Raw genomic sequence first — 131,800 nt, forward strand, 5'->3', positions numbered from 1 at the left:
AGAACAGTTAAAGATGGAGAGGGCATCTTCCTCCAGAGCAGGGCAGGTCACCTGGCCACCAAAAGCACAGGGAGGATATTTTTCTGTTCAGCTCAATAGTCTCCAGAAAACATATGATCAGGTGCACAATGTAAAAAGCTGCACATTTTTAATGATCTGACTCAGGATCTTGACAGCTGGAGAGGCAGGTGGCAGGTGGTGACACCTTTCCTTCTGACAGGTCTTCTTGTTGTGGGGGGGAGGAGAGCATCTTAATCTGTGAGTGATCTATGTCATTTGAGCAGTGATGTGACTATGGGGTTTAATAGGTTTAATATGATTTTCAAATCCCTCCAGGTACAGACAGCTTAATGCAATTATCTGCTGATTGTGAATGAAGACATATCCGTAAAAACCAAATTCCTACCACACATTTACTTCAAGACACTCCAGCAGGACAAGTTTTCTCTTTGCTGTAAAATAATGAGTGAAAGAAGAATAAAGAACTAATAAATCTGGCTTAGTCTTTAAAAAATAGTAGTTTGCAATAGCACAAAGCCCTCCTACCACAATAAGAGCTATGCAAAATGCAGGGATTTGATTCTTGACAATGGTGTAAACCAAAGCAACGTTCTTATGGTGATGCCGGTGTCACTGTCTTGGGAAGATCCCACTGGTTCCCACTTCCGAATGTGCTTTGCTCATCCCCTGTAACTGATCCACTTTGAGCACTCACCACACTATAAAAACGGTAAAATTAATTTTGAAATGTGAAGATGCAAGTCAAGGGCAGACATTACCACCGGCACGGCAATTCGTGACACCCCAACAAAACCATTGCTGTGGCTCGACCGCACAAGCACAGGCGTGAGCTGCATCTGCCCAGGAGATTTTGTCAGCACGACTTCTGAGAGTAGATTTCAAGGAGAGTATCAAAGGCCACTTTACAGGATCATAACTGCACCTACACAGAGCTCCCCGGCTTAAAAATCCGAGCAGTGCATCACATCATACTTGACGTTGCTCTGCCGGCAAAAGCTTGTGTTCTGTAACGAGCTCTGCCTGTTTCAGTGGTACCCACGCCAACGCTCCCCTGTCTCACTGCAATATAGATAGTAATCACCGTTTTTTTTAGATATCTGCTTTGGGAGTGCAAGAGTCACTAAAACTTCTTTTATAGATAAAAAGCACTGTATGGGTTTAACAAAAGTAGAACAAAATCCAAGAGCAACTTTGCAATGTTTTCACAGGGGAAGCGAGAGTCTAATTCTGTGGCTGCCACTCTGCTGGGCTCAGTATGTGGGACACGTCCCTCTGGGAAGGAATAAGCAAGATAGTGTAGAGTTAAAAAAATAGAAGTCCTAAGCTTACTACAAGATGAGAACTCGGGAATATGTTAAACTCAACAATAGTTTTTAGAGGGGAGTTGTTTAAAAGTGTGAAATGTCAATATTGAAGAACAAGTTTCTTCCAGTCCATACTGGAAGATTAATTAAATAATTCTCCAATGACAGGAGGTTTGATGAAGTAAGCGTAAATGCAGCATGAACTAACGCGCAGGGTGTAACATCGGCAGCTCCAGCACGGCTTCTTTTCCCAGGCTGGACCTTTGCCAGTTCCCATTCCCTCTCCTCTGTGCGCTCCAGCAGCTATTTCAGTGCCCGAGCTCTGTGCCCTGAGTACCAAGTCCTGCATGTCACAGTGGTGCCACCTTGCCAAGTTTTCCCAGCGGTGACACTGGACTCAGCTCCCTGGCAGAGGGAAGCAGCTCAGGGTCCTTCTCAGGGGGCTCCTCACTCTGCTCGAGAAGTTGGTTCATCCACAGCCACCCTCCTGCCCGGCACCTACTGCTGATGAGATAGCGGGAATTGGCAGAATTCTTTTGACCTAAAAAGGTCAAAATTTTGCAAATGTAACCCCTAATCCTGGAAACACCACGCGGAGCAATTTGCTGCCCCAGCTCATTTCAAGGGGCGACTCGCATGTGCCTTCAGCCCCTTACGTGCAACTTGGCTGAAATCACATTGACACCTCAGCCTTAAAAATGGAGTTTGCCATTTGGAAAGAAGCATTAGATCTTTAAAAATATAAAAATAGCACAGAACTACAACTGAAAATTCCTTCATTCCAAAAGAAAGCAGATCTTTCTCGTCACAGTTCTAAGAAATGAAGGAGGAACACAATCCCTTTGATAAAGTAGGCTCCAGCTGAGCAAGGTGCCTTCCTTTTCAGCACAGGACTACGATCTTGAGGTCAGTTGCCATGCCAAAGCTGAGTCCGTGCTGAAGCAGATCTTGATTATTTTATTGCTCCCCACCTTCTTCCAAGAAAAAAAAAGAAAAGTTTAAGGTAAGAAGTGAGAGTCCTCTCTCCATCTCAAGCTTTCTGCTTATGACAAGGTATTACTTCTCACCCAAATAACCTATAAAGTCCAAAGATTTAGGTTTGGCTAGAAGATTTAAGTCTTTGTAACAGAGGTATAAAGTAGATAACGCTATTCAAGCATACACACTAGGTTTGTGTTTACATTGAAAGGAATAATATAAAAGAAGAACCACAGAGGACATTTTCTGTTCAGGAATGAGTAACAGGTAACCAGCTTCCCAATACGCTGATTTTAAATGTTTCTCTCTGTACTGAAGTTACCGGAGTTACCTCATATGGAGAGCTTTATGTCTTGAAAGGAAGAGAGATAATTGGTGAGTGATCAAAGGTTTCTGCCTGGTAATTTACAGTCATTTTGGGGCAGGATTCCTGTGGAGAGAAAAACCAGGCATCAGTAGGATGCTAAATGATAAAAAGCTCCTACGGAGGCAGTTATACATTCACCCAAATCTCCTGTAAAAAATGCAGCAATCTCCTAAGATTTATAAACCCGCTTTTCTTTAGAGGAGCCCGGGGGTCAGAACTGAGCATCCTTCGTGTACCACAGACAGAGACACTAACAAAGACTTTTCTCTCTCTCCGTACTTTCACTGCCAGGCAGCCATTGTCCCTCCTCTACGTGTTTTAAAGCCTCTGCATCTGCCAGCAGAAGGTGATGGATTTTAATAGTACGAGTCGCATGAGTAAAACTACTGGCAGAGAGAACCCCACACAGGATCACGAGGCCATCATCACTGTGAAGAGCCCTCCCGTCCCCAGGCAGACACTGGATGGTCAACAGCCTCCACAGGAGCAATGCCGGCATTGTGGAAATGGGGATTTGATGGATTTCAAGGAAATACTCACCACTGAGACAAGGTTATTTTAGACACCAATTTTAACTTACAGTTTCTGTCAGCAGAATTTTGATTTACACAGAGGCATTATTTCATAGTTATGTATCTTTCTAGATGGCTTCACGCCCAACACCCCCACACACCCTCAGAAAATCAGAACTGGAAAAGATCATGTTTCTTCCACGCATGACTGCGGGAAGCACCGCTCCCTGGAACATACCCAGAAAAGGCGACTTTAATCCAGCAGATACTGATTTCTCACAATGGCTATTTTTACAACAGCAATTAAGATTAATGAAGATTGGTGATTAAGCTAAATTGTTCTCACTGGAAGGATCAAATAAGCACTGCAAATATAAGTGTCCCTTGCTAGAAGGGGGGTTACCCCCGAGCCGCGTTGGTGATGCTCCTCCTGCGTCCTGAGAAGGGAGCGGAGGCTGGTGAGCTGCGGGATTGGGAGGGGGCTCTCTGGGCTCTTCTGCAGGTCTGACCCCGTAGGTGAGCTTTTAAACCACATCTCATTTGGGACAGAAAGCAATAGATACCTCCTTCAGAGCTTTAACTGTGACTTTACGTGTACATCCTTAGGTCAGGGAAAGGAGCAACTCCTGCCTTCACCGAGCAAGATGGCCTGGGTCACCAGAGCACCACCAGAGCTGAAATATAATTCCTCACGGAGCTCACACTTGGTTCAGGCTGATGTAACAAAGGCATCACACATATAACTGAGCTCTGCTCGCTGGCACGGTGTCACTGTCGGTTGAATGAAGGGTCAGTGCTGCTGGGCACTAGCCAAACACCGCAGCAGCTTTTGCCAGATCAGAGCTCACCGGGCGGACAGGGAAGCATTACCCTCCCAGACCCACACGACGAGACCTGCCCGTGGTCACAGACCTGAGCAGACCCCAAAACTCATGTTTTTCCTGCACTGCCCATCGTCTCCCCTGCGGGGCCGTGCTCTCCTGCATGCTGCCACTCTAGATGTCTCAGTGTGCTTGCATTTACTGTGCTGGATTCAGCTATCAGCCTTCTGGGTACCAAAATGTCTTTATAATACCAAGAATTAACAGGAAATGTTTCATAATAATGGAAGGCACGCTGTGCTGGTGATTTCAACTGTTTTTAATAACCCCAGATGAATTTTTTTCTCCCGCTTTCTCCAGATGTGAAAGCTCAATTAATTTTGAGCTACAACACTGCCTATCATTTCAACCACATGTGGCAGAGCGAGAATTCATGTGAGACAATGGTTAATTTTTGGTATCTTCTGCTGCCTAGTGACAGGTGTGCTGTCCTAAATAATTAGCCTTCAAAAAGGGATCCCCTTAACCCTTCTCTAAAACCGGTTAGTGATCTCGGTTTTCCTTCATTAAGCTCTTGACAGCTCAATGTACTCACATCTGTTACTGTTTGGTAGTTTGATTCCAAGAACACAAATCGCTTCAAGAACTGGCAACAAATTCATTCAGGCTCGGGATGCAGATCAAAATCCATCTGTTTACTAATCAAAAGCCATATTTTAATCACAGTACAATAGTGGTGTCAGCAACATCCTAACTTTGAGTCTCTCCCTGCCCTAAACACGATAGGTAGCACCCTTCATTTGAGTTGCATTTATTTGAATTGGGTATTTAAAATGCAAGCGGCCTGATATTCAAGCCCTCGCATACAGGAGTTAATCAATCTGCTTGCACTGGATTAGGTCATCAGGCATTTTTTACCTACAGGCTTAGCCTGGAGGTTTGTTATGATTTTATTTTTTTTTTTTTAATTCCAAGTAAAGCCTTGGCCTGATAAATTATCCCACCTTATGAGCAGTAGCAGTTTGCCCTGCCAGAGTACTCATGGCTGCGGGCAGGCAGGTGAGTAAAGCCCTAATGTCACCTCGCTGCAGCATCAAAACATGGGAACCAGGCTGTGGCTGGATCCACGTCAGGTTCGGAGCACGCGAGAGAAGGTCCTGCTGGGCTGGACAACTGCGTGCACGTGGGCAAGAGAGATGACAGCTTGTGTGAGAAACACAGGCCCGTAGAGCGCTTGTGGCGAAGGCTGAGGAGGGTAAGGGCTGTAGCTCCGTCCCCTGCTCGACTCGGGAAGAGAATGCAGATGAACCCCTGAATATTTCAGTTTCTTTGGGATGAGAGCAGGAGGCGAGTACAAGGCAAGACAGTGACTTTCTGGTTCTTCGTCTTCTCAGCAAAAGCAAAAGAGCAGACCACCAAAGCTGGCACATGGGCAGACAGAAGAACAAATGGAACAACAGTGACATGTAAGGACATCACTGCCTCATTGCAGCTGCTCTGGGGGGGAGTCAACTCAGACGATGGGATCTGTAGATTTATTTTCCAAAATCCCAAAGGCAGACTTCAATTGCACTATGTGACAAACCAGCGTATGGCTGAATGTGTTACCTTCTAATTACAAGGGGCATTTTGATTTTTAAGGAGCGGGTGAGATGATTGTAAAATTATGGCATATCATTTAACTGTGATTCCTACAGCACTGTCGATGGATGGCAAATGTAGAGTGGTCAAAGGCTATTACAGGATAATCACCTCTTCAAATGAGAAAAGCTGCAGACATTAGGCAACATAATTCCCATGGAATTCATTCTTCTGGGTGGGCTGCTGGCCTTGCAGCAGCTTAGCTGATAAGGGAGTTAAAAGTTACCCCAGTGGTCCTCTAGACAGTCTTGGGGAAAGGCGAAGGTGGGGAGAATAGTTCTAGACTAGAAGAAAACCAAGTCAAGTAGAAGGTCAGAAGACACTGACAAAATCTGTGTTGATTTTTGGAAGCGTAAGAAAAATGAAATAAGTATCTGCATTAAGTTTCTCCAGGTTTTTATATGTTTGTTTACTGTGTCTGCTATTTGGGCCGTTAGCACATAAATGTGCTGATGTCCTCCATTGTCAGTGCTTCAAAGAAAACAGTGAAGTAGGGGGTGTGCAGTTGTGAAATAATATGAGCATATTCAATAGCTATTATGAAAGATTTAGAAAGCAAGCACTAAGGATAGTGCCTGAGCAATCAGACTCTGTCGCTCCCGCTGCCAAAGCGGTACCAGACACTTGGTTTGCATCTGGAGCACGGGAGGAGAGGCCCCGGGCCAGACAGACGACGTCTCTGTGCAGACATAGCGAGCCAGGAACATGTGGGACAGGAGGTCTAGACTGGCTGCAGCAGTTTAGTGAGCATCTGCTGGGAGGGAAGATAATCCAGGATTATAACGTGCTGCTCAAATTGCACACGCTTTGAGAGCAACAGAACACACTTGTAGCAGGTGTTTTCATGATGGAATTTCCTTTATGCACATACTAGCTGAAAATGTTAAATAGAAACAAGCGTGTGTGTGACGGGCGATGGAAAAGAGCATTTGAAGTTCAGAAAAAAAGTACGATGGCATTTTGATTAATCTGAAAATACTTGCATTTTTCAAATGGTAAATCTGCATTTCTATGCAGAACAAATACATACAGAACTGCCAAGCAGACTTAACTGAAAATTTAATTGATTCAAAATCAAGTTTGCTGATTTCTTGCCCTTTTATTCTAGTTGAGGGGTTGCAGTTTCTCATTGACCTCCCATACAAACAGCTCCTCTGCTTCAGCTCAGAACTATAACTCTGGAATAGCTGTTCCTGAAAAAATTCATCCTTACGGCCACCAAAAGCACAAGCTCTCAGATGTCACTTAGGTGACCAGAAGCAAATTGCGGTGCTAGATAGAGTTCTTCTAAAGTCCATATAGAGCTCTGTAGGTGCAATGAATTGCACGATGAATAGCATTGAAGCCATCAGTGAATTCTTGACCCTATGAAAATCCACAAAGTTCTGACACTAATTATAGTTTTCACCCATTATTTTCTTTGATATATGGTAAGTCAGTAAGATCCTAGTTTATTCATACCTGGAGAGAAAAGCCTAAGGGATTTTACAAGATGGTTAACCTCTGACCACTACATTAAGGCTTCAAAACAAATGTAACTCATTTGCTCGGGGATGACAGATTAATAAATTGTTCCACCTCATTATCCCCGTAATACCTGACGGCATAGTTGAGAGGAAGCCTGGCAAATGACACAGGTCAAAGGTCACTGCTCCTTTTTCAAAAACAAGATTACAAGCCTTAATATAAATATAAATGATTCAGTGGATTTATAGAGAGGTAGAAGAAATCCTAGTTTGGGTTCAAACAACACTTATCGATGTAAAAATTGCGCATGGAGCTGTAAAGCGTGGTGCGAGGCACAAGGCATGGAAACGGCAATCAATGCAGCTGCGTCTCCAAGTCCTGTCTCGGCGACTGTCCCCCTGGGCAATGCTGGTGCCACCAGCCATCCTGGCGTGCCAAGGCAGGACCTCGAGCCACGCTGCCAAAGCAGATTGTGAACTGCTGGTGGTGACAGCACCACAGCTGGGCTACTGCAGGGCTACCAGCATGGTTGTTCCATGCCTTGTCTCCCAATTCCTCTCTCTGGGTTGGAACATCAATATAAAATAATAGACACAATAAACAGTAGATTAGACACAGCCCTGCAATTCCAAACCCGTGAATCGGGGTGAGGACTCTCTCGAGTTAAGCTTTAAAATAGTACCTCATTATAAATGGGTAAGCTTTTGCGCTTTGTAACGTCCCTAGAAATCGCCGAGCCTGTAGGGTCATATTTGCAAGCTTTTATCAACAACTGCAAAAACGAAAGGAATATTTAAAATAACAAAACACTCGCCTGCAGGAGTGAGGGAAAAGGTGAATATCGTGAAAGCTGTGATGAGATTACAAGACCTGGAAGCTATGAAATACAACTTTTAATATAAATAGATGAAACTAGCTACAAACATGCTGAGGTTTACACATTGATTAGTCTTGGCAGAGAAGCTCATAAAACCGAAGGTAACAGGAAGAAAGGTTGTGGCTCAAAATAATTACTCTTTATGGTAACAGTCATGCATTTTCTATGCAGGCATGTGTAAACTTTAATGGATAATGTGTAGAATAGAGCAGGGCAGAGAAAACTACATAACTAAGCAAAAATACTGTATTTTTGGAATTGCTTCTACAGCTGTGGAACTAGGTGAAGATTTGCTAAACTGTGGAGTGGACAATTTTAAAATGATTGTGAAGACAGCTGAGTACGACGCTTTGAATGGTGTCCCTGCAGCCAGAGCACAAGCAGAACATGGACTTTGGTGCCAGCATCATGCATGGAACTGCAAAGGCCTTTTGTTTCCAGAGTCACAAATAAAAATAATCTAAACTATCAGAACGGCTGGTGTGCCAGGCCAGGCAAGTAGCACCAAATAAGCTTAAAACAGCCAGAAAGGGTGGGTGAGGATCCCCCTTGTGAAGGGAACCTCTGTTGATGCAGTAGAGGTCTGAGAGGCTCTGGTGGGTATGAAAAAGGGGGGGACATGAAAGAGGAGAGTTTATTTACATCAAAAATCACTGAAAAGTCACTGTCAGGATATAAATCAAAGCTGTTCCTTTTCAGCTTTAGTGCACACAGAGATCTGGAAACCCAGGGCCAAGGAGCTGAGACAGGAGCCCAAACAGGTCAGACACAGAGAAACTGGTCCTTAACTTTTTAGGCACCTTTTCTTGTGGATTAACAATTCTGGCGTGACTGCAACAACCCGTTAGCAAGTTATAGTTTGTTTGCTACTACAAAAGATACAAAGTAGATAAAAAATTAAGGTTTCTGTAAATAGAAATGTCATGTAGAAACAAACACGATACTGTTTGGCAGCAAATACCTTTGTTACCAAAACACCTGGCATTTTAAAATGTTGATATTTGTATCTTTCTCTGCTGAATATTTTAGCAGGAGGAAATGTTCTGGAGAAAGAATTATAGTAGGAAAGGAACGCTATAACCATCAGCCTCTGTCACGTTAGAGATTAATTCATAATGTCACTTGCATTGAAAAATTACTTGTATTTCACCTCTCTTTTTCCAAAGGTCTTTAATTCTTCCTCTGAAAAGGACTGTTATTTTTGCTGTTCAATTACATCTTAACCATTCAATCAGACCGAGCTATATATAAAGGTATAGGCCCGTGTTTCAGGTTTCCTTACTCAGCTTTTGCTCCATGAAGAGAGGAGCCGTGTTCCAAGGTCACAACTGATTAATCTTGACCTGTGAACCTTGAAAGTGTAAAGTCTTAATATAAATGTATTACTCTACATAGTAAAGTGAAATGTACTCTGTATCCATGACAAATAATGAACTGAATTTTTCTGACTTTACTCTTTACTTGCTAATTAAGCACTTAACTACAAGATCTGTTAACTCTTCAGTGCTCTTTGGATGAATTATGTGCCCATAAAAAAAGTGAAATCCTTTGGCCCTTTGCAGGGTGTGACGGAGGGACCTTCTCCTCAGATATTTTGCAAAAGATTTTTTGCTAAACCTTGAGGATGCTCATGGTGGAGCTGCCACAGGGATGCTTCAGCCTGACAAAGAAGAGATTAGTAACAAGCATTAAGGCTTGTGTTTACCAAGTGTTTAAGGCTTCCAACAGTATTGTGGCAATATTTTTACATTACTAGTACTACTACATATTTCTGGTAATATTTGTTAGAAATTGAGCCATAAGACAGAGGCAAGCGAAACAGTTATTTTAGAAAGAAGTTTTGATAAATGCATACCACCATCCCAAATTCAATTATACACTAAATAAACTAAACAAAAGTTTAAGGGGGAAAAACTTATTTCCTTTTAGTGGCATCACATGAAGAAAAGCTTTTTAAAAGAAAACACCTTTTTTTTTTTTTTTTTTTTTTTACATTCATTAATATGTAGTTCTGGAATGTGTATCTCCTGCACATTTCTATAGAAAGCCTAATCTCAGCCAGGAGGGAGCTGAAGCCCGGCCTGTTGAGCTGCTCTTGATGGGCACACCCAAGGTGTGTTTCCGACGCCTGTTGCAGGTGAGATGATCCAACACCGGTCACGCTCCAGGTGCCTCAGTGCAGTCTCACACGGCTTTCCACCGTGAGACACCAGTGATGTCTGTGGAATTCCTGCAGCTCCTACCAGTGAGGAGGAGTGGGTTCCCAGAGCCCCGGAGGGGCTGGAAGGGAGCGGAGCAGCAATGGCTCTGAGCCCTGCTGGGGACAGTACAAACAGGAAAGGAAAACACCTATGTGCAGGTTCGTCTCACAGAGCAGCCTCTGAGAAGAAAATGAAGCGTACCACAAAATGGACTTAGGTCACCTAGCACTTTTAAGTTAACCAGAAGATGGTACAGTCAAAACAAATTTACAGGTGTTTCTTGTAATTGCAACCAGGACTGGAAACATTTACAGTTGCGACAACGCAATTAGTTGTGCTCGACAGACACCGTGAAATCACTTCCAGAATACATTAGGACAGTCTTGCATGGGTGTTTTCAGCCAGTAGATACCATATTTCCTGCAGATCTGAGGCCAATGCTATTGAAAACATAATAAATCTATTTTTATCTTTAATCATTCATTTGCAGTACCGACAGGCACATTAGGCACTCCTGTCTAAAATTGGTTCTGTTCATGCTGGAAGCAACCATTTATTCTATCAAGCTATTTGTAGGCTTAATATCAGAAGACTTCTTTTGGGAGATGTTACTGGTTTTGTGTGAGGTTTCTCTGAAATACCTTGTTTGGTTCCTAGAACACAGTTTTGCTATCGTCATTAACGCCCTAAAGCTCTGAGAATGGTGCGTCATTAAAATCTCCTTTAACCTGCAGACTGCTCCGGGAAACAAAGGACAAATCCACTCTCTGGAAATTAAGCAGTCGGATAAAAGGATGGCTGGTTCAGGGAATGCCAGACTCTGACCCCACCATTGCATTTCACCATAATGAAGGGTGCTGCAGCCACCACAAACCAGCAACGGATCCTTCACCCGGGGCGCACCCAGGGTCAGTCTTCGCAATGGCAGCTCCAGCTGCTGCCTTTGGGCCCAAGGGCAATAATAACGAACATCTGAGTGATAAATAAAACCTTCCACTATGAACACGGTCTGGTCAGATGCTCTGGAGGCACAAAGAAATCCTAACCCTGCTCACGACACTGCAATACCTGTTCTGCTAGTCATGTTTTCTAAATGTAGTTTCCTTTTACAGGTTTTGGAGGACTTGGGAGCACATGGAATGACCTCCCACATTGTAAGCCAGTCTTGCTGTTGCAGCCCTGCCTGTTCCCCAGGGCCGAGGCAGCTCTCAGAACAGGCATCAGCTTTGCTCATGTCCAAAGTGCTTATGTACTTAGTAAGACTCATTTGAGAGATAAAATGAGATTTTAAACCAGGTGTCAATTTGTGTCCAAAGCTGCCCACCACAGGAGAACACACAGCACTTCCTCCTCTACACCCTGTGCCATTTCACCGCCACCTTCCCAGAAGAGCAAGTGTGAAGGTGGTGAGGTTTTGGCTGTCACAATGTATGTCACAAAACCTTGAAGGTGGCATATTACACGTATGTACTGTAAATTCCATCTGATCTAAATCAACACATGCTCATCGCTTCTGGACGCTCCATTTGAAATGATTGTTACTGCTCCTGTGGTTGGGTTGATCAGCCACTGGATGTCACTATTAGTCTGAATACATAAACCCAAACAGCATTTGTTTGGCATTAGAAAATTTTTGAAGACAGGATGATTCTGAGCATACTGCATAGCAGTAACATTTTCAGATGCTGAAAGCATTTGTTCAAGTCTCACATTTCCGCCAAGTATATGGTATAAGAAGTGCCTGATTTAATACACTTTTTTTCTTTTTTGGTGATTCAGTTGCGGATCTGAGAACAACTCATTTGTTCTCAATTTCACAGCTTTCCTGACAGTAAATTCCTGACCTGTGCCATGTGCTAGTTCTAGGCAGAACCAGAATGTAGAACCCGGCATCCTGACCTGGCCACAGCTACTCGGCGATTTTTCCCAGGGATGAAGAGCAGCTTTCCCACAGCCCTGCCACGGCTCACTGTCTCCCTCCCACGGACAGCCCCACTGAGGCGTTTCAGAGCTGCTGCCTCTCAGCGCAGACAACAGATACCTTGAGATCTTCAATTCCAAATCTGATTCTCTCTGATCAAAATGTGTCCAGAGTCACAGCCACAGAAAATGTCCCACATCAGGAGCTTTCAAGATACACTGCTGAATTAGGAGAGGAGAAAAGGAAACTTTTATTCTTTATCTCCTAAAATCTTCAAGTATCAAGTATCAAAGTACAGAAAACTAAGATAATGTTCTTCTTTGCAGGGTTAAAGGCCGGAAGATCTGTTTCTCCAAAGGGTGAGAAAAGTTGCACTGGCAAAGTGGTTGCAGGGTGTTCGCACAACCAGTCAGAACAAGCATAAAATCATTGAACAAGGCTCAAGGTAATGGAGAATACGAGCCAAGGAGTGTAAAATGAAAATGGAAAATACAGAAAATACTACTACTGCTGCTAAAAAATCCAGCTCTACCAGTTAGATAATGTGACTCTTACAAACCTCCATTTTGGCAAGGTCCCAACTATATTGCAAGGAGAGCCACACAACTAGATACACAATGATACACAACCAGAATAAATAAAATGAGGATCAGGTCCATTTTCCTGATGGAATGTACTTCGGGGCATTCATTCCCTACTGTAAAACTAACAGCATGATTTTTCAACACTTCTCCAACCTGAAATACAAACCCATTTAATTATCCAATTGACATTATATGAAACTGTTCCATTAGAAGCTCTTTATCTCAAAGAACAGCATCCTTTAAGAGCAGCACTCATAAAAGGGACTCCAAGCCAGGGCAGGAGACCTGCTGCCACGAGATCACCTTTCAGACTTCACTGGGGGTGGTCCAGGGGGTCCCTGCACGGTCCCTGCACTGGCAGCCGCCCCTCGCTCCACTGGGAATGGCCCCGATTGCTTTTCCATGCTCCAGGAAGGAAAGGGCATCACACAGCTCTGGCAGCAGCTCAGAGCAGATCGATGGCATCCCCGCTCAGCCAGATGTGCACAACACAGTCCTGACACCGAAGTGGGCTGGGTCTGGCAGCAGAACAAGACGAGGCCTCATAATATCAATACATCACACAGGAGAAGAAAGGTATTTGAAGAAAAAGATGTTTGAAGAATTTTGTCAAAAAGGATGACTGATTCATTTTACAATTATTTTGAAATAATTATTTAAAATAATTAGATTGCTCTGAACCAATACTGTAAGTTTAACACAGGTATAATCACTGCAAATGACATTAAGAGCTTGTCTACAGGCAAATTGCATTGCTCTGATTATAATGGGATTGTTAAAGCTCAGCAAATCCCCAAGTCCAGATATAGTTGACAAAGCAGAAGAGGAAGGGAAATAAGTTATGCCAGAAAACCTAAACCATCTTGGGCATACACCAACATAGCTATCTCAGTCAAAAGAGCTCCTAACCCACCAAAACAATTGGACCTGAGCAGAAGCAAGGCTGAAACATGAAACTGCAATGGCAGCAATGCTGAAATTTTGCTACATTTAAGCTTGAAAGAGAATCTGAGCGAGTGCCATTAACGTTGTTAACGGTGACCTCCCGCAGGCTGCACAGAAGGTTGGGAAGAGGAGAGGTGACCACACCAAGGTCCAAGGGGTGGCTCTGCAGCCTCAGGGGCACAGAAGGTTGGGAAGAGGAGAGGTGACCACACCAAGGTCCAAGGGGTGGCTCTGCAGCCTCAGGGGCACTGACCTCCTCCGGCCGGAGGCAAACCTGGGACCTGCAGCGGTGATTCTCCAGACGTGCTGAAGGCTTTTTAATAATAGTTTATAAAACCAATTGAGATATTTCTCACACTTTGAGAAGAAGAGCTACAGTAACTTCTAATCTGACAATCCAGTGTCTGTATTTTCTCCCCTCTAAAGAAACTGGAAAATAAAAAGCCCATAGCAAAAGGTGCACATGAACAAGTCAAGAAAATAAGAAATTACAGCACACAAACACTTCCTAGAATCAGAATCCCTTCGTCATCCCTGTGATGGAACTCGAGCAACCCTCAGGTCACGCAGGGCATCCCTGGGCAGGATGAAAGAAGTGCAAAGCCTGAGCATCAGCGTGTGTGTTGGAAGAGCAGGGGCGGGTTTCAGATCAGAGCCCTGACACCGTGTGGAATGCTCCATTCTGCCAACAGGTCCCCCAGATCACAGGAAACAAATTTTAAAATAATTTTAGAGAAAGTCTTTACAAAAAGTCCTGGGCACTGAAATCAATAGCAAGATTCACACTAACTCTAATGGGAACAAAAGTGAGTTCAAATAACTACCTGCACCAGGTTCTGTCTCAAAAGCTGAAAACCAGAAATGAGAAGAACAACTGACCTAAATATTCAGAAATTACTTAGTGACTGTTAGTGAATCTATTTTTGAGTGGTTAACTACAGACTTCTCAAATAAACTTGATCACCAGAGATAAAACTTTAACAAGACATCACCTTTTAATGTATTTCAGTCCGAGGCATATAAAACTGCTAATCACTTCGGTGAAAAAGTGGGTCAGAGTTATCCCCATCTTCCCCAAAGTGCTGTAAAACTAGATTTAAGTGTGTATATATTTAAATTAATGTATAATTATATATTTATATATAATTTTGTATTCTACTTAGCAGAGATGGCAAAGTACAGTAAGAGCTGAAACCATTGTGGATGGTATTCACTAAAGGACAACAGTAAAATCACCAACCACAGGGCATTTTTTGCTAAGTCCACTTTCAGCTCTGTTCTCAATAGATAAAAAATCTACATTAATTAGTGATTCAAAAAAACCCTCTACAGTTCCTAATACACTAGGCGGAGACAGGGATATTTTCTCCCTGTTAATTCACAGCTCTAAGATGCAATATGGATGTGAACAAATACATTTAGATGTTATTTATGGTTGCACAGATCTGTAAATAAGAAAATAGGGATAAATAAAGGTGTATTATTTTCCACCAGTATTTCCAAGCGGCTTCATTGTATTTCTCCCATATGTTCATATGTAAAGTCTTAAGTTAAGAGAATTTAAGCCCAGCATGGCTTCAGTGGATGACATCCTCAGTAAGCGTAACTCAGCAGGCAGTAAATCACAGCTATTTGTGCGGGTGGGCAACGTAGCCCCAGATTTGCTGTGAGCATTATCTGTGCTTTCATATTAAGAAGCAGCCTGTTAAGGTTCCATTTTCAAATGTTTTTCATCAACAATGCCTAAAGGTGGCATGCTCACTAAACAATCTCGCTAGAAACAATACCAGATAAGACATAAAAGACATATTAGATTACCCAGTCCATGTCTCCAAATGCAAGAAAAATAAATGCGCGTGCTGCTGTGGTGTATGTCACTCGCAGCACACAACAGCTTCCCCGGTCTGCCTGGCCTGATCCTTCGCCGGGTTTCTTCTGAAAAACCGAATGCTCGGGTGGATGAAAAGTGCTTGTCTGGAGGTCCCACCATGGGCGCTGGGAAGCCGCAGGCTGGTGTTCCACTCCTGACTCGCTCTTAACAGGCCCTTCCTGCCTTGTTCCACCCGACTACCAATACAGACATCTAAGCTTCCTTTCCATCTAAGTCTTACAGATAATAAACAAAGATATCAGTGTTTTTGCATTTAGTAACTGACGTTGATGCTATAGGTAAATCCAAGACCCCCAAATGGATTGGGACTTCTACTGTCATGTGACACGGCCGAAAATTTTAAATTCCTAACTCATATAGTCATTCAAATGCAAATTATAAGAACTGAAGTAATTCCATACTACAGTTCCAGTTTCAAATGCCTCAGTAGTGACGCCTGCTGCTTCCTGACCCCTCCACCTGCAGGGACGGACTCCCTGGTTCTTACACCTGCATTCCAGTAGCCCTTCCAACAAAGGGGTCCATTACTACGGCCCACCCCAAATACCACAACTATAATAGCGTTTTTTTCCACCCAAACTTGTCATATTTTTGCCAAAGTTGATCTCCTCCTCATAACTCAGAATCACCTGGAGGGATTAAAATGATGAGGATGACTGCCATTTCAGGAGTGCTGCAGAAATCACTTGATGCTAAGAAAGAATTCTGAAGAGGAGAGAGCTAGGCAGGCACTACCATTATAAATAATAGTTTCCTAATTCCTAGTCCAAACATGATAGTAATAGCTACAGACAGCTAGGCTAGAACAACATTGTGAAGCAAAACCAACTTGATGAGTTTCTTTTTCTTTTTGGTGAGGGATTACTATTTACAGTTCTACTGCACGAGTCCCCAGTGCTGGCTTTGAGCTGCCAGCTCCTCAGGGCAAGGTTTAAATTAAGTTCTCTTCTGCTTTTTCTTTTTTTCTTTTTTTTTTTTTTTAATCAGGAAACTATTTATATTCATTTCAGGCTTTGTAATCTTCTCCAACCCACTGTTAAAAAATAACAAACAAACAAAAGAATACCCAAAGCTAAATGTTGACTCTAAACCCCCTTTTCCAGCATCCTATTTAATCAGCCTCGTGGCAGATTGGAAAATAGATCATTTAGTTCCGCTTCATTATTCTGGGGGTAAAAAAAATCTTAGTGTCAGGGCTTAAAGCACCTAAATACCTAAAGCCATATTCTAATCTGTAAAGCACATGGGTGTAAAACAGGCAGGCAATTTTTCATTTCCTTGGGGCAACATTGTTCACAGTGACTGGCAGGGGCTTTCCGTGTTCCATCAGCCCTTCCCGAGCACCTACGGCCGCGCTCGCTGCGGCAGGATCAGACGATGCACCACGGGACGCCTGTCCCGGCAGATAATGGGTATGTGGCCGTCAAGGGGGGACATGCAGGAACTGGTGCAAGAAAATTTGAAATTACTGGCTACACCCTTAGAAATAACTTAACTTCCCAAATGTACACTGAAATTAGCAGGAATTTAGTAGTGCTGCCAGTGAAAGCCACTTGCAATCACAGCAAATAATTTTACCCTTAAAACGTCTTGCAAAACACTCCCTATTGCCTATGCAGGAGACAGGCGCCTGCCCGCAGTATGGATTTTGAACCACAGGAGAAGAGAGGTTCAGGAGAGGTTCTTCTAACCTGGAGAAGACACTCATCCCCTTGTGGTCAAAAACCCCACAAAATTCTATGGTGTCCCAGACACTGAGGAAGAGGATTACGTGATGCCCTGTGGTGGCAGCTGAGTAGTCAGTTACAGACGGTCCATTCCAATTGTATGTTCCTTCAGCAGATTTTCAACTGGCATCTGAGAATGTGAGATTGATGATAAACAAGCCCCAAATTACATTAATGACAAAGTGATAATATCTTTGAACTCATTTTGGTTTGGTTCTTTCACATGTTGTTCGTCAACATTCTAATATCGAAATAAACAAATGTAAATACTGCCTGATGATGCTGGTAAGAAACATTAATAGAGACTGAAGAATTAATTAAAATGGAAAAAAAAAAACACTCTGGGGAAGGACCTGGGACTTTTTGTTCTGAAATATGCAAAGCTGACCTTCCTTTCTCTGTCTTTTCTTTCTTCTTGGACTGGGCACTGCCTTCATCCATGCGTACTACTCCATTAGTTAACCGCCCTTAGGAAGCTGACATGAAAACACCATTCTTCTGCTCTGAAATGGTGGAGGTATTCTAAAAGCAGTTATGTTAAAACATAAGAGAAAGGCATGAAGTCCCCATTTCTTTACATTTCACAAAGAGAGCGAAGCATTTCTGGACCTAGCCAGAAGCAAAAACTTGTTATTTAAGTTGTTATTCAAAATAAATCCATTTCAGGGACTAAAATTGCTCTGCTTGTTCAGGGTGTACTGGCCAGAGATTACAGATATCCTTAGGTTGGCTGGAGCAGCTGCGGGAACATGGACTAGTCCAAGGCAGAGCTGATGCGTTCCTTGGGGCTCACTCTGTTTGATGACGGGAGGAGAGCGTCGGTTGAGCAATTATCTGCCCTCTGCTGGGAGCCTCTCTCCTGCCACTGACCATCAACGACTTGACCTAGCAAAGCCTTTTCTCTCTCCAAGTTCTCTTGCACTGAAAGAACCTTCTCTTGCACCCTTCTTTTTCAGTGGGGTCGAAGGGCTGGTCTGTCGGGGAGACGGGAGATGACTAGGGGGGTGCTCTGGGGGCAAGCAGGTAGTTGGGGAGCAGGTGGATGATTAGCGGGGGTGCTCTGGGGGCAAGCAGGTAGTCGGGGAGTGGGGAGATGACTAGCGGGGTGCTCTGGGGGCGAGCGGGGTGTCTGGGTGTCTGATCTTTGCAGGCAGCAGCTGTGAAAAGGTCCTTGCAGTTTGGAGGCCACAAGTTGTTCTCGTCCTCTGCAGACAGTGTCCAGGGCACAGCGCAGGGACCATCTGGTGGCACGTTGGCTGCCGAGCAGCGACACAGGGAGAGGCTGATTTGAAAATACAGACACGTAAGCAAGGCAGAAACCCCACCTCCGTGGGATTGTGTGCGAGGGATCGAATGGGCAGAAAAGCCACAGATAGACACACTCCTCCCAGCATAATTGTCACTATCCCAGCTGCGGCGGAGAAAGGGGGCGGAGGGCGGATGATGCAAGGAGCTTGGCATCGCACTGAGCAATTGCTGGCTGCACCCTTTCCCAAGAGGGAGGAAGCGCTGGGATCCACCGGGGACAGTCCCCGGGTGCACAGGGTCGGGGCTGTGGAGCCCACAGCGACACACAGCCCCCCTGGGGCCCGCAGCCTTCCCACCCTCCCCGCAGAGTCTATCCACCAGCTACGCCATTCAGTCCAACAACACCCGCTCGCAGTCACTTATTTTCAGAGCTCATTAAAAGAGTAATTAAATGGTCATAACGTCCCTAGCTTTAACCCTATTTAGTAGATAAAGTGGATAATTAAGCATTGTTTAGCTCCATTTTGCATCTACGGAAACTGGGGAGAGAGGCTAACACAAGGTCACAGGGCTACTCTGAGTCAACTCAGGACTGTAATACACCAGCTAATAACCCCTTCATCCAAAAATACCGGGACATTTAATTGATTTTAAGGAGTTATGGATCAAACCTGCTATTCCTGTTTTATCCCTGAGAAATCTAATACATAGAAATATTACATGATTTAACCAAATCAAGTATTTGAGAACTTGAAATGGGCACTGGTACTTTGTATTTCATCTGCCCGGTGAGGTAAGCGCCATCTCTTTTTAAATAATCTCTTTTGATGTAGCTATTTGTTTTTATAGCATATCCTTCTACTAATATATAACTAAGCCGTCAGATGTCACAAGTCCCATACCCAGCCTGTGGAACTGAGTTTTCAACGTTATTATTTGCAGCTGCCTGGGTAGAACCACAAAACCCTGACGCCCGTTCTCTGGAGGAGTTTCTCGTGTGTGTTAAGTGCAGCGAAGCTCTGAGCCGTTGGACGAGCCTCTGCCCCGAGCACCTTCCCCGAGCTGACCGTGAGTCACCGGAGCTCGAACTGCTGTATCCTTCAGGCTATTTATAGCTCTGTTCCTATAAACTATTATCTCACTTTTGGCCAGTCGGCTTGCTTCATTCAAAAGCGTTTATCTTGCCCTAACGGCCGGCCTAAAGGTGGAATGCTATTTTCAGACTATGAGAGGGGCCTAAAGAGAGCTGAATTTTTAAATACCCCCCTTTACCTGATTTTTTTAATACCTTAGTACTTATGCAAGATACTACAAGCTGAAGACCTCTATTTGTTCACTATATGTGTATAAAACCAACAAATTTTCTCTCCTGACATGTCTCAACCTGATTTCTAGGAAGTGGAAAAGACTTCAAATATTTTTAATTTTTGGCTTCACTCCTCCAGCAGACCAGTAAGGCTTGAGAACCAAACACATACACTTCATGGAGGGACCTCCACACACTCACCAATGTGGACAACAACGATCCCAACAAACACAGGACCATGTGAACTATCAGCTGCACTGGGCCACCCCATCTCCCAGATCCTGAGTGTCTTCCAAAGCTGTCTTAGGAAATGTAAGAGTATACCCACATAATCACAACAAACATTGAATTTCATACTTCCATTTAAACCTACAGAAAATTTGTGACAGAATTGAAGAGTGGTAAAAGTAGACCCCCTAAGTAATGTGTATGTAATAAAAAGCATCTTACAAAATCCTCTGAAGTGAAAAAGCCTTTAAAGAACAATTGCCTTTATTAAATGTTGAGACGGTATGAAGAACAATTCGCATACTGCCCTTTATCTAAAATTCTTGATGAGGACTGAGTGGAGGATCATTTCTTGCCAAGTAATTCACGTGTAACCAGGTGAGATCCACCTGTGCCCTGATATGTGGTGCCAGACGTGGGCTGCCATTCCCTGCATTGGGTTAATACTCAAATGCAGTTCAGAAGTTAAAGGACTTGAGTTGTTTCTTTCTAGTACAGACAGAACCAGCACTTTCAGCGTGGCACAGTTCGACTCTCAGCCACGGAGGAAGTGCTGTAACAGAGTAATACTGGAGACATCCAAAAGATTTAGACAGTTTTATTACTAAAAAAAAAGAAAAAACAAAACCAAAAAAAACCCAACCCAAACCCAACCAACCAACCAAACCAACTCAAAGCAAAGATTCAAAAAAATCCAGATTTCTAGAGGAATTAAAGGCAGCTGGACCCGACACGAGGACAGAACTGGTAGTACAGCAATGCTCCCTCTCCCTGCCTCGGAGCTGCCTTTCCACTTGGCTCCCAACCAGTGTCCTCGTTAATTGGATGCTGAGTGATGGATCTGGCCACCTGGCACTCTGTCTGGCTCCGAGCTGATCAGCAACTCGCTTGGCAGGCTGAGTGGGGAACTGGCCACCTGGCTAATACGAGGGCTACAGAATCTCTGACGAGCTGATTGCCAACCTGCTAAGGCATTTTTTTATTGTGGATACTGACAGTAACTACTCTCCTTTGCTCTATTCATCTTTCTTACCACAACTTGTATGCTCACAAAGAAACACCCAATTCATGACCCCGTCCTCTCTTTACTTCCCTCTGTCTGCTACAGAGGATAAAGACAGACTCCTGCCTTAATTGCTAAATGAGAATAAAACGAGCTTCTTGCCTTCTCCTCCAATTTCTTTAAATTATTCCAAGCCCCCTACCCCCACTCCATCCGGTCTTGCTTCTCACCATCATTCTCAACACTCCAGATTAAAATCGCTATTAGCTGATGAGTTTCACAACAATTTTTGAATGGTGTAGTTTGTTGTGTATTTTTTAATTAGTAAAAATACTGATAAAAATTAAGAGTAACATCAAAACAAAGAACTGTACAAGAATAATGTGAAATCAGACTTATGCCTGCAGGCTAGGTTCTCCACTTGCCTTGCACCCTGTTTTATTATTAGTACTTGTAAAACCTTAGTGAGAAAGGCCACAATTTTGATTTGATTTTTTAACATTCATTTTGCATATATTTAAATTACTCCACAAGGAGCAAGGCAATGGAAAATGAAGAATGAAGTGCACAAAAATACATCAGTAAAGAATTCTGGAGTGTTGTCAGCATCACACAGTGAAACATCCCAAGTTATGCCGTGAAAATTAATTTTATTACTTCAAGATCTTAAAGAAGTATTACAAGTACTGACAAGGATGATGGAAATTGTGGGGCAAGGGATTTATTACAAAACCCCAGCATTTGGCATTATCTTAGTAAAGTACGTAGCCCTCTTTCTGTCACTCAACTGTCACTGCTAATATTGACCCAAACTGACGCCGAGTGCTGCCAAGCCCCTGCAACTTGGCAAAGCCAGTGAGCAGTTCCTTAGCACCTTCCCAGCACCCCACTGCTCCTCCTTGGTGCTCTCAGCAAACCCAGCAGCCGCTCCTTGGTTCTGATACCCACCACAGTGACCGATCAGTAGCCTCTAAGCAACTACATTTTCATTCCATGTACAAGGTTGTTTTTCTTTACCTGGTCTGGCAGTCCAAGAATAGCTCTGTGCACCCTAATACATACAGTATTGTACGTAATGACAGATAATGCTATCAAGGTCTTTTCCTAGAATATAGGGATTAACTCACCTCATTAAAATGTACACATTCTGCAGAGTATAATGCAGCACTACTTCAGGACAACTATTTAAGCCAGCCAAAAGATATTATGTTCTGTGAGAACTAGGATGATCCCTACCTGTTCTCTTACTTCCCTGTTCTGAGATTTTTATAATCGTTTTAGATTAGTACACAGATATCATAGCACTGAGCACTTTTAAAAACCAAAAATAGACTACATTAGCTTAAATTTCTAGGTAGTAAAGAAACTCGAGAGGAGAGAAACATAATTAACTTGGAGCATGGAAAGATTCCCTTGCGGGAAAAGCACCCTGAACTAAAAAGGTGGTTTGTACAAAGTACCTAACAGCGAAGGCACAGAATCTGGCAAGTTATACACCGTGAAGGCTCATGTCTTAGGTTGAAGGTGGAAAGGCTTTTGTTTTGTTTTCCCTTGAGCATTTGTTCTTAGACATTTAACACTTATCTGATTTTGTTTTTTAATATTAAAATGTAATCAGTGTAGTTTTCAGTGCTTGGTCTTCTTCTGTGAAGAAAATAAAAATAAAAGCCGTGTTGCTGGAATTGCCTACAGGTATTTCTCTACATTCGAATAATGCCTCTGGAAGCTGTGCTGCCATCTTAAAATAAAAGGTGAAAGTATCCTGAGCATCAGTGGATGGAGAAGGGAGGAGATGGAGAAAGCAGAAGTCTGAACCAGAAAATCAGGTCCTCCAAAACCAAACCACTTTTCCAAAATGATTCAGTTTTTTCCCCTCATAATCTGCTTTTTCTTTTCAAGACACTAAAGTAACTCTAAGCAGTTTCTGGGCTGCTTAACTTCTTTCTGCTTCTGCAACAGCCCCTGTGACAAATGGCAATTGCATATATATTTGCTTCCGAACCAAGCTCTCACACTGGTATTTACCAGCGTGTAAATGCCTGTTCCCACAGATGTGTAGGTGGCTACAGAAAGGTGAATTTTACAGAACTGACTGTTGATCTATTACAGCTGAAAATTTTAAAGTCCAGACTCCCGTAGCAGTTATTATTGTCTTACCATAATTTAATTTCTTTTTAACATCCTTACCTAACTAAATTATTCTGCTGTAATACATCAATCAGTGGCCATTTTTTCTTTTTTTTTTTTTTTTAAAATTATGGTTACATTGCCAACTTCAAACAAAACAAAAGATACTTATTTCAGCTGTGTTATGTACTATCAGCCTGATGAATTCTAAGTCCTAAGAAGTAAGAGTCCTAGGAAATACTGCTATGGGAAGATTTGCAAACCCAGACTTATTTCTGCAGCTCTCGCTCTCTGCTGACTGGTCAGTGTCTCTGCCTGCTTTACATCCTTCCAAACAAATCCTTAAAAGAGGCAAAGTGTTTGTTTTTGAAAAATTCCACAGTAGCTCTGTAAACACAACATTTTGGAAGAGTACTACAGGTTAGACCTTATACATAGTTCATATCAATACATCTCCTGCTTTATCAGTATGTCAGAAGTCTTAGGAGATACTTTGTGTTGTCTTGTGCCATAAGACAACAAAACTGTTCTAATCTCGAATATCCTTCACAGACCCCACTTAATAAAGAAAAAGCTGCCATAGGAGATAAAGAAGAGAATACAGATAACACAATGAAACCTGAAAACAGGGACAGAGAAAACTCTCCAGGCCAAATGGAAATCTACTGGGATTCTGTAAATGAACCAAAGAGGAGTTTATTCCCAGTTTTTTAAGAATTGGTAAATCAGTCTCAATTAGAAATTTTCCTCAATTCCAAATAAGAACTGTCATTATTTATTAACACAATTTCTAACCAAGGATGCCACTATGCATTAAAATGGTAACAAACTGAATCTCTCAACTGTACTTTTTATAATTCCAGTCTCACATCTTGTTCCTAGTTAAAGTTGTATATCTTTACGGGATAAGCCAGAAGGAGTACTGCTGTAAAATAAAGGGTAAACACTCTGAAAGTCATGTCCTGTCATTTGCTAAGACCACTCTGTCCCATGTTTCTTTCAGTCATTTGAATTGTGAAACTATTCAATAAGACATTCTATTACCTAACCATAATCTTATTTTAGTGCAGCTCGAACTGAAAGCAAAGCAAGTTTTGCCTGCAAAATGTTATGTCACGGCTGAATGATAATTTTTTACCTTCAGGTAAAGTTCTACTCCTTTTTTTCATAGAGAGCTCTTAAAACCATAGAACTCAGTCTTTATCAATCTTTTAGGTAACCCACATTAATTTAACGAAATTTGCTTAGAGTTTCCTATTTGGAATGAATACAGAAAATACAGTAGAGAGCCAGGGACAATTCATCCTTTCCAAAGCGTTTTTAAGTGCACTTTCTAACCTGGCCAGAAAATGTCACATCCTGAAATGTGTCTTTTCTAATCATATATATATAAACATAATAAGGTCACTGAGGGCACTAAACTATGCTTAGAACAAATAATAGAACTATACCAAAGGTCTGAGGAAGCATTTCAGCCAGTAGAGTGTGAAAGCACATTCACTTTCTGCTATAAACATTACAGATCAGTGAGATGATTAATTCTATCACTGTCACCTAAAGCTTTACCACTGGTCTTGAAAGAGATTTTATAAAAAAGCTTCATAAATATGAATAAATAATGCCTGTATTTTAAATGTTTTAAGAAGCATCCAAAAGATGTTAAATGATTGCCCAAAAGGAGTTATTGAGAGAACAAAGCACAGGACAACATCACAGTGTATCAGTGTTAAGAATTTGTAACTTTTCCAAAAATGGACAGACGTTCCTTCTTCTACCATTTTCCTCGCTATTCAGAATTATAGTTTCAGATAGAAGGGATTAACTAAAGAAATATATGTATTCATGTACTACAGAATGAACCATTTTACTGCCTCTGTCACTTGCTGAAGGTCCCCCTGGGCAGCAGCATAGCATCCCAGAGTACCAGCAAGAACTCTACCCCCGCCCCCCCTTCTTTCTCTGTATTTCCTGTCTGACAAAAGTTGTAAATCTCAGATTCTTTCTTCCACTTACAATTTTCAGTACAATTACTATAAAATGCCTACTGCGACAAGCGATGTCTCTAAGTGGTCCTTCCTCACAATCCATTTTAGATTACATAGGATTAATTATAGCTGTTCTCCAGGGGAAAAGAGTGGTAAAAAGGCAAGCTAAGGTTACTGTTTCCTCATGTGATATGCTATGAGGAACAGCCACTGATGTATTTCATTCCCAGCTAGCATAACGCTGAATCACAGCACAACTAACGAGCATAATTGCATTCAGAAAGTTTCATTTTAAGAATGTGTCAAACATATAATTTGATTAGGGCGTGTGAGTATCTGTGCACGGGGTGTTCATGGTGCATTCTTATGGATGTGAATCATAAGGCACTGTGAGCCACCTACCTCCTGGGCGCAGGGAAGCTGCAAGATTCCTTCCTGTCAAAAAGAAACCTGGACCAGCTTTTTAAAAGTTGACACCAGTCTCAGCACACATCGATTTCAACTCCTAAGCCTTGCGGTTGGACCAATAACATTTCTGATGTTACTGAGAAACAATAATTACAAATTTTCTGATCTAAAAGAGAATTTGAATTTTATGGTAATAATAAATATTCTAAAATTTCAAAAATGAAGCATCAGTATGGCATTTACAATTCTGAATAACTCTATTTTTTGTAAAATGTTGCTGATTTTAATGGGGGAATAGATTGTCAGTTTATTAAAGTTTGAAGCAGGTTTATTAGTTAAATAGATTGTACATTAGGAAAAGAGCATTAATTTTCCCTGTAAAAGGTAAGTGTTTCTGCTCAGGATGGTATTTTTGTTTGGAAGACATGTAAGATTATAAATCATCTTTTGAGTAGGTACTGAGCAGGGTCCCTGCATACCTCAGTCTGTATGTTATAAACCTCCTCTGTCAGCTTGTTAATAACTTCAGCTGCAAAGTCCATCATCCTTCCGGAGAGGCAGCACCTCGGTCCTGGAGCCAGCTCAGCTCAGCTCAGCTCACTGCTGCTCCTGATGGAACAAGGAGATGTCCTGTCAACAGAAATGCCACAATCACAGTCAGGAACTGCTGATAAACTTCCTTTACAACAGACACAAGTTACACTTTCTATAAAGCTTTTTCCATTTCCCACATCTAGAATGGAAACGACATTGTGAATAACATCTTTCTCTAACTGTCGTAGATCAACTAAATAAAGACACTTATTTAGACTCTGCAGCATCCCTGTGGCAGAGGCCCTATTCCCCTATTGTTCTACAATATCTTGAGCAACACGTTTCTGTCGTAAAAGCAGAACTTTAAAGATCTTTTGGTGATTCTGCAAAAACAAACTAACATGGATGGCTGGAAACAATTTAGAGGATTTGCTTCTTAATTTAGAATTAAATTCCAATTTTCTATGTTATATATAAACGATGAAATCATAAAAGCATGAAAAATAACATGAGAACATCTTCTAATATTAGGTTGAGTGCAATGAGACTACCCTTCTCTGTGTGGTGCTTATATAAAATACAAACAATGTCATTTAGCATTACCGGCAGTGCTTTATTATTTCAAGTAAAAAGGAATATAGTGAAAGGAATTTAGAAGGGGGGTGGGTAGTGTCAGCAGTAACAACATCCATGATTACACATTACTATAATTAGCAATGGAATTTAAAGAATTTAAAAACCAACACATTTGCTTTGTTTCTAACTATGCTTTTGACTCAGCAGCAATTATATTGATATTTGGCAGAAAAGTTTATCTCAGTCTTTTTTAAAATATAAACCCATTAGAAGGACAAATGCTGTGACCAAAGGTAAACACTTCAATATAAAAAGGGCCTTAAAAAAACCTCCAGAAGGCAGTTTAATCCAAATCTGGGATAACTATGGATTAAGAATACATTGATGTTAGTTTGGGCTCCCCTCCTTTAACACTACCTCATGCTAATACGCTTTGGACTATTTTCCCCAACCCTTACACTGACCAACTCTTGGGTTACAGTTGTTTTTTGATACACTAATTTGTGAAGCTACTTCTAACAATCTGTACATTTAGTTTCATTCTGCAGTGCAGCTTCTAGAGGTTATAGGTGCGAATGAGAAAGTGACGCTGAGGTACAACAAAGGCTTGCACTTAGAGTATGTTGAAATTTGCTTAATTGCAGTTGCAATATGCTTAGGAACATATCTGTGAGATTGATGGATGATTTATCTCATCTAAAATATCTGCATGGGCATTTGCAGCACCTTTCTATGTAAATCAGGTCTTTACACACACAAATTACTTTAGTTAGCTGCAGGAGTCTGCAATGAGCTAATCTGCATGTGCAGCTGTAGCACACCTCTACATTAGCATGGAAACTCTCTGCAGCTTTTGCATGCAGAAGTGCATGCCCAGTTAGACTGAGATGGGGGGGTTGGACTAGATGATCTCCAGAGGTCCCTTCCAACCCTGTATCATTCTGTGACTCTCTGAAAGGCGGGTCTTTTATGATCCCTGCATTGCTTTACTATGCTCTTAATTGCAAGGTACATGTTACAGGCATTTACTTTAACTCATAAGAACATTTTGAAGATATAAGGAATAATTTGTTGAAAATATTAAATAAAAGTTTTTAAAATAAGTATATTCATCCTTTGAATAAGTGTAATTCTCATATAAATTTTAAAAATTTGGGAACAGAAAACATCATCTTGTACGGCAATAAATACCTGCAATTAATACTTTTGTGTTAAAAACTTTGTTAGGTTATTATACGCAATACTTGTTTTCACACAATCACAAAAAAGGATACTTTGAATATCTCCCTGTATGGAAACAGAGGTTGAATGCGAGGCACAGCAAACACTGATTATACCCTCGCTAAAACGCAAACTAGCCAGCAGATAAATTGTGACTTGACAAGTGAGCCAGGCTTAGAGCTGTCAGATAAAGCTGCACTTCAAAGGTGAACAATAAAGTTTATATAAGGTCCTCTGTCAGAGTACAGCCAGTAAAACCACAACTGATAAACTGATGAAATGCTATTTGTACCTGGACTTTCATCCTTTGGCTCTAGCAAAAGCGGCTGCTGGACTAACAGGAGCTTAAAGAATTTCTATGAAAATAATATCCACAGAAATATAGACTATTGAATCAAGGTACAGAATGACAACATCGTCACTGTTAGTGGCACAAACCATTTATAATCTATGCATGGTGACCAGTTCATTGAGAAGCAAAATGGAACAAATATAGGCATGTGAATTTCTAGAAGTTAAAATGCAAGACTTGCTGAAAACTTCATTGCTTCGCTTTCTTTATGATACATTTGAAAAGGGGGTCACTTCAGTTAGAAATTCTACTGTGGAGGGTGAAGACTTTGCACAAGGCCAAGGTTCGCGATACTGAAACACATTAGAGACCAGCTTGGTTTATCTTCTCTTCTTTTTAATGCTATTAAGAAGGTCAGGTAGAGAGGGATACAGCTACAGAATACCCTCTTCCTTATGTTGGCAATATAGAGGAAAGGCCACAGGAGTACTGGAAGCAGGATTTCTAAAATCCAAATAGACATTAAAAAGGAATGTGAATGCTTTCGTGCTATGCTTTGCATTGGGAACACAACATTTTCCCATGCATAGGTGTTTTATCTCTGTTTTGGTTGAAAAAAAATAACTTTCAATACCTTTAAGTCAAACCCCAAGTGATGTTACAGTTCAAAAATATACAATTGCGGAAACTTTTGCATGTACTTCCATCTATAAAACAATAAAGTGGAGACAATTTTGCAGCTTTAGAGGCAAGTCTTGCCTGAGCCACAGAGAAGTCACTACTTACTAGTGAACAAAAAGATGAGAGAATTCTCACTTCTTGTGATTTATTGCAACGACAGGGTTAATGACACAGGTAGACATGCCCATTGACTCATTAAATTGAATGGCAAGGCACAGCTAGAAGTTAATTTTCCTTTGCTATGCGCTTAGCACCTAGCTATGACACTATTTGTGTCACCAGAATTTACTCCTGACCTAAAACCGAGTCGATCATTCAGTTCAAATCTGTGGAGGCATTTTTGTGCAACTTTTTATCTCCCAAAGCTCTGTAGTTGTAACAGCTCATGCCTTTTGTAGGTCAGGCACCGAGATGGACTTGCAACATGTAAATTAGTTGATTACAGTGGTAGGTTGCTAGGGATGTTCTGCTGCACAAATATGTACACACACAGAATATTAATGACAGCTTTCATTCATAGGCAACGTATGAATGATCAAACACACTGAAGCAGTACAGATGGGGGAAAAAGGGCTGAGCCATGAGCCATTGAGCCATCAGGCTGCAAGGCCTGCCGTCAGCAGTTCAGAGTCCACGGGACATGAGGAGGCGAGTTACACGCACAGCAATATAACCGAGCACATGTCGATGGGTGATCAACCCGAGCGTGGAAAGGGCTCCTATCCCTCACCTGACAGTAGGAGAGGAAGCCTCTAAGCTCCCTCATGGCCTCTCCATTTGTAATCAGCACATTAAAAAACAAAAGAGCCAATGACTGTATGCCTTTTAGGAGATAAGAAAATTTACTTAGCACATTTAAAAATTAAAAGTATGTTAATTGCCAGAGAACAATTTAAGAGGCTAAAACTGACCAATGGCTAATACCCCCCTAGGACTCAGAATGCAGGGAATAATAATCTTCAGTTGGACACATTATTTTTCTATATACTCGAGTGGCACAAAGGACCGGGCAGATTTGCAATTTTGATCTACTGTGTTTCTCACGCTGACAAGTGTATGAAATACCACTGACACGTGCCTGATGTGGGAACTGGGAATGTTATCTCTGCCACGGAAGGAAAGTGCGATTGCCAGAGGTCAGCATGGAAATTTAGAAATACTGGGTGGAAAAAACACCACAGTATGGCCAGATCCAATCCTCTTTTTTGGAATGTAACTGGGCACTGTCTTGAGATGTTGGTACAGGATGCTGACACACACTGCTCCGTTTCGATTGGTTTTTATTAACAAAAGGATCAGGTCCAGCATTGTCTCCTCACTAGAATTTTGGCCTCCTCGCTTATCCAATTTTGTTTATCTCATCGTTAATTGTATTAATCAGTATATTGAATCTGAATACTTTTAGTCCATTTTGAATTTCACCTGCATATTTGGGAATGTCTGTGATATCATCACCTCTGGGTATAAACTATAAGAAATTTCCAAGGCTTAAATGGATCTAAATCTTGTAATCTCATCCATTAAAAAAAATAAGTTAAATGCAGGTTCATGCTCAAAACTTGTTCTGGATGCATTAGCAGTTTTGCACTGTGCATTGGGTTTAAATTGCTCTCTCTTGCCTACTGCTACATAAAATAAAAACATAAACAAAAGAGAAAGGGACTGACCACAAGCCACAGCACAACAGTGAAGCTGCCCGAAAGCACTGCCAAGGGCCCTCAGCACATAAACAGAGAATCATTACATAAATTTTAGATATTACTAATCTCAGTTGCTACTTGCAACAGGAACAGATAAAACTATACAGCTTTTGATTATGGAACTTTCAGTGTCCCTTGAAGTTTCTTCAAGTTTTTGCTATAGGGATAATGTTACATGTGGAATTACTTATTACCTCAAATCAGCATTTCAGAACACTTTATGGCCCACGTTGAATGTTGTATTATGCTGTTACACCTGCCAACATTCGAGGTGACTTTGGTCACCGGTCTTTGATAATGACACATGTAACTGTTTCCTGTAACAGCAGGGCTCTTTCTGGTTTGCATCTGGATTTACTGCGATTAAGCAGTGACACTGGTTGGGGCTACTGCCAGCTCATCTCCCTCATTTACCAAACGGAGTATTTTGCAAAGCACACGGGTAAGGACTGCTGTCACTGACACTCCAACAAACCAGTGAGGACTGTAAGGATTGCAAAATCAAGATCTGAGAGGAGAATCTGGCTTCTGACATACATAGTTGCTTGACCACATTTGTCAAATGGCAACTGAAGGAGGCAGCAGCCCATTTCCCCAGGACTCTACACTTCTCCAACAGCCACCTCTTGTGAGCTTGCGGAGTCAACCTTCAGTGGCCCGTGCCTCAGTTTACCTTTAGGAACACTGACATATTAAACCAATGACACTTTGAGATTTAACCCAGTGGGGTTTGTAGGAAATTATGATAACATTCTATTCCAAGTGTAAAGCACGATTTTTTTCATACTGATACTGTGGACGTGCACTAGGAAGAAGTACGTGGACACACCAAGTCCCTGTATCTCCAGTCACACAGAGGTTAACGGTCACAAATTATATGCGTGCTTCTTTCAAATCTGGTAACTCTAGGTCTGCGGGACAAGGTTACTCACTAAAAATAGTGCTGTCTCAGGAGCTGATTCCACACAAGCCAGAACACGCCACAGCAGCCTATCTGTGTGCTGAGGCCAGACGCAACAGCCCAGAGAGGAGCAGCATAGCTCCACTGTCAGACCTTTCTTGGCCGTGACACCAGCAGGGTCAGAACAAAGCCAGCACCAGCCCCCTCACAGGCACCACGGCAGTGCCCAGTCTCGCCCCTCTCCCCAGTGCCTGGCAGAGATATTGTGCGTTTCACGTCTCAGGAGAGCTGGCGATGCAGACAGGCCAACAGCCGTCCTCCCAACTACACCACAGATAAATTTGTGCGTTTACTCTGCCTTTTCTTTTCGTAGCCCCTCCAGTAGTATTAGTCTCTTCGCTGCTATTTGCGTCTATTTTCTGCCATTCACAGACTTCATTAACACAGCTTTACCACTAATTAAAACGCTGCTGAAGAAAACAACGGCAGCGGTGGGGGTGTGTGACAGGGCAGCAGGTTGCTACAGCACCCGCAACGTGTAGAGCGCAGGGACCTGGGAAGGGACGCTGACAGGGCGCTGCTCCGGTGCCAACGGAGGGCCGGGCGGTCAGAGCCGGTGGGTGCCGGTTCACCGGGGCCTGGCGGGCGTCGGGCCGCACCCGCAGGCCGCGGCGGGGCGCGCGGGGCAGGCCGGGAGGCGGGCGGCGCGGGGCAGGCCGGGATCGGTGCGCTGCGCCTCAGCCGCCCAAGATGGCGGCCGGCGGCTGTCCCCGCCCCCGACGCGCGCATGCGCAGAGGCGCGGCGGGCCGCGCCGCTCCCTCCCTCCCTCCCGGCGGCCGGGGCGCCACTGACAGACCGCGGAGCCGAGCGGTGCGAGCGGCCAGCGCCTCCGGGACCCCCCGGGCCCCCTCCTCCGCGCCCCGCCCCGCCGCACCGGTGAATGGGAGAGGCGGGCGGCGCCGGCCCCACGGAGCAGAGCGAAGCGGCGGCTCGGGTAAGGCCGGGGCCGCGCCTCCCCTCCCCGCCTGCCTCCCCCCCTTCCCCCCCCCCCCCCGGCCGCCGTTTCTCCCCCACCGCCCTCCGCGGGAGGCCGGCCCGGGCTCGGCGGGGCCTGGCGGGCCGTGCGACCGGCGCGGCTCTGCTCGGCTCTCCTGGCTCTCTCCCCCCTCCTCTCCTCCCCGGCTCCCCGCCCTCCGCTCCCTCTCCTGCCCCCTCCCTCCTTCTCTCCAGCTCGCTCTCAAAATGGCGGCCGCGCCCGTTGGTGAGGAGGGAGCCGGGGAGGAGGCGGGGGAGGCAGGGCGGCGGGGCGGGCGGCAGGCAGGCGAGGCGGGGGACGGTCCCCAAGCCCCGGTGCGGCGGGGTGGGGTGGGGGCCGCCGGGCGCGGTGCCCTCCCGTCCCCGCGGGCCCTTCCCGGGCTCCGGCGCCGTCCCCGCCGCCGGTGACTTAGCAGGAAAAGAGGGCGCGGGGGAGGAGTGGGCCAGACAAGGGAGCGGGGGGGCAGAGGGGCCCGCGGGGGGCTCCCGGCCTTCGTGCCCCCCCTCGTCTTAGGCCGCCTCATTCCTTCTGGTGACTTAGCAAGATACCGGGGAGGGAGGCGGCGGGCCCGACGCAAACGATAATAAAAATATCGTCTGGGGTGAGGCGGGCGGTGTGTGCGGGCCGGGGGGGACACCCAGCATCCCTTCCCCGGGCTCCTGCTGGGGGGCAGCCCCCGTCCCCTCCCCGGGCAGGGCAGGCGTCTCCCCCCACGGCCCGCACCTCCCTGTCCGGCCCAGCACGGACAACAAAACCAGAATTGGTTATCCGAGGTGTTATTTTAAGAATGTGTTTCGCATCCAGCGTGTTTTCCTGCGGCGATCCAGCGGGGAGAGCGCTGGGAGGAGGTGGCTCAGACCTTCAGAACCAGCTGCAGTGAAAACGGGGGAGGGAGGTCTGATCTCTCCTTCTTGGGGTCATATGGCTGCCTGCTCCTCTACAGGCGCACAGGCTTCCCTTGGAAACCTTGTAGTAGCGATCGAGTCGGCTAAAATCCTCTATTTATTGCTACTGTCGAGTTTTTGTTTCGGCAGGAGGTTATACGCAGGCAGGGCTTTTGATGGAAGTTGGGGGGTGGGAGTGGTGCCTCCCTTGAAAACTTTAGGGTTTATGCAGTTCTGTGGGTGTGAGGTTATTTTTTTTGTCGTTGTTTAAAGTGGATGCAATTAAACTTGACCTTTAATGCCAATAATAATGTGACACCTTCCCTTTCTTTGCCGTAGTATCACTGGTAAAATTTCCTCGCTGATAGTGCTGCAGCAGAGGGCTTGGTTGTTGCGGGTCAAGTCAATTCATAATGAATCACCTAACCAGGGATGGTGGAAGGTTAATCTAAGCTATATTAAAAATCTTTATTAAACACTCTTTTACTGTAAATAAATATTTGGGCTTATTGATGACTTAGCTGAATTATGTATTTATATGGAGATTCTTTTAAGTGTATAGTCCTATGACAGTTTTGTTTATAGTATTAGGAGATGGGGGTTAAAGAACCTGTATTCAGCGTTGATCGTTTTGTAAATGATTGTGCAGCATTCGGCTGGTTTTCGGAAGAGGGAGGGTCTGCTATCAAAATGTTATTTGCCCTTAGAGTCATTTCGTTAAATAGGAAAATTATGTGAGGGAACTAAACAAAGAAAATATTTTTAAACAGAAGGATTTATTGCAAATTTCTAGCTTATTCTCAGGGATGTCATTTTTGTGTATTTCTTTCAATATTACCATGTTTATGGATGCTGTGTGCAGCCATTGAGCAGAGAAGAGACTGGGTGGAGTAAGGAGGCAAAGCTGCGAAATGGCTAGATTACCCTTTCATAGCTTTTTTTTTTTTTTTTCCTTTGCTTGCGTTTTGCTGGGGTGGAGGAATACTAATTGCCGTAACAATGAAGTCTCTTCTTTAGGGAAGAATCTAATGGTGCAGGAACCTTCTGAAATGAAACAAATCTCACATTCTGTTTTGAGGCTTATTTTTCTGCAGGGTGGATCTTGATTTGTCTGACAGTGAGAAGTGACCAGTCACCACTGCAAAGCCAGATTTTTTTTGTCTGATAACCATTTCAATTTATCGACTTAGATATTCACTTGTTGAATTTATTTTATTGACACTGTAGATAAGAACTATAATTTTTGTGCAAGCATTTTATACACAAGATTCACCGAAATATAGCGAACCCCCTGTATTGTTGCTTAGTGCTATTATTTGTTCATACAACTTCTTGATTAGACTGCGTTATGGGTGGACACACAAGAAAAGACAATTCCTGCTTTCTCTAGTGCCCACAGTAGAGTAACTCCTATCAGTATATAGACTTAATTGCATTACCCTTCTTCACGTGCTGAGTTCATATAAATTAACATCTCAAGATTTTGGAAGCCCTTGTGAACAATATGGCTCTGTAAGAGCACTACTGTGCTGCTCGGGTACTGCTGCATCGTGGGGGGAGTGCTGATGCTTACACTTAAAGTTGGGTAGGAAAGGTGTTAGAACAAAGGATTTGGGGAATACAATAGGGATCACACGAAGCACTTAGGAGGGGCTGCTGATAGAAGTGCTCTCCTGTTCTGGACCTGGCTCATGGTGTTCCCACCTGAATTCGGTGTTGATCAGAGCGAGTCCAACACTGAACACGAAGTATTCCAAAGCAGGCCAAGGTTTTGCTTTTTGTTGGGTCTGTCTCATTTCTGAAATCCAGTTTTGATGGTAGATGACCACAGATGAGACTGCGTTTGGTTTTAATTTGCCCAAAATTAAATTAAATGGCAGTGGCTTTTTTATAAGATGTAGTTCTTTAATGAACACTTAGAGTAGATGTTACGGGATTCAGTGGATGTGTTCGCTAAATGCCTGTGTCTAAAAATGAGTCCAGGCTAGCAGTAGTGAAGAATCCAATAAAACACTTGCCTCCTTATAATTTTGGTTGATTTTTGTCCTTGAAATGATGGCAATTACTTTCTGTACAGGAGTAACTTGGTAACTTCTGTTGTACAAAAGAAAAAGGCATTAAAGCTTACCTTTACAACTGTTTGCAAGGTTTGTCTTGTGTGTATCGCTGATTCCTCTGCTCCACCCAGCCTCCAGTGCTCAGTTTCTAGTCTTTGTCTGCTCTCAACTTTTTCATCCAACTTGCTGTCGGTGGGCCTCTATGGAATTAACATCTGTTGACTGCCTTGCCCAATGCTCCAACCTTGTCTGTCTTCAGGAACTCTATAACCAACTCCCATCAGTGCTAATTATAATGTGTTTGTGCCCTCTTGTAAAACATTTGGGGCAAACAATAGCTGGAAAATCCCTGCCTCTCTATAGCTCAGAAATATACTGTGTATGTTTGTGACAAAGTTTATTTACAACCCTCTGTAGCTGCTTCTGGTTTTCATGAAATAGACTGGTTGGAATTACTGTAGTACGAAGAGATTTTGAACAGCCTTGTTTTGGTCAGCTTTGCCCTATTTCTGTGAACTTCAGCGCCCTTTGCTAAGCTAAAGGCAAAGACTGTGGGAGAGCTGCTGAAATGTCCGTGAAGTGAACACTGAAATACTTGTCAGCCTGAAAATAGGAACTGCTTGGGCCTTAATTCAGGAAACTAAGAGGACAATAAAAATCAGTGATTAGTATTAATAAATAATAATTTCAGATTTTGTACAGGGTGTGAGGGAGTTTCCAGCCTATAACATGTAATTTGTGATCGCAGTTGAAGATGTTTCCCAAGTATCAGAGCCATGTGTGTTAATCAAAATGGATCTGAGTTTCTTCTGTGAGGCTTAGCGTAAAGAAGTAGTAAGTTATGTGCTGTCTATGCGTGCACATCTGTTAATGAAGTTACGACTGGTCTCCTCTTTCTCTAAGAGGTTAAGTATCATTGTCTACTGAAAATATATTCAGTTGGTTAAGCCTTGCCTGGGTTGAATGGCTTTCTCGGGAACTGCTCTATTACCTGACACAAGGGGAAATGGGGCTCCTCATGTGGCTTTTGGGTGCTGTGAGCACAGGTGTTGATTAATGGGTGATGTTGCTTTGGCTTTTGATCTGCCTGACAGAGGAGGTTACACCTCAATTTAAGCTTTTAAAAATAGGCATTTACACTAAGACATAATCCTGACCTGTTTAAAACTAGTCTTCAAGTACATGAAGTTATTTCTTCAGAATTCTTACTCTAAACGCTGTCCAAGTTAATGCACATGTGGTCGTCTTCTGCATGGCAGGCTGGTGCCCTTGCTGGAAGTGCAGGGCTGTGATTTGAGCTGGGGCTGGGTTGTGTCAGCTTCATTGTGGTGCTCTTAGCTCAGGTTGAGTTAAATGTCTGGTTTTCTTTTATTACAGTTATTTCAGAATAATGCTTTTCCTCCATGTCTTGAGATCTGCTGCTGAGTGTTACATGTTAGAAACATTTGAAAGAACCATGATCTTTATCTGATGAATAATTTAGTTCTAGTTTTAACCTGGTGAACTTGGTAGGTACTGCAGGTTAGCCCCAACAAATGTGTATATCTAACTTATATCTTATCTTAGTTGTTTAAAGAAGGGCCTTTTCTTCTTAATACTCATTGAGGCAGGGCTTGAATGAGGTGATGCTTGTCTCATTCCGCATGTTTAAAAGCTCATTCTTTCATCTTTTTTTTTTTTTTTTTAAAATCTCGTGCGCTCTCTTTAGGGCATTAGACCGCTGTGACTTAGGCGATCTTGCTTTTAGTTCACTGTCATGGAAGCCATTTCTCATATCACTCCATGCTGGTGTGTACTGTTAAGGAAATTTCAAAGAAAAACGTTACTTAGAAAATAAGTGTATGCTGTGATCCATTTCATCAGTGCTATAAACATACAATCCACTTCAAAGCAAATCATGTGTGCACAGCATTGTCATACTAAGCAGTAGCAAGTGCACTGATGCATGCGTAACTACATTAAAAAAATCAACATTATGAATTCAAAGTACTTGTTAATACATTTGGAAGTACTTTAGCCATTTCCTCCTTATTGGTACTGCTTCTGAGAGAGCCCAGCAGTTTGACTTGGCTGCTTATGGACTTCTTGATAAGCATTGTGATTAAATAAATGTAATAAATACATCGTCAGCATTCTGTTGATTCTGGAAGACTTACCTGGTATTTTTAACCAGTAACTATTTGCTGCAGCCTCAAAAAGGTATTTCCAGTTACGGGACAATCCATTGTGGTTGAGGTTTATAGGTGGTGCTGCAGCAAATGCCTCTCCTGTAATTTTCTGAGATCTGTTGTTAAGTAGGTCCCTGTTGAGTGAGTTCGTAGATGGGCTTTTCTGAAGCACCTCTTGTCCTCAGCGCCTGCTGGTGACTCAGCTGCCGATACCGCCGTGGAGGTAGGGCTGACGGGAGAACATTGTATGGCGTGGTGCCGTATTGCTTACATCGGAGATAGCACAGTGGCCTTCGGGATTGAGATTATTTGTACCTTCCTCTTGTGTCAATGGTAATTGTTCCTATTGTGCTCCACAGATCTTAAGTTCTTCTGGTTTAATGAGACAAGTCTCTTGCCCCCCTGCAGATTGCCTCTGCTTTGTTTTTCTGCATGGAGGTAGCTTAATGCTAGAGCAAAGGTGTTAGGTTTATCCTTCTTTAAGACTGGGGGAAAATCGGTTAGAAACCTCTAGCTTGTTTCTGCAGATAAACAACTGTTTCTTCTGTAAAGAAACAATGTTGGCAGTTTGCCTTGTCCTTGATTTACCTGTTTTTTGGGGTGAAGAAAAAGGTCGGATAAACAATTTGGTTTATTTAAGTGCTAGTGTCTTCACAGTCTATTAAGAGGATGATGTCATTAATGTGAGTGTGTATATGTATTTTGAAACAGATGGTGGCTATTAAATCAGGAATGGTAGAAGTTACTGGTTCTCAGCTGGATTTGTGGGCAGTGAGCGCCAACTAGATTGGGGGAGGCTTAACAGGAGCTCCCACCCTAGTATTGATCCACAGCAGGCAGTGAGGTTGGGGTTAAAGTTCTAATCATGCATGCCATTTTTGTAATAAAATCTTGTGAAGAGCTAACACTATTTCAACAAACTTGGAATTCATCTTTTTCTTGGCTTTGTCACACTAATAATGCTGGGATGAGTACTAACGATGGATAATTTCCAGTACCACAGCATATCACAATCACAAATACATACACGAAGCATACACCGAGATGGGTGTGAATGTCGTGGTCTGCTGCCTAGTGCCTGGTCTTTCTTGGCCCTGTTTTGTGCTGTCTGACATCGCTTCTGCATGGGAAGGTGTTTCCATTTCAGCAGTACAAGTAGTAATTCTGTGTTTGTCTGTGTTCTGGAGAGCAGTTTCTCTGCAGCAGAAGTTCCCGTGCGCGAGTGGATGGAGTTTGGGGGCTCTGAGAGGGTGCTGAGGAAGGCAGGGGTTTTGCAGGGACTGGTTCCCACAACTCCAGATGTGCTGCAGAGGCAGTGGTGCAGTAGGTGAGGGTGGGCCATAGGAAAGATAAAGAGACACCTTCTATGAGAACCCTGATTTTGTTACATTTCGTATCTGTGTCAAGAACGATTAAACTCCGTTAACTCTGTTCCCTGTAACAGGATAAGATGTATGCATGACAATTACAATGTTTGGGATTTTTGGTGTTGAGGTTTTTTTTTTTCCCCCTTTACTTGTCAAGTGAAGCCATTTTTGGTCAACAAGCTTTGGAAATTGCTAAAGTATTAACAGTGTTCTCATGATTTTGAAAAGTGGTAGTTCTGGCTGAATTTTTCTTTGGATTTCTTGGTGGTTTTAACCTTCTGTTTCTAAAGTTTTAACATACACATTCCTTCAAGTTTCCTTCCAACTGTTTTTCATATATAAACTTAATTCACAATCATTTCTGTGAACATCCCATTTCCAATATAACAGGAAGTTTAATAATTGAAATATTTAAATTTGGGTATCCTTCTGTCATCTGCTTGATGGTTGCAAGTCTACTACTTAATTCTTCGAACCAGAAAAGGATAAGGGGAAGAACCGAGAAGACCAAAGTTCAAATCCAGTGCGTGATTGGTGACCAAACGTAAGAAACCGTTCCGAGTACATGAACTCTTCTCTTAGTGGCTAAGGGAAAGTAGCTTAAATATAGGGCTCTAGAATTGCTGTCACAAATTGTGTATGTATCATTTGACCTAGGAAAAATTATTTTGAAAAATCTCTTTTGCTGAAGTCGTCCAGATAAACCATGGTGTGCATTGTGTGTTTCTCTGAACAAGTTTAATGTAGCAGCTTGGAATTCTTCAGCCCAGTGTAACGCTTACATCCTTCTCTTTCGGTCACGTTCTACGCCTCACTCCCCAGTTTCACTAACGTGTGCTTGACTAGAACGTCATTCAGGTTTCCAGTGAAGTTCAGTGAAAACCTAGTGGGGGTTGATAGGAATTTAAAACTAATTTTGTGAAATAACTCCTTGCTATCATATCAGCATCACAGCATACCGAACAACAGAATAAAGACTTTTATGTCCAAAACCTTTTCACGCATTTTAAAGGTTTCCTTTCTACTGCAGCCTGCTTTTTTTCCAGGTAGTTCATTTATTGGTAGTCAAGTTTCCCTGCGTTTTCTCACAGAACTGAACAGACAGGCTGGAAATAGGGTGTTTTCACTTGTTTTCTACCAAAGTCTACATGTGGACCACAGACTTGGGCTCTGACCTGGAAGATGCTTAAAAGCAATAAAATGGTGTGTAGTGACCATGTGCTTGAGATGCTCTCCTCAGAGTTAGCTGTATCACGCTTCTACCAGAGTCACAAAGCTGAAGTGATAGAGGGTGGATAAATGTCAAGACTGAATTAATTTAAGGACTTCTTTTCCCCAAAAAATATTTTCCTAGTGGATTTGGGCCAAATGTATCAAAAAGTCACATAGCGTTGGTGCCTGGGAAGGTAACAGTACCAAGAATGTCTTTTGTTATTTTACAGTCCTAAAGGTAGGTAGTGACTGCCAGTGATCTGTTAAGTACTGGTTATAACTTGAAATAATACAGAAAAGTAGATGGACATCTAAGTTTATTTTTAAATGCACATCTCTAATTAGGATAGAAATGCATTTATTTGGGGAACATGCAGTGCAGAGTAGTTAACTTGCTCCTGTTTTATAGCATCTTGATGACATCTCTTAGCTTTGTTTTTTAGATGTAATTGCAACCTGCATTCCAAGTCTTTGGAACATAGGCATTATCTCTGATCTGCTATAGATTGCTTTCCTGTTCCCCGTGGGTTTATCGTTGAATTATTTTCAGAAGTAAACTACAGTGTCAGGTTTTTAGCAAAGTCAATTCAATTAACCTGTAAAAGTAGGTGAAATGGATAAAAAAAAAGGCATAGGGCTTCTCAATTTTTTGTATTAAAGGTTTATGAAAGCAAATATATTTTAAAGTGAACTGAAATGGAAAGTATTTTTGGTAACTTATTGCAAAATGTGAACAAACTGCACAAAATTCTACATTATGTGTAATCCTATATTGATACACTTGGCAAAGCATTTGTGTTTTAAGACCTACAGGCATTTTAAGACTTCACTTAATTGCAGAATAACAGGCTTACTAAACATATGAATTCAAAATAAGGCTCAGAGTTGTAATTCAGATCAGATTTGCTTTTTGTTTTGTTTTTCCAGAATAAGATAGTTGTTGGAGCTCACTTTTTCGTAATCCTTCATCTGGCTGTACTGACGAAGGCTGAAAAGTGGGAAAAAGATTAGCCCAGCACATAAATGAGTAGCTTTCTTGTATTCTTCAACTCATCTCTGCTGGCTTAGGAGGTGATGAATTCTGCTATTTTTCTAGGCTGAGGTGTGTTTGTCACACTGTAAGAGCTGCGTGGCTGTTCTCCGGTGATTATACCCTGTGTGTGCTTTTCTGCTCTAACTGGGGGTGACATGAAGGGGAAAAAAAGGAACTGGATGTTTTGTTTTCTTGGTTTCTGTTTTTCTTTCCTATCAAGAGATGGAGACAGATGTCTAAGAAACCTTTTCAGGTCATAGTAGTTATGCCCAAGAAATATGGATAATACTTCACTTCTAATGAGATTTGTATTTAAATGGCAGCTTCTATGAAATCTGTTTGTACAATACCTTTGTGGCAAGAGTTGTCCTGTTCTGTGGCTTGAATTTGATAAAGCAGCTTTTTGCTTGCTGGGTTTAAAACAAAATCAGACCATTAAAAATTAGTCTTAGATTAAAAGGAAGTGTGCTTATGTACTTGCTAGAATTTAGCGCTGTAATGTAGAGGTATAAGAGAACAATTAATCCAATCTAGTTCTCCCATAAAGGACTGTAGCTCTAATTGCCTGCAAATACTCACAAATAGCCACTTTGTTAATATGTTATGAAACAAAATACACTGTTGAAAAACTTTGTAAGGCTAATGTGCCAGCCATGTAGCAAGGGACAATGCAACAAGCATTTCTTCTTTATTAGCACATAAACCTACTGTCTCAACTTTAAAGAATTGTGGAATTTAATTCTGATTATATGAATTCAGTTAGTCTTTTGGTGGCTCGGGTCTCTTCTACCAGTTCATAAGTGACTTACTTTTCACTGGGGTTGAAAAATCGCCTGAAGAGAGGCAGGTAACTGAACTGGGATCTCAGATACTTTAACAAACTCAGAAGAAAACATAAGGAATTTTCTTCCAGGTAAAACATCTTTTAAGAACAGTAGAACGTGTTAAGAGAAACCCATTGAAAGTTGGTAGCGTGTAGCTAGACACTCAAGACTATTTTGAGTTTTACACAGGTTGTTGGAACTTTAAATGATTGCAAATTAAGATTTAAATTTGAAGCTAAATGTGAGCAATCTAAAACTCTCTCATTGATTTCATTGCCTGACCCCGTTTGTGTGTCCCTTGTGTCCGTAATGGCTTATGCCTTTTTAATCCCCAGGTACTCAGTATTGGGCGAGCCTAACCTGACAGGTTGGGAACGTGGTCTCAGACCTGGTCTCCTTCAAAGAAACATTCTTGTAGAATATTCCTAAATACATGATTTTGACATAATTATACTTAGAAATCAAATGGTCTTGTAGTTGAGTTCACCTAGGGTATTAGGATTCTGCAAAACCCCCCCCCCCCCAAATTGCCTGTTGTTAAAGCCCAGCAGTGCACAACTCTGATAAGCTCCGAGTCGAGAGGTGTTGGTCTGTTCTGTATCTGCTAATGCATTTGCTTTGCGATTTGTGCCATCTATCTCTTCTAATTTCAGATATAATGAGCTACAGTTACGTGGTTAGTGTATGTAGCCTGTGTTTTTGTAGGGAAGATTGTTTATGGAGCCTAAGCAACGGTTATTAAAACTGCAGAAATTGAATTAATTTATTTTGAAGTTCCTGGAGGAGCTCTGACTGGATATTCCAAGACCTGTGGGAACAGACTGGCCAGCAGTGGCTGGAAGTGGCCAGGCAGCAGCAGGGTGACTCTGAGGTGGTGCTGGTCTATTTAACTGCTGCTGCTGCCAGTGTTGTGAACCAAGGAATGATGTTGAAACTGATTTTCTTGGTTAAACTCATTAAAAAAAAAAAGTTAAGAGAGAAAGCATAAAATACAGGAAGGACAAATGTGCCTGTGGGAATTACGGGAGATAGAAAAAGTGCTTAAGAACGTATTGAACTGATACTGTTTTTGTAGTAACTAGTAAGCAAATGTTTCTGTGGGCTTGAGGACTTAAATTACCAGAGTAAGAACGATTTTGAGCCTGGAATTCCAGTGGGTGAGACTGGCTTTCATCACAGTGCTGGTGGGGATTTTCTTGATGAGGGGAGCCCTGGCTTAAGTAATCGGAGTAACTTAGGCCGTGAAAGAAGCCTGTAAAATTGAACTTGTGAAACTTGTGAAGGCTTATAATGTAATATATCTCTCTGCATTACTCTTTGCAGCTTTATTGAGGTGACTTGAAAAACCTGGTTAGATAGAACCTGCAGATGTTTGCAAGGAGTAGTGGCTCATGATGAGCTTGGAATAACTCTCTGCTCTTTGTCCGTATGTCAGTCCGTGATGTTTGTGTAGACGTTCTTAAACCTCCTTGCCGTGGCAGCAGAGTGCTGCCCCTCCACAAGCAGTGACATGGAGGGGTTTGCAGCATAGCCTGGTCACTCCCAGGGGAAGGAGAGATCCCTTCCACCGGGAGACTGGGGCTTGCTCATGCTCCAGAATGAGTGATGAGTTTGACAAACATAATTTCCCATTTATGTATTTCAAGTTTACTGATGTATATGTTGTTTATAGTAAAATATGTAACTGTTTAACTTGCCAAACTGCAAATTAGGTGGATCATACCTCACTAGGGAGTGATTTTTACTGTAACTTCTTTTGAAGAGCAGAAATGGGTATTGTTAGTCAGTTGAGCCTTTCAGTGATTTCTTTGTGGTGTTGGTCCCAAAGCAGTATTTCTGACACACTTGATGGGATCAAAGGAAAGACAATGGAGAACCTTGAGCTGATCCTGCTGAGGAAGGTAAGGTTGCTTGCAATGGCAGAGTTTTATATCTCAGGAAACGTTTATGAAAACGCTTGGATTTGCAAGGGCTTCATAAGAACTTGGTATGAAACATGTTGGTGGCACCATTAGTGGAGAAGTTCCTAAGCTTGGTTGTTGCTGGCAGGCACCGACTGCGGTTCCTTCCCATGACGTGATTCCCGTAAGGCAGTTTATTGGACAAAAGCCCTCATTCTTTCTGGGATGCTAAATCCCTGACTGATCTGATGCCTTGCAGAGACCAATGTAGCATCTTACTGAAGATACGATTTATATCATGAGTTAATAACTAGTAGCTAATGGTTTCTTTGACCTCTGTATTTATAGCTTCAATTTTGTCAAAGTACAATATATGTGTTACTTTGAAAGAGTTGAATGTTAGGCTGCCACGTACATATAAAACCTTCCGATTAAAGCTGTAGCAATGAGTTATTACAATTGCTAAACAGAGTCATAACAATAGTAAAACAAAGGGCTTAGGTGAAACAGAAAAAATAACAAAACTTTCATCCTGCTCTAAAATATTTGGATGAGCTGTGGTGTCTAGGGGTATCTATGTGGTAATTAACAGCAGTAATCAACAGTCAAGGGTAAAGTCCAGAAACACTATTTAGTAGTTAAAACTAAGAAAGCAGCCTGGGTTTGATGTTAGAAACTTCTGTCTTCAAGTGTGTTTGAAAACTGTTTAGTCTCGTTGTAGGTTTGCAAAGTAGATGATCAGCTTGAACTAGATAAAAGTTGTTTGTGCACTGTAGGGATGGTCAGCAGGTCTCGCTTGGTAAGTTATTGCCAAGGTTTCCAGCAATCTAGGAAACACTTGGCCCACGCTGATAGAGATCGGTGTGAGGACCTGCTGTTTGATGTCAGGAAGAAGCAACTGTCTCTTGAGTTGTTGGGGTTCTTAATCACCGTCAGGAAGAGGGTGGTTCCTATACAGTATCAGATCTGGGCTGTCCACTGCCAGTGTGAGGTGACTCAGCCAGTGCCTTTACACTAACCACTTGGAAAAAGGTATGTGTTTAGTCACAGTCAGGGTGGGCCCATTTTTAAATGCTTGTCAGGCAAAATCCCTGAGCGTCAGAGCATTTCCATGGGAGTAAAAGTGTGGGGCAGTCCCATGGGGAGCGCAGCTGGCTCCAGCTAAAGGCTGTACTGGGTGAAGCCAAGGGCTCTCTGAATCCCAGTTTAGGAAGTTGGGAGGCCATTCTCAGACATGGAGAGAGAGGCACGTCCATTCCTTTTTTTGTAAAATGAGAAAGAACAACCTATTCTGTACTGTTTCCACCTTCCCTTACAAAGAAGGATTCTCCTGCTTTTCAGGTTTTTCTGCCCAATTTGTTGCTCTTAATCAATAATTCTGTATGTTCTAGAAGCTTTTGTAAGGGGAAAAAAATCTGGCCTGTGGTAAATCTTGGCTAATAGTTTGTTTATTTTTAAAAAATGCTGCTTCAGTATGCCACTTCAGGCCTACAGCACTTAGGGATTGAATTAGATCTTTTATCCTTATTGCTTGGACATTTCTACCAGTCCAAACTATAAAAGCTGGTGTTTAGTGAAGTGGGAAAGGTAGAATTTGGGATGAGATGGGGTTGTCTGCTGAGGATACAGTACAGTTAATGAGGCTGAGGAGGGTGTTACATACCGTTTCGAATGGTTTGTATTGTAGCCCACCTGCCCTGCGGTGGGAGAGTGTCTGTTCTCCCCCCCCAGGTACCTGCACCTTCTAGAGAAGGGAGCAGACCCTGCGCTCCCAGGAGCAGGAGGAGACCAACATATGATGTGTCCAACCTGTTTGGCGTTCTGTGGTCAGCCAGGTCTGGCCCTGATTTTAAAGTGCTTATAAGACAATTGATCTTGCTGAAAACACTCATATCTCACTTGTGTTGTGAGATCCTACATACGCAGAGGTGTGCTACTCCATGTTATCTATGCAGACTAGTGGTATTGAATCAAATTGGTTTTCAGTTAGAAACTACAACTTTTTGCAGTCTAAGTGGGGCTACTAATAAAGGCAGATCCTGTTTTACATTTAATTAGTAGCTGTTACTCCATGGATGGCTCCATGGAGCCGTCCATACTTAATACAGAACGAATTAAAATTTTCATACAAAGACATCTTTTCTTTCAAAAAGATCTAGCTCTGTCTTGACCCCACCTTATGCACAGTAAAGCTGCTGATACTAAAAATGCCCGATTTCAGGCAAGGTGTAACAAGGTGGTGGGGTTTTTGTTGGAGGTTTTTTTTGTGGGTGTTTTTTTTTTTTTTTTTTGCCAAGGGTTCTCTTTGAATAGTTCCTTCCTCCCCTGGCTGAGGTGGTGTGGGTGTGTGTGACAGAGGTGACTGTCGCCGACGGGCAATGGGGAGGACTGGTTGGGCTTGCTCCACAGACTGGTGGATGTCCCAGCCCTCTCTGGCTGGAGAACAGGAGTGCACGTGGACAATAGTCATCTACTCCCTGCTCTTCCTAAACCTGGCACAGCTCGATAATTAAAGTTGGGTCCTTTTAGGCTTTTTGGTTTTGCTTGGGTGGTGTTTTTTTTTTGTGTATTTTTGGTTTTTTTCCTGTTTGTTTATTTTCATTCTTTTTGGTTTGTTTTGTCTTTTGTTAAAGGGTATATATGAAGGAAATTGCCCTAAAAATACTTCGCATTATGTTCAGGTGCCTTTGTAGTTAAAAAGTCAGGAATACTGAGAAGGGTGCTTGGAACACACACTTTTCCATGCAGCGAGATACTGTAGATCAGTTGGTTGGTAACTTGCTGTGGAGCAGCTGTGATTTGCTAATAGCAGAAATAGCTGCTTTGCCATGAAGCTGTTGGGATGTATCTAGCACTATATCTAGCTCTGAGCAGTGCAGGGTTAGAGCGATGGAGCGGGCTGGGTGTTGCTGAGTGGTGGGGATACAGGAGGAGAACGTTGGGGTTACTTTATATTTGAGGGGGAAAAGTGCCTTTCTAACTAGATGACATGTCAGGGATTGCCTTATAAATATAGGTGCTGTTATTTTTAGGCAAGTGCTGTAGCTGCATCTCCTAGACCCTGTGACAAAATTCACAAAATATTGGAGTATGATTTTTCCTGGAGTTATTGCAGCGATGATGGATTTACAAGGCATTCACTGCTTAGTGGTAGTTCATAATGCAAACCCCACCTTCTGGTTTTAATGCTGTGATTTTTACCATGGCAGTAGTGTAAGCAGATTTTAGAAGTTTGTATCTCTGTGTTTGGCTGTTCAGTGCTTCGAACGGTGCTGCTGTGGCTAAAGAAGTGCCTTGTTTTGTTCTTCTCCACAATGTTTATTGCTACTGAACGCGTTGCTATGTTCATAATGAAGTGCAGAGATTCAGCCATTATAAGCCTCTGGTTTTCAGTACTTAAATTTATAGCAGGATTGCCCTCTAGAGGGCACTTCTTCTGACCATTTCAACAGATTTATTTTTTTTTAATATTAACTACGGTTCCATTAATTTGTATATGATATTCCTACTGTGTAGTGAAGAAGATGCATCTATGGCAAAGCAGTTGTGTCTCTGCTTGTCAGGAAGCGAGGTGTGGGGCAAGAATAAGTGCAGTGGTTGCTCCTGCTCTCTGGAAGGATGCAGCCTCTGCTATCAGTTTTCAATGGAATTGTGTCTCAAATAGCTATTAGGGAAGAGGTCAAAGTAATGAAATGACGTCTTGCCCATTTAGCTGCTCCTGTCCTAAACGGCTTGCAGTGTGGTGTTGCAGTGTGGAGCGTTTGAGGTGGGAAATCCACCAGCAGAGTGAAATACAAGCAACTTGCAGCTTAAGCTTATTCTGAAGCAGACAGCAGAGCCCAGGTAGGTTTAGAAACAAGCTCCTGATCCTCTGGGATGGATAAGCAGACATTAATGATGCGAGCTTAGTATTTTCTTTAATTTTTTTCATATAAGAAAGGCTGTTGTTTAAAACAGACTCTTGACCAACATGATTATCCAGCTTTTATAATGAGTCTTGTGCAGCTCTGTGTCTGGTGGAGGGACAGCAGGGGAGAGGCAGCAGGAGCACAGGTAGAAAGTTTATAAACCCACCACCGTCTCCCAGTTTCTCTGTATTGTCATGTTCAGTTTTTCTTGCTGCTATAAGCTGGTTCGTCAAACTTGCTTAATGGCTTGAGTAAATGAGGTGTTATAAGACTTTCCTCAGGTATGCAAGAAATGCTAACTTCAGCACTTTTCATAATGGTGTTGCTTACCTAAGAGTACCTGCAGTGCTGCTGAAATGGTTCTGTTGGTGTCGACTTGACTGGGATTGACACTGTCCGGTTGAAGTAGATTGTGCGCTGAGAGTACTGAAGCTCATGGTACTGCATAAGAAGATGTTAAATGATGTGGGGGGGAAGAAACAGTAATTTGTGAAAGGCCCTGATTTGAGCTATCTGGAATAGGTCAAATTTCACCTTTTTTCTGAATGAACTTGCGTTATCAGATGTGCAGTGATGGAGCCGTGGTCCAAACCCAGCTGAAGCATTAGCTGATCTCTGGTGTGTGTTGAAAATTAACTGAATCAACTTTGCTGGGTTTGGTTGATGAAGAGATAAATCTACGGAAGATAAATCCTCTGTCCTGATGCTAGACTTTTTAGAGGGGTAGTTTTTGGCAGGAGTAGTGAGTGCAAACAGTTCATGATAGGCCTAAGGGCTTTTCATCACAGGAAAAGATGGTGTAGTTGCCTCCAAACTAGAACTGAGCTGTGACTGACAAGCTTTCCTTCAGCTCCCTTCTTGAAGGACTGATGGTGGGAAGACAGGGAATGAAGAAAGTGTCCCAAGTCTCTCCAGGCTGCTCAGCCCAGGCTGGAGATGGGCTATAAGGGCATAATCCTCACTAGCAAAACAAAATTGCATTTACAGCTTTGTCAACTTGTTCTGCCCGAAGGGCTGTTGCAATCTGAGCACAGAAATCTTCCTGTCAGTCCAAGGTGACCGAATGCTTATTTAAAGGAAATTAATGGTGTCTCTTTCTCCACCTTCTAGATGGATTGAATCTTCTGTGTTGAATGCCTCCGGATTTCCTAGTGGATTTCACGTCTGGAAAAATATCTTGGATATAAGCCACTCAGTGGCAGACTGAATTGTGGATCCAGGGCTCCTTAGACTTCAGACCTCGAGGAGACAGCCGCTGCTGAATCACGTTAACCTGACATCGCAGCCACCATGGTGCTGTCACAAAGGCAACGAGATGAACTGTAAGGAATGGTTACTTTTAAATGTGTTGCGTTGTCATTAAACTTTAAATATTAACTTTTGTTTCCAAATAGATTTTACAGGGTGGCTGTGTTCACATGCTGACCAAGTACGATATATTACGGTTTAGATCTCTGTACTCTTATTTTTGATACAACCGCTGGTATTTGATAATAGAATTGTGAAATGGTGAAAATACAATTTCAAATTTATGGCACAAAAAAGGAATTATTAAATTTGCTATAATTTATTATCCTCTATTTTGTTTTGACTTCAGTCACAAAGTTATGGAAGGGTTCAAGTAAGTAGCAAGCACATTGCAAGATATGCTCCAAACTGATTTGTGAATTCTACTTTGATCTTGAGTAAACTCTGACAACTTTTTGCTTTTTAACTCCCAAATGTAGATAAGAATGTGCTACATTGTGATTACAATCTTTGACTTCTTAAATTGTATTTAAAATGGAGGGTATATTTAAAGAAGAAAAAAAAAGCAAAACCCAAACAAAATAATAAAACCCTCTCCTTGATTCAGTTTAAGATACGGAATCCTTTCCAGATTGTAAGGAATAGGCTGGCAAGTTCCGTGCCTTAGTTTGCTTTCTGCTCTGTCATAAATCGTGATAGAGCAAGTGGTGGGCAGCAGTCGGGGTGGCAATGTCTCCTGTGATACTTGGTTTCACAAACTTACATAGCGCTTGTGGTTTGGTTTTGGTTTTTTATTCCTTTTAAAAGTATGGCCCAAGTATCATTCAGTGTTTCGTGTCGCTCTTGTCCATGGTAAGCACTCTGTGTTATTTTTTTCTTAATAGACCTTCTTTACTTTTCTAGTAATGATTTGACCCCCTTTACATTAAGTATAGTATGTGTTTTATTGTTTTGTTTCGTACACTTCAACACAGTTGTTCTATTTCCTAAAGTAGAGTAGAAGCAATCTGCAAATTTTGATTTTTACAACCATTCATTAATGTGGAGGAGCTCTGGGGTTTAAACACGTTCAGGATTACAATTTTTGTAGCAATTCTCTGAAGTTTTTTTCTGGAAAAACTGTTAAGGAGTATGTGTTAATGGGGAGGTGGGAGTAACGAACTGTTATGAATGGAAATGGGAAATGGCCGGAGACTTTGGATTTACTTTAGAGGTCTGGTGGGGAGGCAATACTTTGTCTGAGCACGTGTTGTTTATGGGGAGAAATGTGAAAGTTCTGCTTGAATGCCATTACATTTAGAGTTGGATGTCTGAGGAGAGACTGAGTACATGTGAAAGGTAGGAAGGAAGAATGTGATAAAAGCCACAGGAAGAATTTTCATGTGAAAAGCAAATTCTTTTCAGCACAAAAAGTCATTATTGTTTCTTTTCCTCAGCTACCAAAAGGTACTAATTTCCTCTTCAGTACCTCGAGTAGACAACCTTCTGATTTTTGTTTTTAAAAAGTATCTCTATATCAGTTTACTTAAATATTGTAGTATGTATGTCTTTCCTCCCCTCCCCATTTCTCTTTGTATATACACACATATCCCTTCCCAAGAAAGGAAGTGATAATAAGGAAATAAAAGTAGGCTTCCTTCTGGAGGCTGATAAAGTAACTGAAAGTAATTTTACCTTTAAGTCTGTTTAGATCATGGAGCTTACTTGCCTTAAGCAAATTTTTTGTTGTGTAACTTGAACGTATTTATCCATTTGAAGTAAATTTTGAAAATGCAGGGTTTCCTTAGTCGTCTTCTCTTAAACAAAAGTGCTGATGGATTGTTGAATTATTAGAATAACATCAAAACTTTGAGTAGGTCCATACCAAATGTATGCTATCTTGAGAGGTTCCAGAGAGTAATTTGGTAATTCTCTTGTGTCAGTGTGGAGTATTTTGAAGAATAATGTAAAATTTGAAGCACTGTACATGTTGGCCATGGGCGGTTTCCCTTCCTGCGATCTAACTAAAAGTTATTGTATCATTCTGAAAAACAAAGCTGAGACTTGTTCTCTTCAACTATGCATTTTATTCAAATGCAACTCAAGTAAAATTTTGTACTCTAAACTGTTCTACCAAAAATAGTTTCCTTCAAAGATAAAAGCCACAACTTTAATATGTAGATACAGTTATCACTTTTGTATCTGCCATGGGTTTTATGTACGATACAGATTGATAAGTGTATTCACTTTACTCCAATGTTTGGTAACTTTAAAATCAAAAAAACCCCATTTGTCTTCACCACCAAATCTACAACGAAGTGTGTATCCTGCTGTTGACATCTCAAAGCAAAATCTGTTTCCCAAATCTATTTGTAAAATTTTCTTGGGCTTTTAACAAACCAAATAATCCTTGGTGTTGTGCTGCATTGGAGACTTAGATGTTGATCATGCTTTTTTAAAAGTCTGAACCAATTCTTCTATTGAGACTTGTGTCTGAAGATACTGTTCTTTGTCTTTTAGAAATCGAGCGATAGCAGATTACCTTCGTTCTAATGGCTACGAAGAGGCATATTCGGTTTTTAAAAAGGAAGCTGAGTTAGATGTGGTGAGTTCAAGCAAGATTCATCTGTATTTTAAGTAAAGAGTCTATGATTGTATGGCATTTGCATCCATTCTGAATATGTGTATCTATTATATCCATTATCACCTGTCAGCTCATGCAATTTCAGAACTGGAGTTGGTTTTTTTCCCTGTGAGAGTGACTGAGCGCTGGAATAGTTTCCCTGGAGGTGGTGAGACTCTGTCGCTAGAGGTACCCCGGACCTCACTGGGGATGGTCCTGGGCAGTCTCCTCCAGCTGGCCTTGCTTTGGGCAGAGGGTTTGGATGTTGTGATCTCAAGAGGCCCTTTCTGACCTGAACTATTCTGTGCTTAATATCCAGAAGAATGTGTCTAATTTTAACACAACTATTTTCTGTTTCCTGCTGTTGTGGCCATCCCCCCTCTTCTCCCTGTAACTCGTTTCCTTAACTGTGCTTATTCTTATCTCGGAATTCTGCATAAAAGCATAAACTGTCTGCGATACAAAACTAGAAAACTGAAGACTGGTCTCTTGTAACCAGGTTTGAAATGGTCTAAGACTGTACAGCTTTGGACCCTGACTTCATGTGGTAATGTTTTAAGATACAGGACAAAACAGGATTGCTTTTGTCCTCTGCTTTATCACACAGAGCCAATGGTGGGTCTGTTTTGCGATTGGAATCGGGTCAGTAGTTAAATCATTGCCTGAAACCACATACCAGCTGGTTACCCCTGTGCTTCGGGGCAGCCTAAATGGTTAATAGAAGTGATCAGCTCTGGGAAACAGCTTGGGTTTGTTAGACTCTATGGATGCTATTGACTTAGACGAGTAATTTCTTGCAACTGAATTCTATTAATTTGCCTTTGTAACAGATGATTCTTGGTATCATTTTTAAACTTTCCACTTATTAGCTATAGGAGTTGTGCGTTACATCTGAGCGTCAGTTTCTCTGGAGATACCTGGATTGAGTAGTAAACTTCTATGTGCTGACTGTTGATAAATCCTTGCCTTTTCACTATTATAAATCTTGCATTGTTCTTTTTCCAAAATGCTTGGCGGACACTTGACTTATTTCCTCCAATCTGCTTCCTGTATCTAATAAATAAGTAGAAATGACAAATTGCAACACCATACTTATAATTGAAAATCCTAATACCATTCCCTTATCTGCCTTATCTATCAACCTAATTAAGTCTTCTCTTCCCAGAGGTCAAGAAGGGGATCTAAATAGGCTGGGTGGTCCTGAGGGAAAGAGAAAATGCAGTTGCTGAAAGTTCCACATGACTTCCTTGAAAGAAAATCCGAATTGGTTGGGGCTATACTAAAATGATGAAAAAAGGGCTAAAGGCAGAAATTATTTCAGTAAACTGAAAGGATTGAAGTGTAGTTTTATAAAGAGAGATTTCATTTTTTGCATTGATTATTCTGCTGATAACTCCAGTTTTCACAAATGCCCCTGCAGTAGCGGGTTCATCTGCTCTCTGACTGAGGTGCCCAGTCCTCGTGGGTTTCATGGAGCAAGCCTTGCCATGTTGTTTTCCCCATGCCTCTGTTGTTCTCCCATTAATTTAGAATTATTCTAGTACCAGATTGTCATTTTGTACATGGAGAGAAAGTGTGCAGCATTGAATTACTCTTCTGTGCCTCTGATGTGTGTTTTCCTGTGTTGCTTCTATTCTTCTTTCTTGTTTTTATAAGGGGGGGGAAAGCGTAATAGTCTGGCTTTTACAGTACCATCAGCTGTGCAGTGTTGCTCCTCAGCTATTCCTTAGGGCCCAAAGGAGAAATACGGAGTGGAAGAAAATTATTCTTCATTAAAGTTTCATTAGAGGTGCAAAGTCAGTGTTGATTCCTCCAGCAGCTGGGGTGATGTTCAGTAGGGCAGCTGCGTGGTCTGCTTTTGGCTTCACTTACTGAGTAAAGGTGTGGGGAGAGTGTGCTTAAAACTTGTCTTTGAGAAGTTAGCACAAAATAATGCAATTTTATGGTGGTAATTTGAGGTTAACTCAAATCAAGGATTTATAAAAAAACAAAACACCAAACCCCCCCCCCAAAAAAAACCCACCCCAAAATCAGAGTTAGTTTGGGCTAAGTGGTTGTCAGGCGAGGTGGAGTATATATAATCCCACCTTCAAACAGTGTGATTCTTCGTGAGAGTGTTGTGCTAACGAGTCACAGCTCTAGCACAGCCTTTGCTCGGAAGGGATGAATTCATGAATTCCTGATGCTCTAGTGGATGTATATGAACGAGGAGGCTGTCTTTGAGAGTGCTTTCTGCTTTTCTGTCTATGTAAATTGTAGCGATGAAAATTTGATGTGTGGTTGTTCTGTGTAACTAGTAAAACTGATTATAGTCTTTTGCTTGAACTCCTCTTCCTGTGGTCAAGAGATCTTTATTAAAATGAGCTGTTTGTGTTGTCTTTGAAGAAACACTTCTACAGGCTTTAGAATGAGAATTTATTAATTTATTTAAATGCTTCTCATCCTCAGAATGAAGAGTTAGATAAGAAGTACGCTGGACTTCTGGAAAAAAAATGGACATCTGTTATAAGATTACAAAAGAAGGTAAGTAGAGATGTGATGGATTTACGTGTATAAAACGTTATGACTGATAGCGAACATCCGTCACTGAACAGGATGTTACATACTTTCCTTGTTAGACAAATGCAGGGTTTAGAAAAGAATGTCTCAAAGATGAATTTTGCAGATTTAAGTAGGGAAAATAGCGAACTCCATGTTGTAGGGAATGTTTTGTCTATCTCTGCTGACAGAGACATCCTCTAAAAATTCTTTATAAAAATGGCTTGATTTCAGTTTATGGATTGCATGTGCAGTTTCTGAAGCTGGAGAGGAAAGAGGTACCTTCAGGCAGTTTGTGAGTGGAAAGATTGAAATAGTTGTCTCCTGAAGCCTTGATGGGATCAGAAAGAAGGTAGAAACCTGTGTGGCCGGTTGTTGTTGGCCATTAAGTTAAAGGGAAGAAACCGTTAACTCCAGTGCATTAGAGCAAGTGATTCTACTGCGAGTGGACAGTACAAAACTCCGTTTAGTAATGCTTCAATGGATCTAGAGTGTATTAAAAGCTTAAAAAAAAAATAAATCTCAGTGTGCTAACAACAGACCCATCTCTTGTGAAGGTTAATGTATGTAGGGTTTATTACACCCGGGGGTGTCTCCGCTGTTGGGTGTCTCCGCTGTTGGGTGACACGGGTGCCGTCTCAGGGATACAGAGAATTAGTGCAGTAGTAGCATTCTTTTTTGTTAACACAACCTCCTTCAATATTTTGTCAAAACAGTAGCTCAAACATATTTAATGATTAGATTAGTAAAGAATAAATGATAAAAAAGTAATTTGATTTTTAGAAATACCAACACTATTGAATGTTGGTAATCAGTTTGGATCCAGGTGATGTTTGCTTTACTGTGAATCTTGGGATTTGGGTTATTAATGAGTGAAGGTGAATTAGATCTTGGTATAAAACTGGAAATGAATGTCTCTTTAAAATTCTTAAACTTAGGTAATGGAATTGGAGTCGAAGCTGAATGAAGCTAAGGAAGAATTTACATCAGGTGGACCTCTTGGTCAGAAAAGAGACCCCAAGGAGTGGATTCCTCGTCCTCCAGAGAAGTATGCCTTGAGTGGACATAGGAGTCCTGTCACTCGAGTAATTTTCCATCCAGTTTTCAGTGTTATGGTCTCTGCTTCAGAGGATGCCACAATAAAGGTATGTGTTTGCTACGGAAGATGAAAATAATGAAATCAGAGGATGTGTAATATGTAACAGTGTTTCAGGCCAGATGTCCATTGTACTGATGGAAGATCATTTGTTTCAGACTCTGCTTTAGCTTCAGTAGGGACAGTTCTTTCAAGTAGAGTGTCCTGTGTAATCTACATATTTTAGCTTATGCCGGTCCAGTTAATATCTTCAAGACTATTTTACTGTCCTTTGGCTTGAAGAAAAAAATAACTGAGCTAATGTGGATTTAGAGACTGGAGAAATAGATGAAGGCTTGTTGGGGGAAGGTGCATTTTGAGTGCTCCGAGGAGCAGTGGCGCAGTGTACAGAGAGTGCTGTGATAAGAAGCAGGAGGACAGTTGCCTCAGGTCATCTGAAGTGATTGTTTCTAAAGTGGAGTTGAAGTGGTTATGCAGCTGTAATCCTAACTGAAAATGAGTTCTCTCCATTTAGAGTAAAAGGAACACATGAGTCTCATGAAGTCCCCTTGACTTTGAGTAACTTTCAGTGGTCTTTGTAGGCCTTTATTGCAGGGTACAGTGGCAGGAAGAGATTTGCTGCAATAGGCAAGTAGTTTCTCATTTTAGCATCCAATAAAAACATGATTGTGCATTTTCTTGTTGTTTGAATGTCACAATTTAAGGGAATTATCCCAATAAAGGATACTTCTCATTGTTTTCTTCTATGCTGGTTTAAAAACTATTTGGAAAAGTGCTGTTCTGAAAAGCGTTGAGTAGTGTATTAAGTGATGTGCTTAAAAACACAACTTGATCTAATAGTGGCTGCTTGTTGGAGAAGATTAAAATAAAAAGTAGCAACTGGATCTAGTTCATTAAAAGCTTTAACCTGTTCCTGCAGCAGAGTTGAATATAGAGGCCGGATGTGTTTTTCTCCAGGCAGACAGGGCCAGCTGAAAGCGGGACAGCTCGGGGTGTGTTAGATGTTACAGAGGGGACTGATTAGCTATGGGTTTGCTCCCTCTTACAGGTACCCTGGATGAATTTTCTTATTCTTTAAGTCAAGCTGTGTAGTTTAATTTGTGGGTATTGCATTCCCTGTGATTGCAATCTATTGGGATGATGGGGGTTTTTTATAGTTGTGTGTGTTTTTAAGTTTGTTTTGTTTAGGATATAATTTAAAATTAAATGTCTAATTTTATGCTTGAGAGAGACAAAGTTCTGTAGGAGTTTGTTTTGTTTCAAAGGCTTTTGTTTGTGGTTAGATGATGGAAGACTGACTTAATTAGGAGGTGAGAACGGGGACTTCATGCTATCTTGCAGTTATTAACTGCAAATGTTTATTTAATCTCTGACAAATTGTGTAATCTGCTAGTGTGTGTATATCAACCTCTTCAGAGCAGTTTGGATTATCATCCCTAAACTGGTGCATTCGGAATGTGGCTCTTGAGAATGCATAGTATTTGCTGTTGGGTTCTGGAACCGCAGCAAAGCTTGGGAAAGGGCGAGGGGGTTGTTAAAGGTGATGCTTTCCCCACCAGCTGGAGATGGGCTGTATTGCTCGTGAGGAACTAGCCTAGAAAGGGGTGGAGGAAAACAATCTGTACCAAGTGGATTTATTATGTCCAATGTCTTCTAAATTGATCATCTTTGTTTTTAAGGGTATTGAGTGTTAAGACTTTTAGATACAAATGGAATTTATTTTTCTGCTGTCTTTATAATGGCTTAAATTAGCTGAAAAACATTCTTCAAGATGCATGAATTCAGTTAATTTTTAAGTTACAAAATCGTATAAAAATAATGCTTATTTTTCTATGCTGTTAAGCTTTTTAGGGCTGGCTCTCTTTGTCTTTTGCTCAATTAATTATTGAGTAAGGTGCCAGACTGGCCTGCAGAGTGCAAATGTAAGGCTGGAGAGTACAAAGAGTAATAGGTTGCTGTTAACGGATTTTCTGTTCACTTGTCAGGTGTGGGATTATGAGACAGGAGACTTTGAACGAACCCTTAAGGGACATACAGACTCTGTGCAAGATATTTCCTTTGACCACACTGGCAAACTATTGGCCTCCTGTTCTGCTGATATGACCATTAAGCTATGGGATTTCCAGGGCTTTGAGTGCATCAGAACTATGCATGGTAAGGTATAAAAGGGATTGATTTAGTCGGTAAAGCGAAGAGATTTTTTAATATTTTTTTCCATTCAGGAAAACTGCTGATGTGGAAAGGGGTTATAAACCAGAGTATTGTCCAAGAGAAAGAGGGGGGATGTTTTGATGCTTTGAGTGCTCTGTAAATAAAGTATATGTTTAGTGTCTATGGGAGGAAATAACATCTCAAATCTGCTATGCTTGATGCTGTGGGAAGCATCCCATAATGTTATTGAAATGAAATGGCAGTTATAGGGGTTTAGTGCTAAAAATTAAATGCTTACTAGGCAATAAAACTGTGGCTTCAAATCGGTAAAGGATTACAGTCTTCCCTGCTCTGTTTCCCTGATGTACTGCTTCAGGAGGGAAGCAATTAGTGTGGAAGGTGTTGTGTATACACTGCCCAGGCATCTGCTCTGAGTGTGTCTGATATCAGTGAATGTGCCCTTTGCTTTAGGCTCAAAAGCCATAGGAAAAAATGGGAAAGTCAGATAACCACAACTATAAGATTCTAGATTGACTGCAACTTTTGTTTTATAGTCTTGATGTAAAAGCATTTTTATACTGCTGCTTGTCTTTTAATATCTTCTTGTAGAAGTGGGGCATAGGAATAGAGAATGTTTGAGACTTAGGAAAATAAAACAGACACACATATACCAAAGAAAACAGAAAGCTGTTGCCTTTTGTGCATATGGTTCTTTAAACAGCACAGACACTTGGAGAGGAAGAGCAGATGTTGCAGCGGGCTGATAGCGAGAAAATAAAGTAGTGCTACCGGGGGTGTTGGTCTTTAGAGATTTCTGTATGAACACACATGGAGTTTGTGTATTTTTATGAGCTGGGTGTTGTAACACGAGCAGGTGAATGAGCTGCATGTGTATTACCAATTACATCCTTTCAACTCAATTTCAAGTAAAAAGAAACAAATAATCTTTGTGGTGAGGAGTTTCAGTGCAAGTACCATACTTGTACTGAAATTATTGTTTTCTGACGCTTCAGATCCTGGATCACTAGAGTGATTGCTTTTTAGTAGTTCACCAGGGGCTTTTAGTGGAAAAAATGGAAATGAAAATTGTGAAGTTGTACATGGTAGGTACGTGGCTTGCAAGATGCAATGTAGCTGCCAATAAAAGAAAAAAAGCATCTTATTAGTGAATTTACTGGCTATCACTTTTTGGAAAAAAGAACATCAGTTCTCCAGATGAAAAAAAGGAAGCTCTTTAATGCCTCAAAGCTGTTGAGAAATTATATATTCTAAACTGCTGATCTCAGAAGATTCATTTCTAGTCCCAACAATCTTAGAAGGGATAATTGTGGAGTTTAAAGACAGATGAGTGCATGAATTATACACAAAACGTTATAGTCAAGCTTGTACACTGGACTTGTCAAAAAACCCCTACCCAACAGCTTGTTCTGGATAATACAAACATTTCAAACCAGTTAATTCTAATGTTTGCCACGTTGGGAAGTTTAAGTTCTAATTTTCTGCAATACTGGAAATTAATAGTCTTTACAGTGTGTGTTATCTCCCTTTTCTGTGTTATGGCCCATTGCTTGTGGGGTGAGTAAAGTCAAGAGCTGAAACAATGTGCAGGAGGTCAGAAGGAGTTTGTGTTAAGGAAGTGATGTGGATGCTTTTCCCTGACTCAGCGTTGATCGTCTCAGCAGCAAGACTTGCTGTCGTGTATATACAGCTGGTTCTTGAACTAATGCAGTGCAGTGTTTTATTAGAACCCAGTACCAGATGTGTGAAGCGTTAAGGTTCTGCAGTGAGGTTTGGATGCCTCTCACTGAGGACCTTTACATGTAAAGATTATTCTATAAAACATGCACTACTGCTGTAGCTACTGGTCTAAGATAAATGAATAGCAAGTCCTGTGTGCTCTGTAAAAACTATTCCAGTACCACTTAATAAAGGTTTGATTTCGTTTCTAGGTCATGATCATAATGTTTCTTCAGTAGCCATCATGCCCAATGGAGATCATATAGTTTCTGCCTCAAGGGATAAAACTATCAAAATGTGGGAAGTCCAGACAGGGTAAGTGCGGTCCTGGCTAAACATCGCCCCTCTACACAACGGGCACAAACCACTGGCTGTGGGAAATGGGCCACACAGATCTTCAGTGTCAGCAAAAGTCATTTGAATTGAGGTGTGATATTGTACCCTTTAGATGACTCACTTAAGGATTCTGCCTTAAACCATTAAGCACAGAGTTTTGGTACTGACCAGTTAAAACTTACCTGGCTTTATCTTTCTGGGCGCGACGAGGGTAGAATACCCAAACTCAGGACCAGGGAAGAATACAAATTCTGTGGGTACACACAAGTTTAAAGGGAGCGTGAGAGGAGAAATCCATTCCCTTTCTTGGCATAGATCCATGTGTCTCCTGATTATTTTTTTTTTGTCATCTCGTTTCATTCTTCAGTTGTCTCTTTAATCCACTCATTTGCTAGAAGTTGTAGATGAAAGCTGTCTGAATGACTGTAAATCTCTACTTGTTCTTAAAATGCCTATTTAATGAGAGCTGTTGTGTCAACTTTGTTTTTTCCACAAGCTTCCTGCTTTCTCCCTTAACAAGGATTTGCCAGTTCTCAGCTGTCACTTCTCTCTCCTGTCAACTTCCTTTCCATGAGCTGTTTGATGGCCTTGTCCATCACCCCCCAGGATGGACACATGCATGCTGAAATATTTTATCTTAACTTCTAAGAGCTGATCAAGCATCCTTAAAGGCATGTGCAGTGGTTTTATCGCAATGTTAATTGACTCGTACTGTATTTCTGTTTTTTTGAATAGTTACTGTGTGAAGACTTTCACAGGACACAGAGAATGGGTGCGCATGGTGCGACCTAACCAGGATGGCACCCTAATTGCCAGTTGTTCTAATGACCAGACAGTGCGTGTTTGGGTGGTAGCAACGAAGGAATGCAAAGCTGAGCTCCGAGAACACGAGCACGTGGTAGAATGCATTTCCTGGGCTCCTGAGAGCTCATACTCCACCATATCAGAAGCTACGGGATCAGAGGTAATGCTTCCAATGCTGATAAATAAGATTTTTGACTACGTTCTATATAGAACTTACTGGATAGTATTTAGAACAGCTGAACTTTGTTCTCACAGTGCTTGGCAGATGCAGCAGGTGTATGAGTGTGTTTTGCTGAATTAATCCCCATCTTGTCTTCATGGGATCCATGCTGTTGTGGTTTTAACAGTAGGACCCTACCTTTGCACTAATGAAAGTGAACTTTGGAGAGATGCTCTCTTTCTGAGGTTGAGTGCAATCACTTCCACATATTTCAAAAAAGAACTGTGGACTTTATGCTTGTCTGGCATAAAGGGAAGATTATAGGGATCCTTAGCAGCTGAAAGGTGTGGGGGGAAGCAGTGAATCAGGAAAGCAGAACTGAAGCTGCCCTGGGTGTATTGTGCTGGGGAAGCTTTGCCTGCCATGTCCTAGTGATACTGGCAAGTGTTCTCTAACCAAAATAAAGCCCCATTTGTGTGGTCACAGGTACATCTTCTCTGGTTCAGTTACTAAATCTTCAAGAAAGGCCTACTAAAGGTCTGCAAAAATTTCCTTTGAAGGATGACAAAGTGTAGAAGAAATGAACAAGAAATTAACTCCAATTTCTAGTTAAAAAAAGCCCAAGCATTTCTGCCTTGGCAGCTCAGCAACAAGGACACTCGCACCCAAGGGGAAAAGTGGCGACGCTGAAGACACAGACACTTGTCTAGCGATAGATTTTACAGATTATTTCAGTCAAACTTTACTTGCATCCTTAAAAGATCCTTATAATCTTTTAATTAAAAGCGATTAAATTCCAGATGTTCACTTCCTCTTGCAGTGGTGATTAATCAGCTGAAGTGGTGTCTCCCCTGCCCTCTGCTGGGAACCAGCAGCAGGTTCACATTAACTTCTCAGCTGAAATATCTCAAGTTCCATGAACTAAGTCTTTCTTTCATACTTTGCATGATTACAAATAGAAATAAGTTCAGAGTAGGAACTTTCCAAAAATTCTTAAACGTTTTTCATTACTTTTTATGGAGAATGAGAACAGGAAGGTATGGCTGAGCTTTGTATTATTTTGCCCTGAGGTGTCTGACTCTACTTGAGCTGTGTCTGCTATTAAAAAAGGGTGCCTTGCAGTAGGCAAGCGCGGGTTCAAAATACTTGGCTTGCTGCATCAGCAGGACATACAACAATTTGTTTTAACAGATTGTTTAATTCCTTTCATTTTTTGTTTATTTTTCCCAATATGATTAACAACATACCTGCTCAGCTGTGGTGGTGTGTTTATTAGCTGTAAGCTGTCAGGCGATCTAAATGTGCTGCTGAGAAATAGCACTCAGAAGGGATCTGCTTCCACCCTCCCTTGCCCCTGTCCCTGCACCATATATGCCATAACTGAAAACCTAATTTTCTGTAGACTAAGAAGAGTGGCAAACCTGGGCCTTTTCTGCTGTCTGGATCCAGAGACAAGACCATTAAGATGTGGGACATTAGCACTGGCATGTGCCTTATGACACTTGTAAGTTCACTGATGTTTTTCTGGTGGTCATAGCTGTGTATGTCAAACCAGTTTTAACGGAATGAACTATCCTACATATTTATATTTTCAAGAGAAGCCAGAGTTATTGAAATAAGACAAACACTGGAAATATATTGTTTTAATGGCTTCTGTATTTCAGGTCTTGTGGTTGCTAGGAAATACTGAGAGTATCAAAATCCATAGTGTAAATGCAGGAGTTACTGTGGTGTAGCTTTTGTGACAAGTAGCAGAAATGCTAATAATCAGCTGAATTTTGTCTTCTGTAAAACATCGAGTTCTTCCGATGTGCTCGGGCTGGGCTGGCTGATGGTGCTGGGGGCGGGAGCAGGATCAGTGCAGATCACATGAGGACTCCTTTTTGTTTGCCTCCAAGGACAGGAACCCATGTTGTTGGTAGAGCTGATAAAGGTGTAATAATAGAAACTGAAGATAAACTTTGAGTTCTAATAGGTTTTAGAAAGCTAAATGCTATCCTTGTGGGAAGAGAGCAAGGAGTCACTCCGTTTGCCATAGCATAAATTATAGAATGCTGAGCCTCAAAACATGCATCTGCTCACTGATCTCTCCCTGTGCACAAGGTGGGCCATGATAACTGGGTACGTGGCGTTCTGTTCCATTCTGGGGGAAAATTTATTTTGAGCTGTGCCGATGACAAGACTCTACGTGTCTGGGACTTCAAGAACAAGCGATGCATGAAAACCCTCAATGCGCACGAACACTTTGTTACCTCTTTGGGTACGTATTTATTGTTCTGCGGCGCTTTCTGCAAAGTACAGAGCCAGGGATCCAGATCTTTTTTTCTCCATCTTCACCAGCTGCAGTTGAGCACCAAGCTAGGCATGCACGTCTGGATTCCAGTGAAGTTTTGTGCTATGAGTATTTTAATCAAGTAAGGACAGATAGGAATTTCAAGTGTGCTGGAGTTTTCCACGTCTGTTGCCAGTGTTGCACGTTGGATAAAGACGTTAACTGCCAGGGTGGTCTGGATCCTTTCACCGTGAGTGGGGAGGCATTTGGGGAGTGCTGTATTGCAAATGCTTGCCCAGAAAAAGTAAAAAGCAAAAGCAAAACAGCCAGGAAAAAAATATACTTTGAATTCCTGGGCATTCCTAGTTGGTCTTACCAGGTCTTGGTAGACCTTAGTTCCCCCCTGCTCTGGCAAAACCAGAGCAAACCAAACCCTCCCTGGTCAACAAAGCTGCTTTGCTCTGGCACTGACGCTGCTGTTCCTGTCCCTGAGCTGCTCTGGCAGGTCAGAGCTGGGGAAGTGAGGTCAGCAGCGCCCCAGGAATCAGCTACTGAGGTTTCCTCATCAAACTTGCAGGTCCAGTAAAAAATGCAGGCTTTCTGACTTCACTCTTAAATTGCTAGAGACAGCTGATGAGAAAGGGGCCAAGAGAAGTTGTGAGTTGAAGATGATTAAACCGTTACTGTGGGTTGGCAAACCTCGGAATTGGCTGTGTCAGTTCACAGATTGCTTTGCTGAGCCCTTTCTACTCAGCGAGGCTTTGTGATTCCTCTTGGCTAAACTTCCCAGAACTGTCTGCTGATCCAGTCCAAAATTGATTTGTGTATATGAAATATTTTGTGATCTCCTGAGAAACAGCGCACTTCACATTTTTTAGATACTAGCTCACAGCCTGTACTGTCTACAGCAAAAAGTCAAGTTTCTTGACTTCTGATTCTTTAATATCTCTTATGTAAATACATGAAGTTCTGTCTTCTGGTAGTACTCAGGGGTTGGATCAGTTTGAGATGTGTTGGACTCCCCTGTGTTATAACTTTATCTGGATATCTTTTCCATGAAAGCTCCTTTATAACTGAACTGAAAGGAGATTTTCACGCTTTACGAAATTATAGCCTGAGAGAATTTGCCTTCAGAACTACAGACATAATGAGCTTTGAAATTTAGTCTTTGTGCTGCTATGATTTTTTTGAAAAAGTAATGGCATTCAGTGAGAGTGGAAAATACACAAGTTTTGGATTCGTTCATAACATAAGCTTTTCTTTCCTCACAGATTTCCACAAGACGGCACCGTATGTGGTTACTGGAAGTGTAGATCAAACAGTAAAAGTGTGGGAGTGCCGTTGATTGAATTCACATTTGACCCCTTTTTCCTCTGGATGCACTCAGATACCATGGTTACCCATTGAGCTCTGTTTAAATAAATATTGTCCTTTCATGTAAATTATTCTGGATGTAGATTGAGCTTATTAAATGTTACACACAAAGTATTCATGCATGGTGAATCCAAATTGTATACTGTAAATTTACATACGTTGTCTAGAAGTACCATAGGTTTAAGAACATGGGCTGGCATTGGTCACATCAGACCTAAGAAGGCAGAAGTTGGATAATTGAAATAGGGCACTTAACTGAATAGTTGACAGTGTCGTTCTATGTCGGATAATTATACCTGTTTTTCTTTCTGCTGTCTGTTGGTGCCTGAATTGGTGACCTCATTTGGGAAAAGTTTTGTAGGGCTCTTTCAGAAATGTGTATCTATGTAACATCACTTAAGTGTGCTTAATAAATCTTCTCTAAATACTAGATAATAAGGCTGCAATTCAGAATCTTCTGAACCTTATGTGTAATTAATGGAAATTAATTAAACTCTGGAATATTTGTCATGAAACATTTGCCAAATCAACAGAATACACTTTGTTTTGGCCTCCTATCACGCAAGGGTTGGTATATTTATATAACTAACTGTAAACCTGAAGTAAGACAACAAATCTTAGTAGCAGCTGATGTGATAAATGTATTTATTTTTTATTTGGTCATTCAATGGTTAAGCTGTGCTGTTAAACTAAGTTTAAATGGAATTTTTTGTTTGGTTTTTTTATTTTATGCTAGACAAACTTCCAGGAGGAGTTGTCCATCCCATTAGAATTTAGTGATCTAATTTCCACTAGAGCTTAATCTCCCAAATGACTGCCATGGTACAACTTGCTGTTTGCTTTCGGTGTTTGTTAGAGATGTGCAATTCCTGTTACACAACAGAAGCAGAGTCCACTTCCCTCGTACGCGCTCGCAGGAGGTCGGGTATACAAAGGTTTCTCCCTTTCTTTAGTGCCTCCTTGGAAACCCTTTGGAAAATGAGGTTTTACTTCCCTTGACAAGACAATGTGGCTTGAATATGAACGTGCTGTGGTTTGCAGATTGAGAAACAGCTTGGGATACAGTATTTAACTGCTTTAAAGAAAAAGCACTAAATACCTTGAGAATCAGATTGTGATGGCAGATACAAATTGATACAGGCTTCTAAAAGAAAAACAAAACACCATCAACAAAACAAAGTCCATCTGTGGGAATGATGCTATCAGTGAACATGTAAAACCAAGACCAAATCCTATCAGCAAAGCTTAGCCCAGCTCGGTTATTAGTATTTATGTTGTTTGGTGTATACAATTTTTAATTTGCCTATCCCTAAAGTTACCTATTTTGATCTGAAGTGAATGAAAATATTATAAATTAATATTTTAATCAGCATTTTTGTGACAAATTCCATTGTAGATAACTAAGAATTACAATACTTATAAAACTAACCAGGTCTTTTTAAAAATTCACTTTAAAATTTACAGTGTAATGAAGTACCGGTCTGATGTTTTAACAGGTGAATTTGTGCTTTATTTTATTCATTTTGTTCAATACATGGCTTTTAAAACTGTCCCTTTTAAAGCTGAGAGTCCAAGCCCCCCGCAGGGCTGGCTGGAGGGGGCAGAGGCTGAGCGGGGAGGGGGGCGGTGGCTCCTGCAGCCCCCGGGAAGGTCCCTGCTCGGGGCGGGGTGTCCATGGGGTCCCTCTGGGATGGGGTGGGGGGAACGGAGCTCTGAGGTGGGAGTTTGGGGAGCCAGGTTCAGATTCAGGCTCATCTCTTAAATCCGGTGGTTTCTGTCATTTTCAGTGTGTGTTCCTGCAGTTAAGCATGCACAAATAAAGTATTTTTTGTTTGTTAGCTGCTTGGACTGGAAAAATTTGCTGCTCTTTGTCCTGTTTGAGAATTCCAGATACACAAGTAGTGCTTCTTCAGCTCCCTCCGTGCGTCTGCACCTGTGCGGTCATACAGCTGCCCAGTGCCTGGTAGGACCTAGAAGCTCTAGTGAAGTATGAAGTAAGCCACACTCGTGTACATAACGAGCGATTAAAGGTACCTATTCCATGGAAGTTGTCTACGGCATTTTTTCCCGTGGGCAGGGCTGGACCCCGAGCTGAGCCTGAGCAGCGTTCATGGCTGCGGGGGACACCCTGCCCAGTGCAGCCTCCTCCGGGAGCAGCGAGTGAGCTCAGGGACGGGCCTGGAGGGACCGAAAGCGAGAGCCCAGTTTAGACCTAACAGCGAAAGGCCCAGGGCAGGGGCTGGTGAGGGTTCCCGCAGCGTGGCCCCTGGCACCGTGCTGTGCCGGGTGCCACCTGCGACGCTCCATCACCGAATCCCGTGCCTTTCCTGTGCTGGGAAGTGCCGCTACGAGGTTACCGGTTTGGATTATAAAATACATTTATTGGAGGGTTTAAGAGGTTCACTGCTGCTTTGGCATTCTCCTCACCCAAATCGGCATCGCTTAAAAAATAACTCTATAGACCCTGTTACCAAATAGACAATAGACACCTTTTGGCTTGAAACCAGACAGACATTCCAGTGCCACACTCGTCTCGCGTGCCCAGGGAGTCTTAGGTGCATTCGGAAAAGTGCAACCGTTGTTGTGGTTGAGACAGAATCGGGAAGTTGATGTTCTATAGCATCTTGCACTTTAGAAGATTAAAAAAAAAAAAAACAAAACAAAACCGTCCTGCTTTTGTGTATGGTGTGACCAATGATGTGCCCGGGGCACTAATTGAAAAGTGAAAAAAAAACAAAAAAAAAACTCTAGTTGGTAGGGAGCGGTGGGGGGCTGGGGGGCACTGTGGGGCTGGGGGGCGCTGGCTGGAGCTCGAGCCCCGGCTGCCTGCGCTGTCAGGACCCGCTTCCCCTCCGCCTGGGGAACTGCCTGGGAATAGCGCTCTGAAATAGCTTTTGGGTCGCATGGAAGCTATTTAAAAGGAAAAAAAAAAAGATTATACTTTGTTTTTGTAGACAGTGGTGGCTTGATAATCCTTTTAATGATTTGAATATTAAAAAAGCATACTGAGTTGAGTGAAGGAAAAGCGCACTTAGGCTGAGTTACTTGCTGTCCAGTTGTACATAAAGCCCAGTGTATTTAACAGGTCGATACCCAGCCCCTCTCGCAGGAGCAGGAACCGTAGGGCTGCGCCTGGGCGGAGAGGGATTTACAAGTCACAACTGGATTTAACTGGCCTTTTTATCTTTCCACTGTGTCATGTTCGTAGCTGCTTTCTTGTCCCCCCCCTCCCCTCGGCTTCCCCACCGTCATTCCCAAGAGGAGTTAGAGAACCTTCACCTTTTAGAAGCTGATCCTGACATTGACATGAAGGCAAACATCGCATTTTTTTTCATGAGAACGATGTTAGAGGTTGCAATTGGAGAAACCAGTTCCCAGACTGTAGGAGTTAACTGAAGCTATTGACACAATTTAATTAAAAAGAAAAAAAAAAATCAGTAAAGGAATGTATATAATACTGCTCTGTGTTTTACAGTAAGATTTGTTGCTCTCAGACTGTGTAAAACAAAATTTATTCATGTTTTCTGCATATTAAAAAAATCTTATTGTACCAATTGGTAAACTATTAAATGCATATAAAACTAGATGTGGTTTTGTTTCCTTGGATGCAAGAATTAAAACTATTTTGAAAAAAGCTATTGGTGTTTCACCCTTCAGATTTTGCTCCACACCTGCTTTTTTATCTAATTTTAATTTCAATTGTGCTCGCTTGAGGAGATGTGAAGTGGTTTTAAGGCAGTTGGTGACAGAGTAGCCAGAGATTTTCTTGGGTAAATGTGGTGAAGTGAGGGTTTTTTTGTAAAAAAAAAAAAAAAAAAAAAAAAAAAAAGAAAAAAAAATTGGTCATGTTTTTGAGGTTGGTTCCAGGTGTGGCGCGGAGGAGCGGCGTTCCCGGGGCGGTGGGAGAGCAGCGGCCGCGGGGCTGGGTGAGTCACGGACCCCAGTGGGGTCGGGGCGGAAGGGACCTTGGATCACCGAGTCCAGCCATCGCCTCTGTCTCCCTGTGCCCCACGGGGGGTCCCAGTGGGGTGTTGGGGCTGGGGTCTGTGGGGTGTGGGGCAGGATTCCCACTGCTCCTGCCCCAGCACCACCTTCGCCCTGTTCTTACTTTGTTAGAGGTTTTTGGGTTGGTTGGTTGTTTTTTCCCCCTTACCTTGGGCCTGGTTTCCCAGCAGAGCTGACAGGGTCCCTCTCGCCTTCCCTCCCTCGGTGCGGTTGGGGTTGGGGCTGGGGGCTGCCCTGGGGTGAGCCTGGGGGGGCACAGGGGGAGCTGGGGCACCGAATGGCTCTGGGAAGTTTTGTCCCCGTAGTGGTGCTTTCAGTTGGTGTGGTTTTTTTTTCCCCGTGATCTGGCCTTCATTGCCGGGAGCTGCTGGTGAAATGGGTGAGTGAGTGAAGATGCGTTTGCAGGGAGGGTAGAGCAGGGACGTGGCCGTGACCTTGACATGGGGAGAGAATGAAAACAAAGCTCCTTCCAGCCGCAGTCTGTGTGAGCGTCTTCCCGGTGTTGGTAGCAGATCTGGGGGGCGCTTCTGGGGGAGACTGACCTTTCATTTGACAAACCAGCTGAATTTCAGGCGGTGCCAGAGGTGAGGTGTGTGTCCGACATCCCGGCCTGGCTGGTGGAAGGGGTGGCCTGAGCGTGTAGCCCTGAGATGGTGTCAGGGTCCAGAGACAGCCTTAGGGGTTTGGAAGGAAAACCTGCTGTGCATTTGCAAAGACGGTACCTTATCCAAGGGGAGCGATACGGGGTGTCAATGGCTGTTGCTAAGAGCACTCTGGGGTGTTAAGGAATTTCATTTTCCCCTTCGCCTCAGTGACTGGTGGATTATGCAGCGAGTGCCTTATGGAAAGCGGCTCCATAAGCGCACGAGACCGGTTTCCACCAGTTGTTTCCAGTTTTGCTACAGCACTGGTGGGTATTAAATTTATTTCTCAGCAGACAGGGTTGGATATGCAAAGAAATTCCCTGTGTTCCCTGTCAGTGTGGGGCAGTCGGTGCCGTGGGTCGCGGGGGTGTCTCTGCCCAGGACGAGCAGTGACGAAGGTTCAACCAGTGACTGTTCCTTCAAAGACAGTTGTCGCTTCTGTGACGTGATATTCCGATGGCATTAAGTGCTGGAAACCCCTCTGGAAAGACGGGAATGCCCAGCCCCAAACAGAGGTAGAGAATTACAGAACTTGTGTTGTTAAATGCAGTTATTTAACAACTAACGATGGCGTTGAGCCTCCTCAGCCCAGGAGCCCTGTTAGCTGGGATTTGTGTCCTTCAGCTTCATCCTGTGTGTTTGTGACAGCCCCTGGGGCAGCTGTGCCCCTGCTCCCCCCGGCAGCGAGATGGAGCAGCAGAAGTGACGGTGAAGCAGCCGTTGCCAGACGAGGGTGACACCCGCTTCCCCAGGGTCTGGGGTGCTGGGCTTGTGAGTCTGGCACTAGTTTTATTACTGATGCTGATGTTCTGGAGCCGATTCCTTGCCCATGGGGGCGCTTTGTTAGAGGAAAAGGGTGCACAGAGCAGAGGTGGCGTGAACCGAAAGGGCCCAGTGACCACAGCCCCTTCCAGGACGGCCCAAGAAGCCACAGTGTGGTCCCTGCCCCTGAAACGACCCGGCTGCACCCCCCAACCCCGAGCATCAGGTAGGAGCTGCGTGTGCTGGGCACAGAGAACGGGCATTTGCAGGTAGAGGAGAGATTAACGGGCTCTGAACCCCGCAGGATGGTCCCGGCTGGGCAGCCTCCGGCTGATCTGAACCTGGTCTCTCCTGGTGATAGGGTTCAGATTCGCAGTATCCAATTGGTAGGGAAACCAATAAATAAAGGTACCTAAAATAGTTTAAATTTTTTTTTAATGGACTGAAAGACACTAGTAAAAGAAAAATCTTGTAGGAAAGATGCACTGTAGTCATTTATTGATTGCTTTCCAGGAAATTCAGAATTTTTTTTCTAATAGGAGCAAGTTCTTTTGCAGTAAAGACTCCTCCTGCTTTGTTGCCTCTCGCAGCTCGGAGGCTGCTCCCCCTTCCCTTATCCCCCCCGAGTTACAGATCCCTGCAACGCCGTAGGGGGACGGAGGGTACAGAGCACAGTGTCAGCACTTGTTCTCCAGCAGGTCAGTAAAAGCAACGCGAATTAGCACAGGGTCTATCCAGGAAAGACGAGCCAGGGTGGGGACAGGACTCTGGTGGCACAGGGTGGCCAATGGGCCAGCAACTAGACCCGTTGGCCAGCGATGGGCTGTTTGCAAAGACGGACATTCACCTCTGTCGGCGTCACTGCGGCTGCAGTGGCCACGTCTCACTGGCTTTGGGCCCGGTGGGGCCAGGGGAGGACACGCGTGTTGGTCACCACCCCGGGATGTGTGTGACGGGGAGGGGACACATGGATTTGTTCAGTGTAACATCCACTGCCAGCAATGGACGCGCCCCTGGCACCAATCTCAAAACCAGTGTGCAAAAACCCAGTTCATTAAGAAGCTATTAGCCAGAGGTTTCAGTGCTGTGGGAGTTTTTAACTTTTATTTAAACTCCCTCCCCGAAGCTCAGTAATTTGAGGTTGTGGGAAATGTCTGATTCCAGTCTGGCTCCCGGTGCCTGGCCGGTTACAGTCCGTCAGCTCTGTGTTATGAGACCATGTCCCCATTTCTGACTCTTCTCCCCCCTCCCCTTAATAGGGCCAGGATTTCCTGCTAAATCAGTAGCTCAGCCCAGGTTTGGTGCCGTTACCAGTCTCTCCGAGGCACTGGGGTTTCCATCGCAATGGACGGTTGTGCGCTTTGTAGCCATCAAGCCCTGACTCTTTGGGTACAGCGTCCTCAACGCTCGGCTGCAAGCAGAGCAGAGCTGGAACGGGGAGTAGCAGTTTATATATATATATATATGTATATCTCTCTCTATATATATAGCTATATCTTTACCTTGAAAATTAGAATGTGAATGTTACAAAACCCCACTGAATTGCCAAACTGCCAACCAAAAGTAGAAAAAATGGTGAAAGGAATCCAATGGCTCTATCCTGATGTAGAAAATGCTGTACATCCCCCCGCTCCCACACAGGGCACAGCGTCGCTCCCCGGAGCGACAGGGTTATGGCTGCGTCTTCCTTAGCACAGACCAGGATCGTGACTGGGGGGAAAGAAAGCTTTTGGCTTGGAATCCACCTTTTACGGGAACGCTGAGCAGGGGGTGGGGCTGGTTCTGTACGGGTTTAGCAAAGCAGTGTCCTTAGTCAACATAAAAATGACCTGAGAAATGTTACACACCTCTGGACAGTTCATTTGGAATTCATATGTACAAAGTAGAAATCACTGATGATACGCACACACACGACACGAACACGCAGGGCCCCCCCCGGCTGCGCTCAGTGGGGCTGGGGCCCGGCCACCGGCCCCTCCCGGGGCAGACACCAGCTCAGGCAGACACATTACATTTCTCAGATTAGTTCTTTGCATTGTGTATTAATTGTACCAGTGCAATAACATTGTCAAAAAAGGAGGAGCTGCTCCAGGGGAGTCCCAGACCCTGGGTCAGATTCAGAAAAGGGTGGTTTAAACTTTTTTTTTTTTTTTTTTTTGGGGGGGGGGTGTTTTGTTTTTTGTTGTGGTTTGTTTTTTTTTTTTTTTTTTTTTAAGCGAGGTACATTAAGCAGAGCTCTGTGTTACGGGGATCTCGGCAGAAGGCATGCTCGGCTCAGCCTCCTTCTCCTCCACAGCTTTGTCCTCGGGCTCCAGCTGTTCACCACTTTTTATGCTTTCTTGGAGCTGCTGGCGCCGCTGCACCTCTGCTTTAAGGTTCTCCAAGTCTTTTTGGCTGAAGGGGAAAGCAGGAAGGGGAGCAGACGTTAGCCTGGCTGTAGGGGCGGTGGGAACCATGGGGACCTGAAAACGCTGCCAGCACTTGCCCCCTTCCTGCCACCTCCCAGGCCCCAGGTGGGAGGGAGCACCTGAGCTCGGCTGGGGCTGCTGTTTGGTTTTGGACCAAGAGGCACCAGGACGGGACCCATCAGCGGCCACTCAGTGCTGAAGCAGTGAGGAATTTTTGCCATCAGTGATTATTGACAGCCTTAGAAGAACAGAGTCTCAGCTCAGGTCATCTTTCTACAACCCCAATCAACTTTTCAACTAAAAGTTTAAGAGACAATTTGTAATAAATGAAAGAAAATTGAAGAGTTCTGCTGTTTCTAGTGCTCTTGGAGGCGATGCTGACAGTCAGGGCTAGCACCGTGGTCTCGGTGCTGTACTCTGTGAGCAAACACCTCCAGCAGCCACCCCACTCACCCGTGCCTGGGGGAGCCAGTGCTGGTCCCCCCCGCCCCGGAGAAGGGACATGGGCAGGGTGGGCTGAGGCACCGATAGCGCTGCCACCGCTCCCCCCTCTGCAGACAGAGCTCAACCAAAGAGCCTCTCTGCTGCTGGGGCCACGGGCTGAGACCCGGCTCTGGGCCACTTGCCGAGCAACCATGAGGCACATCACACAGCACTGGCCTTGGCCACTAAGGATTGCCCAGAGCCCATAGAGCCCCCTTCGCAAGCTTTCAGCAGTGCCTGCAGGAGACCCGGTGCTTTCAACAGCAGTTTTTATGCAGAAATGACAGTTTCTGCCATTATTTGCCCAGTGCTGGCTGAAGAGGTACCTACGATCACTGGGAACTCCCCATTTTGGGTCAGTGGCTCCGAATGCAGTGGGAAGCATTTGGGTACCTCAGGAACAGAGATAATACAAAAAAAAAAAAAAAAAAAGTCTACTTGATTTCTAGAGGTACAACACACGGAGCATCACTGTACCTTAGTGGAATGAAGAGAATTCCATTGATAATGTTGAGCTGCTCCAGGACACTGGCCATACTGGGAGCCGTGAACTATGATGCAAGAGGGGGGAAAAAAAGAAAAAAGCTTTAGAAGTCAAAACCCAGACAGAAGAACTCAGAGTTCCTAAGTGAGTCCAGACCCCATTTACCAAGGGTTTAGAAAACCCTAGGTCTCGTTTGACACACTAATAGCTGTGAAGGTGGCATAATTTATATTTTCTATGTCTTTATACCTGTAAGTTGAGAAGCAGCATCTAGATGTTCCCAAGCGAGTCCCCTCTGGACTCTGCGGGACTCAGTTAAATGCAGTGTATGTGTCCCTTCAGAACGTGTCGGGTTTTTCCCCCCTGCCTCCTTCAAGTGTTGTAACAAGGGTAAAATCTTTATTACCATTTTATGGGTTTGAGTCTCTTTGCTGGACACTGTTTCCTGGACTTGATCATTTACTCGATTCAAGTTCCTCACTCTCAAATTAGTCTGCCATAAATTCCTCAATTCTGTGCCCAGTTCCGTGCCCTGTTTTTAGCAGTGAGCAGAAAACCTACCCCCTCCCCGAGCGCGGTCTCCTGCTCAGCCCTTTCTCTGTGGCTGGAAGCTCCTTTCCCCCCCTGCTGCAACCCCCAGTGCCCAGCAGGGCCGGGTGCCTGGTGGGGAAGAGCAGCTGGGTTTGGCCCACGAGGGCTCCACGTAGAAGCCCCCCTGCCCTGCTCCCCACACCACCAAACCCTTGGAAGGAGAACAAAGCACCCGGTGAAGGATGACAGCATTTTTTAGGATGAGGAAACTGAAGTGTTTTGGGATTGAGCAACCTGCCTGCAGCCAGTGAGTCAGCAGCGGGGCAGGTCTGTGCGTCGGTGTCCCGGGCTCCCACACTGCCCAGCGTGTCCCGACCCCGCTCCCCGGGTGCCCTGCGATGCAGCTGCCTGTGCCCGAGCTCGGGAGAGAGAGCCTGAGCCCAGAGGGGACAAAAGCTCAGTCTGCATTGTGCTGTGCCTGTCTGAGCCTCCGCAGGGACCTCCCACCCGTGGAGGGTCTGTAACCGCCACTGCCCTTCCCAGCTCCTGCCCAGGCCCCTCAGTGTCCTTCGGGAGCAGCCACACACAAATCTCTGCCTTCAGGTACCCGCGACTGCTCTCGCTGCACGGGGTTACCTTGAGTGGCATGATGTTCGCGTTGGAGCCATTCTTGTAAATCTCGTTCATTGTGCGTTGAAGGGCGACTGCTTGCTGAGTCAGGTATTTCAAGTACTCAGAGCTCTCTTTGGTCTTTTCATGGTGTTCTCCGAGCTAATCCCAGAAAGACAAGGTGCAACGTTACAAATCCGAAGAGGACCCAACCAGGGTGCGCTCCTCGTCTCTGCTACCTCAACATCCTACAGAAACTCAGCAGAACTGGATTTCACCTGCCCTGGCATTCCAAAAACAAACAAACAAGAATTCCTCTGGGAGCCTGACTATCAACATTACGCATTTCCCTCAAGTAGGAGCATGTCTGCGGGGCCAGCGGCGTTCCCTCGCCAGGCTGCGCTTTCACAGACGGCGCTGAATCACCCCGTACCGCTGCGGACGTGTCCAGACAGACCCCGGGCAGCGGCAGGAGTTTCACTGTGCAGCAGCACGGGCTGCGAGCGGGAGAAGGTGCTGCCCCAAAACAGCTCAACCACCAAACGGGTTTGGATCCGGGATTTGGGAGACGGATGGTGCAAAGAGTGGGCAGAAGAGACCAGCTCTTTCCGTGCTGTGCCACCGACAGAAGTGTCTGTCCAGAGACAGGGGACAGCAAGAACACACTTGCAGAAGGGCTGTTCAAAGACATTTGGCATAAAGTGTGGTCAATTATTGTACAGGGCAGTAATTCTGCCCCGTCCCTAGAAAGAAGGTTCCCCGGCGTCTGCTCAGAGCCATGTGGAAGAGAGGCCCCCCCTGAGTTCCAAGCTGCAGCTCTGGTCTGCAGCAGAACTGCTCGGTTTCGGGCAAGAAAGCGACAGGACACAAATGAGCAGCAGGTGCTCGTTACCTGGTTTTTGTAGATGGTGTAGCCCTCCTTCTCGTGCTGCAGCGCTGACCGGAACTCCGCTTTGCTCTCGTACACCCGGGCTACCAAGTGGTGGCTGAGGAAGCGAAAAGGGTTTATAGGTACTTTAATAGGTACTTTATAGGTACTTCTTTAATGAAGAAGAAACATTTCTGCACCATAGGGAGCATGACTTTAACTGAACAACATTTAGGCTAAAAGTCTTAGTACCAGCGTCAAAGGAGGCAGATGCTGAACTCTGAACACAGCACCCTGGTAATGACTTCTCCCCACCCTGTTTGGGGATGAATAAACTACACTGATTTGGGCTGGGTTTTTGTTGAAACGCTGAGAAGTGACCTGCAGAAGTAAAGACTGAACTGGAGACTTTTTTCCTCCTGCACCCGGGAAAGCTTTTTGTTTCTTAGAATGCAAAGGTGTGAATTGATTATTCAAAAGTAAAGGATCTTCTGGCACAGAAACAACCAACAAAGCGGTGGCAGAGCTGGGACCCAGGAGACCCAGGCACTCTCCAGTGGGGAGAGCTGACCGGCTTGGACTTTCCCTCCTTAGTGTTTCTGGAATGAAAAGAGATTCCTGGTTTTGGCAGAATGACTCTCTGGGAGGTGATGACTCTCATCAAGCGTCCCAGTTCTGCCGAGGGAAGGCAGGATGCTTTCTGCAGGATGCAAATCCATCAACTGCTGGAAAACAAACCAGGCTCTTGTGGGTGCTTAATAAGATTTATTTTCGCCCTGACGAGGAACAGATGGGTTGCAATGTGGTAGCAGTAATTAGGAGAGGCCACTGCTCGGCTGAGAGTGAGCCAGTTTTGCATTCAAGGACAAGGCGTGCGGCGCTGAGGAGCCCTGGGCGTCTGGAGCAGATCCTAAAGGTGCCGACCACTCACAGCTCCCTTGGAAACACCCAGAAGCCGCTCAGTGTTTTATTCAAATACAAGGCTTTATGGTAAAGGACAAAAGCAAATTATACGCTTCTCAAAGATAGCTCCCCAAGGGCTGAAACAATTAAACACAAGCGTTTATGTCTCATCCCAGTCTCCCTGTGTAATTCCATTAGCCTTTTGGTCTCCAGCCTTCACTTGCCATGGAGGTTTTGCTGCTGAGAGTCCACAAGGACTGGGGTCATCTCCACAGATTTCTGGGGCAACCAGCATTTAAGAACAATCCCACAATTTAGGAACAAAAGATCTCTGTCTTTCGAGATCAAACTTGGGACGCTGCACCGTGCGGGACCTTGACTCAGGCAGCCCAGCACTCCCGGGGAGTCCGAGTCTCCAATTTAACAGGGCACAGCTGGGCACTGCTGGGTCAGAGCCCTCCCATGAAGCGTGGGGTGGATGCGCTCACTCTCTTTAACTGGGGTGACTCCTCCCGGCCTCACCTTAGTGCAACTTTCAAAGACTTGGAGCCATGGTACTTGGAGCTGATGGCCAGTGCGTTCTCCAGGAACCGGAGGGACAGGTCGTACTCCATCACCCCGTGGAGCACCAGGCCGATGTTGTTCTGCACAGAGAAGTCAAGCAGGCAGTGGGAAAGGCAAATTCAAACTGCATTTATTGCTTTGGAAATACCAAGACCACAGGGGGGTGTCACTGCTGAAGAGGCTGCAGCAGCCCCCAGTCCCCAACAGGTCTCTCTGTAGATGTAACACACCAGGAGACCACTCTCCCCCGAGGGAGCTCACTCCAAACAAGGGAGAGAAGGAACTCTCCCCATTTCATGCAAGGGCAACAAGAACGGGCTAAATGAAGGAATTTGCCCAAGGATTAGAGGCTCCTGAGCCCATGTCTCCAGTGTCGCAGCATGGAACTCCAGCCACAGAAGGTGGCCTTCCCAGCTGAAGAGCCAAACTCCTTTTTTCCCTTCTTCCAATAGCACTAACAGATAGCAACCCAGGGAGGAAAAAGCAGTGCCCAAATGTTTATTTTAAATAGCCAGCGCTATGGGCATTTTAAAGGCCAAGAGGTTTCTTAGAGATTAGAAACTTGAAGACTCCAAAAGCTTACTTACATCTAAGAGTGCCATTTCTGGATGATCCTCCCCAAACACCAGGAGCATGAGGTAGCGTGCACGGTACAGCAAGTTCAGGGCTGTGGAGAGCTGGCTGTTGGCAAAGCAGTACAAAGCGAGGTGCATCTGTAACAAAAGAAGTAACCCAGCATCAACGGCTTTCACCTACCTCTCTGCAGAGCAGACCAATCTCTCCTGTCTACTCCTTTCCTCAGCTGCGCACAAATAAAAGGTCAAAAAGGATTAACCACTCAGAAGAGTCCGGGTCTGCTGGTTATTTACAGCTCCACTGAGGTACCACATGAGACACTGAGGAAGCTGCAGTCTTTCATTTCAGTTTCTCTTAGGCACCTCAAGGAATATTTCAGGATTGACCTGTGTGTAGATGATATTCTGATCATGCTTTTGGGGGGATTCTTACTCTTTCTTCATTTGTGACATAAGCCCAGCAGAATTCATGAATATAAATAAACATTCAGCAGACAAAACCCCCAAAATTCTCAACTAAGTAGGACAAATACCGACCATGCAGGATGTTTATAATGCAAACACTTAGGTATTTGGGTTACAAAATGGAAAGATAGAAAACTTATGATGAAAGTGGAGGATTCTGGGCAGAGGGAAGGAGAACTGCGACTGTTCTCTGGGTGCAGACAGGAATTTAGGCTCTCAGACTCCGGGCAGACACACGAGGTGCTTATCTCCCCCAGCACCCTGTACTTACGTATTCTTGAATCGTGTTGGGATGTTCAATACCCAGGACCCTCTCGCTCATTAGCACCGCTTTCTGCTGATTACTTAAGGCCTAAAGAGAACAGAAGACCCAAGAGCAAGTCAGATGGTGCTGTGCAGTTGAGTGAGGAAGCACAGGGAAGGAATGAGAGGACGGAACAGCCCCCACTCACCTCTGAATAATCCCCCATGATATAGTTGAGACGCGCCAGCAGCCTCAGGCAGGCACAGATTTCAACATGCATAGCACCATACACATTGTTGAACAAGTTTAAGGCTTCGTTGATGAGCTCACAGCCCTCCTTCAAGAAACCTGAAAAAAAAGTTATATTCACATATTTATGTACATTAAATAGCCCCTCACACTGCTGCAGGAACACGCTGCCCACGAAGCAAGGACAGTGGGATAGGCAGCCACAGGCCACTGCCTCATGTAAGGACTGAAACCCAGGAGAAGGGAATCGCTGTCCTGGTTCCATCCTAGTGGGGAACTTTACAGCAGGGGGTAGTTTCAGATGGTCTTGGAGACCACAATTCTCCACCAGAAGGGGGTGGGTGGGAGTGTGGTGGGCAGTGGGCCCTGCTCTCCCTTTTTATCAGCAGTTGCCCCCAGAGGCAGAGGGGTCCATACCTTGCTGAACCTTTGCTTGCCCGCTCTGGAAGAAGTGGAAAGCATCGGAGGCTTTGGGGTTGACGTGCTTCACTACAGGGAAGATGTTGAGAATATCCTCTTCCGTGAAGGTGGGCTTGTGCCTGTTGTCAAAGTTGTACTCTTTCAGCAGGATCTAGAAGAACCAAAGAGAGTCATGGTTACCACCCTCACAGGTACTTGGCAAGAAAAGGGGAAAGTGAGCCGTGAATTCTGCACGTGGATTCACAGTCAAACATCCCCAGTGCCACCACCTCGGGACAGAGCTTTGGAAGGTCCCGTGTAGGTGTGCCAAGGCACAGTCATGCCAGGACTGGAGCCCCTGGCAGGGGAACCCCATCCAGCCACACTCCCGCACCCCACAGAGGAGCAAGATGGCAATGCTGTGGGGAAGGAAAACCCCAGGTTCTTCATTCAGGCTGGGTAATCTCCCAGGGGAGATGCACAGCAAGTTTACCCTTAAAGGGAAGGGGATTAGAAATCTCTTTCCCCAGGGGTGGAACCCGTATCCAACATTAACTCCAAAGACCCTCAGGGGCTGGCACATCTGGCTGAAGGGCCATCCCCTCCTGCGCTCACTCTTTCTGGTTCTCAGGACAGGGGATGGGGAAGGGAGGGGAGATGTAGATCTTACCTGGACTCCAGTTTTGAGGGAGATTTCACGAAGCAGGGTGATTTTCTGTAGATTATACACTTCAGCTGCTTGGTCAGCGTTCTCACTGCAAAAAAGCAGACACAAGCTTCAGCTCTGGGTAAGTGTCTGCCTGAGGAGATGCCGCCGGTGTGGGGTCCCTGTGCAGGCAGGTGCTAACTGAAACCAGTGACTGGCGTTACCGTGGTTGCTAACAGCCTATTAAAGCTCACAGATACCCAACAGTACTTTTTACTGAGATCCTACGCGTGTTCTCTTCAAAGCTCACTGCAGAGCTCAGGTGAGAGCCTGAATGCCTTCAGCTCCTGGTAAGGAGCAAGCTGTCCCTGAGGTGAAGGGACAAGCTCCCATTTAGCCAGGTAGTCATGGCTTTCCTCTTGGGCCACTCTGCTTGTCCTTCCAGTTTTACACTCACTATCCACGTCTTCCAGCAGCCTTTTCACCATCTCTGTTTCAGATACAGGAGAAGCTGTCCTGGTTTTTGGTATATAAGCTCCCTTTAGCCTAAATCACTGTCTGTACAGACAAATATCTTTTGATTACACTCTCAGCTTCTTGCCTTCTGCTCCCCTCGGCGCCACGATGGAGGTTTCCCTTCCTGCTGTGGTTTTCCTCCCTGCCTTCGCCCACAGGTTTCATCTCATTTCAGGTCTCAGTTACACTTCTCCCTGCTGCTCTCTGCCTGATTTCTTTCCATTATAAGCCTGTAAAACTCCCTCAAGAGTACAAATTTAAAGGCAGGTCCTATTAAGGAACAGTAAGAGCTGCAGATGTTTGGTGAGATCCCGGCACAAGCGAGGGCTGCTGCTCCGCTTACCATTCAAGACTAAAATCGAAGTAGTTCTTGGCTTCTGAACAGATACTCTTCCAAAGCTCCTGAGGGGTCATGCTGGCCCACGCAGTGTTATCAGAATTCCCAAGGTTCCTGTTTTTCCTTTTCTTATTCTTTTTCTTGGAGACCAGCTCGTCAGCTGGAAGATGGGCAATGGGATTTGGGAAAGAGCTTAGGAAGCAGTTGAGGAAGTGGCTGATGGCTGCGGAGAGACCTGACAGCTCCACGCCCTGCAGAGAGACACGAAAATCAGCCCTGGAAGACCCCTGCCATCACAGGGGCACCACTCCGACCCCGGGTCCCACACAAATCCTACCAGAAACAGCGAAATCTTCCAGGAGAGGAAGAGGAAGGCAAATATTTGCAAGTGGAACCAGCACAGACAGAATTATGTAGGTATAAGACATAAGTATGTACCTACACACACAAATATATAGTTCCACTTTGGGCTGCCACCTGGGACAGAGAAACTAGAGGGTGTAAAGAAGACTCTGACACTGGAGCAAAGCCAGGTGTGTTCCGTGCCATGTACGGACAGGCACAAGGATGCACTAGTGTTTGTGCAATTAGAAACGCTTCTTGGAAGGCAAAAGCAACACCGTTTCAGAGGAAAAGGTATTACAAGCTGTGCTTTCACTTTTAAAAGCCTTCAGCATAATGAGTGAGAATCTGGGGAAGAAAAGCATGAATGATTACTCTCTGGGAAAGCCACCTTCAAGTGGGAACTTGTTTTCCCCTACACACAGGCCTGGACCTATTTTAGCGCTAATGAGATTGTACTTCCCGTTGCCAGGCAACCCCTATGAACCGCCTAATGAGAGAAGAGACTCAAACAGCTCTGTGGGGAAAAAGTCATTAGAGAGAACACACAAGGCAAGGGTTAGACTGCAGGTCATACCTGGAGGTATGTCTTGAAGATGTGTTTTGCCGATCGAGTGATCAATTCGCTGATTCCTATTTTCTACCCAAAGGAATTAAGAACAGCGATTAAGAGTCAGTCAGCAATAACAATGAAAAACACGCTTTCCTTTTGAAGGGGGCTTGTATCAAGATCTGCAGAGGATGTTCCCCAGTCCTCACCCTGCAGTTTGGAACTGGTTTGCATTTGATGGCACTCCTGGAGCTGGGGAGGAGCCCCCTGCACCCCCGTGTGGCACGGTGACCACAGCCACCCCCCGCACGGCACAGCTCAGCTCTGATGGCGCTTCCTGATCCAAAGCCCAAAGATGGAGCTTAAAAGCTTAAAAAAAATGCATGGCTTAAAATCCAACTGTGTGTTACCCGCTACTGCGGTTGGGCATCCCCGAAACACTTCTCTGTCCCAAAGGACACTCAAAGCCTCTAACATTATGAAAGCCATTAGGAATTTGGGAGCAAAACTCCCCATCCACCACTTACAGCTCCTTCTCCCTCCTCTGTTTTTGAAGCTGTTTATTTTTACACAGAGAAATCAATTGGCCAAGTTGGAATCCATACAGGGCAAATTACGCCAGAGGTGGTTTTAATTGGCAGCCTGAAGTTAAGCCCAATGCTTACAAAAATGTGATCCAGCTGAGCACGGCCAGGGGTCTTGGTGATGAAGTTGATCACTTTGCCCAGATAACGCATGTTGATGCCCCGCTGGTGCATTGCCTCTGCTAAGGTGGCCCCATCCATCGGGAGCACCGTGTGATCCAGGCAGTCTTTGACCTGCGGGGAATATGCAGACTTCAGGTACGGAGAGCAAACGCGAAGGAAAAAAATTCAATTTTTTAAAAAATTAATAATAATTAAAAAAATCTGATTGAGGAGGGGAAATTGCATTGCCTGACAGAGAAGGCAGTTTCCAGGGATGACATTTCAGTTACAAGCACAGGATCACAGGACCGCTGTTCCCCACCGCTGGTCGCACACATTTCTGTTACCCGGGGTTCAGGGTGGCCCCAAAGGTTCTTTCGGTGGAAATACCAGAGACCACCACGCTGCATGGGCAGCGGAGAGCTCAAAGCAGCCTGGGCAAGCTCTTGCCACCTGGGGACTCTGGCTCAGGCGACTTTCCCTTTGGCACAGTTTATTTAATGCCTGTGGAACCGGTGGGTTAACCCTTCGTTAGGGGCCTCACAGCCACTAACTCAAAACATTTCCAATTAGAAGACTACACGGCGTTGTGCACCCTTAGCTGATAAGGGGAAATGGCACTTGCATTTTAAGTTGTGTGGCAGTGCTGATGAAGTCATGTCTCGCGTCACGGAGTAACAGCAGTCCCTCTCCCACACGCAGAGCGGGGAGGGCCGGTCCCTGCAGTCCCCTGCCCTCGCACACGCTTATGCAGCATTTTGGGTTTACACACTGGTGTATCAGCTGTCTCGTAAAACAACACTCACCAAGCCCTCTTCTGATTCACTCCCCCTCCTTTTTTTATTTAAAGACTAAACAGCTGGTCTTAAAGGTAATGCTGACTACGAAACTAGTGGATTCATTGTGCAGAAGAAACTTCCCAGCACACAAAATCCCCTCCTACATAAGATCAGCAACTCCTGAACCTTCTGGAGTGGAGATCATCAATTCTGCCCTCCCAGGTACAGTGCCTGTTGTAACACAGGCATCAGCAGCCAATTCAGAGAGCACCTTGAGAAGGGAAAAGCTGGCATTTCTTACCGAGCCAGGTGCAGGGGTAAGCATCCAGAATGCTTAAGACTTAGAGAGGGAGATTTTACAATAGACATTAGTAAGAACAATTTCCCAGTTCACTCCAAATTATTAATCACCAATTGAGTCACAATCAGGGTCAGATAATACAATAAGTTGTGCAGGATGCCCAGGGCTAGGGAGGATGACCTATGTGGTCTTTATTGTCCCAAACTCTTAGCAATAGCTGTTAATTACTAGTGCCAAAAATTCATTGTTGGATTGAAGTGGGAAAATTGTGCTATGATGTAAGACGGGAAACGGGAAACCCCTTTATGTGCTTGCACGAGAGACGCTCGTGCTGTTCACCAGGGGGGCCAGGACTCAGCTGCCAGCAGAAGTCGGCGCTGAAGCTGGTGTGTCCCCCTGTCAGCGCTTCCTCAGAGCGGCCAGGGTGGAGGCAAGCGGGGACACCGCTGCTGGTCCTCAGCTCCTTACCAAACCCGGGATCTGGCACGACAGCAGGAACGCAGCAGCATCCTTCAGCAACTGCTTCTGATCCTGCACCTCCTCCTTGCTAGACTCAGGAAAACGAACACCTAGGAGAGGAAAGGAGAAAGACATGGAACACATCAGCTCAAAGAAGAGACAAGGAATACACAGAAAGGGTATAGTACAGGTAAGAAGTTAAAGGGATTGTCTACTCATCTACTCTACAACACGTTTCAATGGGAAGGACATCAGCTGCTGTGCTGGGTTAGCAGCGCCGTTGCCCCTGTCCACTCACATTCTTTCTTAATGCAGCTTTTAAAAGCCCAAATTCTGCTCTTTGTCTGGTCCATTCTACCTATTGAAGTGTGCACAGCACTTTGCAAAGGCAGAAGAGTCAACTGGTGAGACTGGAACAGGCACACTTCCACAGATGGACCAGCAAATGCTGCAAGTCCTAGAAGCCCAGCACCTTTTGCTTTCGCACACCAAAATTAAAATAAGGTTTTAAGTTCTAGCTGCAAAGTCGGTGCCAACGCACTAACCCTTACCAGCCTCAGACGATGCTGCGTTTCAGAACACATGCTCCTTCTGGCACATTTATTCTGACACATAAACTCAATGATACAGCCATTCACCTGCAATTTGCACGCACACAGCCTTGGCATTCACCCCCAGAAACTCCCTGGCAGTTCCTTCTGTATTCCCAAATAAAAATTAACAATTCCAGCCATGGAAAGCTGCATACAACACCTGTGACTGATGCATGTGTTGGAAAGGGCACTGTGACCTGCTTATCATCACATTAGTAGAGCAAACCCTGCCCTTCACTCAGGATGCAACATCAGTCGTCCAGCTACAACCGCTGTTTTTTGTGTGACCTACTACATTAGGATCAAATTTAATCCCCCCCCCCCTCCCTCTGCTTCTCTTCCTATGGTCTAGCAGCTGCGACGCTGGAGGATGGCAGGGAGATTCTTGGCAGCAATCTGCAGGCCTGCCCCAAGCACAGCGGGGGGAGAGAGCTTGCTGCCTGCATTCGGTGGTGCAAGCATCGCAATCAATTACTCTGCTTTCTCTTTCCTCTGTCTTTGTGCTTCTCGGAGAGTCTGTGCCCCGCCAGCCAAAAGCCAGCAATATTTGAAGCTACAGAAAACAACTTTTTGTGTGTGGCTGGACACAGCCATCCTCTGAGGGAGGACTAAAGTCAGCTCTTTGTACACGTACCTGGTGAGAAAATATCTGGGTTAAATCGAATGTCAAATGACGTGTCGCTAATGGAGCCCACAGCCTTGCAAGCATTTCGAATCACTTCTCTGCTTTTGGGATCCACTGGAGCAGGAAGAAAAAAAGAACACAAATGAATGCGGATTTCAGAAGATGACAAGTTTAGCTATTAAATTAAGAGAAAAGTTTTGCTATTAAAAGCAGCAATGATGGCACATTCTGCAGAAATCCATTATAAACCCCATCAATTTTAAGACATTTGGGAAAGAGGATGGCTGCAAAATGCAAAGCCTGAACAAGAGCCCATAAAATGACCCAGAAAACCCATCAACTGCCACCCCCCAAGTACAGATACTCAGAAATGCGAGCCCAGGATTCCCAAAGGAGTCTGTGCGTTGCTCACCCCCAGCCCTGCCCCAGCTCCCCTCCACCCACACCGAGCCTCAGGGCCCCCCCATTGCTCCAAGGCCAGAGAGCTGGCCAGGCTCCCGCTCCTGTGGCAGAGCTGCTGGGCTCGCTGCAGCCAGAGACACTTGCCCACCAACCCAGCCGGCCCCCAGGGTGACTAATTCATTAGCGTGTGAACAGCTCAGTGCAAAGAGCCAGGACAGTATTGACAGAAGCTGCCAGTGCTTGTCCTGTTCACCAACAGTCACCCCGACACCCCCACGCTGGCACAGCTCCTGCCAGCGACAGCCCAGCAGCCAGGGCAGGCGGCCTGGGCTGCTCCTGAGGAGGAAATACCTGTTCCATCATCAGATGCAATGGTCTCAGCAAGCTCTTTCACCTGATCAAGTCCTGTCACGTTATCGTCTATTTTACCATCCTCTGACTCAGCCTTCTCGCTCTCCGCAGTCCCGTTCTCCGGAGAGGCGCCATTTTCCAGCGCGCCGGAGCTCTCCTGCTTGTTGGCTTTCTGCTGCATCAGCTGCAGCGCAGCCAGCTTCATGAACAACAGATACCTGCAGCAAAGGAAAGGAGGAATTCAGCACAGCAGGGAAATCCAAGGGGATCACCACTGCTCTGCGCGGGAAAAACCTCACCAAGTTAGCTCTATAGACCATACGGTTTCCCTGTGGAAAGGCAGGATGCACATCCTCTTCCCACGAGCTTTCCAAAAAAATCAAAGGAGCGCACATTAGTTTATGGGAAGAAGCACAAAAAAAGTGGGTTTTCATTACCCATCCCAACAGGAAACTAATCTCCTTGCAGTGGTTACAAATTGCTTTCCACACACACATCAGCAGACAGCTCGGGAGGACTCTCCCAGGGCTCGTCAAACCCAAACACACAGCGATTTTGCCAGGAGACCTTAGAAGAGGCCCAGCCTCCACTGGCCAAGGAGCAGCAGCAGCAGCACCCTACAGCCAGGGTCCTGCAGGCTGCTGGTCTGGAAGCTCTCCCGGGGAGCAGCAAAGCCAGCCTGCGGGCACGTGGCAGAACCAGGACGAGCAGAACTGGTTGCTCAGCGGGCAGGGCTCCTGTCAGCAACGGGAGGGCTTGTCTGCCCTAAGAGTGGAGCACAGGCTGTGACCATCTGCCGTAGCAAAGCACCTGCAGCCCTCCACAGCATTAACATCCCCAGCACCACACCACTTCCACTTGTCCTGCTCCCAGAGCTCCCACTTGCTCTGAGCGAGCCCTAACACCAACACATCCCACCTACTGCCTACAGCACTTCCCACAGGTAACTTTTTTTCAGCCTCTAGGAAAAAAAAGGGAGCATTCAAGACATCTAGAGAGTCTTAAAAAGAAGCATAAAGCCTTCCCATTCCCCATCAGGCACACAGGATATCTGCAAAAAGAGGAACTCCTACATGTTTGGAGAGGAAACAACAAGGCCAGATGTGGAGACTAAAACCCAAACCACCTCTTTCTCAGGCTCCCTGTAACCCTGTCAGAATCCCTACTCTTTTCACCTCTCGTTAATTAAGTTTCTATAATTGCACCTGCACAACCAAGCAATGGGGAATTTAGATGCCCACTTCTGGGTGCTCTGTCCTGATGTCCCAGGGACAATGCAGCGTGGTCCTGAGGTGGACCATTACCAGCTGCAGGAGGAAGGGAGGAGCTCAGCTCACCTGTGTTCTACAAAGGCATCAACAAGCTCTTGCCGGAGACAGCAAAGCTTGTGTCTGTGCTGCTTGGGGAACCCCATTTTCTTACATTCCTCTGGCATCTCCTCCCCTTCCACAGGCAGGAAGTTGAGATCTGGAGGGAAAGTGCGGAGCAGGTCCAGGATGTAGTGACGCCCGTCGTTGCCAATGATGCCTTTGCACTCCACTGAGGAGCACAGCTCCACCTCCTCGTTCTTGTCGTTGAGGACTTTGTGCTTCTGGATCTTCAGCGGCCTGCTGGTCTTCTCCAGCAGCTCCAGGTACTTGGGGTGTGAAACAACTGTCTTGCCAAAGTCTATTGACCCATAGATGACGCTCTGTTCCTGCTCCCGTTCCAAGATGCCAGGAATAATAGACTGAGCTGTCACCCTGTAACCTCTGTAATCCACCACCACAGTCCCCAGCGTGTACAGCCCTTCTACATCCACAGCATTATAGGTCCGCACACCATTGAGATCATTGGTAGGAGCTACGTAAGCAGCAACATCTCCCCCAAAGTCCTTGTAGTGGTCACGGACATCAAAGCCCAGGCTGAAGAAAATGTTGTTCCAGATGAACATCTGCATCTTGGTCTCCTCACTAGGGTTGATGGCCATGACGTTGCCATCAATGACAGCCATAGCCCCTCTCGTTGCTGCTGCAGTGAAGTCACTGTGAACCTGGAGGGAGGTGGAGAGAAAGCTGGGTCAGGAAGGGCTCCCACCCTCCCAACACCTCCTCTCAAAGCTCCCTGCAAATTTCTCCTTCACTCCCCTCCTCCCAATAGACTTCCAGCGGGCAGGTCAGCTGGCTTTTACTTTTAGGAGCCTGGCTAGTGGCTTAGCTTCCAAGCTCCAGGAGCCAGGACAGTAGGGATCATCTCAGCTCAGACTCATTAGCTCTCTGCAGAAGGGAGCTTAGGTGTAAGTGTGTCCCCCCTCCTCCTGTTCCACCCACTCGAAGGAGGAACTGGATCAGACAGAAGAGCAGAGGACTAAGAGGCGGCTGCCTCGGGGTCAGCAGGGAGACATGGGGTCAAGGAGCACAACTCTTCCCTGTGGGGCTGCGAGCAGAAAGCAGACACGCGAGAGAGAACAAGACCCTTCTGCTTACAAACAGGCATCCTCCTCTGGCAGTTTCTAAAGCATAGAGCGGGTAAAGTGTCCAGATGGGACATGGGCAGCAGAGAAGGGGCTGTGTGAGCAGTTTCCTGCACAGCCCAAAGGTACCTTGAAAATGGCTCGTTCTCTCAGCAGCCTCTCAGGCAGGTTCTTGCGCGGCAGCTCCCGCGTGGTCTGCAGCTCCTCATTCCAGTCTCTGGTCTGAAAAAGTCAAAACCTCATGGGAAGCAACGCATTGTGTGGGAAGGGGCTGCCAAGGCAGCGTTTCTGCTTTACGAGGCATTTTGTGAGAGAAGGGAGGTGAAGGGGCAAGGATTCAGGCTGCCATGGAGCTCAGCGGAAGGGAATTAGCAGCAGGAATGAACACTCTTCATGAGTGGACTTTACTCAACAGCAGTATGGGACAGATCTTACACTAGCCCAGCTTATGCAGTGCTGGAGGAGCACGGTGCAGGTTTCATTAGCCAGCACACTGCGAAGTGGCCACAGCTGCCCATGGGCAGCCGTTACAGCCCTACACCACTCCTGGCCTGCAAGATTTTATGCTGCAAGTGAAACATTTGGAATAGTTTGCTCAGAGACCCAAGAGCCACTCCAGGCGCAACTGGTGTGGAGGAGCACTCTGCCTTCTGGGCAGTGGCACTCAGAGCGGGGACATGGGATTTACACACACCCCAGCAGAAGTTGCTCCTCTCAGAGCTTTACGTGCTCAGGGAGTCGCAGCTGGAGCAGCACAGCCCCTGTAGTCAAGGGCACTGCCAAGAACAAGGGCTCCCACAAGCTGTCCCTTGACAGACAAAACCCTTCCACAAATACCAGAGGTCTACTTGTTAAAATTAGCTGGTTCCCAGTGCAGCTGGTGGCAAAACAAGACCGATACCTGTCCAGGTATGTGCTCTTCGTAGCCCAGTCTCGAAGTATAAGCATCTTCTGCCCGGACACAGTCCATGGCATGCTCTGCTTGCGGGGCCGTCCAGCTGTACACTTGGAAAGGAGTGGCTATCCTTTCAAAGGGGTGTCTCTGAACCCTGGTTTGGGAGTGAAAACAATCAGATGTTTTCCAACGGATGACTTCTTTCTACTGTAAGAGAATTTTCCCTCTGCTGCAACATCAGCTTCTGACACACAGCAGAACAAGACCAGGTCCCAGGAGCAGCACAGTGGGCTTTCATTTACCAAGTGCTATATCCCGTGGTGGCTCATTGGCACGGGCAGCATCTCTCAGCAGAAGGCTGCAGAGTTACCCAGGCTCTCCCCATCCCTCTTTCCCCAGTTCTATCACCAGAGATCCCCACCACCCTCTGCATCTGGAGGGGGAGGATGCCCACCCCCAGCTGGCCACCCCTGGCCCTCAGCTTTCACACCAGCCTATCTGGGTTGCGTTACAAAACCAGCCCACAGCACCATCCGCTAATGAAGTGAAAAACCAAGCTTCGCCCAACGGCCTCCTGTGTAATCTGTCTGCTCCCAGCAGGTGCTGGAGTCTCATCTGTATTTACTTCTGGCCCAAGCAGCACTACAGTACAATCATTTTTAAATGGCCAGATAGTCACAGTGGTGGCTGGAGGCCACTGCTAATTTCCAGCCCTTGTCTAGTGTCACTTTCATCTTCTTAATGAGAGCAGAAGCAGAGCTCCTGAAAGCCACACAATGTGCCTGTCAATTTGCACCCCGCTGAGCTGAGGCAGTTCATTAAGTGGACTCTGAAGAATGACAGGCTTTTGCACAGGACCCACTGTCCTGGAGCAGAATAAATGGTCCCTGCAGCAAGGACAGGAGAACGAAACAATACATTATTGTTTGGGGTTTTTTATTATTATTAGAGGAGCTAGAGGACATTAAAGAAACTGAACATGCACAGACATGTTTAAAATAATTATTCTCTCTCCACTGTAAGCCTACACAAAGCCCTCATGTGTTACGGTCCCTGATATTTTATGCTCCATTCTCTTTTTTGGATTCAGGGAAGTACCTCCTGATCCGTTTACCAGCCCAGTGCTGCTGCAGCATGTGGCCAGGCTCCACGTGAGCTCTTTGCCGCCTGGCTAGCTAGGAGGCCACCAGGTCTCCCAAGAGGCAAGTAGCCAACATGCAGCCTCAGCGAGGGGACCCGCATCTCAGCAGTTTCCCGTGTGTAGACACTGCAGCCCAATCTCTAGGCTTTCTCTCCCACTGCACAAACTGCCCCACTGTTGGGTTTCTCAGCAGGGACAGAGTGTGCTGAATTCCAGGTAAGCCCCACAACTGATACTCCCATGGCAACGGAAAGCCCTCATCCCCCCACCCTTTGCTTTAGGCAGAACCTAAAGAAATCTGCAAGAGTCACCCGGGAGCTAGAGCCAAGAGACACCCCTTGCTCCCTGCTGTGTCAGAGCAGCACCCAGCTCCCACAGAACCAGCCGGGCCTCGCCAAGCAGCTTCACCACAGACCACTCAAGGCAACTAGAGAGGAAAAAATGCTGCTACCGTTTCTTCTGCAGAGCGGAGAAGTTTTTTTTGAAGGTAGGGCTGATCTGGTTAAGTAGTTCCACCAAGGAATGACTGAGAAAACTGGGGTTTGCAGGTTTGGGATTGAAGTTGTATGCAGTAGACCTGCAAGAGAAAAAAGAAACGAAGTCACAAGCCATTGTCATAGCTGAGACTTCTCATACCCTAGGGACGTGGTACACGAACGAGAGCTTTCCATACACACTCTGCATGGAAGACCTGCTGGCCTTGTTTGAAAATGGAGACCAGGTGGTACATGGGCTACCAGAGCCTCTCCAGTCTCTCCACACAATACAGCTCCTAACACGCACCTGGGCCCCAATGGATTCCACAGCACATTGAATTTAGACCTTCCTCAGCCACCACCAGCTTCAAGAAAGGCCTATATTTTTCTAGCTGGGCAGAAGTGATTTCACAGAGCTTCCCAAACACACCAGGAGGGCCTTTGCTCAGCAGAGAACCCAGCGGCAATGGCACCGGCTACACCAACCAGTTGGTGCCCCTTGAGATGCCCACTCTTCCAGCTGGAAGCCAGGAACACACTGACAGGTCCCCTCTACAGCTCACTTTTTGCCAAACTCAAAAAGGCCACTTGTTTCATGCTCATTGTGCCACTTGGTCTCTGGGGTCCTGCACTCAGATGTGTACCCTCAGACTCATTGCTTTTAACACTTATTTTTACAGATCTGAGGGAAAACAGAGGACTACAAATTATTTCCTCCACAAGCCAGTTTAACACAGAGCACTTCTGCTTTGTAACGAGACAGAAGGTGGAAAATTGAATTTTATCTTCTATATTTTAAGGTCCCCTTCTCTTCAGGCAGCTTCATTCTCCTTCTGTGAATTATAACTGTATTTCAAACATGCGGTTATGGTTGCCCAGGCAATTATCTGGACTGTGGGATCAAGGCCACCCAGAGGTGTTTCTGAGCCGGTGGTTGCTCAGGTAGAACAGGGTTTGTTGCTCTGAAGTTCTCTCCTGTCCACCCCCAACTCAACAGGTCTCTGTTAGAGGCTGCTGGGCTGGATGGACCCTGCACCTCCCTCAAGAGCTGCTCTGACGGGCAGGGGCTCAGGGCGGGCACTTGAACAGTCTCTCTTAGGAACTATTAAAAAAAAAAAAACCCAACAAAACCCACCCTAGTCAAATGTGTGCCCAGCTTCGGAAGTTCTGGCAGGCTGTGCTCTTGCTTTAGGGCAAAATGAGATAGCTGCAATGGTCAGGAAGGAATTCCCTCCCAACTCAAAATGCTCTAATTAGCTGATGACATTATGGGGTGGTTTAAACTTTCCCTAAAGCATCAGGCATTTATCCACTGTGAAGAAATGGTACCAGGCATAACTGAACAGCCCAATCCAGTATAGCAACTCCTACAAACCCAGGTAAGTAGCAAATTAAAATAGGCTATTTTCCACAAAAAAAAAAAAAAAAAAAAAAAGAAAGAAAAGAAAGAAAAAAAAAAAGCAGCGCAGCAATTGTTTGTTGGTGGGTTCTTTTTCAGTTGGCCATGGCAAGCTCCCTGCTGCAGGGCAGGGCAGGAGGAATCCCAGTTACTCACTGATTCAAGTAAAATCCTCGCGTGGACGCGGTGATACTGACGTGCCGATCCTCCACCGTGATGACATACAAATACATGAGGTCCCCGTGCATTTTCCGGTTACCGGGGGGAGGGTTCCAGCCGCTCATCGTCAATACCTTTAGGCATTGCAAAGGCTACCAAAGAATACAAGAGAAGCAAGTCCTGTCAGCAGGAATTCATTCCCTCAAGTTACAGAGCCATTCCATGTACATGCCAGATCCCTTTTACCTGCTGCCCTCACCTGCCTACAGAAACAGAGCTTACATAAAAAAACCCTGGTCTCAAGAGCGTACCCTTCCTCCAGCCATTTACAGTCCACTGCTCTGCCTCAGTTTGCTGCCTTTCACACCGTAAGACACAGGTAAGAACAGACACCCTAGGCCTTTGGGCTGCACAAGGCACGGATTTCTTGCTGTACTGGTTTTCAAACAGCAGCGTCTAAACCAGAATCCAAGTGGGAGGGTATGGGAAAGCTCAGGGTAATTTGTAGGGATCTGCAGATCCTGTCTCCAGGACTTTGCAGAGAAACGCTGCCCTCCCTTCCCTGCCACCCCTCCCATTGATAGTGGCCATTTTACACTCTGCAGGTGGCCACACGCAGTGGCCAGTGTTTGCACACAAGCTCTTGGACTTTATTCCTTTGGCTAAGCAGCGCTGTGCCCGCACTCACTAAGCATCAAGCAGAGCAAATCCCAAAGTCCACTCCAGTGCAGCTTCCAGTCCCCGAGCACCAGTTTGCTGCAAGGAACGTGCCGAGAGCTGTTTTAATGACACAGGAGAACTCTACCTTCCAGTCTCTGTTCTGGGGCTGAAGGGCACACAAGGGTCTCTCTTTGCTACCTGGCAGGATATGTTCAGGGGGGGTGCAGTCGATTTGTTCCATTTCAGTACCTTTCTTCTTCCGTTTGCCGCTGTCTAGAATGGACAGAGAGAGAATGTCAGTGCTGGAAAACGCAGCATTCCCTCCTCTGGTAATGACTCAAGGAGGAATGCAGAAGTGCTCCCAGTGTATCCCTGCACTCCTGAAAGATGTGGGACAGATTGTTATGATGTGTTTGAATGAAGCAAGGAGTCAGGGGAATGAAAACACTGGCCACACCAGAGAAGCCTTTTGGCCCCATACCTCCCAGGTCTCCTTCAGTGAAGACGCTCAGGAAGGACAACGAATTACAGTCCACGCCATTGAAAGCATCTGATGGGTCAAGACTCTTCAGAAGGTCCCGAATGTGACGCACGTGTATCCTGGCTTCTCGCACTGTGTATGGTTCTGATGAGCAAAAAAGGAGGAAAGAAACTGGAATTAGACAGTTGCTTACTCCTTTGGCACACAGGTCTCCAAAAGGAACTGCTGGAAATGGTTGCCAGGTGGCCAAACCCACTTCCTATGAAACCCTCACTCCTCCCCTCCTGAAGTCTGAAGGAACTTGCCTTCCACCACCTTCAGCAGCGAGCCCTCCTGCAGCCCTTCAATAGTTTTCAGCTCAGCGAAGTTATCGAGGACGTTGCCATCCAGCTGCAAGGAGAAGCAAGTCCGATGGCAGGTATCCTCACGGTCCATCAAAACTTGGTGGATCTCTTGCACCATCTCTTGAGGAGAGACCTTAAGAAGGGAAGAACCCAGACAGTTATTCTCAATCCCCACGTGTGTTCTTACCAGAATTTGTCCCTCTGCTGCAGAATCAAACACCTTTTGTACCTCCCCAGGCTTGAAAGGCAGCCTCTAGCTCTCCCCTGCAGGGAGATCACTGCTGTCCCTGCTGGGAGGGCACTGCCACCTCTGTAGGTGCAGTATCCACAGGGCGGTGTGGTCTGTCCACGCCAGTGTCACACCTCCAGGGCACACCATGGGCAAGCACATGGCTCTGGGGACACAAGAGACCACCCTGGCTTGTGCTCCAGGGCTGCTCTCCTACCCCCTGCTCTGCTCCAGCACCACAGACACTGCTCACAGGCGAGGAGCACTCAGGGTCATTTACATATAAGCTCCTGTAAACAACAGGGCCTGCTATTATTAGCCTATTAAAACTAACAGCCAGGGGGATTTAAAGGAGAAAAAAGCCAGGCTGAGATACAGCTACTTCCACGGAGGATGTAATTTCACTGCACACTCCGCCAGTCTTGGGGAGATAAGACTTCCCACTCGGTTTAGACTCCAGACACCTCCCCCTGAAATTAGAGATACTTCATCCAAATGGCTTTCAGTGAAGTATCAGGCTAAATCAGAGTATCAGCGAGGCATGTCAAAGCCTGTCCTGATCTGACAGCACGTGCCACCGTCCACATGACACATGCAAAGCTCTCTCTGCAGAGGGGAAGCGGAGACTGCATTGTTCCCTTCATCTTCAGGCTGGTGCTCGAGCTCCCTGAGCTGTCACTGCACCAAACCCTTGTCCGCCTGAAGGCGCATAATGCCACAGCTGCTGGGCAAGAATGGGATGGTCCCTCCCTGAGAGTCAGACCCAGAAATAAGGTTTTCACATCCCTCCTTCAAAATGGCCCAGAAGGGAGAAGGCCATTTCCCTGTGCCCAGCTCCATGCCTAAGCCCCTCTGCGATGGACAAGGAGCAGCTACACCTCAGCCGATGCCCCTTCCACTCCACTCCACTCCACTCCACACTTCCCTCATTCCACACCTGGAATCCACAGAGGAACACCCTCCCCATCCTTGCAGAACCTCAGCAGGCTTGTGCCGGCCAGCCTGCTGCTCACCTCTCCTCTTTTTCTCCTCCTTCTTTTTCTCTAGAAGCCACCGGCCAGGCAGCTTCTCTCCTGCTCCCACATGCTTTGCTGCATCCGTCCCCCCTTAATCCCATTGGAAGAGAGACACATCACGGAGCTGTCGGCAGCCTGAAGGTACCGTCCAGGCCGTGGGGGCTAACGGGGACCTTCCCAGGCACAGTCCTCTGTCCAGGTGGCTGAGGGGACAGTGCTGTGTGTGCCCTGGCTCAAATGCTTCCCCCCTCCTCCTCAGTGCCCTCCCCAGCCAGCAAAGGGAGGTACCTGCAGGGAAAAGGGCTCTATCCCTGGCGCGCAGATCTTGACGGTAAATCCCGTGTCCTGTATGACAATGACCTCCTGGTCGTTCCCATCTTCTCCTGGGTCAGCCTCTTCATGACCGTTCTGCCTGGCATCCTTCTCGCCCTTGAGGCTCTCGTGTGGGCCACTGCCATTCATCAGCGCCACGCCAGACGGGTGCTCTGGGTGAGGAGAGAGGGGGTTAGGCAAGGTGTGAGCAAACAGATGGTCCTCTCTGAGCAGCTGGAGAGACGGGTTCGGACAACACCACCGTCCTCTGGCCAACTCAAGTGAACCAGGGGTTAAAACGCAGTGTTTTATTCTGCACTTGGTGTTTACTAGACATAGGTGTGCCAGGCCCTTCCCTCCCTTCGCCTTGCAGCATAATTAACGCGTTCTCCCTCGCCTGCAGGGTTTGCATCTTCCACAAACCCTGCGCGGAGAGGGGAGGGAAGGGAAGCAGGAAGGATGGGTCAGGGTACAAAACATTCAGCTTAGTCTTTAAGGAGCCTCTTAATTAAAAGGAATGGGTGTGTGGTGCTTTGCAGCCTGGAGGCAGCTGTAACCTCTGCACCAACATGTTACCCAGCTCCGCCATGCCATCCCTCCCGTACGCTGCCGCTCCGCCGGAGCGGGGAGGGGAGGACGCTGCATTGCTGAGCCCCGCATCACGTGGGAGCTGGGTTACTCCACAAACAGCTCCCACAGCCCTGCCTGCATCGGGCCACCCTCCGCATTTCCAACATACTTCGCGGAGAGCCCAGAGTGCCAGGGCGAGGCTTGGCCTCAGCACTTTTATTAAAGAAAACAGTGACGACATTTTAAGCGCTGGTTTAGAGCGATGCGTCACAGGGAAGGGGAGCTCTCTCTCTGCACCTCCTTCGCTGCTCCCGCAATGGTTTGTCTTCTTTTCCAATAAGGCGGATAGTGTCAGAGAGCTGATAAGATCTAGGAAGCTGTAGGTCTGTAGAGCAGCCCACACCCACCAAACCGGGCTGGGGACCACGCCAAAGAGGATACACCGCGTTCTTGGACTGAGGTGCTGCCGGGGTAAGCTGGAGTCATGGAGAGAGCTGCTGATGAGAGGGAAGAGACGCCCTTGTCCCCAGCCAGAAGCAGGGCAGCAAGTGCTGGAAGAGACTGGGCATCGTGTGTCCCATCCTGGCCATCCCGGCCAGTAGCCCCAGCTGCGGGACCCCCCACTCTTGTGCTGTAGTTCTAGCTTGGTGCTCCCAGGCACCCGCTCACAGACAGCACAGATGGAGCGGGCTGGGGGCTCTCCCAGGCCCTGGGAACAGCCTTCCCAAAAGGCTGCAATGGGGTCAGGGCCAGGATAACACCCTGAGGTTTCTGAGCACCAAGCTGCAGTCCTCCAGGCAGCTCCACCTGGCAGGTCTCCCTCCTCCTCCTCCTCACCTCCCAGCAAGGCACTGGTCCCGGTCCCAGCCCCAGCTGCTCTCCAGGGGAGATGGCAGCTCAACCTCCCTCATTTCTGAAATGCAGACCGGCGCTGTGGCTTGAAGACCTAAAGCTATCACAGCTAGGTCTTGCTTGTCAGCCCCAACTGCTCCGGCAGCCCAGAAGAGTCACCCAGCCTTCACCACGTACACGAACCGGGATGGAAACGCCATACTCCCTCACACACCTCTGGAGCACAACACAAGGCTGCAGTGACAAGCCCTGTTGGAGTGTCCCCAGAGGGTCAGACTCCCGCTCCCGACTGCCAACAGCAAACACACCTCGGAGACTGACAAGGTTGAATTAGGACACGGTGAAAGAGCAAGAATCAGGAGGAAAGCACACCCATTCCAAAAGGCAGCAGGTACCAGCTACCTTTAGCAGCCTCCGCTGCCTCCAGCATCCAGGCAGCTGCTCCTCATGTTCCCTGTCACTTTGCGTATGTCCCCAACACGAGCTGCTCATTCCTTTGACAGATGAAACCACGGGCAAGCCAGACAAGAGCCAGCCTGGCCGCGGCTCCAGCGAGCTGCGGTCGCGCTAGAAAGGAGGAAGAAAAGCTCCACACACTAGTGCCCCAAGAGATGTGGTTTCAGAAAAACCATGCCAAGCCCAGAGGGCTGGGGAGAGCCCCTCGTCGCACCCCACAGCCAGACTGCCCGGACACGTGGGGACCAGGAGAGAGAGCAGAAAAGCAACTGCAGAAATGCTACACCTGGGGCTACCAGTACCACAGACCGGCCACGGAGCCAGGCTTGGTCCAGCCCCTGCCCCCCAAACGGGGCAGGATCACTGGGCTTTGCTCCTGCTGCAGCAGCCAGAAAGGAGGCAGAACGTGGCTACAAGGAAGGCTGCGGCACTGACTGAAAACCCAACAGCCCATCTTCAGCTGCCGTGGCACCAGCCAAGAGAAAATTCCAGGCACAGCCCCAGCAGCACTGCCCACCGCCCCGAGCTCCTCCTACCCATGACCAAGGACCTTTGCCGACAGCGTCACAGACACCAGGCTCGAGGTGCTGCTTCCGAACAGCGGACTTTCGCTGAGGGGCTGAGGTGTGGAAGGAGCAGCCGGTGGGATGCGCCAGCTCCTGTCTCTCTGCTCTGGTTCCCAGCCACGTGGCCTGGTGCTCCGGCAGCCTGCCCTGTGCCCAGTCACACCAAAGGCCTGACCAAGGATGCTTTCCAACCAGCCGACTCACCAGCAGTAGTGAGGCGGGCACTGAAGCTACATCTGGGCCACAACAGTTGGCAGGATATTCCTGAAAGGGAGACTGTCGTCTCTGAGTAGATGTGATTTTCCTTTACGTCTTTTTATTTTCTTAAGCAAGATCCAGCAGAGAAGGTGCCTCCATAGCAAGAGGAGGTGCATGAGAGCTGAGCAACCCATGCTGGTCTCGAGCAGAGCAAACACCTTCAGCTGCAAAGCAAAGGAAGACCGGGAAAGCTTGGCTGCAGCAAGAAGTCACCAACCAGGACCACGCTTCTCCTTTTCACTACTCAGTGGCACCAGATCCCCAAACTACTGACTGTTTCGGAAATCAGCAGACTGTTGACGGGGCTGGTACAGCTCTGCACTTTGCGACACAAGAGACATGTAGAGGCAACACCTTCACGTCTCCTTGTGCCAGAAGATCCAGCTCCAGCCAGCACAAATCTTCTACACCAAAGTCAGTCACTAATCCTTTTTTGAAACCATCAAGTCACAAAGATGGCACCATTACGTTCCTGTGAGTTTAGCCTGGACTGGAGAGCAGGGGAAGCAACAGTTCCAGACGCAGGGACTGCTCTGTATAGGAGACCATTCCTTCCCGACATTTGGTAACAACAGAGATTATTAGAGACACAAAAACTGGAAGTTAAACCCCTGCCTTTTCCATCACCGAGTTCAGGAGTGCACTTCTTATTACCAGCTTCAGTGTCACTCTGAGACCCCAAATCCTGCCCTTCCCTCCTGAGAGGTGTTTTGAATTCTGAGCAGCAGGAGGCGGTTTCCGCAGGGTCTCCCAACCAGCCCTGCCTGCAGCCGCAGCCACGCAACGGGCACACGGGGAGCAAGCCAGACCCTAAACCAGAAACCAAGCACCCAGCTCAGGTCACATCCCCTCAGGCCACCAGCTGTGCCAGGAGACAGCATTTGAGACCAAAATCCAATCCACAGGGATTGAACAAAACCAAAATATGGCGATGGAAAGGCAAAGTTTGACCTTGAGACTTGAAAAATAATAATCTGAGTTTCTCCTGTCCTAGAAATCCTGGCAAAGGCAAAATCCACTCCAGCTCCATTGGTTACCACTTGGTGCCCCATCGGAGCCGTGCTGTGCCAGTTTATGGAGAAGCAGGAGAGGAGGAGGGAAGTGGGATGGGGCCGAGCGGCTGCTCCCCTCCCACGCCACAGCAACAGGCTGGTCCCCCCCGTCCCCACGGCACTAAGGAGAAGGAACATCCCGTCCCTGCGCCCGGGGCAGCTGCAGAGCTGCTCCATTCCTGCATCCCGGGCATCTCCTCCCACCTGTGCGGGCTGAAGGGAGCCAGAGGCTCCAAGCACAAGCCACCCCAGTTCCTCAACGCCCCGTGCTCCTGCTGGTACCGCGGCAGGCTGGGCTTGCCAGACCCACACCCCTCCTTTACAAGGACCATGTGTGCAGTCACAAATGAAAGAAGGATTATTATGAATTAAGAAAAAAATAAGCAACCCCCCCGGTGTTTGTTTTGCTAACATGGTCATGGCCCAGACAGGTCCCTCTGTGGTACACACCCCGGGTGGGATATCTCACCACCTTCCTCCTTTTCCTTCTGCTGTTAAGGTCAAACACCACCCTGCCTCCCCTCTCCCTCCTGCCCCATCCCACGGGCACACGCAGCCACCCATCCCCGCTAGGGCCATAAAAAGCACGACAGCACGCCACGCTGCTGAGCACCTAGGAGTGAGAGCTTCTTCTTCTTCCTCCTCTTCTTCTGCTGCTTCCAGGGCAGTGCCTGCGCCGGAGAGCCAGGATCCCAGCCTGACCTGCCATCGGGGCAGGCAGCAGGGCCCGTCACGACAAAACCAGAACTTGCGTCCCAAGCCTTTGATGACGCCTCGCCATGGGGGACAGGCGGCGCGACTGTCCCTTGGGCTGGCGGGGGTTTCCCCGCGCTGGCTGGCAGAGCAGGGGAAGGTGTCCCAGGGCTCCCCGGGGAGGGAGCGGTACCCCGTTTCGGCACGCTGGCCGGACCCATTGAGGCTGCTCGTCCCTCGCCGTGGCCCCAGCTGGCGGGACGTGCTCCGGGGGCCACATCCCCCCCGTCAGCTGCCGCCACGTGCTCCTGCCGGCGGCAGGATCTATGGGCTGAGACGCCGTCCTCAGGTTTCACGCAGCCCTGGCAGGCCTCGAGCGAGTGAGCATGACCGACCAGCCCCGCCGGCCCGTCCCCAAGGTCGGCTGGAAGGACAGCCACTGCCCGGGATGCCCCCGCCGGCTGGAGCGGGCCGGCAGCGCCAGGTCTCAAACAGCTCTTATCACAGACCGTCACCGTTCCTCCTTCGTCCTTGGCCTCTGGGATGTATTCGGGACACTTCTGCAGGCTCCCAGCCACCGCCTCGCTGGGGATGATGTCTGGGTAGGGCCCAGCACACCGGGCAGCTTCTGGCGTCTCCGGGCAGACGGCGCAGCCCGTGGGAGGCTTCGGTAAGAGGGGTGACCTCTCATCGGGCGAGTTGGAGCTGCGCGGCTGGAAGATGAGATCGGTGACATGCCGGCAGCAGTTTGCGAAAAGGCTGTTCCCCATGATCACAAGCGGCCTGGCTCATACAGCACCCGATTAGAGAAGTTAAAAATCATTTGCACACATCTGTTGAAGTCCCCACAAGGCAAACTCCCACGCGGCAGCCCTCGCCCTCCGCAGCCCGGACCTGCTCGCCTTCTCACCCAGCCGGCCGCCTGCTCCAAAGAAAATTCCAGCTTGGCCCCAGGGTGGCGGGAGGCAGGGGACCGGCAGCCGACTCCACAGAGTGTCCTGGCCAGAACGGGGCGCTGGGCTCGCAGCGGTTCTCCCACCGGGCACCTTCACCCCCTCCCTGCCCGCCACGCTCACACTGCCATGGTACCCATGAAGACCCAGAGCAGCTCCCCGCAGCCAAAGCTCTGCAGAACGAAACCCGCCGCGGATCTAACAGGTTCTTCAGACGTGCTCGCAGAGGGATGCCGGCCCGATGGCCCCTGCCCGATGGTGGTTATAAATAGCCCGACCTCGAGCGCTGCAGCGGTGCAGCCTGGGACGGGCGGTGGGACCCTCCAGCACTGCCAAACCTGCCAGCGAGCGAGATGCATTGAATTACAAGGCGAGGGCAGTTACTATGGCACGCCGGGGCCCGGGGCACAGCCATCCATACCAAGCAGGCGAGCACAAAACAGCCAGGCAGCCAACCAGTAAGTGGTTCCCAGACGGATTTTCCGTCCTCTTGCCCCTGCTCTGCCATATCACACACAAACCACAAAGCCACAGGCACAGCCGCCTAACACCACTCCTCTCTCCGTGCTAACTTAAGAAATCCCAGCAACTGAGGCAGGGATTATGGGGCTGGAGATTTCTGCAAGCCCTGGGTGCCTGGGGAGGCTGCAGCCGAGCAGGTCACAGCATGGCCTCCTCCTAGCCTTCCCCCGGGGCATCGGCCTGGCACCACAGCTCCTCGGCCACCTGGGTCCCTTCAGTGGCCACGGTGTCCTGGGACACACGTGAAGAGCAGGATCCCTCAAACACACGATGAGATGTGCAAGAGCTGCAGCCCGAACCGACCAGCCCTGGACCTGCCCGGGAAAGTCTTCATGTCTGGGCAGCAAACCTGACACCCCAGGTTTCGTCACAGGCTTCCTCGGCAAGTCCCCTGAACGCTTGGCTTCACGGCTGGGAAGGGGCACAACTCTGCACTGAGCAGAAGAACAAGACATGCCACGTCCCCAGCACTAAAAACCCAAAACTAGCCCAAAGCCAAGACCACAGAGCACACATGATCTCTTGCTCATGGCCAACACAGCACACCCAGAGAAGGGCAACCCCTTCCCCCAGGAAGGCCCTGGGAACGCCAGGAGCAGCCCCCAGAGCCCCCATGCCAGGGAGCCACCCACCAGGAAAAAGGCAGAAACCAGCTGAAAACGGACCAAAAGCTCTCCATGGCCTCAGGAGCAACTTTAAAATCACAGGAGCATCAGTAACTCATGTTTTTCTGATAATTTCTGAAGGACTTCAGATGTATCGGCAGCTTCAGCTCTTCCTCCCTATCAAGAGACCTCTGGGAAGAGATGAAATCTCCTCCTGGAGAAGTACCTGGCCAGGAGCTCTCATGAAGCTGAGCAGCATTTCTTCAGCTCCAGCCAAAGTTCAGAGCAGCGCGGCTTTAACACATGAAGGCTGGTGTCAGTACAGCAGATGCAAATTCATTTTTAGCTGAATAACAAATTAAACAAAATAAATAGTTTAATGAATATAAATAAATTGACTGAATGAATAGGCATGAGCTGCAGAGATGGCCCTGGTGGAAACGTTTCTGCAGGACACCCCCTTGGGGAGGTGGGAGACAGCAGGGAGGTACCTCCCCAGCGGAAACCACAGTTCCCAGAACCTGTCAGCACTTTAGGGGCAACAAGCACTTCTTTTAATAAGGGCCCACAGTGAAACATTAGAGCTGCTCTACCGCCGTCATTAAACTCAAATTGGTTATAACCCATCTGTGGGTAGAGGTATAAGCACTGCATTTATTTCTCAGCAGGTTTACAGTGCCAGGCACTGGCTCACACGGAGAGGACGGGGGGGGCTGCAGCGGATGGCTCTCGATGAGCCCCCCGGCTCCCTGCTCCCAACGTCTCTCCTGCGGCACTAACAGTCCACAGATGGTGAGTGGGGAAATCATCCACTCCCAGCTCTTGTGGATCCGCAGTAAAGTTTGCCTGGATAGACCCAAACAACTCAAGCCACATTCCAGCCTCCTGAGAAGTTTGTGGCTTTTCCGTAGTGGCGCTGATACTGGGACTATTGCACGGCAGCCATGCCCTGGGGCATCCCAGGGTCCCACAGCTGCTGGCTCAGGCACTTATAGGCCACTGAAATGCCTCCTGCTTTGCATCTGGCACCCCGAGTTACCCACGCTGTGCTCTCCACACCTGGGAACTACATTTAAACCCGTTTGTAAACTTTCTATCCGGCCAAAGCTTTGGAAACTTAGTCCTGAACCCAGCTGGCTGGGTGACCCTGCTACAACAGCATGCAACTCAAACATCGCAGAAATCGGGAGCAAAGACTAAGACCTAAGGCAAAGTGCAAAGATCACCACCAACAAAAACATCAACTGTGTCAGGAAGAGCATGTTTCTCAAATTTCAAGAGAAGGGAGCCGGGTGAAGGAGTCACATTTCAGATACCGAGAATCAGTCGATAATTCTCTGGGTACGTGTTTTATTCTGGCACAGACCGTAAGTTTCAGAACGCTACTGAGACAGCAGGAGCCCGAGAGGGAACTATCCCGTTAGGCTTTGCGTGCAGTGGGACCAGCAGAACATGGGGCTAAGGGGCACTATCCCCCTCCCCATTCCCAGTCTCACCCAGCGGGGATCCTGCACAGGAGGGCTGCTGCCAGGCTCATCCCCCCCCGCAGGAGCTCAGGGCAAGAGTCACCGTCCTGCAGCGTTACGTTGTTGGGCAGTAACTACATGAACCTCCTCTGAGCCTGCAGCTTCCTCAAAGGGTTGCAGTAGCGGTTTTCTCTTTAAAGAGAAAGAGAAGGGTGAACTAAGGAAATGATTTTTAAAACCCCACGCCCTTACTCTAACGTCACTGTGCTGGAGGGAACCTCACCTTAGCGGCTGCTTCTCGGGATTCTTCCCCTCAGGGCCGGTCAAGCGGCTGCTGAGCACCACAGCAGGTATTTCTCCAGCTTGAGAAAAGAGCTTACTGCTGGGAGCGTAGACCTATTTTCCCACCCAAAGAGGGAGGGCCTGTCGCCTGCGTATGCACATCTATGCTGAATTGTCAGGACAATGGCAGACAACCACCAGTCGCAGACTCACTCACATTAAAAAGGTGGAACGCAACAGAAAGCTCAACTACCAAATGAGCACACATGAGCTCCACGACATCACCCACACGCTAGCAGGAAGTGAGAACCAAACACTAACCCTGAGACAGCCTTGTGACTACTGGCGAAAACCTGACCTGCTTCCAAAAAGCCACTGCCACCCTGGGAGTAGCCACGCTTTGGTTTTCATCCTTCGTGCTGTGTCCAAGCACTGCCCCATGGACTGGTTTTACTCCTCAAGTGCAAACAAAAAAACATGCATGAACTTCAGACCTTTAAAGCTTCTAGAAATAACAACTTTCTAGTACAACCAATAGAGCACGACGCAAGGAAGCGAAGCGAGCGCTGGGAAGCGGTGCCAGGAGAGGGGTGCGCTGCCAAGTGTAGTCATTTACAGACGACGAAGACAAACACGGGACTCTGCAACACAGCGCTGTTTTCACCGTGCACGAGGCAGTTCTGCGGGTGGATTTATCTAGGTGCGTGTTCCTGACCTACTTACTTCCTCTTTTCAGCTGGGAAGCCCACGAGGAAGGCTGCTCAGGCAGCGCAGCGAGCTTCCAGCGGGAGCTTGACACTGTTATCCCACCGGCAGAACCGCTCTGGACACGATCCCCTGGGGTTCCCATCCCCCGTCTCGCCGCACAGGTGCTGCGTTATCACACTCCTTTCCTCTTCTTAACCTTGTGGCGGTGATCAGATTTCTCTTGCACAATATTCCTCCGATTCTCCCCCCGAAGCCTGTTACAACTGCATATTAAAAAAACCCCCGACTGCCAGCAATTCAGCCCTTTCCAAAACACGGCGAACCTCCAAGGTCAGGCGACAGACAGCGATAGCAGATCCCCAGATTAGGAATCAGTCTTCTGACCTTGTTACCAAGGCACAGCTACACTTGCCTCCACAGCAGTTTTCCATTAACACCTGCATTCTCCGCTTTTTTAACAGAAGACGTGGCTGAAGATACGGATGGCCTGGAAGAGCGGGGACAGAGGGACCTGTTTTTGCTAGGAAAAGCAAATATTCAGGCAAGGCAAGGTTGAAAAGCATTTTATGGTAGCTAGAAGCACTGCTAAACTTGCACATGAGATAAACTTGTTCTAAGGCAGTGACAACTGTAGGAACAGAAATAATCCAAGAAGTGCTGCACACAATGGTTGTCGCTTGATCTTGTGCTAGTCAATAAGAAAGGTAACCTAACCCATAACTGCCCCCATCAGAAATCATTATAGGAACCCTAGATGATCACATATTGGTGCGTCTCCGCACTCACAAGGATGGAGCAGCCTCAACACTTTTGCCAAGCGTGGAGGCAGAGCAGCAGTCACCAGCCCTCTCACCTCTCAGAGGCAGAGGAAACAACCCCCAAGTCTCGACGCCTGGCACAGCAGAGCGAGCAGCCCCCTGGAGCCCACCCACCGCCCAGCAGCACCGACAGTCACCTTCGGACAAAGCAGGGGGTCCCAGACGGGTGCTCCACGAGCCGCACGGGCAGCAGCGGGTACACCACAGCAGAGGCTCTTCCCTGGCAGAACGAGAGGCCTGGCAACCAGAGCCTGTCAGGCCAGTGCCAACGCGGACAGGCTGCCCCCACCTCTGCCTGGGAGCCATGTGCCAGAGGCACGGCCTCAGCCCCAGGCTGCCAGATGGGACAGGAGCCTTCCTCCCCCTCCTCCCCAGACCCACCAGGTGCCTGAGCAATCCTGCGGTGCTGAAACACACGGGGAGGATTTTTCCACCTCCCTGCCTCGGTCGGCAATCAGCTTGTGCCCCGAGAGGCAGGGATTACATGGCGTAACTTTTTAACCCGGTTGCTGGCACTGCAGGCCTGACGCCTGCTTTAAACCCCGGCGCGGGGAGGCGGGGGGGGGAGGCTTCCAGCACTGCCCTCCCCACTCTTGAACAGCGTCCAGCCTGCTCCAGCACCAAACGCCGATGAACTTTGCTTTAGGTGACAAACTTCAAAAATTCACCTCGCCGCCATAAAAGCAGGGGAGGGAGGAAGTGGCGGGTCACTCGCGCAGCGGATACAAGTGCCTCAGGACGAAGGCCAGCCACGAACCACGCTGCTGCTGCCCTCCTTCTTGCACGTGCAGGATCAGAGAAAAAGGCCGCGGCAGAAACGAGCGCCGAGGACCGTAACTTCTTGGAGATACAATGCACCAAATTCGGCAAAACCCCCAGCCGGGGCAGCCCCGCAGGGTCCATGCCCCGAGTCCTGGGGACAGCACTGGGGACAGCCAGGACACGGGGCTGCACCTCGTCCCTGCTCCGAGCCGCTCCGGCTCCCAAAGCCAGAGCGGCCAGCAAATAACTAGCTAAAACGTGTAATTTTCAGCCGCGATCTCGCACCCCCGCCCTTCCCAGGAAAACCCAAGTTCTTACTCCTGAGTATTTCCCACCATGTCAGCGGCTCCCGCGTCCCAAATTCCCGGGAGCACCCAGCCCGCTCCTACCTTCCACAGCGGACGGGCCAGCGTCCATGCCGGGAGCAGCGCCCGCACCCCGGTGCACGGCCGCGACCCTCGGTGCCCGCGACGGGCTGGGCGACCGGCGACCCTTCGCCGAACCGCACACACACACACACCCCCCCCCGCCCCGCACCGGGACCGGCCGCCGCCGCCCGTCTCCTCTCCGCCAGGCGGGCCCAGCCCCGCGGATCACCCGCCCCGGCCCGCTCCGCTCCGCCGCCTGCGGGGCCCGGCCCGGGGTAGCGCGCAGGGCCCCGGAGCGGCCGCTCCCCCCCCACCCCCCCGCGGCCGCGCGGTGGTGCGGCCCGGTGAAGGTGACCTTCACCGGGGCCCGGGGCTCCCCGCTCCACCGGGACGGGCCCGGCCGGGGGCGCTTCTCCGGGCCGGGCCTCGCCGTGAGGTGGACGGGCAGCGGGAATCAGGCGTCTCGGCCCCGTTGCCAGCGCCGCGGCCTCCGTCCCCGGGGGGAGGCGGCGGGCTTGCGCGGAGCCTCCCCGAACGGCGGAACGGGCCCCGCGGCCCCCGGCACGGCTTCCCCGCAAGAAACGGTGGGGGGTGCCTGGACCGGGAGGTCGACCCCAGCGGCGGGGCGCTCCGGCGGGGGGGGGTGTGTGTCTCCCCTTGGCGGGACGAGTTGGCAGAAGCTGCCCCCCCCGCATCCCGTAGGCCCCGGGAAGGAGGCGGCGGCCCTGCACCGGACACCCCCGGTACGAGCAGCCAGGCCCCACCAGGCCTCGTTTAGGCCCCGATCCTCCGCCACAAACCACCACCACCACCACCCCCTTTATTTTTCCTTACCGGAGCGCTGCTGGGTCACCCTCCCGCGGGTCCCCGGTTCCTCCTGCTGCTGCTCGCCTGCCGGCACGGCGGCCGGCGGCATTTCGTCCGCTTTAATCACCATTTTCTAGGAGAGGGGAGGAGGGGGGTGGGGAGGGAGAGAAGGGGGGGGGAGGGGGAACGGGGAGACACGAGCCCGGAGCCCCCGCGTCCGCCCGCCGCGAAGGACAGCGCCGCCCGTTCCAGGGCCCCACGTGGTTCCCCCCGCAGACCCCGGCGCTACGGCGAGCGGCCGGGGACAAACCTCCGCGCCCCGCCGGGTAACGCCTTAAAGGGGCCGCGCCTCCCTGAAGGTCACCGGCGCGGGCGACAGCATTCGGCCCCGCCACGCCGGCTCGGCCCGGTGCGGGGCTCCCTGACGGGCCTTAGGCCCGTCAGGGAGCCCCGCACCGGGCCGAGCCGGCGTGGCGGGGCCGGTGAGGCCTGTCCCGCATGGCTCTAGGACATGGCTGTGGGCTCCGGCCGGCCCCACGGTTGATGGAATGGGTTGGAAGGGATCTTGAAGGTCACCTAGCTGCAAGCCCCTTCCAGCAGGTTGCTCGTCCAGCCTGGTCTTAGAACCATAGAATCGTCTCCAGGTTGGAGAGGGCTCTTCGGGTCACCGGGCTCCGACCATCAGCCCGACACGGAGAAACCCCACCGCCCAGACCACGTCCCTCAGCACCGCGTCTGCACGTCAGGTTTGTTAGGCTGAGGGTGGTGAGGCACTGGAAGAGGTTTCAGGCAGTTGTGGAGAGCGATAAGGTCTCCCCTCAGCTTTCTTTTCTCCAGGCTGAACAACCCCAGGTGCCCCAGGTCTTGGAAACCTCTGGGGATGAGGCATCCACAAGTTCTCTGGGAAACCTCTTCCAGTCTCTCACCACCCTCGGCATAACAAACCTCTTCCTAATATATAAAGGTCCCTTCCAACCTAGATGATTTGGTGATTCCTGTAGCCCCTTTAGGTACTGGAAGGGGCCATAAGGTCTCCCTGGAGCTGGGAAGGGGCCATAAGGTCCTACTGGAGCTGGGAAGGGCCATAAGGTCTCCCCGGAGCTGGGAAGGGGACATAAGGTCTCCCTGGAGCTGTGAAGGGGACATAAGGTCCCCCCGGAGCTGTGGAGGGCCATAAGGTCTCCCCGGAGCTGTGAAGGGGACATAAGGTCCCCCCGGAGCTGTGGAGGGCCATAAGGTCTCCCCGGAGCTGGGAAGGGGCCATAAGGTCTCCCCGGAGCTGTGATGGGTCTCCGGGTGCCCAGGCAGGAGTCAGTCCTGGGGACGGAGACATGGATGTCCATGGTTTGTGGCTGGAGGCGCTGGGGCAGGACAGCACAACCCTTTGCAGATTTCCATCTCTTTATTAAGAAAAAGGCATATTACAACGACTCCTAAAGTACAGCTCCTTACTCTGGGTATTAACGCGTCTTGAAAAGCACTTGGTTAAAAAGCGAAGTCGACGTTAACATCGTCCTGGCGAATAATGGTGTCATGTCGTCAAATGAACATTCAAATAAAGCAGAGCAGTGTCAAACCTTTGGCATCTGTCCCACCGCAATGGCTCTCCCCAGCACGAGGCACAGGCTTTTATTGTTCTCAGCTGAGCTCCGCAACCTCAGCCAAGGAGAACATTTTTGCTCCGACGAAACCGCAGCTGCCCTGGGACCGGAGGAGCTGTACCCAGGGGTGCTTCCCTCCCGCTCCCTCTGCCAGAGCCTTCCCCGGGGTCGCGAGCACGGCTCCGGCTGGGCAGCGGCGATGTCCCCACCAGGGGAGGCCTGTCGTAGCCTTGGCAAGGACTGGGATGGCAGCAACCTTCTGCGTGACCTTCAAACACCCGCGCGAATACAGACACTGCTCGTCCCCGCGGGGCTGGGGCTCAGCACCTTACCCATGTCCCCGGGGGAAAAAAGGGTCTGTTTTTTCAGACATACAAAGATCTGAGGCATTCCCGTGGCCTAATAGTCTCCTTTCTTCCAGAAAGGGGATATTTTCTGGGAGCCACAAGATCAGTGAGATGAAGAGGCAGGAGGCATCCCCGCTCCCCGAGGAGGACCAGGGGCTGGTTGGCGTTGGGCGCACGTCTCCCACCAGCAGCTTCGCGACCCCGGTCCTGCCTGGAGGCGTGAGAGGAGGGAGGGTGAAACGAAGGGACGTGGTGTGGTGGCAGCACTCACTGTCACGCTCCGTGTCCCCCTGCCCACAGCCGCCAGCCCTTCACATGGCTGCAGCGGGGAGCGGGGATGGCAGCGTCGCTCAGGGCTGACGCCAGGGGAGAGGAGACGGGCAGAACCCCGGCCTCGGTGAGCAAAGGGCAGCTTTTAACCAGCGAGGAGACGCGGCACTTTTATCCTCGTGCTCTGAAGGGCCACGTTGCCCGGTGGGATCCTCCGCGGCGGCGGTGCTTGTTGATCCCAGGTTTCTCCTGCTCACCCAGCCCCGGCACACCGCCATCGCCGATCTTATCCACAGCGTGAGGCAACCGACGGACGGGAGGGAGTTCTCCTTCCCCTCCCGCGCGTTCCCTGCAGGAGTTGGCAGCCAGGCACCGACAGTGCAAGAGGGTGACAAGAACAGACGTGCACCGAGGCGGCTGCGGCGTCTCTACAGCGAGACCGGCTCGTCAGGGCTGGCGTTCCCGGAGAAGGGCAGGATGCCACAGCTTCACCGGGGGAGCGGGAGCCAGCGCACGAGGCTGCACACGAGGACCACGAAATGTTCCCCTAGGTCCCGAAAATCAAAGTCCACCAACGTGCTGCTGATTTGCCTCCGTGGCGGGGAGAGCCAGCCGGGCAGCGCTGCGGTGCTGCTGCTCCTCGCCCTCCTGGGAGCTTGTTTTGGGAATGCTCTGTGCGGAGCAGGGCGATCCCTCACCACCGCTGGCTCCAGCTCTCCGGCCGCTTCAGGTGGGACACTTGCTGCGTCGCTGCCAGCTTTCCAGGGCATCCAGGAGAGACCACCCCAGCCCCTCCACGTTCCCTGCATAACACCCACCGGCGGTGCCCTGCCCTCACTTCACTTGCAGCGGGGTGGTTTACAGAAAGCCTCAGGCTCTGCCTCAGGCCAACACCCCCCAGGCAGCGGAGGGGTCCCTGCGCGGTGCCGTGCCGCAGCGGGAAGGTCACACAGCCCCCCTGAGGGATTTTGGGGAGCGGCTGCGCTGCTCAGGCCCTCGCCATGGCACCCTCACAGCGGGGACGGGAAGGATGCAGCCGGGAGTACCTAGATTAGCCCCAGCAAACACATTCAGAAAATATATGGCTTTTTAATACACAGGGTCAAGAGGGAGAGCTGTGGGGTCAGTCTGCCCTGGGCTGAAGGCGTCCGGGGGAGCCAGCCCCAGGTCGCCAGCCCCGGCTCTGCCTCTCAGCGCATCCCTCCCCACCGCTGCTCACCGGGCTGCACAGCTTCGAGACATCACTTTCTCAGAGAGCAGCAGGAAAAAATAATAATCTGGAAAAGAGAGATTAGCAAACCCAAGGCATGGAATCCATGAGCCTCTGCAGAGCTGCAGAACGAAGAGGTGGAGTGCTGAGGAGAGGCGCCCGGCTGTCACCCTGCCCGCAGAAAGCTCACAGCACATTGTGATTTATGGACATAAGACATTGTTTAACAACCGAGCGTTATTGCTATGCGTCCACTTCCAGTCTAATCATTAAGCTTTACGAGTCAACATTAAACATCGCTTGTTCCACACAAAGCACGTAGGTGTCAGCGGTTACACTCCCCAGTCGGTGTGCACCGCGGACCCGGCGCGGATCCAAGCCCTGGGCGCCCTTTGGACCCCCAGGGAGTCCGGCAGCACTGACTGGATGCACCGACGGGTCCCTGTCACACCTCACAGGCCAAGAGCTAATTTACAGCCCGAGAGCAGGGGGTCCGTAGGAGCCCTGTGCCCCGGGAGAGGGGGGGAGGCTCTGCCCGAGCCGCTCTGGCTCCTGGGGGCTTGCTGGGGCCAACTGCAGCCTGTTCATTGAAAAATAGGAACGCTGTCCTTTTTGTTCTTTTTTTTTTTTTTTTTTTTTGTATGTGATCATTTTGATCTCTTTGATCATTTTATATAAATACAAAGATTAAAATAATTTATCTCAACATCATTTCTATTACAATCATACAGTGTTTTCCCTTCAAAACAAGTGTGTGTGTACGTGTGTGTGTGTATATATATCAGTGTATATATAGTATCTCTAGAGCTCCCCCCCCCAAGAAAAGCAGCAGTGACTGAAGCAGGTACAGCGTGCAGGAGCTGATCCTTCCCGCTCCAAGGCAAGGGTGCTCAGGGAAAAGTGGGGGGGCTCACCCCGACGGCTCATTTCCAAGCACGTTACAGTAGGACGGAGGGGGGGAACTGGGGTGCTCCCTCTCCATCCCTTTGGGAACCGGCCCCCCCCTCACCGCAGGGCTCGGGGCCTGCCCGGCTGCCCGCAAACCCCAGGGAGCACCGGGAGGAGGGAGAAGCAATCAGCGGGGACTGGAAATGAGATCGTCTCCTTGAGCAAGCTGCTAATTAGTGGTGAAGAGGAAAGGATCCTGCAGCTCAGACAGGGTTGCTTCATTTACATACTAGGCACTAAAAATGATTGCTAGGAAGGTATTTACACAGAAGAAGGATCCTACCTCTCCCCCCCTTTTCAATGCTCAGGTCCGTCATGAACACCACGCTGTTATCAAGGATGTTATAATAAAAATGTGACACCCTGTGTCTGTCAGGATTGTCTGGGGAGGAGAGGGGAGAGCGGCTGTGCACACCACAGCCCGGGGAGCAGCCGACCGCCGCAGGGACAGGGATTACCCTCTTCCACGTTACAAGAGAATGGAGACGAATCAACCTCTCTGAACCTGAGAGAAACAGCTATTTCCAGAGGCCAAACGACGCCTCACCTGCCTGACGCCACCAGGATGGGGTGGCCGCAACACTGCACCCCCAGTGCCATCAGCAGGAACTGCCCCTCGCCACCCCGCTCTGCCTCCATGGGGGTGGGCGACAGCAGGACCCCAAGCACCCCCCTGCTCGCCCACAGCCTGCCTTAAATCACCCTGCAATGGGAAACAGGTGGGGAGCCCCCCCCAGCCTCACCCAGAGCCAGGCTCGGGGCTTTTCCGCCTTGTGCAACTGAACCCAGGTGCTCTCCCCCCGCTGGGCATCACCAATGCCCCCCGTGCTGCCTGACACCCCCGCGGTAAGGCAGCCAGGGTATGTGACCACCCTCTCTGGGCTCTTTGCAGCCTTCTGCAGGGGGGCAACAGTCAGGGAGGGCAGGCAGGAGCTGGTGGGGGCTCTGTGCCCCCGAGACAGCGGCTCTGGATGTGTCAGGGACTGCAAAAGTGTCCCCTTGGGGATTTGCCTTCGCCCCCAGGAGCTGCACACCTCTGGAGGGGTTCAGGCAGGGCGACTGCTCCCTGCACCCCTGCTAGGGGGGACCTGCCCGCGCACGGCTCTGCTGGGCTTCCCCCCAAAACTCAGGGGTGTGTTAGAGACCACGGCAGGAGCTGGAGAGTGGGGGGTCCCAGCCCTCGAGGGTGCCCTGGGGGGAGCAGGAGGGGTCTTGCCCTCTGAAGCCTGACTACTCACATCACAGCCAAAGACAAGGTACAAAAGCTGCTAATTTCTGTCCTGCGAGTGCGGCTGGTGCGCTTCGGGGTTTGTACCAAAGAGCTGGCCTAGGGACTGCTGCCGAGAACCTCATAAAAGCATTTTAATAGAGTATATAAATATTGAACTACAAAAATAGACACCTCTGACTGCACGGGCAGGCTGCGGGGGAGCTCGGGCAGGCTAAGCCCGACTGCTCTACGAGGGCGATGTTTTTGAAGCCGTTTCAAACTGAACTGGAAGGAAATGGGGTCCGATCTGCCGGCTGTGGAGGCAGTGGGGGTCCCACGGAAGGCTGCTGCCCACAGGCCGGGCAGGAGCCAAGGCTCCCAGCTGGGCATGGCTGCATGGCCAGGTCAGCCAGGGCTGGTAGCCAGAACATGGGGGCAAAGCCTGCCCCTCGTGCAGGTCCCGCTGGTGCCTGAGCAGCCAGACCTTCGCCCTGCCTGGCCACCGGGGCTGTCCTCGCCTCTCCCTGTTCCTGCTCTTTCGGAACATCCAGGGAATGGATGCATAAAGCTGCTGGTTTGGTTTGGAGACCAGGCAAGGCTGCCCCGGTGGAGCAAAGCCCCGTGCTGGGAGGGACTGGGAGGCAGTGGGGAAGGACTGGAGGGCCCTGCAGTGGTTTGGCCCTGGGGGACATGGCAAGGGACACAGCTGAAGTGGTTTTTCCAGCCTCTGCTCCTCGTGGAAGCTGAGCCTGGGGCTGGTTTGGCCCCAGCAGGGTTTGTGTGTACCGTGGGGCACCGTCAGCAGCGCGCCCCTCGTGTGGCTGCTCCATCCTCTGTGGGAAACCCAGACCCAGCTGTGGATGTGGCCAAGAACCGAGATGCTGGCACTTGGAGGAGACCTGCCCGGTGCAGGGGGTGTGGGTCGCAGCCCTGCTCCATCAGCACACAGAGCAAGGCTGCGGGGGCGAGGAGCCACGGGGGTGTCCGGTGCTGGCGCTTGCCAACCACCTCCTCCAAGTCCTGCGTGTAAATGTAACGTGGGGAAATCCGTGTTAGAGACAGCCGAACCACGGCGCAGGGGAGAGAGGGCCTGGGACCTGGCTGGCATGGCTGCACCATCCCCGAGGACAGGGGACCCTCCTGTGCCCACGGGACCGAGTGTCATTCAGCTGCTTTCATCCTGGAGGACCTTCCTGGTGACATCTGGGGCCTGATCCAGCCCAGCCCCGCTGCCGGCCATGTCCCGGGCCGGAGGCACGGCAGAGCTCATCCCGCTGTGCCCAGCCCTGTGCCACACTGCCTGCCCCTCGCTGCTGCACCCCCACCTCCCGGCACCCCCGGCCAGGGAAATCGCACCCGGCATCACTTCGAGGGGCAGCAGCAGCAGGAAGATCTTCTCATCGCAGAAATGCTAGTTTTCTTTTCTTTCCCTTTTTCCTTTTCTTTTGTTCTTTTTTCCTTTCCTTCTTTCATTCTTCCTTTTTCTTTTCTCTTTCTTTTTCTTTCTTCCTTCTTTTGTTTTTTTCCTTCCTTCCTTCCTTCCTTCCTTCCTTCCTTCCTTCCTTCCTTCCTTCCTTCCTTCCTTCCTTCCTTCTTCACTTTTCTTTCTTTTCCTGTCTCTTTCTTTCTTTTCTTTCTTTTCCTCTCCTTTCCCTCCCTCTCTTCCCCTCCCTCTTTCCTCGGGAGCTCCGGCTCAGCCCTTCCCCTCCGCCGCCCGCTGCGGGGTTGCCTCCTGCCCCCCCCCCGGCTCAGCCCCTGGGGGCGGCGGGGGGGCTCCTGCGGGCTGCCCGCGGGCGGAGCGGCGAGCGGGGCAGCCGCCTTCCGCCGCCCCTTCCCCTCCCGGGGGCCGAGGGCAGGCACCCCCGGTGCCGCCGGGCTCAGGCCTCCCCGCCCGCTCGGGCCGTGCCGCCCCCTCGCCGCCTACTCCCGGCCGCGGGGGGCGCCGCGGGGGCCGGGCCCCGGCCTCTTCCCGGGCTCGCCCTTGCCCGCCCGGGTCCCGCCCGCCGGCTCCGGGCCGGGCTGCCGGGGCGGCCGCTGCGCCCGGGGGGGGGCTGCGGCGGCGGCCGTGCCGCGGGGCGGCGCGGGGGGCTGCGGGGGCGGCGGGGGCCGGGCGGCGTAGAGGAAGAGGGCCGGGTCGGGCATGGCGTCCTGCTCCTCGGGCGGCGGGTCCCGCGGGCGGCGGGGCGGCGGGCGGTGGCCGCGGCGGCGGGGCCGGCCCTCGGGCGGGGGCGGCTCGGGGGGGGGCTGCCCGCCCGCCCGGGGCCCCGGCAGGCGCTGGGCCGTGGCGTGCAGCTGCAGGGAGAGGTAGGCGGCCGCCTCCGTCTGCTTCTGCAGCTCGGTGTCGAGGATGGTGACCCGGTGGCTCCGCCGCTTCAGCTCCTCCAGGAACCGGCGCTCCTTGTTGCGGAGGCTGGACCGCAGCGCGGCCACCAGCGTCTCCTTGTGCCGCAGCTCCTTGCGCAGCTCCAGGTTGTCCTTCTCCTTCTCCTGCAGCTGGGCCTCCATCGCCCGGCACTTCTCCTCCAGCTCCCGGTCCAGCACATCTGCGGGGGGGGGGGGGCAAGGCACAGAAGGGGGTGAGGGGAGGCGGTGGGGGCTCAGCCCTGCGCGGCAGCCTCGGCCCGCGGCTCACGGAGGGTCCCCGCGCTCCCGACTTGGCCGTGGGGGCCCGTGGACGTGGCTGCTGGCGTGTCCCGGCAGTGCCATCGGGGCTGCTTGGGCGCCTCTGGGAGCTGGGGCTCCAGCACACGCCGTGAGCTGCCCAAGCGTGGGGCAGGCAGGAATGGGAACCCCCGTCAGCCCCCAGCTGCGGTGCTGCGGGCACAGCGCCATGCCCAACACCCAAAGGCGGTTTCAGCGGAGGACGCCGTTGCCATGGGACCCGCTACCTCTCCCTCGCTGCAGCCCCGTGCTGCATTTTTAAAATTTCCTCAGAGTAACTGTTTTTTCACCCTAAAAGTGACTTTGAGTGTGTGCAAACAGAGGGCACGGGGGGAGAACGGGCTGTGGGAGAAAAGGAAACAGCAGCGGTGAAACCATCTGCCCAATTTAGGAGGGGTCGTTGTCCTCAAGCCTGGAGACTCCACACTGATTAGCGAGGATGGAGATGCTGATCCAGGATTAAGGAGGAACCGGGCTGTGCTCAGCGTGGAAGGAACCCCCACCCCAGGCGGTAGGAGTGGGCTCAGGGGGAGCCTGTCCTGGGGGCAGGATGGCCAGGCAGCCCTCCCCGGCTGCTGTGTGCTCACCACGCTGTCACCTCTGGTCACCAACCTGTGACCTGTTCATCCTTCTGCTCCTGGCAGCAGCCGATGGGGCGCGGACGGGACTTGTTGAGACAGAGGTGCTGCATCGAGCAGCAGGTTCCCCACGGCTCCCACCGCCCTCCCTGCCCATCCCACACCTCGGAGGGGGACGGGCGCCCTGCCTGCCCCGGCCCTTCTGAGTCACACCGCGGGCACCCAAAAAAGTGTGACTTCACATGGGGCCCTGCACGCTGCTGCTGCAGACTGGGAGCCCTGTGTGCTGGGGGGCTGCTGTCCTCTGCGGGTGGTGGCCTTGACTTGGGACAGCAAAACTGCCTTGGAGGTGATGCATTGGGAAGGATGCTCCGAAATGGGAAGGAGACAGGAGCATCGCTGGCAGCCAGATTTCGCCTCCTCTCCCCACCTCCTCCAGGTGGGAGGGAGTTGGGGGCAGTGGCTCAAAGTGCTCTTGTCCTACTCCAAAAAGCGTTACCATCCCCGAAAGTAAAGGGATGCTGCTCACGCGGGGCTCTCATGGGACCCCGGGGCCCTGGCCCAGGCACAGATTTCCTGTTGCGGCCGGTGTGAGCTCGTGACGGGGTGCACTCCCCGCGCTCAGCCCTGGGAGGTGTTTGGGGGACAGGGGCCACCTGGGGAGGGGGCACATCCCACCCGTAGGTGCACCCGTGCGGGGGATTCGCACCTTTGTGGTGAAGGGACGAGCGGGCAGCCGGAGGGCTGGGCTGTGCGGCTGCACCGTGGCCCCGGCACAGGGTCCAGGGGGGCACCCTCCCTGCCCACTGCCGGACTCCTGGCCTGGCAGCCCTGGCTACAAGCTCCTGTGCCCAGCCCTTGTTGGGGTGCAGGGAGGGGAGCACTCGCCTGCGCTCACCCCTGCCTGCCCGGGCCTGCTCCCATTGTCTGCAATAATCTGCTTTTTACGATACGATTTGCAACCGGTTTATGGCCTCAGCTCCTAAGTGTCTTCTGATGAGGAAAAAAATGCTTTATAATGAGATCTTAAGGGCGGCAGTTGCAGGTGGTAATTATTACAAGTGGCATTTGAAGAGCAATCATTTGATGGCATCTTAAATTAGGTGGTTGCCCCATAATCGTGGCAAACGTGATGCTGCTCTTCGTAAGCTGCTAAAAGGCCGAAGGATGGGCAGAGACCTAGGGGTGGGATTCGCTGCAAATTACGTTCTGTGACACACCGACAGCACCCGGAGGGCTGGATGCGAGGCTCTCCCAGAGGCACCGAGCCCACCCGCATGGGGACGGGACCCCGTGGCGAGTGTGGTCTCAGCCTGTGGCCCCTCGGGACTGAGGCAAGGCCAAGCAGGATGGACCCCAAAGGGACACCCTGGGGACACCGACATGCACCCCCTTCCTGCTGGGCGGTGGATGGAGCAGGGCCATGGCCCCAAGAGCCCCCGGGGCACCACAGCCTGTGGGCTTCACTAGCCACAGTCCGCCACACAGCAAGTTGCCCAATGCAACAATGCTCCGTGGCTCAGGGCTCCTGGGGGGGTGCGAGACACAGGAAGCGGCTGCATCCACCTCCAGACGAGGGGCTACGGCAGAGGATGCTCAGCAAGGGGGGGGAACAGCGCCCAGCTGCCTGCTCCCCCGTATTTTGGAATGTAAAAGATTATTTTTGGGGCAAAACTGACTGTTTGATGAAGGTGCTGGGAGATTTTCTGAATGAGTGTCTGGATTGCAATCGGTGAGGGGAGTTGGGGGGGGTTGGTAATGTCCTTGCTGGCTTTTCCCTGGGGCTGGGGGTTTGCAGGCTCTGAGTCCCACCCCGGGGGTCTGTGTCAGGGCTTTACCAAGGCCACCCCAGAGACCCTGGATTTCACAGCAAAACCCTCCCGGGGGGCTGCCTCAGCATTTCATGGGGCTGCCAACAGGCTCTGAACCTGCAGGGTGACCCCCCCAGCTGCAGCTCTGCCCTCAGCCCAGCTGTCCCCTGCAGACAAGGTCCATATCCTCTCCATGGGCCGCCCCGATGGGCCCCTCCAGCCACAGGCTCTTTAGGCAACCCCCCGCATCCCCCTCCACCGCCTCCCCCTTATCTTATCTCGTGCAAAAAACCTGTGCTCCTACCTTGCTGGCGGGCTTCCAGCTCTTTTATTTCCAGGTCATGGGTGAGCTCTGGAAGAGAAATCAAACAGGAGTGAGAAGGAGCATCCGCCCCCATCCCACTGCTCCCCATGTCTCCCCCTGCTCCCCACCGTGGCTCTGGCGCTACCTCTGCCCGGCCCATGGTGCGTGAGTGTGGCCATCTCAGAGCACCAGCCACAGGCTGAGCCAAAAATAGACAATTCTGGCAAATTATACGTTATTGAGCAGCCTTGGGATCTGGCATCTGCCACAGCACTTGCCCCTGCACCGTGGCCAAGGCAGTGTCTGCCGGTCCTGCCCGCGGCGGAGCAGGGGGCTCCCTTTCTCCGCCAAACCCTTTTCTTTTTTCTAAGAGAGTCGCTAACCATTTTCGGTGCTTTAAATCAGGACAAAGAGCAGAGCAACGGATGAAAATAGACCAAAGTGTAAGCTGCCGCCCCAAGTATTTCATAATTTACTGCTTCAAGGCTGCTCTCTGCCTCTGCACGTGATGCGAGCGGGAGGCCTGGTCCCTGCCCGGTGTGCCCACAGAGGATGCTGCCCTGCTCGGGGGGCAACGCAGACCTTCAAACACACCAAACCCTGACACGCTGCCTGCTCTCTGCCTGCACGCTGCCTGCTCTCCATCTAGCCCCGGGCTACTAAACCAGCTCACAAAGGGCAGGCAGCTCGGGAGGCAGCTCAGGGACTTTCTGGAGTTCACTTTACCCTGCACTCCTTTACAATCTCTTTGGAATGTATCATCACCGCCCACCAAACCGCCAGCAGCTCCGAGGGGAGGAGGAGAAGGGCAGCAGCAGCACTTGGTTGGTTTGGGGCTTTTTTTCCCCCCTGAAAATGAGTTCAAATGGTTAATCTTTGCCCTACATTTTTCTTTTAATCTGCTTTCATGTTGACTCTAATCCTCATCGCTGCCATGCTTCTGAAACGAAACACTTGGCTCAGGCTGCTCTGCCTGTCTGTCTTGGAAAACAAATCTGTAGTGAGAAGGCAGAAGTAGCTGGGAATGTAACGCAGTTTCTGGAAAGCTTTCAGGGCTCCCCACTGCCCCCCTGGAAATCAATGGCAACTGTGGTATTTTTCTGAAGCTAAAATAATAGGTTTGGAGTCTCAGATATATTCTGAATGAAAACTAAAGCATTTGCCCATTTCCAAAGCAGATGTCACCCTGCTGAGTGCAGGACTTGGGGATGATGCACAACCTGGGATCCTTCTGTGCTGGAGCCACGGGGGCTGGTGGGAACCTACCCAGGTACTGTCCCCATGACCCCCCAGGGGCAGATCCAGGGGACAGCACCCCCCAGGGCTCTCAAAGGGCTGGATCCAGATGCTCTGCACTTCCGTATCCTACTCCCTGCAGTGTTTCTGCTCGGCCCCAGCGCCTCCAGGTATCCGCTAGGCAGGAGGATGCACTTCAGATTGCCTTGGTGCAGGATGCTGGCAAGGAGGGCTTTTTATTCCCTGCTGTGGGATAGGACACAGGGGTCTGCCCCGCAGGAGCCCCCAAACCCCAGCTGCAGCTGCCTGAGGGCCTGTGACCCTTTTGGATGTGGCCGTATGTCCCTCGGAGAGGCTAGATGCTCGCTAGAAATGGGTCTATTTAAGAGATGTATGATCTCAACACCTCCCGTTGCCCGGTGCCCCGCCGTGTGAGAGCGTGGAGGGACCGTCGGACAGCCCGGCCAGCTTTGCTATCCACGGCACCGTCTGCAGGGATTCCCCCCCAAACCCCGCTCTGCTCCTGGCACCAGCCTTCCCGCCGCCGTTCTGCTAACGCCGCTGAGCAGGCTAATTATTGCCACAAGGCTTGAGCTCATCTTCCAGTAAAAGGAGAAACAGAAGAGTCAGAGGAATCTATTGCTATTTCTGCTGTGTTTATACCTTGCAAATAAAACGGGAGTGGGCGGGAAGCCAACTCTCCTCTGTAACGCGAGGCTCCTGCCAATAAGTGAATCACAGCACGGGGCTCGGGGCTGCGTTACCCTCCTGTAAAGCCCCCGACCGGGACCGCGGGGCTGCGGGGGTTTGCTGGGGCTGGCTCTGCCCTGGCCTCGGGGTGAGGGCTGTGGTATTTGCCCCAAGCAGCCATCCCCTCCTCCTGCCCGGGTGTCGGGGGCTCGCGTGGGCCCCTGTGGGTCTCCCCTGGCTTGGGTCCCCCCCGGAGCAGACGCTCCATCTGTCGGTGAGGGCTCTCACACCTAGGAACTGCCGCTGCTGCTGCTGCCATGGGCAGATGGAGCTTCTCGGGGCTGAGAAGGTGGCAGCTGAGAAAGAGAGCTCTGCGGGAGGGTGGGCATTTCCAGCGGCGATGCCTCAGGGAGACCGAGGGGCTGGTGCAAAAGCCAAGGTCTAACACAACAGCTCCAGGGCCGGCGGTGCCGCTCCGCAGGGCCACAACGGGGGACGCACCGACTTGCCAGCTCCTCTTCCCTCTTGCAAACAGCCCCACCAGGTAACGGCATTCAAACCATCGGCAAAGGCATCTTAAGACTACCCAGGGGCTTTGCCCCCATCGCTCCAAATGGAAAGGTGTTGCAGCATCACACCCCTCGCAGCTGGGGATGTGACTCGGGTCAGACTGTGCTGTCACCCGGCCACACTGTGAGGGAGATCACTAATAACCAGCTCTGCAATGGGCTCATTTCTGCCCCTGGGGACTCAGAACCCCCCAGCCTGATTTAGACACAAGAACTCTGCTGTCTTGCCTGTCTGGAGAGGCTGTAGATGAAATCATTAAAAGAAAACAATTAGAACAGCAAAAGCTCAGTAAGGGTGGGGGGAAACAGACAATTCTATCAATGCAGACATGTCTTTGTTTCCCAGGAATCAGGGAGGACGAGAGGCTGGAAGACAAGGAGTAATTAGCTATGGCTGAATTATTGATGAGATTGATGGCACAAGTTGGAATGTGTCGGTGGCAGGCAGGAGGCCGGGGGGCCATCGCTCCAGCAAGGCTGGCTGAAGGGGAGGGTGACGTTGCTGCAGGGGGGGCTGGTGGCTGTGTGCCCCGCAGCTGGGGCAGGTCCCCAAGCCCTGCACTGGGCTCGTGGCTGCGCTTCCCGGCGACTGGACATGGGCAGACGCCGGCCACCCACTGCAGGGGCTGCGGTGACCCTGGGGAGCCACTTGCCCCCTTGCCAGCCCTGAGCCAGACTCCTGGTGACAGAAGAAAGGACCTTGAGAAAGGCTGGGGGGCTGCAGCCCCTGCCTGAGGTGCTGCTGAGGATGCTGGCAGGGACCCTCCCTCCAGAGCGGGGAGCAGCCTGGGGTGGGGGAGCCGTCTCATACACCCCCATTATTGATGGTGTTCAACTCTCTTCTTTCCCTTAGCCCACTGAGAGAAACGATGAACTCCTTTCATGTTTTAATGATCAAAATACCTTTTTGGGCACAGAACGCAGGAGGAAAAGGCAGACCATCTTGCTGGCTAATGCTGTTTTTTCCCCTTTTCCTTACACCTGCAGCCAAACTGCTGCAAGGTGCAGGAGCACGCAGCCAGGCAGAGTACTGGGCTGCTGGGGCTAATCCTCGCTCAGAAGTGTGCCCTGGGCACCACGGGAGAACAAAGGGAGAGGGGTTAATGATGGACTATCAACCCAGGCTCCTGCCTTCCCACTCACCCCACCAGCTGGTGCCCAGTATAAAAATCGCTCTGGTTCTGCAGTGATGCGGCTGGAGGAAGCTGCTGGGCCCCATTCCCAGAGGAGCAATTTCAGAGGGACCGATCCACACCAGATTTGGTGGCCACATAGAGTGGTCTGGGGAAAGGCTGGTGGCACCCGGGCTGGGGGTGCAAGCGGGAGGCCGAAGGGGATCCCCTGATCCCACACCAAGGAGGATGTCCTGTGGCTTGGTGCTCGCCTCCTCCGTGTCCTGCTGAATGCCAGCGTGTGGGACTGGCCCCGGGGTGCCAGCAGGAGCTCTCCTGCCCAAGGTCCCACTCGCTGCCGCCACCCCAGCGCTCACCTGAGCAGTGCTTCTGCAAGCGGAGGATCTCCAGGTGCAGGTCATGGAGCAGCTCCATCTGCTCCTTCTTCAGGAAAGTGATGTGCCGCTGCACGCTCTGGATCTGATGCTCCAGGGACACGGTCTCCATCGCAACCAAGTTGACGGTCCAGGCCTGCGGGGAGTGGAGGTGGCTGGTGATCAGACACACAGCAGCACACGGGCCCACTGAGACCCATCCCCGGAGCCCTGGTAAGGGACACAGCCTGCTGGGTGCAGGGTGGGTGACTGCTCTGCTCTACCCTTCCCACGGGGATGTGGCTGTGGCTGAAGTAGCTCAGAAGATCCCCAGGGAATGGCCCCCAAGCCATCCCACCGCCCCGGATGGCTCCCGTCCTGCCCGCGCTCGGGCTGGGAGGTTCGGAGGCTGCATGAGCAGAAGATGTGGCCACATGGACTGGGCGTGGGAATGGCTGGTTTCTATTTTGAATTTGGCCCTAGGAAATGTGCTGTCACGGAGCAGGATTACCTCTGGGACAGGATTGCTCCCCGCGGTCCCCAGGTGGGACGAGCACCAGGGACGGTTTTGGCTCCCATTTGACAAGCCATGTATTACAAGGCAGTAACTGCAGCGAGAGACCGAACACATGAAAAATACAATATGCTCCGTCTAACCCGATCAGCGTTGCACGGCGAGGAGGGTCACGTTGTCTTCCAGAAGAAGAAACGTCTTCCCTGGTAACTGGCCTGGCAGCCAAGGGCTGCTGCCAGTCCTGCGCCGGGGGGCTCCGCCGGCGGGGGCATCCCACACCAGGCGTTAATGGCTCTGGCAAAGCAGCGGTGTGAGCTGCCCACCTGTGCCGCTGCACCGGGGAGATAAAAATAACCCCCTGAAAGAGCCCTGAATCCTGGGAAATACCATTTTGTACAGATATGGAATCTGTCCTTACTCCCCGCGCCCACCCCAGGAGGAGGGGGAGCTGCAGCAAGCTGAGGTGACGTGGGGAAGATGTTCTGCCATCCAGCCGGGGGAACAGTGTGCACTGTCCCGTCCCCGGGAAGCTGCTTCCATCACCTCCTTCGTCCGCGTCTGACCTCACTTTTCTTTCTATAGAAACTTCAGAACTCAGGGAGCGCTCTGGCTCACGTTTCGGGCAGCCCAGCTGGGTAATGTAGTGCATTTTAAGATAATTCCCGCAACCTAAATCAAATCAAACTGCATTTCAGCTCGATTCCCCAGTAAGCGATCTTGGCAGTGCCCCGAGTTCAGAGCTTTGCTCTTGCCAAGGCCTCTCCAGATTCGTGAAACCCTCGCGGTCAGGTCCGCTGCTGGGTGAAAGGGGAGGGGGTACAGCGAGGCTCCAGCATTGAGGGGTTTGGGGGGCTCCTTGCCGTACCCCGCTGCTGTGGCATCACCCCACAGCCCCAGCTCCCCCTCACTGGCCACAGCTCCTGGCACCTGTGTCACCCTTCGTGTCCCCAACCTGGCAGCTCTGCCGACACAGCTCAAACGGCCACGGCCACCGTGGGATCCATGGGGGACGTCACCCCTATGTGACCACTGTGGGGTGGGAGGGGGGTGATGCTCTGCAGCTGGGAAGAAGGGGCCGTGGAGCAGCATGATGCTGCCTTCATGCTGCCCCCAGTCCAGGCCTGCGGCTTCCCCAGCCCCCTCGTCCCTCCCGGGGGTCTGTAACCCCCCCTGCAAGGGGCTGGTGCTGCTCTGCCTCCTGAGGGGATGTCTCGGTGTGATCCCCGAGCCATTTCTGGAGGCAAAATAATGAAATTTGGAGTTTTCAGGTGGCTCTGCTCTCTAAGGAATGAAATGCTCCAAACGTTCACCCCATGAATGCTGTGGGGAAGCATGAGAAAAGATCGTGTGACACACAAAAGCAACAGATACAAAGGTCCCGCTCCTCATTTATGGTGCTTATTGTGGGAGGTGTGATTTATACCGGCTTAAAGCTTCCCTGTGGAACAATGTCGTGTAAGTGAAAACAGCCCTGGATGAGCCTGTGGAGCCCTTCCCGGCTGAAGGTAAGCAGTGTATGGAACCTACGTGTATTTCCAGGAACCCCAGGGGATCTGCAGTCCCTCAATGTTTGGCATTTTAAAATGGATCGGGGGAGAAAAGAAATCTAGCTCCAGACTTTACTTCCTAATCATTCCTCTTCTTCTGAGCAGCGAGGTGACGATTTTTAAGTCTTGTAAGTCACCTACCCTTTCCTGATGGCACTGTAATTAATAGACCAGAGAGCTGGCATTCATTCTCCGTGCCATGAGAGCTGGCAAAGATGAGGATTCGTTAAGTGGAGGGGGGTAATTTACTTGTGCCAGTGCCACAGCCGTGGATGTTATCCAGCATCTGCCACAGGCGAGGAACACAAATCATCCCACGGCACATCCCCTCCTGCCAGCCTGGGCTGCGGGGGGTGTGAGGGCGCCATGTGCCGGGCTCTGGAGCAGCTTCGTGATGGGAGTTGTGGCACCTCATCTCGGGAAACGTTGGAAAGTAGGTTGGACGAGGCCCAGGGGATACGTAGTGCTATTTTCAAGCACTTTGTTCTGTCTAGTTGAGATGTCTTTAGCAGAAACGGCTGCAAATTTTCCATTGAACTTTCCCTCCTCCCTTTAAGTGGGAAATCACCCACTTTACCAATTAAAATGTTTTCCTTTAAAAATAAATAGTTGATAAATATCAAGAAAGTCAAAGAAAAAAAATTCTGGAATTGAGATCTGTTTGTTGTCCCTGATTTGGAAGGTAAAAAGCCTGTGTAATGTACCTGAGGAGGGGGGAAAGTCTGTTTTCACAATTGCTATGTGAAATCCATAGCAGGTTTGGATCAGCTTTGCCTATCAACGTGACTTTCACCATTTCCCTCAAGAAACAGCTCTCAGCTGGTGGCAGGAACGTTTGAGGTGTCCTGTCTGGGGGAGCGCACCTCGTTTTGTCCAGGCATGGAGCTCCAGTTGGCGCTAAGGCCAGGGAGGCAGGCAGGGGCAGGAGCTGCCTTCACAGGGAAACGGGGCCATCGCTGGCAACGCTGGCACTGCTGCCTGAGAGCGGAGATGGGCAGATGTCTCCTGGGGTTCCTGAGCCCCTGCAACGGGAGCACCGGGGGCCACAGGCTGAGGCTGCTGCTGCTCTACCACCCCATGGCCCCCGTGGGCAAAGGCAGGAACGTGCCATTCCGCTCCGCAGCCATCAGGCAGCTGTGTCACAGGTAATGATGCAAGAGCCAAGAGTTATTAACGAAGCTGCAATCTAGTCCCGAGGCTTCCATGGCATCTGCGAGCTATTCGAGTGTCTCTAACGATACCAGAAGGGGGGATGAACACTCTCCTGGCACAGGCTCTGCCCACCCGTTACCCAAAGGCTTTCAGAACCGGTATCTGCCCTCTGTTGCTTCTGGTGTCAAGTGGAGATTGCGGCAGCATTTGGAGCCTTTAGTTTGGTACGTGCCTTTGGTCATTTCCCACAGCACAACCACTAGGCAGGTGCTGGGAGTCAGTAGGGACTAGCCGCCGCTGCTGGCCGACTTAACACTTTACTAGCCCATTGCACCTCCCAGCTAACAACGCCAGAGCTGCCCATGTCGAGGGCTTCACAGCACCCAGCAAGGGCTGATGCCCGTGTTTCTATGGGGTGAAGCAAGGTGGGACCCTTCAGTCTGTGTCGGAGGTAAAGAGCCAAAGCACAGGACTCCCAGGGCTGCTAAGAAGCACCAGGTCCCTGAGCCCCAGTCCTCGAGCGTGGCTCCCGAAAGGATGGTTGTGCAAGTAGGCAAGTAGGGATGGGGTTGTAAGGGCCCTGCTCTGATCCCTGCCCGGCTGCTGTAGATGTTATTTTTGTTTTCCAGGCTAGTTCTAACTTGCCAAAGCAGCTGGTGGTGGAAGCCTTCGCAGTGACCATGTACTCTGTGGCTTTGAGGAGTTATGTATGAGGTTACAACTGTAGAAAATGCCATTCATAATAAAAGCCAAGGGTAAGTGATAATCCTCTTTAGCTTGAAGGATGCTCCGTGCCCTTGTGCTTCTGATGGTTGTGTATATACACACATGCAGAGCTGGAAAGGAGGCAGCCATCAGCTGAACAGTGATTTTTGCCCCAATTCAAAGGTGACACCTACAGTCTGAGCTGGCCCCTTCTCCCTGCAGAGCTGTGGCCAAACGCTGTCTCCAGTTTTGGAGGCTGGACATCCAAGGGGCTTTGCTCCATTCCTGAGAGCTTTCCAGTACCAAGTTTCCCTTGCTGACCATCCAAGACTTTGAGCACAGGACTCCCAGGCCTCTCACTGGAGTTGCAGGAGAGACACTTGGGACCAGATCTTTAGCTTTAAAAATGCTCTTTTAATATCTTAACCCTCAACGGCAAATTTACTCAGAGAGAATGTGACAGCTCAGCTGGTAAAGTGCCGGGTAAGTCAGAGGTACCCTGGCCCCGGCCCCGACGTGGGGGGCAGCAGTGCTGGGCTCAGCCCCCTGGGTGATCGTGGGCATGCTCTTGACTGCTGAGCCATCCTGTGGACCTGCCCCCGCCTCGAAAACACATTTTTTTTCCTCACTCCTTATCTTTTCACCATGCGACAACAGTCTTTGGAACAAGGCATGTTGGGAGTCCCAGTCTCAGCTGAGTGTTTCAAAGTGCTATGAGAAGACCTCGGTGAGATTCACAATTTCATCCAATTTAATCAGAATTCTTATTTCACAAAACAAAATCACTGAAGCAGCCTCTTGAAGTACCTACAATGACCGATTTAGTTGCAAGTCTACTAAGATCTGATTTCCTTTGCACAGACAGATTGATTGACAATTTGCTTCCAGGGCAAAACTGTACTGAAGTCCACTGTTTAACGCCAGTCAGAATCCCAAAACTTTGACCCAAGAAAAAAACCTCAGTTCCTGATGATGCATTCGAAAGGCAGATACGGTACTGCACGTCCACATACCCCAGCACAAACACCGTCACACCGAGATCCAGCCCTTATCCCCGTAAGCATTTTTCCCCCTAAATGCCAAATTAACTAGGAGTCAGAGGGCACAAACAAGGTTTGCAGGAACAGGTCGATAATTTATCCTGCTGTGGTTGCCAGCAACCCCCTCTCCATCGCATTAAAACATACGCAGGAATAAACACTGATACATATTAGAAATCTATACTGCTTACTATTTATGACCTCATAGAACACGAACACAAACTTTGCAGCAAGGCCCCGAAGCAGTTATGTCTTTAAATATAAGGAAAATAAGGCAGCAGGAAGCTAAGAAACTTGCAGAAGGTCACAGAGGTAGTGGCAACGCCAGGAATAGAAACTAGAGGTTAAATCCTGGCCTTGGGAAAGTCAGTGGGAAACCTTCCCCGATCTCAGCAAAAGGCAGAATTACACTCAGAGTCCTATTTGCTATTCATTACCTATCACTATCTATTTAAAGATAAAATCAATACAAACGTTGATTATAAACTATTGTGTTTTCTCACAATTCTCTAAACACAACTGCCTGACTAACAGCCAAAGCCGAAGCGTGTCATTTGGTTGCAGATGCTGAAAGCAAGGCCGTGTTTTCTCCCTCTGGCTCCAGGGGAATTAACTATGGATTCAGCTCTCCGTCAGGAGCAGAAATTGGCCCAACACCAACGCTTGGAGTCAATCATCATCTTAAGTGGGTGATCCCCGTGGTGCCACCCTGCGCTTGGGGAATTTTGGAGCATCGTTTGCTGGTCCCCAGCTGGGTCCTTCCGCAGACTTTGCGGGCGCAGCTGGGCAGCACCGCGCTGCACCGGGACCGGCTCCCCGTTGCATCGGCACCGGCTCCCCGCTGCACCGGCACCGGCTCCCCGCAGCGGGAGGAAAACGAGCCCCGGGCGGGCGGGCACCGGCGGAACCGGCTCCCGGGAGAGGGGCACGACGGGCTGCGGGCAACTTCTCCCGGGGAGCGGCGGAGGCCCTGCCCCGGGCCGCTCCCCCCGCAGCGCGGCCGCGGCTCCCCCCGGCTCCCCGCCCCGCCGCCCGCACCCCGCCGGGGCCGCCATCCCCGCACCCGGCCCCGCCGCCCCGGTCTCTTACCTGGGGGGAGCGGCGGGGCCCCGCGGGGCGCCCGCTGGGCGTCATGGGGCGGCGGCGGCGGCGGGGCCGGGGCCGGGGCCGGGGCCGCGCCGGGCTCCCGCGCTGCCCGCGCTGCCTGCGGCGGCCCCGCCTCGCCCGGCCCGGCCCGGCCCCGCCGCCGCCGCGCCGTAAACAGGCGGCAACGTGACCGGAACTGGGGAGCTCCACGGGGCGGGGGGCGGCGGGCGGGCGGGGGCGCCGCGGCGGCGGGGACCCGGCCCCAGCGCCAGGGACAGCCCCCCGCGGCCCGGCCGAGGCTCCGCCGCCACCGGGAGGCGCGCATAAGAGCCGGGGCTCGGCTCCCCCAGGATCTCCCCGCCGGGCCGGGGCTCGGCTCCCCGGGACCCCCCCGCCGGGCCGGGGCTCGGCTCCCCCAGGATCTCCCCGCCGGGCCGGGGCTCGGCTCCCCGGGAGCCCCCCGCCGGGCCGGGGCTCGGCTCCCCCAGGATCTCCCCGCCGGGCCGGGGCTCGGCTCCCCGGGAGCCCCCCGCCGGGCCGGGGCTCGGCTCCCCCAGGATCTCCCCGCCGGGCCGGGGCTCGGCTCCCCGGGACCCCCCCGCCGGGCCGGGGCTCGGCTCCCCCAGGATCTCCCCGCCGGGCCGGGGCTCGGCTCCCCGGGAGCCCCCCGCCGGGCCGGGGCTCGGCTCCCCCAGGATCTCCCCGCCGGGCCGGGGCTCGGCTCCCCGGGAGCCCCCCGCCGGGCCGGGGCTCGGCTCCCCCAGGATCTCCCCGCCGGGCCGGGGCTCGGCTCCCCGGAACCCCCCCGCCGGCCGGGGCCCGGTGCCGCTCCTGCCGCTGTCCGCGGTGCTGAACCCTCCCGCACGGCCGCGGAGGCAGGGGCTCGGGATGGGCTGGGAAGCGGCAGCGTTCGCCTCCCCGGTGGGGAGTTTAGTGCCGAGGCGGTTCACGGGGGGAATGAGAGCCAAGTGTGGGGCGGAACCCGCTTCGGGGAGGAAATCGGTGGGAAGAGCGAGTCAAACAAGAGCTTTGCAGAAGCTGTGGTCAGAAAGATGATGAGAAATAGTTGTTTACTCGTGTGGTTACTAATTCTTCATGCCCTTTTGTTTGTGATACGCAAGAGCAGCAGGGGCTCCACTCTCAAAGATGACTAAATTCATTGCGCCTCTTTTACAGCAGGGGAAGCTCAGATGCAGTGGTCTGTTCCATTCCCACGGCAGTGAAGGCGACGAGAAATGGTAGCATCCTCCCCGTCAGCTGACAGTCTGCTGATTCCGTTCTCTTAAACCAGAATCTGCCACAGAGAGAGCAGTGTTTGTGGTCTGATGCTCAGCTGCATTGTGCTGCCATCCTGACAGGAAAGCTGCTGCTATGCTGCGTATATCGGGCTTCAGCATATCAGGCTTTAGCAAAGAAGCAGCATGGGAATATGTTGTAGGGCAACACACAGGGCATGGTTTGTGGTGTCATTTTGTCATCCCATGTCCTTTCCTCTCCTTGGATGCTTCAGAGCTCTGACAGTGCCTGTGCTGTGCAAAGATTGAGGGTATGCCATGGGAAATAGTCCTGCCTTGTGCCTGCAGAAGGGCAGGCAGAGAAGAGCTTACTCCCAGTGTAATGCAGTGGGTTTATAATGTCCCTGCGCTGTAACAGCCAAAGACTGGATCCTTACCTGATGCAAAGCGGTGCGGTACAGCCTGGCTTGGTGCTGGCTGACAGCAGAGGAAGGCCGGGCTAGGGGTTAGGGGCCTTCTGCGGAGAGTGAGTTTAATTCACTCTAAAAGAAAAATCATTAAATCTGGAGAAAAGGTGACGAGTGAGGTCTGAAGGTCTGCACATGCACACACAAGCTTCTGATTTGCCATGAATTATTCAGACATCTCTGCTTAAGGCCCCAGCCAGTGCAATCAAGAGCTTTGGTGCTTCCTAACGCTCATCCAGTCATGCTGACTTCTGTGTGGGCCTCCTCTCAGCGTGTTCTCTCTGAAAAAAGGGTCCTTCCTGCAATGACAAGTTGTTAAGAGGAGAAGGATTTCTGTGTGAAGGAGGAGGGTGCAGCCTTTCCTATTCAGAGCAGCGTTGTCTCATTAGGAGCACCTCTCACCCATTTGTAACCATCAGGTCAACACTTTCCAAGGTGTCGTTCGTCACTCTCAGGGCAGTTTGCTGTGTTGGGGAGGGACTGTTTTTAATGTCTCAGTGTATCTTCCCCTAACTCATGTGCTAACTTGTGTAGCGGTGAATTACAGACGGAGAGGTGGGGGGGAAGAGGGAGGGGTGATTGCTGAGTGCATCATGTTTCACCAGGTTTGTACAATTTCCATTGATTTTCCACTGAATAAAAGACAAGCCTGCAAACAATCAAGGTCAGGCATTCGGGGACAGAGAGCTGCCTCTGTAAATGAGGTCATCGCTCCAGGATAGAGCCACGCTGCGAGGAAAGACAGCGGAGCACGGCACATCCTCTGCACCCGGCGTGGCATGGGATAGAGCCGGCTGCCTCTGCAGCAACTGCCTGGATTTAGCCACAATGCACCCACGCTGTTAGTATTTCCCATCACCTCTCTCGCTTGCACTCATCGTTCCCTGATGAATTGGTTTTACTGGCAGCTTTTTGCTCTGAGAGAGTTGTTCTCAGCTTTCTTTGACTGGGACATGACCTGGCAGTCCCTTAGCTCACGCCTGCAGCAGCCATGATGTCCCGCACCCCAGTTACACTGTGACCCTTCCCCACTCCCCCCTTGCTCTGAGAGACAGGAACCACTTTTCTGGTGGCTCTGAGGTGGTTTGTGAGCAACGTAATGAGTCAAAAATGACAGAAATGCCATTTCAGCATCGGGAGGAGGTTGTGGGGTCCCTGCTGCCAGCCTAGGTGTGTGACTGAGCTCTGGAGGGCTGTTGGGCAGAGCCAGCCTGCTCCTTGCCTGTTGTACACCAGTTGGGACACGTGCAACTGCAAAGAGGGTACCGACAGCACCGCTCACTGTGACCCCATGGATGCAGGCGGGCACTGGAGCTGTGGGGTCGCAGCGGGGCTGGGGAGGGACCCATCCGAGCCCCTGGGCCCCGGGCTTTGCGGCAGAGACGTGGCTTTTCCCCTTGGGAGCCGCCCTGGCGAGAGGACGGTGGAGACTGCAGAGCCCGCAGATACTGCAGCCCCGGGATGCAGGCAGCAGCAGGCAGCTCCGACGCTGCCTGCAGCTCCGGACCGACGCTGACCTCTAGCGACAGCAGTGCGGGCAGCGGTGCGGGCAGCGGTGCGGGCAGCGGTGCAGGCAGCAGTGCGGGCAGTGGCAGCTTGCACAGCCTCTAGTGCCGAGCACCCGCAGGCTCGGCCAGCCCGGGCTGTGGCTCCCATCCTGGATGGCGGGGGGTGCTGTGAGCCGCAGTCTTGCTTGGAGCCTGTCTGTGACACTGTTTTGATCCCAGCTGAGACGTCTGCCTGAGGCGGGCACATACAGACAGCCATCACAGAATCACAGAATCATAGAATCGTCTGGGTTGGAAGGGACCTTTAAGATCATCTGGTCCAACCATCAACCCAATTCTGATAAAACCCATCACTAAACCATGTCTCTAAGCACCACGTCAACCCGTCTGTTAAACCCCTCCAGGATCAGTGGAAAGAAACAGGCACCCGGGCAGCAATTGTGGCTGCTAAACCTTCACACAGCACCCTTCTAGACCAACTATGCAGAGTGCTTTTAGACCACTACTTTCCTCCCCTCCTGCCCCCCAAATTCATTATTGGGGATTTTTTTTTGCATTTAATTCAAAAATGAATTTAAACTTTGCCTCAAATATTATTTTTCAACCCAATTGAAATATATAGTGTGTGTGCCTTCTAATTGCTTTGAAGAAACTAATAAGAAGCTCCTTAAAGTGATGGAGGGCTAAAAGCTAGAGGGTTTTGATAAATTTAACATTGGCTTAACGTTTCCACAGGGATTTGAAAATATCAGACTTGTAAGGATATTTGCTTGAGCTAAGTAATGCAATTTGTCCTTCCTCAAAGAGCTGCCGCTCTGCCCAGCTGCCTGCGGGGAGGGCTCCAGCCCGCCCCAGGTGCTGGGGACGGAGACGGGGAATAATGGGCCAAATCTGTCACCCTCACTCTGCTGCGCTGGCTCCGGAGGGACACCCAGCCGGGATCAGCATGGCATGGGCAGCACCGAGGGGCACATGAAAGATGCATTAGGGTGCACGTGCTATGCAAACCCTCCCGTTTTCGAAATTCCTCATTATTTTAGAACTTTTTTCTTTTTTTTTTTAATGAAAGTTTTTATTCTTTGGATCTCACAGACAAACACGTACGTGTGCTGAAACAGGGCTGGGTCAGTTCCCAGGCTCCAGGGGCAGAAGGGAGAGCTTTGGCCTCTCCTGCACCCGCTCCTCTGGCCCCACGTCCCCACAGGGTCCCATCGCTGCTTCCCACCTGTGACCTCCCACAGCGGGTGCAGTCACCGGAGGTTCCTCTGCTGGGACTGAGACTCTCTCTGCACTTACACGTGTGAAATTCAGCACGGCTCCCAGGCTCCGCAGAGCAGGGATCAGATCTTTTTTATCTGCCCTTGGCT

General features: G+C 48.8%; 3 protein-coding genes across 5 annotated transcripts; 1 reads left to right on the plus strand and 2 right to left on the minus strand.

Moving 5' to 3' along the window:
- The first annotated feature begins 32,261 nt into the window (after positions 1-32,261).
- PAFAH1B1 (platelet activating factor acetylhydrolase 1b regulatory subunit 1) lies at positions 32,262-67,753 on the plus strand. Of its 2 annotated transcripts, none has more exons than XM_074160946.1 (11): positions 32,262-32,462; positions 48,969-49,180; positions 51,606-51,690; positions 54,157-54,231; positions 55,185-55,391; positions 57,328-57,496; positions 59,443-59,545; positions 60,302-60,530; positions 61,933-62,034; positions 62,634-62,790; positions 64,074-67,753. In XM_074160946.1, the coding sequence occupies exons 2-11, from the start codon at positions 49,149-49,151 to the stop codon at positions 64,145-64,147; spliced, it is 1,233 nt and encodes a 410-aa protein (XP_074017047.1). In that variant the 5' UTR covers positions 32,262-32,462; positions 48,969-49,148; the 3' UTR covers positions 64,148-67,753. The 2 variants fall into 2 exon arrangements, with proteins under 2 accessions (XP_074017047.1, XP_074017048.1); XM_074160947.1 differs by lacking the exon at positions 32,262-32,462 and adding an exon at positions 32,691-32,729.
- Positions 67,754-70,029: 2,276 nt separating this feature from the next.
- Positions 70,030-106,508, minus strand: CLUH (clustered mitochondria homolog). Of its 2 annotated transcripts, none has more exons than XM_074160759.1 (26): positions 106,286-106,508; positions 94,497-94,693; positions 92,925-93,096; positions 92,620-92,763; positions 92,284-92,411; positions 91,476-91,630; positions 89,896-90,021; positions 88,310-88,457; positions 87,538-87,630; positions 86,294-86,988; positions 84,957-85,174; positions 84,213-84,317; positions 82,995-83,095; positions 81,426-81,578; positions 80,788-80,850; positions 79,875-80,119; positions 79,040-79,124; positions 78,388-78,541; positions 77,930-78,069; positions 77,749-77,829; positions 77,025-77,150; positions 76,396-76,517; positions 74,995-75,088; positions 74,130-74,264; positions 72,956-73,029; positions 70,030-71,981 (listed from the first exon to the last, which is right to left on the minus strand). In XM_074160759.1, the coding sequence occupies exons 1-26, from the start codon at positions 106,386-106,388 to the stop codon at positions 71,813-71,815; spliced, it is 4,026 nt and encodes a 1,341-aa protein (XP_074016860.1). In that variant the 5' UTR covers positions 106,389-106,508; the 3' UTR covers positions 70,030-71,812. The 2 variants fall into 2 exon arrangements, with proteins under 2 accessions (XP_074016860.1, XP_074016858.1); XM_074160757.1 differs by lacking the exon at positions 106,286-106,508 and adding an exon at positions 98,888-99,737.
- A 7,256-nt stretch (positions 106,509-113,764) lies between these two features.
- On the minus strand, positions 113,765-127,271 carry CCDC92B (coiled-coil domain containing 92B). The gene is made up of 4 exons (XM_074160855.1): positions 127,227-127,271; positions 121,183-121,336; positions 117,199-117,246; positions 113,765-114,387 (listed from the first exon to the last, which is right to left on the minus strand). The coding sequence occupies exons 1-4, from the start codon at positions 127,269-127,271 to the stop codon at positions 113,765-113,767; spliced, it is 870 nt and encodes a 289-aa protein (XP_074016956.1).
- Positions 127,272-131,800: the final 4,529 nt, after the last annotated feature.

This window comes from Numenius arquata, chromosome 18, assembly GCF_964106895.1.
Source record: "Numenius arquata chromosome 18, bNumArq3.hap1.1, whole genome shotgun sequence".
Lineage (NCBI taxonomy): Eukaryota > Metazoa > Chordata > Aves > Charadriiformes > Scolopacidae > Numenius > Numenius arquata.

Excerpts from the sequence above, each read along its gene's own strand:
- PAFAH1B1 (XM_074160946.1), top strand. The coding sequence starts at position 49,149 with ATGGTGCTGTCACAAAGGCAACGAGATGAACT. Across the intron at positions 59,546-60,301 it reads ATGTGGGAAGTCCAGACAGG|TTACTGTGTGAAGACTTTCA; the intron begins GTAAGTGCGGTC and ends TTTTTTGAATAG. Across the intron at positions 60,531-61,932 it reads CAGAAGCTACGGGATCAGAG|ACTAAGAAGAGTGGCAAACC; the intron begins GTAATGCTTCCA and ends AATTTTCTGTAG.
- CLUH (XM_074160757.1), bottom strand. The coding sequence starts at position 99,737 with ATGGGGAACAGCCTTTTCGCAAACTGCTGCCGGCATGTCACCGATCTC. Across the intron at positions 83,096-84,212 it reads CCCAGATATTTTCTCACCAG|GTGTTCGTTTTCCTGAGTCT; the intron begins GTACGTGTACAA and ends TTCCTCTCCTAG. Across the intron at positions 79,125-79,874 it reads TTCGATTTTAGTCTTGAATG|TGAGAACGCTGACCAAGCAG; the intron begins GTAAGCGGAGCA and ends GCTTTTTTGCAG.
- CCDC92B (XM_074160855.1), bottom strand. The coding sequence starts at position 127,271 with ATGACGCCCAGCGGGCGCCCCGCGGGGCCCCGCCGCTCCCCCCAG. Across the intron at positions 121,337-127,226 it reads GGCCCCGCCGCTCCCCCCAG|GCCTGGACCGTCAACTTGGT; the intron begins GTAAGAGACCGG and ends CACTCCCCGCAG. Across the intron at positions 114,388-117,198 it reads GCTGGAAGCCCGCCAGCAAG|ATGTGCTGGACCGGGAGCTG; the intron begins GTAGGAGCACAG and ends CCCCCCCCGCAG.